Source organism: Molothrus aeneus, chromosome 14, assembly GCF_037042795.1.
Source record: "Molothrus aeneus isolate 106 chromosome 14, BPBGC_Maene_1.0, whole genome shotgun sequence".
Taxonomy (NCBI): domain Eukaryota; kingdom Metazoa; phylum Chordata; class Aves; order Passeriformes; family Icteridae; genus Molothrus; species Molothrus aeneus.
The window spans coordinates 5,053,473-5,196,154 of record NC_089659.1 but is presented as its reverse complement, the minus strand read 5'-3'; the positions used below and the strand labels follow the sequence as shown (position 1 = coordinate 5,196,154).

The window sequence follows — 142,682 nt, the reverse complement described above, 5'->3', positions numbered from 1 at the left end:
CTGTTTTACTGAAATAAATTCTAGTTGTTGCAACACTTCTACACACAGAATAAGAGAACAGTGTTTTTCCTTAAAGACAGCACATGAAAGACTTGCAGATAAAAATCAAGGTGTTTTTTTTTTTCTGCATAGATCCTTGCTCATTTTAAAAGTGAATATCTTGTATCAAAAGATATTGCATGAATTAAGACTTTCCACTTCTTCACCATTCCTTTGCAAACTTTACAAAAAGTAGTTTGCTGCAGCCCACCCTTTGGTGCTTTGTGTACTTGCTTCATGACCTTGGGCTGCACAGTTGTTATACATGAACACCACTTTAACATTTTTCTCAGCTAGTGCTGTTCCTTGTATTATTGCTGTAGGCTGCTTTTATGGATGGGGTTGGGGACAAATACAGTGATAGGTGAAGTGATTTTCCACATTGACTTTACCATGGAAAGGATTATCTGTAGCAATTAATGTTTTCTTCCAATAACGCATGGATGTCCCAATGAGACAGGAAAAGTAGGTCGACTCATTATCCCAGCTGCACTGACTCAGCAGCACTCCAACCATTTTCCTAGAACTAAACCAGGCAGTGCACAGAGAAACACATACAAATTAGGGTAGAAATATCAACATTGCATAGGTCAGCAAAACCATATGGTGTTTAGATTAAAGACATGCATATTCAGAAATACTGGGATCTGCAAGCTGCATGTAAAAACTCAGAGCACAGCATAGCTTTGAAGTCCTTGCTTCCCTTTCTATATCCTGATCTCAGAGTCCATGAGCAGTTCTGTACTGACAGCTCTGGGAACCAAAGGATTCCAGCTGCAGGCAGTGGCAGCTAGAGCTTCCCTGTGCTGTTCCTGCCAGCCCTGGCTGGTTTGGGAATACCACCTGTCTGCATCAGAAGGTATTTCAGTCTCCCTCATTAACCCACCAGTTCCTCAGCTGAAGCTGACAACAGAATGCTGCAGGGGAGGCCTTTGAGGTAACAGACAGTGGCAAATGTAATCATTCAAATTGCCTTCAGCTGGATTTCACACCAGATGTGAAAAATGGCCCAATGGAAAGCACTAAAGAGCAATGAAATTTGAAACCCCTAGAAACCCTTCTCTTATTTTCTTGATGATTTTCTAAATTATTTTCTATGAAGTGCTATATTGCCTCTTAAAGTCCTCAATTTAAAACAAATTTTATCATGGGGCTATCACTACTCACAACCTGAAAGGAAAGCTGGTACAAAGCCACAGAATTCTTAGGGTTGGAAAAGACCTCTCTGACTACCCAGTCCAACCATTAGCCCAGCAGCACCATGGTCACCATTAAACCACATCCCCCACTGCCACATCCATACAGATTTTGAGCACTTCCAGCCACAGTGAGTCCACCACTGCCCTGGGCAGCTTGCTCCACCACTGACCATCTTTTCAGAGAAGAAATATTTCTTAACTTCCAATCTAAACCTTCCCTGTAAGAGTATCCAGGAGTCATACCAGCACTTGCTGAGCTGTGACTCAGGCCACCCCAGGTTTCCTTACCAGCTCAAGTTCTGGGTTCCCACAGCAGAGTCTCAGCCATCCAGATCCTTAAAATTATTTACTCTTGGTAAAATAATAAAGTAACAGCTGAAGCTGGTGCTTCTAAGGAGGGATCCTGAATGAAACAGCCCCTAGGCTTTTATCTGCTCCCAGTCCTGCACGGGAGCCCAGCTCACACGAGCCACAGGTGTCCCTTGTTGGCCACAGGAGGCAATTCCCAGCCTCTCCCCGGGACTCCACCCACAGTCACCTGCCCTGGGTGCATCCCTCAGCCCCTGGTGCACACTGAGCCAGGTGCCCCAGGAGAAGAGCTCAACTCCAACCTGCCTACAGCCTCCTCTGGGCATTGTACAAGTGAGAAGGTCCCCCCAACACTCCTTTTCAACCACCCCAGCTCCCTCAGCTGCTCCAGACCTTCCCCAGCTCTGTTCCCTTCCAAGGACAAGCTCCAGCCCCTCAAGGTTTTCCCTGAAGTGAGGGGGCCAGAACTAAAGCCAGGAGAAAGTGCAGCCTTCCAGATGAGTTCCTGGTCAGTCAGAGGCAGGTTAGTTCTTATTACTCTGCAAATCTGAAATCCTCTTTACTGTTTTGTAGCACTCTAAGTTGTAGAAACATAAGAAAATTCCGAGTATTCCCTCAGGTTCCTTCATTTTTCCTGTTTTCTATCAAATAGAAAACAAGATCTTCTTCAGCCTTCCTAAAAGGTAAAAATGTAGTTCTGGAAGGAATTCAGCTTTTGAATTTGAACCACTGTGGCATGGGTACAAAGCTCTAGCATCATGTGTGTTGGAGCACTGGGATAGATTTTGGAAAATATATGACCCAGTTCTTAATGTTGAGCTCTAAGTTACCTAAGCTTTCCAAAGGAGCTCAGAGCATCAGTACCTAAATTCTTAAATTCCTCTGGAAGTTACACCTGAATTCCCAAAGAAATCTAATAATATGTTGTATAGACTACCAAATAACAGGAAAAGTAGCTACTGAGATGGAAGGTTTAATATGGTGTCTCTGAATTGTGGAGGGGCTCCACTCTTTGCTCCAAAATTCCAGATGCAATTTCACTGTCTCAATTAAAAAAGAATGAGAAGCTGTAACTTTTCATTACTACATAAGCACATCATCCCTCAGAGCTATTAAAAAAGACATTCTACCACTTTTAATTTCCATTTGTTACAGTTTTACTTCTCCATCTCAGTATCTTTTAAGTACAGTGACTCACTTTGAGTTTTCAGTGTTGATGAGCACAGTACTGTAAAACTGTTTTGAAGACCAAGGAGCAGTTTTTCTTGTACAAATATCATTAACCACTGAATGCAAGAGATAAAGCTGTTATTAAAAGAGCCAAAGTGTAACAAACTAGCCCAGTGAGGACAGGCATATTATCCAGTAACTATATTTCTCACCTGAATTGTGCATGATGACTTTTCAATCACACAGTTCTGATTTTCTTTGTCACCTCTTTTTCAAGAGAAAATATTAGAGTGGGTAAACTGAGGAAAGCACTGATACCAGGAACTCCAGTATGGTTTATTCTTCCCTTTGATGTACATTGCCTGGCCCACAGCTGCTGATGATGTGTAGTCACACACAGCAATGTGGGTGACATCTGCTGAGCACACAGCATCACACTGGGCATGCAGGGCAGCTGCTCCCACTCTGTGGCTCCCAAGGAAAAGGAGCAGAGGCAAGGAAGCAGCTTAGAGGGTTTTCAGTAGGTAAGAACTGACTCACCCTAAGTAGCATAAAACCTCATAATCATCCCTGCATCTTTGAATCAGGCTGCCAGGGGAAAGAGAAGCATCCTGGCATCAGCAGAAGCAAGAAGAAATTGAACAAAGCAACTCAGGATTTTCTGAGTTTCTGCAGAGGAACAGCAACTCACAAAGGTTTGAACTATGAGCATTCATGGCAACTGAGAAAAAGAGCAGGGTCACAGCAGCTGGGATCTACAGCAATACACTGGACCTGTATTTCCCTGTGGGCTGAAGTCTGTCAGACCCTGAGATGTGGCTTACAGGAACAAACTGGGAGGAGTGCTTGATCAGCTGGTGACCTTGAGCAGCTGCAGCTACAGGCTGACAGGAATCTCATGCTGAAACAAAGACAAATGCAGTGTCCTATGCTGGGGATGGAACAGTACATCAGTACAGGCTGGGGGGCAAACAGCTGCTGAGCAATTATGCAAAATCACAGAAGGTTTGGGGTTGGAAGGAACAGCCTCCACATGTGGTTTAACCCCCTACCATGGGCAAGGACACTTTCCACTAGAGCAGGCTGTTCAAAGCCCCATTCAGCCTGGTCTTGAACACAGGAATGGGGAGTCCATAACCCTTCTGGGTAACATCTTCCAGTGCCTCACCACCCTTAGAGAAAAAAATTTTGTCCTAATACTTAACCTAAATCCTCTCTCCTTCAGCTAAAGGCCATCCCCCCTTGTCCTTGTCAAAAGTCCAGCTCTGCTGTGGCCCCCTTTAGGTACTGGAAGGTGCTCTAAGGTGTCCCCAGAGCCTTCTCCTCTCCTCCCTGACTCTCAGCCTGTCTTCACCACAGAGGTGCTTCAGCCCATCAGAGTGGCTCCTCTGGACTCAGGCTCATTTCCTGTATTGGATGCCCCAGACCTGGATATTTATCAACTTAAAGGGCTCTAAAAAGTGATGCATGATAGCTAAGAGCTGAACATCCATAACATTCCACAAATAAACATATTTTAAGTGAAGCAAAACTGAACTTCTGAAGGGTCAAATCATGGTACACTCGTTGGTTTTAGCTACAGAAAATGGCTTGGATTCAAACTTTTTGCTTAGAAAGCTGCTTCTGTAAAAATGGCAGAGGAAAAACCAATCAGTTCATACATTATAGATGGCCTGTCTGAGCAGTGGATGCACTACAAAGTAGGTTTGTTGCTTAAGAAAATTCTAATCCCACAAAGTATTTAGGAAAATGAAAGACTCTCTCTCTCTTTTTATGCTAGGGAAAATTAGGGCCAGCATCACAAAGTGCAGTGACTTTATCAGGTGCTTATTAGTGAAAATTCCCCACATCAAAAGAGAATTCCATGCTAAGTTTCAAGCAAATTTCAGGCATGCTTTAGCTAAGCACTCAGCCCACACAATCTCACCTTCTTACAGGTTTTTATAAAAGCTCATGGGAATTTCAGGAATAATCTTTAGTGGGTTTTTTATCATTTTTCCTCTAGAGATATGTCAGGATTAAAGCATGTTCAAAGTTGGGGTTTATATGCCACTATACAAGGCATCTGCAATTTTGAACTTTGGCAAAATCATCCTTAAAAACAACCACACAGAAACAAATACTTGATTTTCTTTATCAGTATCATACTTGAGTCGTTTGTGATACAGAGCTATTCAGCTGCCATCAGTGCTTGCTGTTACATAGGGAAAAAAAAACCAGTTGTGTTTCCTAGTCTACTTTTACAGGAAATTTAGTAAATAAAATTAATTTCCACTGGACTTTTTTTTTTGTAAGATGATTAACCATGTATTAAGACCAACACAAAATTTCCAAGTTATTTATAGATTGACTCTACTCCCAGTAAAAAAGGGGATGCAAGAAGTGCAGTATTAGATTGGCACATTTGGCAGGCCCCCATTCCTGCTAAGAGCCAGGTGTTTGAAAGGAAAGTGCAAGAGGTGCTGCTGTGGCAGACAGAGGGCAAAGCTGCAAGTCAGGACTGAGATGAGTGTGAGCAATGCTGGGGTGTAAAATCAACCAGCTTCTGTCCCAGTGAGCATTCCCCCAGCTTGCCTGTACTGTCTATGCACTGGGATTGTAGATGTTGACCTGAATCACAGCAAAAACACTTAAAAAAATCATTTTCCTGTATTCTATATGTATTTATGACATCTGAGTGTGTAGTTGTGATGAGGGGTTGAAAATTTACATTAAAAACCCTTTTCAGAGTCAAATGAAGTAGAAGAGAAAGTGATAATAAAATGAAAGTATGAAAAGAACACTCTTGTAGTTTGGAGGAGGGTTGATGTTTTGCTTTCCTTTTCTTTGTGTTCTAATTACATCCTTCTCTGCTCTTAACATTGGTTAGCTCTACAGGTTTTTTGAGAATTTAACTATTTGTAGAGGCCTAAAAAATGTACATCAAAATATCTTCTTCCTGAATTTAGTATTTTCCTAGAAATAAAAGCTAACATTTTGATATTGAAAGATTCCTAACATTTTCAAAAATAAGGCTACCACACTGGCCAATTCCCAAAAGCCACAAAGATGCCAAGTTTATGACTAAACTTTAAAAAATGGAAATATTTTCCAAAGAGCAGAACCTATCAGCTGAAGCAGCTATTTCAAATGCCAGTGGTGTACAAAGATTTATAATAAATATTAAATCCCTGAAACAGAAATTTATGGTGGAGGAGATGAAGAAACTCAGATCATTTTGTGACTGGTAAGAAAAATAAGAGTGAGAATAAATGTTCAGAAGTCTTAAAGCAGTTGCAGTGTGTGGTAATTTTGGGGTTCCCTGTCATGGGAAGGAAAGATGAATCTGATTCCATGTTCTCAGAAGGCTAATTTATTATTTTATGATATTATATTAAAGAATGCTATACTAAACTATACTAAAGAATAGAGAAAGAATACAGACAGAAGGCTACAAAGAATGATCATGAAAACTCCTGGCTTTCTCCAGAGTCCCAACACAGCTGGACCATGATTGGTCATTAAGTAAAAGCAATTCACATGTTGGATAAACAATCTCCAACAACATTCCAAAGCAGCAAAACACAGGAGAAGCAAATGAGATAATATTGTTTTCCTTTTTCTGTGAGGCTTCTCAGCTTCCCAGGAGAGAAATCCTGGGCAAAGAGGATTTTTCAGCAGCAGTGCCTTGTGTGAGCCAAGAACCCCAAAGAGAACAGCACAACCCCAGCAGCAAAGGCAGCAAAAGGACCCAGCAGAGTGATTCTTCTCCTTGGCCCCAGCACACTGAACATGTGAGTAAATTAGTTAATTAGTGATGCAATCAGCTCCTAGAAAAACAAAAAGCCCAGCTCTGTGCAGTGTCTGTAGTGACCCTGTCCTTGGTACTTGCTAGGAGAGGAATTTCCCCTCTGTGAATTTTAAAGGATCAGCTCCACCTCTCTGAAGCTGTGCAGCACTGTAAAATTGCAAAAGAATTCATGGCTAGTCCCTCCCATTGATATGCCAGTCCTGCTGTGCCTTTCAGAAGTTTTATGTATCCTATTAACCAAGTCTTAGATGTTATTTATAAGGGATATGTGAGTATGAAATATTCATTTCTAACCTGAAAACATTTAAAATATGCAAGCATATATTCAATTTAGAATTTCAATTTTATGCTGATTTGCATAATTCATTGAAAGGGAAAGCTTAGTTTATTACAAAGCTTCAGGATAAATTTCTTGCCTCAGGGTTCCTGAGTATATCCAGAGCAGGTACATGACCATTCAGAGCAGGAAGTGAATGCTTGAGGTTATTTAATTTAAAATAAAGGACTAAATGCTATCTTCTGGCATCCTTCAATATTTAGACATGTGTCTTACCTGGCATTGCAATGCACCCATGTAAATTTATTTACCTCTTTTCATTTTAAAAACTGCTCATATAAATTTCAAATCACAGCAATCCTAAATACCATTTTTCCCAACAAAACCTCTGCCTGCAAACCATTCTCAGGCCAGGCCAGACATCAAGCCCATTTTCCCATGGCTGGGCTCTTTCTGAGCTCTCCCTTTGGGCATTGCTCAGGTTTGTGGAGAGTTCCACACAGCCACACTGCCAGGCAGCTGCAGCTCTGCCATCCCAGTGTCACAAGAACATTAATGGGCTTTAATGTGAACCATGACCCAAGGCACAGATGCTGAGTGTCAAACTCACAATCACACATAACATTTGCCCATTTGCAGATGATAATGCCTTCATTACTACAAGCATATCAGATCAGGAACAAAACTGCATTTCTGTGCAGGCAGTACATCACAAATACATTTGTAAAACTATTCCCAGCAGAACCTTATGTTTACCCACTTGCACACTTATATTGTCTAAATTTGAACTAATGCTTCAACAATTCATTTGTACCAAATCATATTGGCAAATAAATCCTCCAAGGTTATGTATCCATGTGCTCACTTTAGATTTCCCACACTTTTCACAGACATGGTGCAGCACTTCTGGAAGAAAGTAAAGACCAAAGAAAAAGATACAACATCTAAAAATCAAATAAATTATTTTCCCAGGAAGCATCCAGTCTTGTCTTCCAATAGTCAATATCCACATAGAAAAAACATTTTACCTTTATTCCAGTGAATCAGAATAAAAACAAGTGGTAGTTTTTAAGCTTCATAAAGCTATAACTGAGAAAAAAAAATTGTCACCAAAAAAAAGCCTGCCTTTGTATATGTACCAAGCAACAAAACACATTCTTACCTGGAAGTGCATGATTTTATCTCTTTGCAATTTGAAACTATTATGCTGACAAATACAACCCAGTAGGGATCAGGCACCACTTGGAGATTAACATTTTTGAAACATATATCCATCATAAAAAAATCCACACTACCAAATACAGTGGAACAGATAGATCCTGATCAGGGACCAGGAGAGGCTGAATGCAGCAAGTGCTGAAGATTGATACCTACTTACAAAGAAGCAATCTGGGCACAGTGAACAGCAGGTTGCTACAGACATTTGGCATATTTATTGAAGCATTAAGGGAGTTCCACAATTCCATTTACATATATACAGGACTATGTAAAAAACATAGTGTATTAGGCTTCCCACACACATAGAAATCTTGAATTATAATGACTAAGCTACACATAAAACTTAGTGAAACCTGCTTAATGTGGGATAATCCATTGTCAGCACTGCAATTTAACAGTACTTCCATTTTCAAAATGCCAATGATATTTACAGCTCAAAATGCCTGGCCCAGTTTTGTTCCCAATAGCAAAATCAATTACAATCTCCCATAAAGTTGGAGAGAAGCAAAATCAGGCACTGCTGTATCTATTAAAGCAAAGGTACAAAACTTCCCCATAAATATTCCCAGTTTAATTGCCCTTCTGCAACACCAATAGCTGAGAGGCAAAACATCTCTGCTGCTTCTTTAAAAACCCCAATGTGTGGCATGAAAACACATAACTGAAGAAAGTCTTGAGGTAAATTTGAAAAGTCAAGTAATAGTTGTGAGAAGCTTGTATTCATCATCAAGTGCATTGAGAAAACAGATTACATCCCTGCAGCCCACACCCGAGGTCATACATTTGTCCTTCTAATGCCAGTGGAGTTTAAAGAATTTATCTCACCAAACTGAGAAGCTGCTGTTTCACTTTACTCATTGACTTTTAGCTCTGAACTAATGTTTTTGGTCACAACCTGACCTCAACTTGCCCTTTCTTCTTTATTCTAAGGATAATCTACTGCTCTAACTTAAAGCAGAAGAGAAGTTTGCTCAAGTCTCACTTCCTTTACTCTGACTGTTTTAGTCTAATTTGCTGTTGTACACACTAGGCTAAAATACCTGTCATGAGTCTTGTTGTTTTCTTTCTGTGGGAGGAGAACATTATACAAATTTAAGGTTTGAGCTGTAAAGAAAACTAAAACAAATCTTGGAACAGTTATGAAAGTTTTGAGAATCATTTGGATTTACTGACGATTTCCTATGCTATAGCACTGCACTCTGTAACCAACCATTTGATCAGCAATGAAACACAAAAACTGATCCATTCAGCTGAAGTTCTAGCAGCTGAACGTGTGTCATCACCTAGGAAGCATGCAGAATCCACAGTCAATAAACCAGCTATCTCTAATCTGTGTTAGTCCTTCTGTGGCATCTTTGAGGTTGACTTTCTTCTTAAAAATGCAGATCACATTCCCCTGAGATACTCATCTTTTCCCGTGATGCAGCTGAGTGACAGAACAACAAGCTCAGTGCAAAGAAATGCCAGTGGGGTTGACAAGCACATTCCATCAGTATGCAGTGTTTGCACAGTACAGTTTAGTACCAGCAGTTCACACAGTCCTTTGCTTTGGAACAGAATTATAATTAAGCCTTAAATCTTCAGCTTTCTGATTAATTCTTATCACACAGGTCTTATACATTTTCCTGTGTAAGTCTGAAAATATGCTTGTCACTAAAGAAAACGGCCTCTAATGGTTAACCAGCTTTGAGATGTCTGTAAGATGCCCAGGTACAATGTACCTAGGACATAAATATCTAGTAATTTCCTCATTAATTGTAAAGTTTAAAAGCCTTGTCAGAACATTAATGTTTTTCTGAAGTAACATTTCCCTTCTCTGACATGTGAAAACAATGTACGTGTGGTAAGTAAAAGCTGTAAGAACTTGGGATGTGTCAGATCAGTTTAGAAACATCCTCTGTGTTTTATGAAAAATTATTTTCTAAATATTTGCAAGTTCACAGCAAACATAATCCAAACCCAAGAGCTGTATAGACCTACAAGCTTCTGAGGAATGCCTCAGAAAAGAAAACAGAGAGGGAAAATGCCAGCAAGACCCCTTTGAGGCTGCCACATTCAAGAAGGACTGTTCCATTCTCACACAGGTCTAAAAGCCCATTGTAGCACCTTATCTAGCTCAGAACAACACCATGGTTTTGTCCTTTTCCCCTCTGTGGAGCCAAGCCAGAGAATCACTTGGAAGAATTTCTCCCAAGCAGTCCCAGGCAAGGGCAGATGTATGGGCTTAACATGGAGAAGGATTCGAATCTTTCTCCTCAGAATTCTTCCCTGTCTGTGGGGGAAACAACCTCCTGTCTTCCCTTCACACTAGCAAAATAATTAACATTGTTTAAAGACTGCACAGCAGGTTGGGGGGAAAAATCACCATATAAATCAGAACCCTTTACTGAACTCACTCTTTCTCCTACTCAAAACCATAAGCTCAGAAAAACAGTCTCATGTTACTTTACAACCCAAGATAGATTATAGCACTGCTCTCATCTGCAGCAATTACTTTCCGGGTTTTTTTCAGTGACATATGCAGATCTTCCAAATGCGTGTGCATATTTTCCATAAAACATGAATTACACTTACTGCATAGCAAGTAAATATATAAGACTTGATATTTGAAAAGAAATAAACATTTTGGTAACCCTCTCACTGATCTAACGCAGATTAACTTCTCATGGATGCTCCTCTCAACTGTTATATTAAGATGATATATTAACAATATCATATGATAGTTTGGGTTGGAAGGAATTTTTAAAGACCATAGTCCAAAACCTCTTCAGTCCAACCTCTCTGCCACAGACAGGAACATCTTTCACCACCTCAGGTTGCTCAAAGCCCCTCTAACCTGGTCTTGAACACTTCCAATGATGGGGCTGTCACAGCTTCTCTGAGCCCATGTCTTCCCATCCTCATCATATGAAAATTCCATCCCTATATCCAAGTCAATCTACCCTCTTTCACCCCATTTTCCTGTCAGACCCTGGTAAAATGCCTTTCTTTGTTATAAGGCCCTTTTCTATGCTAAAAGGCCACAGTAAGGTCTCCCCAAAGCCTTCTCCTCTTCAGACTGAACAGAAAAAGCTGCGTGGCAAAGGGGGCTATGTTTACTCTGAGATCCAGTTTATTTATGACTAGGACCAGTTAATAATTACCAAGTAGGGAATAAAATAGGGAAAGGTCCCAGATACAACCGGTGGTGAGGGTATACAGCAGGTCCTACAATCAGAAAACCTGATTTAGCAGGGTCTGTAGGGGTAGCTCTTGGACAAGCAATTCAGCACTACTAATCTGCAGATTGTTGAATCCCACAGGTTCCTGGGGTTTTTGCTACAGATGGTGGTGAAAAGGGAAATCCTCTGGATGTCACACAAAGTGCAAGGAAAAGGCTAAGGGTGTCAAAGGGGATGGTAACCTGGATGGCAGGTACAAACTAATAATAAAACACTACTAAAACACTGTCAAAAAAATAATACTGAAATAAAAACAATTTTCCTTTTGGGAAGACAGTTCTCAGTAAGTGAGAAACAAGCTGTCCCAGGATGCTGGCAGCTATTTAAAGAAACATTTTTAAAGGCCAAGTACAAAGAATTCAATCACAGAGTAAGAGATCATCTTGGCTATGTTGTAAGCTCTTCTCTGATCCTGATACAAGGAAGCATGCTGGAGATGAAAATAAGATCAGATTACTACAGAATTCAATGCTATTTTCTAGTTTCCCCATATGAACTTGTAGGGAGAAATCCAATCAGTAAAACAAAATAAAATTACAAGAAAAAGTAATTCAAACACATTGTGCCCTATAAAAATGTAATGGTAACTTATTCAGTCCTGCACTCAAGAAGTGACCAAAGGGGATACAGGTCTGAATACTTTACTCATCAGCTTCTTAATGAAAACTGAGTCAAAATATTATTTTTTCATTGTATTTTGAGCAGCATTTTTTAAAAAGCAGTATTAAAAGAAAAAAAAAAGAGAGAGAGAAAAAGAAAACCTAATAATGGTGAAATATAAGGTATTTCCCCTAATCATCAGTAGAGAAGGCATTACTACAGAGCAAATTCAGACAAGCCCAGCTCTCCCCTTACAGAAGCTCCAGACCCTCCCCACGTGCCCTCCCCCAGCCGAGGATGTGCTGGGACCTCTCTCAGGCCGTGTCACCGCTCAGTGCCAGCCCCCCTGGCTGTGCCAGCCCGTGGCACAGCGCTGCTGTCCCCAGGGAGGGCACAGGGAGTTTCTCAGCTCCGTTCTGCACTGAGGATGCTCGGCAGTGCCAGCTCAGCCTCAGCCGAGCCATCAGTGCCACCGTGTGGTGCAGCTCCCTGCTCACCCTGCCCTGCCAGCCCTTGGCTTCAGAACAGATTGACAACGAGGAAAAATATGTTCAAACCACTGTTTTCTTTTTAAATCGACTGGCTACAGCGCTGGCATTTCAAACTCAGCATTGCTCTGGGGCAGTGAGAATGAACTGACAGTGCAGTGATGCCTGAAAAAAGCAGGGGAAGGGTTAAAAACATCACTTCTCTCACTCCCTGAATCTACAGCTACAGCCCTGGGGCTTTCCATGATTATTTTTTTAGACAACCACTAAGGATAAAGTTCTCTTGGAGTTTTTCCTCTGTGGCATTCACATTCTGTGAACATGATCCCTTCACCCAGGGTTTTTCTCCTGGGAAGCTGAAAGGCAGCAAGAGGCCTCAGAGAAAAGAAAAAACAATTCTTATCTCATTTGCTTCTCCTGTGTTGTGCTCATCTGGAATGTGTTTGGAGATTGTTTACCCACAGGTGATTGTTTGATTGAACTCCAGTGTGAGTTGCTTTCACTTTGGCCAATCAGTGCCAAGCTGTGTCAGGACTCTGGAAAAAGTCACAAGTTTTCTTTAGCACCTTTTTAGCATTCTGTTAGTATCCTTTCTGTATTCTTTAGTATAGCATAGTAGTCTCTAATATAATATAGTCTAATAAAGTAATAAATTAGCCTTCTGATAAGATGGAGTCCTCCTCATTGTTCCTTCCTTCATCAGTGGCCCTGCAGTTACAATATTCCTCTTAAAGCAACTAAAATAAAAATGCCTTGTGACCATGAGTGCAGCCTGCCTGAGGCACAAGGAAGGTGTTTGCTGGCTGATCTCCTGTGCCACCTCACCTCTTGCAGCCCCAGGTACCCTGATGAATCAGTTTTAGCTTCCATGCAAACCCAGGGCACTGGGAATATTTCTCTGTCTGCTCTGGGGTGTCCTGACTCCCAGGGCAGCACTGACTTTGACCCTCATTCATGGAGAAAGTTTCCTAAACTTCAAGATAGACTGGAATCCACAAAAGTGTGAAATAGATTATAGAGAGTAGTGTAGGCGTATCACTTAGTGAAAAATCTAGGTTTTGGGATTTTTAGTATGTTGTGGAGGGAAGCAAGATGGAGGGCACAGGGTGTCATCCTGGGTTTCTTCCTCATGCTTCTTCCTTCTTCTTCATGGGTTTGGGTGGCATTTTGTAATTGGGCGGAAAAGACCCCATTGCAGCTCTGTGGGATCAGTTATTGGGTTAAAAGGGAAAATAATCCAGGTGTCAGTTCTTAATTGGATGGTTTAGTCTTAAAAGACCTTGGAACAAGAAATTGTTGGCCATTTTGTGCCTTCTAATGAGAAGCTGTCGAACTCACAGTAGTGAGACTGTTTTACTGATAAGAAATAATAAACACCTGGGTGCAGCTTCCCCCAGATCTTTGCTTCCCCCTGATGCTGCAGGGGATTTCTGGCACCTTCTGTGCCTCTCTGGGAACTCCTGTAAATGGTTTTAACTCACTCTCACAGGCTCAGTGCAAGTTTTAGATGTTCTCCACTTTTTTTAAAGCATGGGAAATTAAGCTGTTACACAGTGGATTATTCAACCAACCCAAATCTAAATATGGCACTTTTGAAATGGTCCCTCTTTACTCTCTGCACAGCTCTTTACTCCTAGCTCTGAGTTTGGAGGTTTGATTTATATTTCAGCTATGTGTCACCATTGAGTGACCAGGTCACTGACAAGTTAAACAGCCTGGTTTGGCCCAGGCTGAACAGTTAGACAGGACAGCTCACATCTATATCCTCATTATGCAAATGACATACACAGATAATTACATGTTTCATCTTATTGTTTTGATGTCTTGGAGCAGATGGCAGAAAATGAACCACACTGGAAGCAACCAAGTGAAATTTCTGCAAACTATTGCTTTCAGTGACTTCTGCCATTGCTCACATGATGGTGCTGACATTCAGCCTGTCCTCCCTCTATCAGATGGAGCCTGTGCTGCCAGGCTCCTCTTATCACCAGCCAGCAGAAACTCCACTCTGGCCTCAATAACCTGCCAGTTCTATTTGCAGCCAGATTTTTAAAGAAGCAACTCAAAGCCCCATAATTCATGGGAACAGATGAGTTTCTGCTCCTAAATCAAGATGCACAAAACTGCTGTTCCTGTAGAATGCATTAAACTCACATCTCTTTGTTTGGCAGTGCTGTAATAAGCTCTGTCTGTAAAATTTACAACAGACAAATAATGATAGTAATCTTTAAATAAAGTACATGTGCAATAACATTTCTGTTGGTTCTTTCATTTTGAGGGATTTTCTGCTTAATCTGGTTTGCTATTATGATTGTTACTATTCAGTCAAATACTACATGCTGTATTTGTATATGACACAAACATTTTCATGAGAATATCAAGTTTTCAACTTAAAGATTCTACCCAGCTTTCAGACCTACATTGTATCCTAAAGAGAAGTGCTTTGGTTTGGGGATGTGGTTTCTAAAACTGCTTTTAAAGAATATCCAACAAATCTGACCAGTTCACATACAGAGCTTTGTTTGCTTTCTTCCACAAGAAATTTAATTGGAGAATAATTTGCACCATCCATAATCCACCAACACTTAGTAGGCCAATTCCCTTTTAACAGTCCCAGCTATGAACCAGCCACCTGAATATCAAGTGGCTCTCCAAAGGATGTTATTTTACATGCAGAAAACCAAAGTAATAACACCACCTTAGTATTGTTTGTGGACTTTGTGAAGTTGATACACTGCTAACAGGTTTCATTTGAATTTTCATTTATCTCCTTGACACCTAATGTCTTAGAATATGAAATATTTCCTTTGCTGTCTCTAGTTTCAATGCTTGGTTATCTCACCACTAGCAAAACCAGGCAACATTTCAGCTTAGATATCTGGAATAGGTTTCATTACTTTTTGTTCACCCAAGGGGTATATTTGTCAACTTCTTAAAAACACACAAATAAAATTTTACAATCACTATGTGGGTAAACCTGGAAACAAAGATTACTTTTCTCTTTCTTGAATGTTAATTTTCCTGCCTGTACCTTCACAAAGGCACATATACTCTTAAAGGTCATTACCTTAAAAGGCGTATTTGTAAACATAAAATATAAATCTTAAATTTTAAAAAAACTGTGCCACAGCTGAAGGGTAGATCACAGTCCACTTTACCTCACTGGGGTCCAGGTGAAAACAAGGTTTAGGAGGTGCTGCACACTCTTTCTGTGGCCAGAGTTACTAATCAGGGAGCATGCAATGGCAATGAGTTGCTCTAAACTTAATATAATTTATTTCTTGAAAGCAAAAAAAGTATGAGATTAATTGCACAGGAATAGGATTCAGAGAATGCATCATAAATGACACCCTACAGAATCACAAAATTCAAGTATTTTAAAAGCAGTTCTGGCTGCATCAGGTAAAACAGGTACTTATAAAACTCTCCGTAAGGTGCTCAGCATGTCACTGCATAAAGAAGAAGAAAAATGTACACAGTAAAATACTTCTAGGAAGATACAGACTTCTTCCTGAGCATGTCATGTGTTTGTAATAAAATGCCAAGTTTAATGCTAATGGCTGTTAATCAGAGCCTTCTTCAACATAATTTAAATATATTTCATTTCCTAATTTAAAGTTTGGTACTACACAATCTCTTAGACTCAGAACCCGTGTTCATCTTGGTATGAAATATTCATTTTGTTAACAGCATTAACAGCAAATTTCGAGGCTCCCTTGAAATATTACTAAGCTTGGGAAAGAGGCAATTTCCCCTTGTAGCCTGAGAAGGTGAGTAAAAAACTACACTTAATAGTCTTGACAAAAACAGAAATCAAGAGACAGCACAGCTAAGATTCCCTAAAGTCTGGTTTAGGATCTCAAAAATGCATATGGAACAACAAGGAGGTGACAGGGAAGCCTCAGGGAGCAAAAATTTTTCCAGACAGATAAAAAACCCCTGCCTTGCAATCAACTGAGTCAGAAATACTTGCTGAAATATCTGCCTATATATATATTAGCAAATTTCATCAAAAGACATCAAACCCATCCATAAAACCCAAAACCTCCATTCTGGAGTTCTCACAAGAACTTCAGCCCACTCCCTGCACATTATGAAGGAGCAAAACAAAAAGCAATAATGCTGCTGGAAAAAAACAGAGAGGGGATTTGTTGTTGTTTTGGTTTTTCTCACAATACCAATGCCAGACAAGCTCCACTCCTAACCTGACACAGTAGGAGTAATTGAAGAAGATTATGGGATTCAAAAGGTGATGCTCAAGTCAGGTATCAGTCAAGTCTATTTCCTTTAGCAGTGCAAGAGGGTTACTTGAAATAACAGAGACACGGTATTGTCCAAAAAAAATCCTGAAACACTGAAATAAGCTGAAGAAGAGTCATGGCTCAAAATCCAAGTACCTGGTACCTGACCTGCTATCTTTTGATTTTTTCTATATTCTCACAGCTCATGAAACAGTTCTGTGGTTTGGTTTTTTTAATCATTGGATCCAACTTTTTAGCTTTCCAGTGAAATACCAACCTGTAGAGCTTTTAGTCAAATAAAAAAAAAGTAGTGTATGACAAATGACAAGCAGGGGAAGTGTTTTGTGTGATGCATTTACAAATGTAGAGGGGTACCTGAGTACACAGGCAGGTGCTTCCTTTCCTAGAGGAATCCTTCAGTGGGTAAATGCATGCTGTTGTTCACACACACATAGTTTTTAAATCTGAAATTTGGTGCATTTAATATTTAAATTCATTTTTCAGCAAGTCCTATCCAAAAAAAGCATGTTACCATTCCAAACACAACCCTGCAGTCTGAATACCATCTTCAGCCCTACCAACAAAGGACTCCTACCACAACCTGCAGGTGCACACACAAAGAGCACCACAGAGAGCACCTGAAAACATATTTACCTAAAATCTCAGGTTCTCCTTGTAGCACAGCTTTCATGTATGATGCCTGGCTGCTTAAATTAAAAGTTTTGTTTCTAATAGATATGTATTTAGGTTGTTTTTTTTTTTAATTTTCTCAGTCACAGGCAAAGAAGTTCCACAATTAAAGAAATGCACAATTTCTGCAGACTTAAACAGGACAACATGGCAAGTACCAGTACAAGTTCACTCTTAGAAAGTTCCTTCCTGACTTGTTAAAAAACCCAAACAAAACAGAACAAACAGCAAAATAAACCAGCCATGAGGAAGAAAATGCTCTTTTCTGTAATTAAAAGGCAGAAAACAAGGAGAATTCTGCAGGGAAAAGGTTTTCAATGCCATTTGATGTAGACATAGCACTTCCACCCCCAGCCTGTGACTCAGAAGTCCCACAGTGCATCAGCAGAATCAGTCTGGCTGCAAGGAAGCCCTGCCTCATAACCTGTTCTGTCAAAAATGTATGGAAAAGAATTTCTCCATTGTGTGTCCTTTCACAGATGTGATTACAAAATAATTAGCAGCAACAATTCTTAGACTAACAATATTTAGATGATGCTAAAACAAATACAGACATGCCTAATACTGTTGTTGGATTTATTTATCCACATAATTTCGCTGGTAAATAAGATTAATTGGTTTCCATCACTTATACACTCCTATGAGACAGTTCTGGAAACAACTCAGAACAGCAGCAAATCCCAGGGTCTCCATCTCCTCAGAACCAGCCATCAGCCACATCAAAGGGCTTCAGCAGCCAGGCTTCTTCCCCAGCACTGTATCAGATAATTAATCATTTTACCAAGAGCCTCACCACCACTCTCACCCCCAGCTGCTCCCAGGCAGCTCTCAGCTCATTTTCTGGGACTGATCCTTCCCAGGCCTGGTCCCCTCCAGCCAGGGCAGCTGGGGGTTCCCTCTGCTCCCCACAGCTCCAGCTGCCTCCTCTCCTCCTCAGCTGCCCAGGCTCCTCACCTCTGACTCCATCCCAGGAGCACAAAACTGACAGTAAAATACAATACAATAAAATGTATGGTATAATAATTATAGGAACAGTAAATAGCAAAGGAGTGTTATTATGGGACATGTGCCTTGGTTGGGGAGTGAGGAATAGGAGTATTCTAAGGTTTAATTGTGTTCTACTCAGGATTTTCTGAAATGCTAAATAAGATTAAGAAGCTGTTTCAGGACCAGTTCTGGTAGCACTGCTATTACCCCTGCATAACCTGTTGCATTCATTCACTTTTAACAGAGTATGAAATCTTCAAGTGAGGCCAAAATCAGATCATTAACTAATCTTCTGAAGGCCTTTAAATACTGAATTTTTGTATTTTGGAATATGTGTGCCTCTACATTTTCTGGAATCAGTGTATGCTCTTGAAACAGACAAGTTTAATATTGCAATAAATAGCATTCCTTAGGCTATTTCTTTTGTCATTCCTACTTAGACCTTAGAAAATACTGCACAAAATAATTTTATCTATAAAATGTACAGACACATATTGGTTGTGCTCAATTTCTATTTGCTTGCATTTGGTTGCTACTTGAAGTATTGAGCTTTATTAGTACAAATGCTTTGGAAAGTGAATTTTCAGCTTATAAAAGCAACCATTTGCAAAAGCAAAACTTAAATTTACAAATATAAACACTTGTCCGGGAAGCATTTCTCTGTATAATTGGCTGAAACCAACAATGTACATTGTCTGACTCATAAAAATGAGGCAAGAAACACACATTTTCAAAAGGTCCTTGGCAACAGATGGAGCTTCAAAATGATGTTTGTACAGGAAATACAACTATTACAGACAGAAATAAACCTGCTTCTGCATTTGTGACAATTAAGATAGAAGCCACATTTCAAGTTATTCCTGGTGTGTGATTCACTCACATTCCTCTGTTATCTTAACCTTGAGGGGCTTTTATTGTGTTCTAGAGAAATTATTCCTGTGCTCTCTACAAACACATTAGGCCTTGGAAATGTTGCTACTCCTGCTTCCTCTCTGAACTCTTCACAAACATTTCCATTTAAAGAGAATCTGTAGCAGATATTCAGGAGCACATTTACACAAAGCCAAAATTGCACAGCATCCACATTAGTATGAGAACCACAGCCTTTGTACTTGCTGTGATCTTCTCTTTTTGAAGCCAGTAAAAATTGAAATTTAGAAAGCAGTCTCATGCACTGTGCCTTGAATAAAGTTAAACTGTATTTTTACACTGAGTCATTAAAGTGTCTCTATTTTATGTTCTATTCACTTTGACCCTCCACCCACATTTTAATTCTAAGACAAGCCCTGCATGCATTGCATAATACATCACATAGGCAGGAGGTCTTCCATCTTAAACAGCTTCATGCAGTTATTGCTTTCACTTTTCAAACCAGGGCAAATATTCAGAAAAACGTTAAATTGCTCTTTTAATTCCTACTCAGCTAATATCAACTTTAGTTAAGGGGCAGCATTTTCTCATATGGATTAGATCTCCTTGTCAAGTCCCACTGCAGTCACTGCAGGAACCAGGGTAAATTTCAGTTTGGCAGGCTGCTAGCACATTCACTGCAATTTTTTTTTTTTTGGTCAAAAAATGTTTCCAGTAACAGAACAGATACCACCTCTGAAATATTTTGGCATCAGATGAACCACATATTCCAACAGCCTTTCCCTTTTTTTTTCCATGTGTCCCAATCAGTTCTAGTCCTAAGCATTTATGAAATAATTGGTTTATTTAATTGTGCAACTAATTTAATGGATTACTTTAAATATGTTTAGTAAAAAACCTTTTCAGCACCATGCAGGAAAAACACAAGACAGGTTTATCTGGACAGATTCTGTTCTTGTCTTCTTCAGTAATTCCCACAGCTGTTACTGAGAACAAAATGTCCCCATCAGCTGGAAGTCTCATAACATCATTGATGCATAGGAATAATTCTGAAATGTATCTTCTTTGCATCAAACAGAAACAGAGTGTAGTGTTCTGCTATTATGATATTAGTAATTTACATTTTAAAAGTTATAATATAGGATGTGAGTGGTGAGTCTTAATTTGTTCCTACCCAGCCTACAGCTGGAATGAATTCTGTGAAATATCCTGTATTAATTTATTGCTACTGTTTAAGCAGCAGGTGAGTTGCAGCTGAACATTACGAGAAAATTACTGATCTAATCTGAGATACTGTGTAAATTCCAATCACTCATGCTGAGTAATGATGAATAAAGGATGAAACAGAGTTCGTGAGATTTTCAGGAGTAAGAAAACTGTCCTGATTTAAAAAGGAGAAAAAAAGAAGTTGGTTTGTTTTGGCAAAAGACATAGTCATTCCTTAAGGGTAGAGGGGAATTTAGAGAAAAATGTTGGCCCAAAATTTGACAAGTGTGACCTGGCTAGAAATTAGAAGCCTGCACATCAGAACTGAGATTCACTGCAGGGCAGTGTTCTACCTGTTCTAAAGAAGGCTTGCTGAAAGTGTTGCTGCCTGTGACTGGCTATGATACAGCAAAATATCATTTAACTCTAATACAGAACCACATTTGAAATCCTTAGCAATGTTTTGTAGCTAGTGTTAACACAATATTTATGAGTAGAGCATTTGGAGCAGACCGAGGCCAGTTCTGGCTCCTCAGCATGAATTGCTGAGTTTCATTTTGTAGAGCTTAACACTACTTGACCCTCTTGTACCCCTGTTAACATACTGCTTGTTTCTTAAAGCATAGGGAAATGTTGGAAAAGCTGAAACTGGTACAACAAACTAATTAAAAGTAACAGCAGATGAGCTGAAATCTGTCCTGTTCCTGGACCATAATGTCACAGGTGGCTCGGTGCTGACAGTAACTGCAGCAGAAATGGTGTTTTTCCTCTCTGGGAAAAGGGCAGCATGACTGGGAGGAGTGTGACTCCAGCGGCTCAGGGTTACATTGTTAATTTAACCCCTGGATCCCTTTGCCTGTGATAACACAGCCCCTTTATGGAACCTGGCAGCTCCCTTGGAACTCAAAGGGTGTCAGTTCCCCACATTTCTAATTCAGCCACCTTATGATGAGCTTTGTGTTCTTCTAAGAGCAGTAACGTGATGTGCCTAAAGCTGCACTGTTTTATCTAATTTGATATTATGAGGTTTTAATAAAAAAAACTGGAGGCACTTTTTTCTAAATAGCTCTGCATTTGAAGGGAAACCCCTCACTGACAGCCTAGTGCAGAGCAGCAGCAAGGTCACTTAGAACAACAAGTCCAGGTGGCCTTTTCTCTCTCACTGTTAAATCCTGGATGAAATATATGCTGTCAGCCCCTGAGATTAATAGTTCTATTTGCTGTTCAGTATATTTGAAGAACCTCCCGTTATTAATGTAATTTGGGAAGGACTTAAAGTTCTCAAGGCCTTTCTGAGAGTCTGTACACGTGCTGGTAAGGTTGTTTCTAACATCTTATAAAAGGCAACATAACATGGCAAATTTATCCCTGTATAATTGTGCTCAGAAATATATGACTGGCATATTTCTCATTCAATAATTATCCCTTATAGTTCTATTTGCTCCCACTTTACTTGCTTTAATTAAAAATAATTTTCTGAAGACCAGAGATGTATTAAGTCCTGCTTTGAAATTTGTAATATATTCCCATTATTCTGGATGAGTCATATATTATTTTGTTCATTAAGCAGAAACATGATCTTGTGTCACCAGTAGTTTTAAAGCAGTTTTTGCCTTACCTTTGGGTGCTCTGGTAGAGATTGTACAACTACAAGATACCAGCAAAGTTTCTCATGTCTTCATCTAATAGGACAATGTTTAGATCAGTTAGTGCAATTTTTTACTTCAAGCAGTAGGCATGGATACTGAAATTGAAACTGTTTACATCCTTTTGTTGTGCTGATGTAACAGGCAATTGCATTATATTCCAAAAACTGTACCTTGACTCCTGGTCACTGAACATGAGACAATATTTTAGCTGTCATTATAGTGAATTCCTTTTAGTTTGTAATACATGCATTATTACAAGGTAGGCTGCAACATTAAAATCCCATTAACAACTACATTTCCTTATACCCTTATGTTTTTCAGTACCCTGTATACAGCAGGTAACAAGGGCAGCTTGGATTTTCTTTATGTGTAAGCTGAATGTATTCCTGCCTTCACCTTAACTCTGAGGCTTGGCAAGTTCTCTCATCAGCTGCCTCACCACTGTGGGGTGGATCCCATCAGAGCCCACAGAGCCATGAGCGTCCAACTGTGTCACCATCGTATTGCAAAAGCCCCCATACCTTCTTGGTGATTTCTCATGGGCATCTCCTCACAGCACAGCCAACAAACTCCAACTCTCTCCCCACCCAGCTACCCCACTCTTTTATAGCACTCATCCTCACTGGACACAGCTGTGCCCTGTTAAGGGCAGGCCTGCTCCTAATCTTTGGGGATTAGCCCAGCTGCAACTCCTCAGGGGTGAGATTGCCTTCTGCACTGTTCTCTTACATTCTATCCCTCCACACAACTGGCAGAGCACATCAACAACCACCCCTTGGTTACACGGGCTCCACTCAACTCCCCATCCCCACATTCCAGCTCTGGGGGCTGGGTATCCTGGCCCTGACATTAAAGACAGAAAGGAATGCATTAAGCACCTCTGGATTTTGTTCCACATCCCCTGTCACTACATCACTCTGCTTTCAACAAATGAAGGCCTTGCCTTTCTCAGCAAGCCCTTCCCTTTCCTAACCCTCCCTTGAACTGCCTTCCCTTGCATTTCCCAGCCTCCCTGTCCCTTCCTTGCCTTCCCCTCTCCTTCCTTTCCTGCACCTCCTGGCCTTGCCAAGCCCAACCTTCCCATGCCCTGCCTCACCAACACCTCCCCTGCCTTGTTTCCCCTTCCCTGCATACCTATCCCAGCTCCAGTCTTTATCCCAGCCCCACAGTGATTTCAGCTCCAGCCCCACAAGCTTTATTTCCCTGTAAGCTCCAGCTCTGCATTTTCCAACGCTGGCAGGTGAAGCTACTCCAGGTTCTCAGGGTAGGATCTTCAGTTTGGCTCCAGCAGCTCCACATTTCCATCCCATTGCTGCAGTTGCAATTTCAGCTCCATAGTCACTGTCCCAGCCCCACAGTGATTTCAGTTCCAGCCCCACAAGCTTTATTTCACTGCCAGTTCTGATGTTTCAGCTCCAGCTCTGGATGTTCCCATCACTGCCTGGCAAAGCTGTGCCTGGCTCTCAGGGCAGGATCTTCATTATGGCTCCAGCCCTACAGCTGCTCTCCCAACTCTACAGAAATTTCAGCTCCAGCCCCACAGGCCCTATCCCAGCCCTTCAGTGATTTCACAACCAGCACGAGTCCTTATCCCAGCCCTCCAGTGATTTCACAACCAGCACGAGTCCTTATCCCACCAGCCCTCCAGTGATTTCAGCTCCAGTCCCACAAGCTTTATTTCACTGCCAGTTCTGATGTTTCAGCTTCACATCTTCCCAGCACTGCCAGGTGAAAAGGTGCCTGGTTGTCAGTGAAGGCTCTTCTTTATGGCTCCAGCTCAACATTTCAGCTCCCATCCCACCATCTTTGTCCCAGCCCTACACTCCCTACCCCAGTCCTAAAACAGTTTTGACCCCAGCCCTACCGTCTTTGTGTCTGTCTGCCAGCTCTGCTACCTGAGCTCCAGCTCCTCATCTTCCCACTGCCTCCAGCCAAAAGCTGCTCCTGACTCTCACTGCACCTCGGGGCTGTTGACAAGGCCATAAATCAGTCACTGTCATCACTTACACATCTCTATAAGCTGTTACACCCATCCCCAAGTTTGGCAGGAGCAGCCTGGCTCTCCTGGGGCTGGTTCTGAGCAGCCCTGCGAGCTGCACTTGTGCTTGGTATCACTCTGGGGTCTGGAGGCCCCAAAGCACCTCCTGCAGCCCCTTCCCCACGGGATTTATTTCAGCCCCATTACTTTGGGGCTGGCTCCTGCCCCAGAGGCTGCATGTTGGTGAACACACTTGGTTTTTCAGCCTTACATCTTTATTTAACAGGCATGATGGATCAAGTAACAGAAAAAAAAGTACTAAAAATACAGTATAATACATTAATAGAATAATAACTAGAACACTAAAAATAACATAAGGTGGTAGAAGGAGAAAATAAAAGTAGAACAAAGTAATAATAAAGTGAAACGGTTTAATTGTCCCTATTTTTCATACTACTTTAACCTCCGTAACCCCGCGGGGCTACCTCCCAGCCCTCTCCCTCAGGGAGCCTCCTCCCCCGGGCAGCGGCCGCTTCCCCCGCCGCTCCTGAAGGCCCCGCACCAGCCGCCGCCGCTGCTCTACTGCCCCTCAAGGCGGAGCGGGCGGGTCACGGCCGCTCCCCCGCTGGACACTTCGGAGACCGGGCCGAGTCAGCACCACGGCTCCGGGACAGCGCCGGTCCGAGCCCGCAGTCCCGCCTCACCAGCGCTCCCGGGTGCCAGAGCGGCAGCGGCGCGCTCCGCCACGGCCCCACAGCCGCACTGACAGCACCGCCCATCGGGGCACACTTATAGCCCACGGCACGGTCACCCCGCCCCGCCGGCCCAGCCAATCCCAGCCCGAGGCAGAGCCCGGCCCCCGGCCCCGCCAATCGCGGCCCGCCCACTCCCCCCTCCCGTCTCCCCGAGCCCCGCTGTCCCCTCAGGCCTCGCTCCCGCCGCCGCCGCTCCGGGGAACTACCCCGCCCACTCCTCGCCGCTCGCTCCTACCCCCGGGAGAACTCCCGGCAGGGGCGTGAACGGGAGCCCCCGCCTGCCCTGCCCGGGCCCCAACAGCACCTGCCGGGGCCGCGCGGCCGCGCCTGCTCTAGAATCCGCGGCGGCAGGAGCGGGAGCTGCGCCTCAGGAGAGCCGGCTGAGGGGCGGGGCTGAGCGGGCAGGGCTTGGCGGGCCGGTTGAAAGGGCGGCTGTGATTGGGCGGGGCGGAGAAAGGCGGGCCGGGATTGGCGGAGCCGCGGGGCGGGGCGGGGCTTGGGGAATAGGCGCGGTGAGGGACAGAGGCTGTGCTGAGGGGGATGAGGAGCGGGCTCCGCACTGCTCTGCATTCCTGCAGGGAAAAACGGTTCCCATTTCTGTTCCCAAAGCTGTTATACCGCAACTTCTATTCCTCCCTTTTTACACACGACCCAACTCGCCCAGACAAAATTCCACACAAAAAGCAGAACATATTCTATGCGCACAAATTTGTAAATATATTATCTGCAGTTAGTTTTCTATATGATGGGTTGTGTAACTCCTGGACTTATTTTGCACCTTTGACACGACTTACTGAATAAACTGGTTTGGGGTTTGGGTTTTTTTTCAGAATGTATGGAAGAAATTATTCACGTGGTAGCAATTAAAATGCAATCTTTTACATAAGGAGCAAACAAAACGTGGCAGTCTTTCCTGAGAGAAGACTAGAGGTGTTGCCATGAAATTATTCCAATTTATGATCCACTACAAGAACAAATATTTAATTTGTCTTTTTTTTATTCTACCTCTAGATCTCACTGAAATCTTGCAAATATAGTCAGGAGTACTGCCTTATGATTTCATAGACTTAATAGATGTACTATTTTTATCACAGTTTTTAAAAATAGAATAGCTAAATTTAAATTTGAGCAGCTCTGAACTTTGAGGCAGTTCATGTCACATGCTGAACTTTTAGTTAAAATCCTTGTTTTATTAAAAGAGGGGATTGTGCAGTGGTGGAAAAAGCAATATAATTCCAGAAACGTGTAGCTAATTTTCTGCTTTGTTGCCCTACCATTTCATGCAATAGAAGAAATTTTGAGACGTATATTGACATTAAATAGCCAATCTTTGAACCTATGCTTAAAAGATTTGCCTATGCTTGAGACCTCAGATTGTAGCCTCGAGCCACATTTCCTGTGCAGCCTTTGCACGACCTTCCATAATTCTGCTTACAAAAAATTTACTCAAAAATGAAGTTTCATGGCAGCAGCAATATTGTAGATTATTTCCAATGAATTAATTGCAAATTGCTTTTGTTTATTCACTATACTGTGATAGCAATTATCATTCCCACTTCTGCAACTCAGGGCTTTCAAAAATTTCAAAAATGCCCATTTTTGAATGCCTGCTTTTCACATTCCAGTTGTGTTTTCTGCAGTAAGGTCAATTGAGAAGAAGAATTTTAGTTGACAGTTTGGGGTGGGTTTTTTTTTAATAAAATCTAAACTTCCATTACTGGTTAAATAGAAAGTTAATATTTCCAATAGAGAAGAAGAAATATTAGCAAGAAGGCATTCTGAGCATAGATTTTAATATAGATCAATTTCCCCCTCTGTTTGAGGCAATGAGAAGAATTGATTTTAAATAAGGATATTTAAGATGGGAAATTTTTCACCAGAAAACACAACATGTAGTTGGGACAATAATTGCAATATTTGCCTTAAAGTCCAATTATAAAGCTAATCCAAACATCAGCATTTCATTTTGTTATTTTCATTAGAAACTTACTTCATTTTACCAAAATATTTATTTTTTTAAAAATCTATTATGAGTTGTTCATTTCCACATTGAGTTTTTATATTTATTTGCATAATATTACCTATAGCAGCAATATAGATAATACTCCAGTGTTATAAAATTGGATATTAAGGAAAAGTATGGGTATACAGCACTTTTATACAGCATTAATTCAGCTTTGCTGTGGGTGGACCTCATTAAAGTCTGTGATAGTGGCTTGCTAATGTTTGCAAAATAGCATAGATCAGCTGTAGGAATCTCTGGACCCTTGTTAATGTAAATAGTACTACTTTCCCCAAAAAACCTCTTTGAATTCGGTGAATTTTTTATTCTAATAAGTATTTCTGCATCAGACAAGTCATGTACAATGCTAGTAGTTTATTTATCTGTTCATTCTTTTCTTATATATATGCAGTCTAAAAAGACTCAAATCCCTGGATTATTTTTTTCAGTTCTATTGATGGTTTACATTTTGAAAACCAAAAATTGCATAGTAGTACATTTTTTAAAATCTACATTTTTAAAAAGACTTTTCTTTTGAATACAGTCTGCTGAAGTGCAATTTTTAAAACCTGTGCAGTTGGAATCTGCAATTTCAACAATAGCTGTTTAATTTTAATTGTAATTTGCAGACTGAGGTAAAAAAAGAGCTCTCACTCTTTAAAAGTCTAAGAGACTTCAAGAGGAAGAAAGCAGCTCAACTGCCAGAATATCATTGTAAAAATGAAGCTGGGGACACAAGAGTCTCCCCTCTGCAGCCCAGAGCCAAGGAGCATCCCACAGGTCTGGGCCAAGCAGTGCCAGTGCCAGTGGCTCTGCTGAGTGCCAGGGCTGCGTGCAGCACCCAAAAGCTGCAAGGGGAAGGCCAAGGGGTGCCCTTCAGAGTGATGCTGGGAGCAGAGGGCAGAGCTAAAACCACTCCAGGTATGGACTGTCTGGAATTAAAACCAGCACTATGAAGATTTTGGTTTCTAGTCCTAATTAGGAGTCCACCGCTCCTAATTTAAAAAACAACAACCAAAAAACCCCAACCAACTAAACAAAAAAAATCCATGTAATTTCTTACCTTTTCTTTGTTGTTCAACTTTTGTCATGAACTGGCTTTCTCAAATAGTTCGCTGGCGTTCTGGCACTTGGATATACCTGGGTACATCCCCTGGAAAAGTGATGTACAGAAACAGAGTAAGCAACAGAATTAGCTGGGGAGCAGAATGGCCCAAATATTCTGCAATGCTGCAAATATTCAAAGTAAGATTATTATTTTTTTTCAATACATTAGTCAGACTAAAGACTAGTTTTCTTCATCCCATGCTAGGTGAGCTGCTTAAAAGTTCTTTAGCTGTGGAAGAGGTTTTGGGGAATTAGGAATGTGGCCATATCCAACTATGCCAGAAATAGAGTTCCACCCTTTGAGTTAGTAAAGTCTTGGAATATCCACTCCAAAAATCAAGAACCCATATTGCTTCATAGCAGACTTTGAGTTGGCTTTTGTCATTGTTGAGTCAGATCAGAAGGCAAAGTAGCATAAGCCCTGTTTAGTCCATCCTCTCTTCTTTTATAGCATAGTTCACTACAGCTGGATCTGATTGGTCATTTAATCAATACATTTCACCTGACTGGCTAATTAACAAGACACCCATTTATCAACAATCTTATGAGAAGAACAGGAAAACAGATCTCAGAAAAACACTACCTGCAGGTTGTTTTTAATAGTTGGCTCTCGTTGTTTATCTCCATCTCTCTAAATTTCCCAAGTCAGTTCTGGGAAAACTTATCTAGCTTTCTTTCTCTCTGACCAGGCTGTCACATCCACAGGCTTTGAGTCAGTAACTGGAATAATTTTGACTATTCTGGCCCTGGACATTCTCCTCTGCCCATGTGCTTTGATTGCTCAGTCCTAGTCAAGGCTTTGGGTATTTTAATGCTCTTGGTTTGCTCAGTACTCAGTGCTGAGCCAGTGAGGCTTCATGAGGCCTTCAAGTTACACTGTAAATGAAGAGTAAGAACAACAGGCACTCAGCTAAAAGTTTGTTTGGCTTCCTTCCCTCTCAGCTGGACAGGACAGAAAAGTTTACCAACCACTCAGGTTTTGATGTATTTACTGGCTTACACAAGATGGCCATTAGTGTTGATCAGAGGCACTTCTTTTTCTGGTTTTGTTCGATTTCTTTTTAAAATGTTGTCATTTACAAAGAGATAAACGGTCTGTAAATGTAAATTCATGCGCTTTTTTACAGTTCTGACAACAACTATAAACAACTAAGGCTTCTCAAATCACTCATTAAAATTTAATGCTGTGTAAAGTTCAGTGATCAGTGCATCCATTTAGGAAACATACCTTTTTGTACAAGCTTTTAACCCTCATCTCATACTAGCATTCAGGTGGAATCATTACTGAAGTATTCTAAATATATATTTTAAATGAAGCTTTTAAAAGCTTCTTCTGGCTTTTAAGTTTGTACCCTTCAAATTAATAAAAGGTCTTCCATTATGTGATGTCATGTTTTGCAATTATTGTTTTTAAAATGTTTTTCTTTCCTTGTATTTTTTTCTTTTAATGCAGTTAAAAATAAGACTTGTAAAAGCTGCTTCCCAAATGGAAAGCTTTCTTTTGTTTGGCCACAATGTAAAGAGGACACTTAAGAAGAACAACTCAAATCCTTTTATTGCTTACATATTCTTAAAATTTCAGTCTAATAAAGCTGATTTTTTGCACAGCAGTATTTCCATTAGTTCTGTGTCTTGCTCCAGCAAGACCAATCTACCTTTATACCCTGCTGTGATACCCATGGCCTTGTTAAGCCTTGCTACATATACAGTCTTCAGCTTTCCTCATAAAGGGATTATCAGGGTTATTCCAGCCTGATGGATAGGTAGCCTGAGATAGGTAGATATTTTCTTCAACAGAGAATTGTAGCATGATATTGGTGGTGGAAATAATATGTAACTGTCCATTTAAGTGTATCTTATCTTTTTTTTTTTTTTTAATTTAAACTGAAATAATATTTTTGCTCTAGGGTCAGCTTTTAAAAGGTATTTTATGAGCAGGTCATTCCACTTTGCTGGATTCTGCATAGCTGAGGTATCTCTTCAGTGCAGATTTGTTACTAAGAATGCACTTGTTCCAGAATTTGCTTACCCATAGTTTTGTGACTACTAAAGCAAATGCTGTTCCAAGATCCTCCTGTCAACTTAAAACAAGTATCCATTACCTAGACAATCTATGATTTCTTTTTCACCCTTGTCTGTGTATCTAAAAAATTAGTTTTACATGCAATGCTTGCAGCTCTCCCTTTATCATTACCTGTCTTGATCTGGATGGTGATCTTGATTTGAACCTTAATAGGGAAGATTAAATAGAAGAAATGAAGCTCAAAAACAGCCTTGGCAGACACACAGCTGAACGTGCAAACAGAGAGATAATTGCTCTCATCTCTTCACCTCCTCATCTCTTCAGCATCCACTGATGTTCAGCTCAGGTCAGCTGATGTTCACAGCCCAGGGCTGCCTCTGAGAAGGGTGGGATTGGACTGAGAGCTGAGCCCAGAGCTCTGGTGTTTCATACAACATCTCTGAGTGACTTTGTGTGTCTGAATACCTTACATGTGGGCAGAGAGACACACACATGCAAATGTAAATACACATTTTCAGATTTTCTTTTCCAAAATTTATTAAATTTTAGGTGTATTGACTGCACAAGAATGTATTTAGACATAATAAACATTCAGGGTTAAGTGCATCAGCTTCTCATCATGCCTCCAATTCTGACCATAAGAAATGGGTAGAATTTGGCAATTTGGGTTCACTGTATAATCACTCAACCATATTCACTATAATTGATAATGAATGTTGAACTGAAGGTGAAAATTAGGAGCAAATGTTCAACATTTGGTCTTGAATTACTATGGTTTATCTCCTATTTTAAATTGATTTTTTTCCTTTTTAATTAAAAAATCAAACTAGCTGTCACCATTTGAGAAAGCCAGTAGGGATGTGGGGTTTAGCACTGAGATGAAATGATCCTTTTTCCTTCACTCAGCTGTGTTCCTCTCTCTGCAATGAGTAACAAACATTTTTTTAGCCTGTCTCACAAACATACACTTGTAGATGCACTTGCAGTTCTAATCCCTTATGAGGAATAAGCTCCTCAATTCCATCTGAGTTCCAATAATAGATGTTTTCAGACAGCAGGCTTGGGAAGTCAATTTGGCTAATCATGGCTATCTAGCCTGTCTGCCAGGGAGGTTAATCAGTACTTCTTGCTACACCTGAATGCTGCATGGTCAAGATTGTTTCTCAGCCAAAAGAACATAAACAAACAGGGTTTTGTCATCCTCTACATGAACTATGTACTGATGTCATGGAAAACAGCTTTACAGGTAACGAACTTGAACAAACTTGAATTTACAGCTAAATTCTGTGGCCAAAACTGACAAAAAAGATGCATCCATGGTGGTGCTCCAGTGAACTCCCAGGTTCCCAGTTGGCTGTGCCCAGGATCCAGTTTCTGCACAGGCAGGAACATGGCCCAAAGCTCCTCCCTCACACACACATGGACACCTCTCACTCAAGAGCAGCCAAAGAACCCCTCAGGGGGATCCAGCAGAAAAACAAAAATTCACCAGAGAGTGAGGAGTGAGGGCCTTCACCTCCAGGCAGTCCCTGTGGGCGCTGTCCCCTTCCCCGGGGGACCCTTCCCTTCACAGCCCTGTGCTCCAGGGATAGCTGCACTGCTGGTGCCCTGTAGGAATGTGCCCCCTGTTCACAGAGTGACAAAATTATCCTTTGTCTCCTAAAAAAGGAAAAAAGCCCTGAAGTTTCTCTCCTCAATTAGGTAAAAAAACACCTCATAGGACCTTGGGGACTTCACCTCAAACTTACGGATAGCCAGTTGGACAGCAGCCAAAAAGTCCTGTAAGCAATTTACTAGAAAAAGAAAAGAACAAAAGGAAATAATCACTTTTTGTAAGGTGTTTTACCAGGAGCAAGAGCTTCTTGCACTGGCTCAGTTTTTCTCTGTAAGGAGCTTTGTTATTTTGCCTTTTATTAAAACTTTTCTGTTTCAAACACTGCCACAGAAGCCATCCTGCTGATTTTATGCCATCTGAGGTGGCTGAGCTATCTCGAGTGTGATACAAATCTCCAAGAGCTTATAGGACCTGGCTGGAGAAGACCCTTGTACCAGTGCTCCTACACAGCTGCTCTGGGCAGTGTTCCCTTCCCCTGGGCAGGAGAGCCATCTCCTGCCTGGCTTCCAGCAGATCCTCTGCTTTGAAGGTTGAGCTCTGTCCAAGGTTAATGCATCTCAGCCCTGGTGATTGGATCAGGCTGTTATAAGCTCCACGATTCATCCCATCTTATGTTACTGCCATGCTCTGTGGAGAAAATGTGCCAAGAATTTGTGTGCTTTGCTGTCCATGCCCAGTGCACCGTGAGCTTTAGGGTCCTTCTGCCACTTGCTCCCTATGGGACCATGCACATGGACCATGTCCATGTAGGTCCTACAGGACCTACTCAGCAGTTGGGAATGAGCCTCCTCTGTGGAGAATGTCCTGCTAACAGCAGTCACTGCAGAATCATCTGTCATGTTGGGAACACTTCCTTTAGTTTGTGCCCAGACTGCTGCAGGCTCTTGTTTATTTTTTCTTCTTCTCCCTCTGATTTTTGTTTTAGATTTTGCTTCTACTGAGATCTCATATTCTCTCAGCTGGGTTTTGTTTAGCAGCTCAAAATAGCTGGGCCAGCAATGCCTGGAGTTACCTGAGAGCAAGATTTCTCCTTCTAAGCTTTAGAAATAAGGAACACCTGCATTCTGTCCATTCACTTTCTTACATTGTTTTCTCGATCAAAATCTGTGAGTCTAAAGGTCAATGAAGTACTTGATATGTGAATGTGCAGTTGTTTCCTCTCACTCTGCTGCTGTTCTTGCTAAATAGAGAACTCTTTCCTTGCTTGAATTTGGGAATCCACATTACAGCTTTTCAACACGACCAGAATTGGATTCCCTCAGATGCAGTTTCACAGGGATGGAGCTAGAATCCCCCAATTCACCCAGGGTATTCTGTCAGTGGGTGTGCCTGAGCAATCCCATTGCCCTGTCTGGTTTTGTTATTATTACCTGTCTCCCTGGGTCTTGCATCACAACCTTGCACTTGCAGAAAAAGCAGAATTTATCTTTTTCTAGAGTACCTGATGTACAGGCCCACACCTCACAGAGCCAGCTTTGTACAAGGGCTGAGAACTTCATTCTGAGGTGTTTCATGCCTGAGGCTGCTTTGTGCTTCTGTGTAAGTGCCTGAAGAGCTGATAAGCTGCACTTCTGGGGGAAGCAACAAGGAGAGGGAGAACTCAAGGGAGCTGTGAGATCTTGTCAATATTCTATTTTTACACATCATTCTCTGATCAGAACATTGTTGCACCATCAGAGCACACCTTCATGTTCCAGTGAATACTGGTATGTGATAGGTGTCAACACCCTGAGACATATTTGTGAGTTTTCAAAAACCAATATTTTTTCTATTATTTTGTAAAATAACTCTGGATTTTGTTGGATATGCTATTGCTCTTGAAGTAGCCAAAGAGATTTTGTGGTAGAAATGTTTTCTTCCAAATCCTGTGTTGCTTTTAGGGCTGGTATGAAGATTGCCATTCCTGATCTGTACAGTAACATTTACCATTAGCTTCAGATAAGTTTTGGCTTATTTTCTGGTTCATCTATCAAGAAAATATTAGTGTCATCAGTGTAGAGGGCTTAATATAGTAGATGTTTTCCAAGATGGATATAAGGCTCTCTATAAAGTAAAAAATGTAAGCACAAATGAATAGAGGTGTTCAAAACTTGATGAATTTTACCAGTTCTGTTATATTCAGTATCCAGCTCTGCAGAAACTGTCCTGAAAATTGCAATTAGACACTGGGCCACGAGCTGTTTATACCAGGGTGGTTTTCAGCATTTTTCCTCAAAGTTTTTAATAGCATTTTACAGACTCAGGAACCTGTTAGTAGTTAGTTTGATTTGGGCTTACCTCTGTTTTCATTGAATTAATACCTAAAAAAAGTGAAGTTTCTATACACACTTCAAACAGCAACCCATAAAGGAAATGGAAGGAAAATTCAGTTTTATGCAGCTTATTATATCTGATAGTCCTTGGGAGAGGACTGAATAAATAATAGTAGACTGAATCAGTTTGTAAACTACATTCAAGAAACTTTAAAATGATGAAATAAATCTCATTCTCTCTGAGTTGATGGTTTGTTTTCCCTTCTTGCCCTTGCAGAGGATGCAAGTCATTTGCTAAGTACAGCAATAGAGTTTTTCTGCAGATTACTTTACCCAAAACAAACAGGCTTTGTTCTTACCTTTCAAGTCTGCAGTCTGGTAGGGTAGGTGTGCATGACAGATTCTTGATAAATAAATGCATAATAAAATGTGGCTAGACTTTCTTTTCCCCCAATGTATTGTAATATCAAAAAGAGCTTGGCAGATACTTTACCTTTCCTGTGGCAGGTATGCACATAATTATTCCTCATCCTTGCAAATATAAAAGCAAAAACAAAACCACTTTGTTTCTGGCTGGGATTAAAATTGAAGCTTGCCTTTTGGTGGTGACATGAAGAAAGGAATTAACTTTGGTGATATTGCAATTCCATTGCCTAGCCATTCTACAAATTTCAGTCACTCAAATTCTGTAACTATTTTGAAAATAAAATGCAGGGAGGCAGGATTTTTTTTGAAGCTTCCATAGCTCTAATTACTTTCTAGTGACCTTTTGCTCAAGAACTGTCTCCCACTCTTTTTCTTACTTCTGTAATGGGGACTGTCACACACACAGAAATAACCACATTTCTGTTTTCTTTACAATTGTGCATAACGAAAATTTAAAAACTTATTTCAAGGACTGAACAGATTGTTAAAAACAGGAGAGGGATAGATGGGAATTGCAAAGCCAATTCTGGAATTATCCAGAAGAGAGGCAAGAGGACAGAAAGGAGAAATGATGGTCAGGGAATGGAGGGGAAAAATCAGAGCAGAGCCTCTACTGACACAAGGGCTGCCTGAATGGGGAAATCCTTAGTGAGCAACAGCCTTCACCAGGGTTTAGAATCAGGTTTAAACTAGCAGGAAAATTTTTTGTGATCTGTATGACTTACTGCACTATTAGTTCAATTCAGGTTACTTTACTCTTCTTTGTCCTTCATTTTAATTCCCTATTTTACTCCCAGTTGCTCTCTAACCAGATGCTTTTGTTTCTGATCTTGCTTTATCCCAACACTTTCACTGACTCAGCTAGAATCCCCTTGTCTGTACTGTTTTGGTTTGGTTTTTAATTCTAAAAAAAGCCTGGTGCCATTTTCTTCATGATTTCACTTTGTAATTTTGGGGGCCTTTTCTTTCTTTCTACTACAGAAATAATTAGTTTTTATCCAGTAGTAGTGAGAACAATTTGACTTTGTATATATCAAAGTAGGCTTGTGATATAATAGAGGAATACAGAAAATACTGTTAGTTAATATGAAAATTCAGAGTTTAAACTCTAAGTAGTTTTTTATTGTCAATAGTGAAACCCTTAACTTTTCATTAAATTAAAGCTATCCTCTCTAATACAAGTGTCCTTTTCATAAGCAAATTAGTACTGATTTGCAGTTAATCTATTAAATGGTTTGCTTTAGTTCAGAGACTTCATATTTTATGGCAAATTATTTTTCTAAGAGACCAAAGCTACTTCATTGCTTCCCAAAATATAAGGCAATTATTAATTAGATACATCTTTTTTCCATACCAAAAAATAATCTAATGCACGTTTGGTTGCAGCAAAGTCTCAGCTATGCAGTAAAATCTTCTAGCATTGATTTCAGAAATTCGTTTTCTGTACAGAAAAGCATTTCTGGGAACTGCTGAGCAATTGTGGCCTCTGCTGGAAGCCTTAAAATGGCTTCTGATAGATAGCAACCACTGGAAATCATCATTGCTGTTACTTTAGGCACTAATCTGCAGCATGCTGGGCACTGTACAGATGGATTAAGAGATTGCACCTAGTCTGAGGAGTTTACAGGAGAAATAGTAAAGGAACAACATAAACATAAATAGAAAATATAAATTAAATCAAAGAGGTCATCAGTGGCAGTGACTCTCAAACTGCATGTGCTACATTTGAAATAGTGTAAGATACTGATGAGTATTCACATTGCTTATGGACATGGTTATAAGTATCCTGATAAGCCAAATACTCCAAATTCTTAGTTTGAAACAATATTCCTTATTATTATTTCTAAATACAACAGTGAAACTGGGCTAAATTTTTTTTTAGGAAGAAATTCAATATTGAGTTTCTGCTGGAAAAAAAAAATATTACATCCCCACATGTATGACAGAGGGAGGCTTTATTGGAAGTACAAAGCACTGTATATTCATTGCAAAGAATTATATGTTCATTGATCTGGGATTTCCTCAAGCCACCATTCATGATTCCAGCCCAGAGTAAACCCCAAAGTGCTCACAACCCCAGTGCTTTAAGTGATACAAGGCTGTGCATCAGCATGAAGTGTACAATAAAACACAGATTTCACTTATATTCTTGGAAAGAGATTTTACATTTGACAATTTATAGTGAAGAATGAACTGATTGTGGAGTTTTGAAAAATGCAAATGAATTTATGGCTTTTCTTAGAGTGGAGCATTTGCCATCCTGAACATATGGTTCATAAAGGCTTCAGCAACTGTTTGCTGTGGTTAGAAACAGGCTTGTGGGAATTCTAAAAAGCAATGCAGTAAAATCAGAGCTCTTTGATGTCAGAAGGCCCTGGAGCCAAGGCTGCCTTGCTCTCCCCATGCATCCCTGCCTTCTGTGATGATCTGTACAATATGACTGCTCTTTAAAAATATCTTTATATTGTGACTGTGTCAAAATACAGGCATGTCCATAGGAACCTCTTAGCTCCAAGTGTCATGTAATGAAAAATAGACCTGCATAAACCTGTTGGGAAATAGGATTAGTTTAGTGCAAAGAGTAGCCCATTTACTGGATGGTCAAACCTGATTGTCACACTTGAAGGAACCAGTTTGCCATCCCAGTTAAACCTTCAGGCATTCTTTGAATAAATGGGAGAACTTCCATTGCTTTTGGTCAAGTGACAAGTTTAGCCATAAACAGCTTAGGGTGTATAAATAGCTCTTGAAGAGAAGGGGAGGAGATGCAGGGCAGAGCTGAGATGGGATTTCTGCCTAGAGTAGGGAAAGAGCATTATGAGCCCTCTGCCTATTCCTTATCCTTCCAGCAAAGCAACTGGGGAGGGTGTTGTCATTTCTTGAAATTCCTGCAGAGGAAGAATATTCAGAGAAGACTTAAAAAACTATTTACTGAGGAGAGAAACAAACTTGGGATGTTTCTCTTTTCCTCAAGAGAATAAGTCTTCAGGCAGTCCTTTTGAGGAACTTAAATATAACTGAAACATAAATAAAATACCAAAATAACAACATTCTTTATTTCCTATGGATTTTAACTTCTTATACATCCCTATTTATTTCAATATGTCTGTTTAATCCTTCCTGGCTTTTGCAGGGACCTTCAAGGTGCTTTTTTGTCATAGCTTAGTTATCAGGCTTCAACAATATGCTTTGAATTATTCCAGATCCTTTCGGTGCAGGTGGAGAGCTAATATAAATCAGGAGATGAAACTATGAAGAGGAATGTTAGATGGTATTCTTGGCTTTTTCTTTGCAGATTCTAGAATATTATTTTGTTTTTAAAAGACTGTTAGATATTCCTGGAGGGGGGAAGTAATATCCTTGAAGTCCTATTGGAACAGCTGCAGCAGAATTCAGAGGAAAATAAGATACTTTTTCTTTGCTTTTAAACCAAGGAAAGTGTTTCATGAGTTAGTGTCTTACAGGGATGAAGACAAGGAATTTTATACCTTTTGAGATTGCAATGAAGAACTAGCAAGTAATAAAAAACAGCATAGCAAAAAGAACAATGTCATTTCAAAGCACATGTTAAGGTAAAATACTGATCCTTTTGAAATTACATCAGCATTCTGCTAGGGAATGAATAGAGAGGATATCAGTCCTCATTTCCTCATTGCCAAACAGACAAGTGGAACAAGATTGGCCCAGTATGATGAGATACCTAAAATGGAAAACTAATCATGTCATTGGAATTAGTAGGGAGGAAAAAAAATTCTAACTCAGTGTGTGGAGGAGCTCCTCTGTCAGTGAGCCTGATGTGACTCCATGCCCACCCAGAGACCATTTAACAGATGTGCCTGAGTTAGAGGGAATCTGACTCAAAGATCACAGACAGAGGATATTCCTGGAGATTTCAAGGCAGGACAGTGCCTATATTTTATCTGGACTGTGAATAACTAAAATGCTTGAAAATATTCTGATAACTATAGGGTGCAGAGTCCAGAAGGGGTCATAGGTTAGATTTTGCCACAAACTCTAAAAATAAGCTTGCAGATGAGCAACTGAAAATGTGATTATTCTCTAAAGATGCACTCTCAAATTGTGAACAGCTGTACTCATTTCAATGTGAGAAACTGCAAAGTCTGTATAAAGTCTTTGTGAAGACCTAAATATTCAAAGTATATATTACCTAAATATTCAAAGTATATATTGTGCACTATGGTAAGATTTTGAAATGGTGGGAGTGAAAAATTCATAATTGAGAAAGTTTTGCCTAATATGAGAACAAGACAAATTATGACTGTCAATAACACAACTGGTATTTAAATCCTAAGCAGGTGAGAATGCAAGGTAGAAGGAAACGCATTTCTCAGCTTGTGGGTGCCTTGCTTGAGTGTTGCAAGCAGCAAGTACAGACTTACCTAAGCAATATTTTATACATGATACTGCTGTCCCCAGTTCCTGTAGCCTCTTGATTACATTAGTATTCCAAGTCCTCTGCATTTCCTTTGTGGGGAAGTGCTAACTTTGGCAACTGCAGCTTCCCAGCTCTAACGCTAATGAAAAGGGAGTGCAAGTGAAAAACCTCTCGTTTGTTGTGTTTCTGCTGCTGAAGAGCCAGCAGAGGGAGCTTAAGTAACAAACTCTCTTCCCAGGGCTTATTAATAATGCAAAGATACACAAACAAATAAACAAAAGTCTGCCATGATAGCCTATTCCCTGTAGGAAATGGGAGGAAAAAGAAAATCTGTAGCTCTTGAATGGAAAATGGTAAACTCAGTAGGGAAAGGAAACTTTCCTAGTAAAGAAGAATGCACTAAAATTAACATTTAAAAAATTAGTGGTTTAAAATCTGTAAATCTCTGTCAGATTTACAGAAAATAAGTGGCATTGCTATGTTCTTAAACTTTTATCCATAATCAAGAAATTTATTGTTAGTCTTGTTTACTTTTACTTTTGTATAAATGTTAGAGTTTTAAAAAGCAATGTCTTGACTTTTTCCTTTACACATCACTTACAGTGGCTGTGACTTTAGGAATAATAGTTGGGATAGATTTGTAGTGCACTTTCTAACACAGAAGAATAATGTCCAAGAAATTCCTAAGTCCTTTTAGCTCTTTACCTGTCTCAGCAGGACAATCAGGTTGGTAGAAAGTAAGCAAAAAACAAACAGGAAAATAATGTTCATCTCCTCTTCAAGGAGGTACATGACCTCAGCTGGGTTCTTCAGCTTAGACAAGCTCCAGGATCACCTGACAGAGCAGTGACAGGGGAACTGCAGTTCCTGCTCAGCTGAGGAGCCTGGGGCACTTTGTTAGAATGTCATCAGCACCTTATTTCAAGTGTATAAATTTGGCCTATGCTGGCATCTTGGAGGAACATAATTTTGGGAAACTATATAGAGGTCTGGAAAAGACATGAAGAAGAATCACAAGTGTGTTTTCAGGTGGTTTTTCTTTCCTCGTTTTGAAATATGTATGTATTTGTGCTCAATATTTATATTGAGCTTAATATTTATATTATAACTATTAGTTATAGAAGGCTTGGGGTTTTAAGGAAATTATATCAAAGATTTCCTAAGAACTGGTGGCTAGAAAGATTGGTTAGTATTGAATAAGAGTTTTCTAATACCAACTTTGCTGTTAGAGCCCAATATTGATTGTGTAGCTTGTGGCAGAGCTGTCCACAGGGCACGTTGTACAGTGATATCCTCTCACTTAGTTTCTTTCACTTGAGCCATATTAGAGAACAGCTGCTGAAACAAGTGTCAGTGATCTAGAGACTTCTGAGTGTACAGTTGATTTCCAGCCACACACACATTTATTTCACGTTGCCACTTCGAAGTGCCAGGTTTGGGGGTGCTCTCCTTGAAAATGCTAGACTTTCGAGTTATGCACACTGTTCTGATTTGCTTTGCATGTCCATAAATAAAACTGGTTTATGGCTTTGACAACAGGAAAGCAGAGCCCTCAATAAAAAATTTCTGAGTTCCTTTCTTCTTCTTGTGGGTCAATACAGCACTTGGCTGCCTGCCTCTTTGCAGCCAAGCAATCAATCCCCTTCAGAAAAGGCCTAGACCAATTTCACACTTGCTGTGTGCTTCATAATTGGCCCAGTTCATTCCAGTGTCAAAATTATTTATTTTGTCATGATGATAATCTCTTTCCAATAGTCCTAAAGTGTCACCTTGTGGCTTGTGCTGGTTATGATTTTATATCTTCAAGAGAAAACATCCCTAAGCATCGAATACAGAAAATCTGTAAGTTCCTCTCCGGGTATGCATAAAATTAATTTGGGGAGTCAAGATTATTTTATTTTAACTGAGATTGCATTATTGGGGGTTACTTTTGAAATAACTGGTGATAGGTAAGAGCAAAAACCTACTAAGTAGTTCATAATCTATTTGGAAGCTACTGATAGATTTTTCTGTGGTTAAATGCAGTCAAATGACTTTAGGATGTGTGAAAAAGCAAAATGTAACAAATCATGAGATCTTTAAAATGCTGACTGCTGAGTAATAAACCTAATTTTCACACTACAATGAAACAAACAAAAATGTTTATTTTAGGTGGAAAATGTATGTGTTCTCTGACTGTTTTGCTGGTGAGTAGGGTCAGAGACACAGACCCCAACTTAAGGAACAGTGGCATTTACTATGATGGAAAACTGCAAAGAATCACAAAAGGATAAGCTAAGCAAGGCACCTAACCATGAGCAAAGAGTTGCAAAGGGACAAGCTGAGCAATGCTAATCATTGCTAGGAAAGAATGCCTACAGTGATTATGGAAGAGCCATCACACATCATCCAAGCCCAAGAGACATCAGCTCTGGGGGGAAGCTGTCACAGCCAAGGGCTGGAGAACCACGCCAGGAGCTGGGAACTCCTGCAGTGCCTCCTCCTCTGCAGGCCACGAGGCTCCCCCACTTTGCTGTGACAGTGGTCCGGGGTGTACACGGCTAAACAAACCAGCTGACATCATTTCTAATTTCATTTTCCTGTCAGCTTCCTCCCAGAGCCTGGCCAGGGCTCAAGGAGGATCCAAGGGAGTTGTCTTTGATCCTATACCCCCTAGTTAGGCCAGATGTGGCCTTATGCTGTTTCTAGATACAGAAAGGTGAACATGTTTTGCCAATTAATGAACACATATAACAATACTTTGTTAATGAGCAACTATATTTAACATTTAGTTGGAAAGTTCATCTAGAGGTCAGCTTTGGCTTGGGCCTGTTGTTCAGGCCTTGGTACTTCACTGACCCAGAGCACACAGGATCTAAATTCATTTGTGCAAAGGGCAGTAGAATTAATGCATAGACAAGATGAGAGTTGCTAATGAAACATACTCCTGTTGTTTTGAGCTAATTTGTGTGTAATATTTTATACTGCATAACATGTCTTTAAAATAGATTTTTGAGTTATAAGTTGTGAATGAGCTAGCACAGATACCCAATTTAGTGATAACTTCCAATGCTTCTGAAGTACTTCTAAGGTAAATTAGATATTGATTTCTGAAAAAAATGGAAGATTTGTCTCATTGCTGAATTCTGAACCCTACATATTAAATAAGAATTTGATAGCTGATGCTAAAACTTACTGTTCTGTTTGATATATCCAGAGTCCTAAACTGAAAGATGCCACTGCACAAATGCTCGGTTTAAAAACAAACAAACAAAAACAACAGCAGCAAATTGTTTTCCCAGTCAGCTCTGCTCTGCTGGAGCCATGAGTGATGACTCTGAAGTGTTTCCTTTTTGCCAAATCATTTTCTTGGTGTGTCAGGTTATTTCTGCCACCAGCAGTAAATTGATGACAGCTGTGAGTGGCACTGTCTGTGTTCACACACACACAGGTGACTCCTCACTGGCTGAAATATGTAGCAAAAAAAATATTTTTTTCTTCATCCATTAGTATTTATTTAACTTCTCTTTAACATCAAAGTTATAAACCCTGTGTCAGAATATGTGATGAGATTCTGCTGAAAGTCATTAGCAATGGTAGAACACTACTAAAATTATTTATGTCGAGCAACATAAAGCTAAATGAGCTAGACCTTGGGTTCAAAGAGAAGATGAGTTTTTATGTAAATTAAACCAGATTTTTACTGGCCACTAATCAAGTGTTTACCTGTTTCCATTAAAACTACATTGAGTTTAATCAGCATGCCTTTTAATGCATGCATTTCTCCCCAAACAAGGAGCATATTTGTCATGAATATTTAAATTGGATTTTAAGTCCATGAAATTTTAATATAAATAAAAAGTCAGGTGGTTTTCTCAGGGTTGAAAGTTAGCATCCTCAGATCCTATTCAAAAGTTGTAAACAAATTTTCGAATTAATGGTCTCCAAAGACATCTTAGCATTTGGGATTAAATGTCTTTAATTGCAAAAAGATTAAATGTAACTACAGTTAATGGAATGCTATCTGTACATGAATATAAAGATTGTGTTTCTTGTAACTAAAGAGAACTATTACTGAATAATTCAGAAATGGGCTGAATAGAGTATTTTAAATATAAAACATATAGATATAACTGGACCTTATTCAAATCTCTGTGGAAAAAAGGCTGTGGATGTTGATTTCTATGAATATATATTGTATGTACACAAACTGAAGTGAAGCATTTCATGCTGTAAAGAGAAACCAGAATACAAGGAAGCAGGGAGTTGACAAGTGATGAACAAGTAAATAATTTTATTTTCTCTAGCAATTTAGAGCACAGCCTCCCAATTTGTCCTGTCTTTTCATAGGAAGTGAGACAGACCACCAACAACTCAGCTTCCTGTGAGGAGCTGATGCTTGATGATGTTTGAACTCAAGCCCTTAATAAAACCCTGGTTCTGTTGAAGTTGATTCGACACTCATCGTGGACTGGAATAAAGGCAGCCAGACACCCCTGCTATTCCAAAAACAGAGCTATGTTTTCTTTGACCTTCAGGGTTTATCTCAGCTCAGGCAGCAGCAGTGGAGCTGTGCTGGAGGTGCAGCATTGCCCATGATGCTCTTTAAACAGTGCATGTGAGACAGGCTGTCAGCAGGCTGGGTATCACTGCCCGTCACTGTCACAGGGGTTTGGCAGGGCTCTGCTCACTGAGCCACCTAAGTGTTGCTGGAAGATGAAGGGCTGGGTATAAATGATGTAAATGTTCATGAATGGATGCACTGCACTGTGATACTGGCTGTCACTCAGACTCAGAGAGTGTAGAGAATGTTATTCCTTGCTGGAGGAGCTGGGTCTCAGCAGTTTGAGGGGATCTCTGTTGTACAGAATGAATCCTAACAGACAAGATGAACTGCAAAGACGTTTCCTGAGGAGAAAGTAGCAAACATGGGCAGGGATAAATCTTGACAGGGGTCGTTCACACTACATGCAAGTGAAAGCCATGGAAATTGAAGGCAGAATTCCCTGAGGCTTTATTATAACCAGAGTTTCTCTCTTGATTCCTAACCTGGACACTTGCTACTTCCAAGTTCTTACAGCTGCTCTCCCCTGCCTTGCCTTTCAGCAGTTTTGGTTTGATAAACAGCCTTGACATTGTTAGTTAAACTGGCTTCAAGTGTTTTGATCAAGACTTGGCTTAACAAGGTGTAGAATGTAGCCCCCTTTCTGTTGAAATGTTAGCTCTTTGTGTAATAATTGCCTTTATTCAATAATTATATTACCTCACATTTTGATAGGTAATTTCTCTCGAAAAGAATTTTACCTGTGAGTCATCATTGGCCAAAACTGGATTTCCTGCACAGGCAAGAATGATGTGTAAGAATCAGACAGGAATGGCAATGGAGAGGTAGGAATGTTCTTGTATTCCTACTCTTGAATACAATCACTGGTCTCCAGCTTTTTACTCGTGTATCTCCCACAAGAAGAAACAATAAACATAGGTTCATTACGTTTAACAAGTAGTTCCTCAAAATACCTAGCACATATTTAAGAAACAGAATCTCAGTTTTTGTCTCAGTTTTTATTTTTGCTTTTTAAAACAAACCAACGAGAAACTACTGTGAAAAATAACCCTCGTGTGTCAGAGAGCCCTAGCAAGTTAAAAAGCAGAAAATAGATTCAAAACTATTTTTAATCTTGAGAAAAGGAACATTGGATTAGTTTTGCGAACGTTCCTTCCCCATGCCAGTGATCGTAGTTTGGTTTTTCCCGGTGACTCCCTCGCTGGAGTTGTGAGTTTGAGGTGCCCAATGCAGTCACAACTTGCCATCTCGTGGCATGTTTGTGCACTACCACGGTTAACATTGTTAACATTCTTACAATCAGGTGAGGATTTTTAAATCCAAGGAAGTGTAGACCAGCGAGTGTAGGCCCCCATAAAGCATCTCGCCTCTCATGAGATAGTTAAAAACCCAAGGGGGGCGGGTATCAATCGTCGATTATCAATCACGGCGTCTTTAATTAGCCTCGAATGAAGCACGGACGAGCCTGGAGGGTCCCCCCCAGCTCAGCGGCCCCGCGTGGCCTGCGCGGGCCCCGGGGCTCGGCCGGTGGGGAACGGGCACACGGAGCAGCGGGCACACGGACACAGGGAGCAAAGGGCACACGGACTAACGGAGACTCGGGCCAATGGACACAGGGAGCAACGGGCACAGGGAGCAACGGGCACACGGACCAACGGACACACGGACTAACGGAGACTCGGACCAATGGACACACGGACCAACGGACACACGGACTAACGGGCACACAGTCCCGGCGCTCCGGCAGGGGCGGCTCTCCTGCCCCGCTCCCGCTGTTTCCTCGCCTCCCTCCTCCCGTCGCTCTGCCAGGGTCCCTGTCCCTCCCGCCGCTCCCTCCCGGCCCCGGTGCCGCCTCCGCCCGGCTCCGGCCGTTCCGGTGCGGCGCTGCCGGGCGGGCACCGGTGGAGCTGATGCCGTCCGGAGCTGTCCCACGTCTGGGCTCCGCCTGGCTCGCCGTGGCTCCAGGGGGACACACGCTCTGCGGGCCCTGGAGCTGGGCCGAGCGCTGCCAGAGGCGTCTGGCCCGCGGGGAAGGCGAAGGAGGCCCTGCAGGAGCAGTACGGGGTGCGTTCCCTACTGGGGAGCGGCGGCTTCGGCAGCACCTGCTCCGGGATCCCCGGTGAGCGCAGGACCGGCGGGAGGAGGAGGGCAGAGGAGGACGGGACGGGCGGCGAGCTCAGTCCGATGCTTCTCTTGGCTCGCAGGTGCCACCAGATGTGTATCCCGGGATCTCATCGCCTGCAGCACCCAGCCTGTGCCGGGATGGGCCCGGGCTGCTGGCAGCCAGCACGACAGGAACACCCGTGCGGCCAGGAAAGCCCGGGGGGCTCAGAACCGCACAAAGGACGCTTTGGATTGCAGGGACGGAGCGGCCGGAGCTCCTCCCATGCCCTTTTTTCACTCGCCCTATGATTCAAGTTTTTGGCCGAAGTGGGAGGGGATAAAGGCACGGGTTGTGTCGGCCACTGGCCGCACTTTTCCCTTGCATGGAACAGTTGGGGCTGCCCCAAGCCCCTTCTGCCTTCCTCCAGCACCAGGGGCATTTTTCACCACCCAGAGTTTGTAAACAAGAAACAGATGCACTCGAGAAGGCGTCAAGGGCCTCCTTCCAGCCTGGCTCTGCAGATGCTGAGGCTGCTCTGGGCTCTGCCAGTGCTCAGCTCTGGGCATGGCTGAGCTCACTCTCCCCTCACATTGCTCAGGTCAGCTGAATTGCAGGGTGATAAGGAAGGGATACTTCAAGGGACTTAAGGTTTAACAGAGTTTTTATTCAAAAAACACGAGGGTAAAAATTCAACCTGAATATACAACAGAAGAAAGGACAGTTTAACCAAGTTGCCACCAGCAACTTTGCTTTGACCAGCAAGGAGTGCAGTGCAGACAAACTCCAGACAAAGCGTCCAAGGCAAAGTTGAGAACAGCAATCAAAATCAAAAGAGTATGAAAGAGTACTAGAAGAGAAAGAGCAGACAGGCAGTTCATTTAAGAGGCTGTCTCTTCTCCAAGGCATAAAAACAACACATCTGAGCACAAAGCCATTCCTGTTCTCACCATCTCTTTCGAAGGACCATCATGTCCAAGCCATGGGCAGCACAAGCAGAAGCCCTCACCTCACAGCTGACAGCTGCCATCCCTCCTTCAGCCAGACATGTCTGTCTAACAACATCCTGTGAAGTTCCTCCATCCATGGACTCCATCACCAACCAGAGATCTTCATCAACAGGTAGCTGAAAGAAGAAGCCAATGGCATGGGGAAAAATGTGCACAGCTAAATTACCTTATGGAAAAGACTGCAGGGGAGTTTTGCTTCCAGGTCACTTGTAAATGAACACAGAGTAAAATGGAGAGACATTCCTGTAGCTACACTGTCCTTGGACTCTGGACGGTCTAAAGGAGAAGGAGATGTGAAAAAGGAGATGCCTTTCATGGCAAGCACGTGAAAAATATGGTTTAGGAGCAGCCAAGATCAGTCTGGAACCGCAACACTTGCCACCAGCTGGTTCACCACCTTAACTCAGCAATTCCACCAGTAACTCAAGTTATCCATGGGAGGAGGCTGTGCAGCACTTAGCACAAAAGTGGTCAACTGTCAGGAAAACCTTGCTAAAAGAGCCTTCAGAAACAGGCAAGGCAGTTGAAAAATGGGCAAAATAGGTGTTTCTGGGAACAAGAATCTCATCTTCCTAGCATCCACAACAAAGGAAAAGAGGAGAAGAGTAGGGGAGAAGGTAGGCTGGGGCCAGGGCTGAGGAGGGAGCAAGGGAACAGTGGCAGGCCCCAGCAGCAGCAGCCCAGCCATGATGCAGTTAGGTTTTATAGTTAGTTTTTATACACCCCTGGCTCCTCCCAAAGTCTGCCCATGGACAGGAGACCATTGGTCTGACCCAAACTTTTGTGGCCACCCATTGTGGAGACCATCACCATGCATTTAGCTGCTGCATTAACATTTTTAGAGATTAAGACCACACCAGCATATCCTGCTCTGAAAGGTATCACTGCCAAGAAGTCACTGACTTGAACTTACCCTTGGCCAACTGGCTCAACTTCAGTGTGTTTCTTGGCAGGCTCCCCCAGGCTCACAGTGTTTCCTGAAAAAAACAACAGGAAAGGTGGTCACTCCAAGATAGAGACCCCACCTTGCAGGAGAGCCAAAATGCAGCTCCATGCTCTGGGTGGGCAAGAGCAATAAAGGACTCTGTGACATTCAGCTGCAGAGGAACACTGAGCACAGCTGATGCTCAGACACACACACCTCACACCCTGCTCTGGCAGACATGACAGAGAGCAGATGTGCTCAGCTGCACCAGGCACCTCTCTCCTCTCCCCTCTGGCTGTGGGGCTGTGCTGCTGTCAGAACGCTCAGCCCATGATGCTCAACAGAGGGAGGGTCACTGTCCTCTTCCCAAACAGTTCATGGTGCTCTTCCCACACAGGGAGATGCTGTCCCTCCCCTTCCCCCATGGTGTGATGTTCACTGTGCTCTTCCCACGCCACTGGGTGTTTCCCATCCCAGTCCCATGCCGCTGGCTGTCTGCCCTCCTCTTCCCACATTGTGAGATCTTTGTTCTCCTTCTTCCTGCAATAAGGATGTTCCCACTCCTCATCCCACTCTGCAAGACATTCCCTGTCCTCGATCCACACTGCTGGAGCTTTGCTGTCATCTTCCAGAATGGTGGGAAATTCACCAACATCTTCAAGAACCGTGGAAAGTTCACCATCATCTCTGAGAACAGAATGAAGTTCACTTTGTTCTTCCTCTCCAGACTTCTTGTCTTTCTGCTCTTTAACCTCCTCTTTGGAGACAGACAGAGCTAGAGGAGCCCCTGATGCAGCTTCTGTGCTTTGTGGACAGACAGTAGCGTGAGGGACAGGAAGTTGTATCACATTTATGGCCTTATTAATCCGCAGCTACACATCCAGCTGCACTAAGGAGAAATGGCATTCTGGGGTGTTCAAAGTAACAGTGGGCTAAAGTAGACATTGCCACTTATGCTTGTGAATTAGATACTCCACCATGGCTAAAAGCAGCACGCAACTTTCTGTCTGCAAAATCCTTCCCGTAGCTGTTTAAAAGCTCTTCAAAAAAAAAAGAAGAAAACAGCCGGGGATCCCTCAGCTTCAGCTGCTGCAAAGGCACTGACAGGAACTTTCGGTCAGCCCACCAGACTAGCACTCGGCTGCAACACACCAAAGGTTCCTTTCCACTCACCAAAGGAGGAGCTTCTCCGTAGCCACGCCTGAGGTGCCCTGCAATGCGAGAGGGAAAATTAACCAGATGCTATCAGGAAAATAAAACTGTCAGTGCTGGAAAATCCCACGCAACAAGGCAGCCCCGAGAGAGCGTTCTGCTTTCACAATATCACTCCAGGAGTCCTTTCTGTGAAACCCCGGTGCCTGCACGGAGAGCCCCCCAAACACGGAGCCTCTCCGCTGTCCCCCGCTGCCCTTTGCCAGCGGGATGCCCGCTCCTCACCCACAGCGGCCGCTCCCGTGTCACCCCCTCGGCTGCGTCCCCAGCCCTGCCCCGCCACCGCGGGGATCCCCCCGCTGCATCCCCGCACCCGGGCCCCGCACCCGCCACCGCCCGGCCCCAGCGGCCGCCACGGCGGCTCCGCGCCCCCCGCCCTCCGCGCCGGGCCCCAGTGCGGCCCGGACGAGAAGGAGAGAGTCAGGTGCGCGGGGATGCCGAGCCCCGCCGCTCCGCTCCCGGCCGCCGTCCCGCTGCCGCTGCCGTTGTTGCCGCCGCCGCCCCCCTGCCCGGCCGCCATCTTGACCGGCCCCTCCACAACAACGGCCGCGGCCGCTGCGCAGGCGCCGCGGGGCCCGCAGGGGGCGCCGCGGGACGGGGCGGGGCCTCGCGGCGGCCCTCGACCGTGCCAACCAATCCGCGGCGGCGGCGGCACCGAGGGGCGGGGCTTCGTGAGGGGGCGGGCGGCTGTGAGCCCGAGGGCTCGTGTGCCGCTAGGGGGCGCTGCCGGGGCTGAGAGAGAGGGGTCGGAGCGGGACCGGGAGCGGGACCGGGAGCGGGACCGGGAGCGGGACCGGGAGCGGGACCGGGAGCGGGACCGGGAGCGGGACCGGGATCTTCCTGGCAACGGAGGCATTCCGGGAGCAGGACGAGATCGGGAGCCCGGTTCTTCCAAAAATGGCTCTGGAGCTGTGATGAGGAAATGCTAATGAAAGCCTCGTAGACCCACATTGTAAAGCAATTGTCATATGTTTGATGAGCAAAATCTGCTTTTAAGCCTTGAACCTCAGGAAGATCCTTGAATTCTTGAATTGGTTTGGGTTGTTTTTTTGTTTATTTTTGCATGCATATGTCATGCCTAATTGGGGGATCTAAGGGAAATTCCCTCTCCAGGGGGTATGGAAGAGACTGGCCTTCAGCCAGCAACGTCACTGACAGACAGCTGAGCCACTCTTGATCACTAAGGGCCAGAGCTGAAATCCCATGTGGCTGATGTCTGGGTGACATTCAGCAGAACCCCTGAGCCAGGATCCCTGAGCAGGTCCTGAACAGTGCAGGGTTCAGTGCAGAGCTCTGTGGCTTTGGGGATCTCCCTGTCCTGGCACACAGATTGCCCTTCCAGCCAGGAGCTCTGTGTGCAAAAGGCAGCTGTGGGGGGAAAGGGTCCCATTGTCACCTGCAAACAGTGTGGCTGTCTGCCTCCTCTGCCCTCAGCTCTGGGTGCTCATGGGGGCTGTGGCATTCAAGCTTTCAGATGAATATCTGCCAATCAGTCTGGCTGGGCCACAGCTTCTGCTCCTGCCCTGAAAAAAACAATCATTCCCTGGATTCCCTACAAGAAAATCAGGCCAACCTGTATAAACACTGCTGAGTGCTGCCCTTGGTTGAGGTTCCAGCCAGAGGGGGTGGAGGGTGAATAAACCCAGACTTGTTTGGGCCAAGTGTGTAGGATGATTTTGTCTGCAGACATGGAGCAGGAGGCACAGTGGCTCTGCAGCTGGCAAGAGTAAAATAGTGTATGGGCCCCTTGGAATAACAGATAAATAGAAAGCAAAAAACAATACTGGATGAATCCTCCACCAAGTTCTCTGAAACACAATGATACAAGTGGCTAAAGACACGGGTCAGTGGTACTGCGGGTTCAGTGCAGTGACCAAGCAGGGCCACAGGCCTATGCTGGTCTCCTCCCTGCCCTCCTGGGATGCACGGTGGGCGCTCCCTTCTAACCCTGTGCAGGTGCTTCTTTTAAAGTTCTCAGTCACCACTGGAGATGTTTCTCTGGAGGTGGTGTTGCCTGGCTGACAGAGAGCAGAAGATTTCCAGGTAACAGAGCTGCCCTGGTCACAGAGCGGCCCTGGCCTGTGCACCCATCCTGGCTGGGAGCTCAGCCAAAAGCAGCTGCTGCCAGTCCCCAGGTGGGGAACTGCTGGGCCACAGCACAGGACAGTGCACAGGAACTGAAATGTCAGATGAGCACAGGCCATGTGTACCCCAGCCAGGGCTCAGGAAGCAGCGGAACTGTGTCACACAAATACCCCTGGGCACCAGCTCACCCTGTGCACAACAGCAGGGATAACTCTGTTAGGGACAGTCATTCTGTGGGTTTAGCACTGTGGCACAATGGGGTATTCTATGCCTGTTGGGCTGAGCTCACACTGTGCCCTCTCCCAGTATGTTTTTTGTGTGATGCTTATGCATTTTGGCTGCTTGTGAATGCAGTGCAAAGCCTGTTTTATCTCCTGCTACATAAAAAATCACACAGCACTGCAAGGGAATCAAGCTAGGAAAGCAGGTTTTATCACCTAAGCCCTCAATATAAATTTAAAGAGTGGTTAAAAGATTATAAGGTACAGATTGCTAAAAAACATTTCTTTGGAGAATAGAATCAGGGTGCGATCTGAACACCAAAACAATGTTTCCCACTCAGCTTTGTTTTTTCAGGACTGAATGGCTCCATCCCTTTCCAACCTGGCTGAAGTAGTGCTCAGGTTTTCCCACTGAATCTGCCACCTTCTGTCCATATTTATAGCCAGGAGGCAACTGGAATCAGAGATCCTGCCACTTGTGACTGTGTTTCTTGTTCAACTTTTTAATTTCCGTGACATACAGATTATTTGCAGGAAGGGGTGATGTCTCCTCCAGAGTTCATTAACCTGGGTGTTGGGGTCCATTTGTTTAATTTTGAACACACAATTTTGAGTAGCCAGGACTGCTCGGATAATTTTGCCAGTAACATTCAAGGCATAAGAGATCACAGCAAAGATTTTACAAAATTACCTATTGAAAACCTCACACTGCTTTGGAGCCAGCTTTTAAAGCAGTAAAGTGCCTGCAGGTGGGCAGCAATGGGGACCAGTTTCCCCCAAAGCACCAGTGTCACACAGAAGCTGAACTTGCACCAAAGAGCTGGTGAAGGAAAGGAAATGACCAGAGGTGACATTGACAAGTTAAGTTTTTTATTCAGTGCACTGGACTCATACATCACTGCTTCATCAACTAAAACATTTCACACATTCCTATAAAACCAATGCCAAGTCCAGTCTCTTAAAGATGCTTGGTGTAAAACATAAAGCAGTCTATCAAATATTTCCTGTTATAAGTATAGCTCAGAGCCCAGTAACAGGCTGTGTCCAGCATGTTCAGTGCTGGGTTCCACAGTGGATGGAGGATGGAGGAGTTACTCAGGGTTGATGCAGGGCTTCATTGAGAAATGTCTAAACCCAGCTCATTAACATCTCACCCAATGTTTATCAGAGTGCTGCTGCTGGTTTGATTATGCTGCTGCTTTGAGTATGGGTGGAGCTGCAACTACAAAAACCCTAATGCAGAACTACTCAGCACTGGAAAAAAAATGTGATCTGGGCTGGGGCAGCCTGTCTTGCTCCGTGCTGAGGACAGTGACTCCAGCAGCACGGCATGGCACGTCTCACCCCGTCCCTGCAGCAGCAGTCAGAACAGCACAGCAACCCACAGAGAAATGCAAGGTGCTCAGGCCTGACTGGCAGGGCAAAGCAACAGGTTTTCAGGGTGGAGGGGTCTTACACTGCAAACCTCTGGGCAGGGATGCCTGCAAGCACAAGTTGGGCAGCTGGGTGGATGCTGGTGATTGTGGCCAGCTGCAGCATCCCCACTTTGCTCTGTCTCCCATGTGGGCAGGCACATGATGCTCAAAGCCTCCCACCCCCAGACAATGTAGGGAAGGCTCTGTGGTCTACCCTGGTCAGCACAGGGTGCCCTGGCAGGGGGACAGGGCTGGGGCCAGCCCTACAGCTTCCCAGCAGAGCTCTCCCAGCAAATCCATCTCCGCTCATCCCCCTCCCTGCCCATGTCCCACCTGCCCTGTGCTCTGACCCAAACGCTCATCCTGCCTGATCCCTGCCCTCAATCACTCATTCACTCTGTGTGGAAGGAAGGAGACAGCACATTGCCAAACCAGCTATCTCAAAGGGAATCTAAGGACTTTTATTGAGGAGGGAGCCTGGAGTGTCCCAGGCAGCCCCTGTGCCGAGCACGTGTCCTAAGGCATGGTGACCGTCCGCCGGGCGCTCCTGGCCGCTGTAAAGCGCCTCTTATTCCTCAGACCAGAGAACCTCTCATCCAGCGTCAGGCTGGTCTGCAGGGGAAAGCGAGAGCGAGTCAGTCCCCTGTCCTGTGGCAAAGCACAGCCAAACTCGTAGCAGGGGTATTGATTAGAGCCCATCAGTCAGGCTGGTGATTCACAGCTGGTTAGTCAATTAAACCACTCAGCACACAGAGACAGGGAGCTCGACAGACTGTGTGCGGCTGGAAAACCTCCAAGCAGCTCCCAGCCCCAGGACACAGGGCATCCTCGGCAAGAACAGGAGCAAGCAGATGGCATTTGAGCACAAGGCATCGGGTAAAACCAAACCGTCCACACAAGAAACGCCGGCAATGAAGAAGGTGGAGCAGGATTTCTCAGCTGCCCCAGGGCTCTTGGACCATACTTCAGTGTAAAATGTGACACCAAGAAGGGCACCAAAGCAAAGAGCGAGCAAAGCCCAGAAGTGCCATGTGTCTCTGAGGAATGGGAAGCACTGACAGTGAAACAGTCCCCTCTGGCCAGGACTACTCATCAGCAGGACCTCCCTGCTCCAAGCAAGCACATGGACAGGCCAAGACAGGCCATCAGAGTGGGGAAAACTGGGCTGAGTCTGTAGTTGCTGAACAGTCTTCTCAAGTGCCTTCAGTTTTGTGAGCAACCTGGCCAACACAGCTACGGGACTTTCCTCCCAGGTTGTGTTAGATAAACCCAGCTGGCAGCCCCAGAAACCTGAGTGTGACGTTAAGAGCTCAGTGGCAGGGCTGCTGCAGGGAGCCAGGTGCCTCCTGTGCCGTCGACAATCCTCTACCTGGTTGGCCATGGCGCGGAAGTTGAACCTCAGCAGCACCCCCCTGGGCTGGGGCTTGGCCACCCGTGCTGGGGCCCTCTGGCTTCGCAGGAATGGGCGCTTGGATCCAGGCCTGGGGAAAGCACAGAGCTGCAGTCACTCAGGATGCTGAGGCAGCACTTCCCATCCTCTCAAACCAGCACGGAGTAAAGGACACACCCACACACTGCACCCGTCCCATGGCATGTGTGGCCCCTGGCAGAGCCAGGAGAGCAGCCGTGCAGGCAGAGTTCAGCACTGGGGACTGTCACATCCAGGCCATTGAGGGGTGCTCTCTGCACCCAGGACATGCACAGTGCCCTCACCCACCCTTCCCTCTGCCCCCAGCTGGGTGCCAGGTCCTGCAGCTGCCCCTTTCCAGCCTCTGAGCTCCTCTTACACAGCGAGCACAGGGTGTCCCTTTGGGGCACACAGTTTCTCCCAATACCCCACAGCCAGCACAACCAGCCTGCCACCTCTTCCCACAAAGGTGCTTCCATTTCTCCTCATTCTGCATAACAAATGAGGGCTCGGTAATTACAGATTACCATGTAATTACAGGTAAATACACGGGATTTCGATCTCCTTCTGATATGCTGGGAAAGGACTCAGACATTTGCTAACCATTTTGGGTCTGAACCATTCACTGCACACTCATTACAGAAGTGAAGCTGCAATAATGCTAAAGGGATTTGAAATGGCTTTTGTAGGGCTCCCACCCTAACAAATCACCTCATTTACTTACAGGCTGGGCTGGCCCGCCTGGGGATTAAGCACAGAAACCGTCAGAATTGCTCCCGGGCTGGGTTTCACTTGCCACCTGCCGAGACAGGGAGATTTATCCAGCTTCAAGCCTGAAAGAGCACTGTCTATTTGCATTGAGTCTTTGTTCCCCAATTACCTTCTCATCCTTGGCGGTTTCCCCTCTCCTTGAGAATCCATCTGCTGTAAAATATATTTTAAAACAATTACTTCAAAGAATTAGCTCTCAGAAACAGTGACTCCTTTTCCAGGATTTTGTTTGGTGTATCTGAAGAGCTCCTTCCTTGTGAGTTGTCAAGAAACGTGCTAATCTGGGGTTTCCCACTGGCACAGTGATGTGTATGGGGTGGCTTTACCTTGCCCTGCTTCTGCTGCTCTATAAACTGCAAGGTTTATTTTTATCACCCTCCCAGGATTTATTTCCCAGCTGCCAGAATACCAAGCTGCATTAAAAACTGCCTGCAAATACCTTCCTACCAATGCATGCAGTGTTCAGGTTTTCCCCCTCTCTCCCCACCATTACTTTAGGAAGCACAGCTACAACTGGGCTGGTAAAATGGGAAGGTTTGTCACTAGCAGGCTGCAGAGGAAATGTCTCAAGCACTGACCCATCTCTGGAAGCGAGCTTTGGAGAACCACTGCTGCATCCGCTTCTGCTGGAACGCTGCTCCTCTGTTCAGCAGGAAAGGCCTGCTAAAGGACAGAGACAAGAGGTGAGGATCATCCCAGGTACCTCTAACACTTAATGCCAAAATACCTAACCCAAGCTGGTCTAAAAAAGCAGTGTAAGAAGCAAATGAGGCTGTGTGTTACCAAGCCCAACAGGTTTTTCTGCCAGCAAAGGATTTCAGAGGAACTTGATTTTCTGCTCAAATGAGGCAACAGTTTGTGTGTTCTGAGCTTTGCTCATTAAAAGCAAAAAACATAGGAGGAAAATCATAGAAAAAAATCAGGTCAGAAAGGACCTCTTAATGTTATTCAGTCCCTGTTCTGCTCAGAGCAGATGAAGGATTGCAAGGAGCTTCCTTTTGAGCTCAGAGAACATAATGATCTCGATGAGACAGTGCCCAGCACCTGGCACACTGCCTTCCTCACAGCTCCTGGGGCACAGTCTGCTCCTGCAGCCCCTCACTGGGACACACTCCCTGTCTGCCCATCCCTTATGGCTGGAATCTGTATTTCCTGCCTGTATGAAAATAAATGCTATTTCACCCTTCAAAAGTTTCCCAAAGCGATGAAGTTTATTAAAAATACAAAGGTCACATTTTCTGTGCTTCCTGAAATAAAATCACAGATTAATATAGGCATTATTAACTATGAGCACGAGGTTGTTTTCTTTCCAGGTGCCTTCCTAAGATACCCAGGGGTATTTTTCTGGTGCTGCACATGCACATGGCTGTAGCCACACCCAGCTGGCACATACAGAGAGAGAAATCCCATGCACAGGTAAAAAAAATCCCATGATTTGTAAAAAAAAAAAAAAAAATCCCACAAGTTGCACAGGTAAAAACCACTGAAAACCAAAATAACCCAGAGTTCCCAAAGATTTTACCTCCTCCCTGGGGCACGGATGCTGGCAGCATCTGCTCTGAATCTCTTGGGGCTTGGAGATGGCTGTGGCTGTTCCTCCTGCTGCCCACCACTGCTTTTGGCAAAAGCATTGCTCTTCTTGGTGCCCTGAAAGAGCAGGGAGACCTCAGCAGTTGTCACCTGCAGCACAATCTTGGTACAAGAACAGGGGGTGAGGGCAGGGACAGCACACAAGGGGCTGCTCTCTGCTGATAACAATCAATGAGGGGGGTGCCTCGCTTCCTGCACATGGAACTACAGGTGCCAGGGAGAATGTTTCATTCTAATTGTAATTCTAATTCATTTCATTCTAATGCTGCAGAAACCAAAGAAGAAAACAAAGATCAGTCCATGCAGAGCAAGTCTCACAGAAGCTGTGCATTACAGCCCTGCTCAAGTTTCCTTTTGGTCATCAGCTCTTTCTTGTCTGGAAGGGGCATTGCCTGGACCATGCCCTGATGCATGGAGCACACCAGAAGAGCCTCAGCAGGGTCTGTCCTGCAGTTCCAACACACACTGCCCCAGGCTCCAGCCTGGTGACTTCTGTGGGACAACCACCATCATGTTAGTACCAACTAACTGAGGTCTATTTCCATAGTCTTCCCCCTTGATTTATTCCTGCAAAGTGGAAGCTACTGTAGAATTCTGCCTCCTAGCAACTGCTTATTACTCTCTGTAAATACCAGCCACACTCAATATCTGAGTCATCCTGGTCTTTCTTTTCAGGAATAACCTCACTCCTTGCACATGCATGCTCAGTTTAGGGCTTTCTTATTTATACCCTACAACACATTCAGTAAATGTGCCATCCTGTTCAGCACTTGGATTTTTTTAAAAAGCTCACTGAACATCTATGACCTCCTAACTGAGTGGATTTTCATCAGTGCAGGAAAACCCAGCTGCCTCTCACACTATCTGTCACAGTACTGGGAATCAGCATCTCTGGTGGAAAGTGGATCTCTGAACCAGTCACCTGACAAGTCACCAAGTCCTTTGACTTCACAGGAACTTGGAAAATGCTCTGGGTGGAGAACAAATAACAAAGAATCTCAACACACCTCCTCTAAATGATAATAGTAAGATGAGATGCCATGGAATTAATTTTAATGGAAATATTTTTAAACCTTTTCATATCAATTTTAAAAAATCTTTTTTAGCAAAACCCATGGGAACTGATCAGTAAAATTATGCTAAGTCAGAAGCTTTATAAAACTAACTGTAAAATTGCTATTCCATATTCATGTATGTCTGTACTCACCTATGCATACAAATGCTGTGCACAGGCATTAAAAGATGATGGTTTTTATGCAGATTGTTCTTTGGGGTGTTCCAGGATCACAAAATTGAGCAGATTTCTACATGACATTAGGGAAAAGCCAGACCTTCCTCATTGCCCTACCTCCTGAGCTGAGTCCTGGCGGTTCAAAGGGCTCACTCCTTGGAATGCAGCAGCTGCTCTTCTCTTGCCCCCAGGCACAGCATTCCTGAACTGTCTCCGACTGAACTGCTGCTGTCCAAAGCCTCTTCTGAAACGCTGAGGTCCTAAAAACAAAGCCCTCTTACTTTAGCATCATTCAAAATTCAGTTTATGACTACAGTTTTGTGAATAGATTACAAGGTTAACTTAATGTGAAACAGGAATATCTACACAAATAGTGGTGCAAAAGCCACGCTGATTCATATTAAATAATTAATTTTTCCAATGTCTCTCTAGCACTCTTTTTGTATATAGGACTGCCATACACATTACTTGATGTGAAAGAACACAGAAGAGAAAAGCCTTTCACAATTCTGATTCCTCATAAAGACAGGAACACCCACATCAGGAGACCTGTCAATCTGTTGTCAGAGCTCACACTGCTATGAATTAACTATGAAACAGAAAAAGCATTTAGATACAGATATACACAACTTGAGCATCCCAAAGCCAACCCCACAGCAGCTCTGAGGGCCCACATCATAGTATAATTTTTATTTTTGTGTGTGTGTATACATATATATATATATATGTTTGTTTGTTTGTTTTCTTTTAGCTTGACACACCATAGTTTCTCCTATTGAAGTGGAAGTGTCCTGCTGCTCTTCCATGATCCACACACACCCACTGTACGTTCTGCATTTAACTTCTCCCCTAAGCCTGCTGATGATTTTGAAGAGTGCTGAAGTGCTGAGCGACAGGAAAGCCCTGTCAGACTGAGGCACAGTGCTTCCAAACCTAATTACTCCACATAATAAAATTCTGTAGTCATAATGAGACAGCAAGTCTCTGAGTCACTGTGTGAGCTGCCACAGGCACAACAACAACAATCACAAAGCCTCAGCTGGAATGCCAGGATGGAATTTATTTCTGTTACCTCACAAACCAGCAGATCCCTGAAGCAACACCTAAGCAGAGCCACTTGGGCACAGGCAGCAGCACCATTCAGCTTGGCCCAGTGCTGGACACTCACCAGGCTGCCCTTCACACCAGTTTATCAAGGGCTTGCCTGCACAGGGTCACCACCATGCTGTGCTCTGATCTCTGTATCAAGGCAGGGAGCTCAAGCATGTCCAGAAAGGTGCCCCAAGTCTACCAAACACCTCCATTACCTATAACCAGATGTTCTACTTCTCAGTGCACACAGAGGGTAAACAGCAGATGTGTGTTTTCCTTCACTGCTGCTTCACACTTTGCTATCCCCAGCTGCAAGGTCACTGAAGCTCCTCTGTTTTCAGCCCATTCCCCCCAACAGCTGCTGTACCAGTGAGGTGTGCCCACACCTTGGGGTGAATAAATCAGGCACAAAGCTGTGTGGAGTGCACTCAAACCCTGGATCTCACTGACACAAACCACAGAGCAGTGAGGTGCATATATTGATCTTACATCAACTGCTACAGTGACAGCAATTTATACTGCCTTGGAGCAACTGCAAATGAAGTGTTCTGAGGCAGCAGTGGCATGGCTGTGAGGGGCCACCAGTGCCACCATGAATGAGGGCTGCAGCCTCAGGGTGTAACACCAGCCAGCACCAGCCTGAGCTGCTCACACTGGAACGTGCTTCAAGATGATTTGAGCTGCTCTGGCTCTAAACAGAAGGGCACCAGGACAGGCCCTTGGGAAGCAGACCCCAAACACCATGCTGGGGTGCTTTGTGCCCCACGGCCAGAGGTGCTGGCTGGGAACATGCACAGAAGCACAACACAGTTCACGAGCTCTGGGGCCAGCTGTTATTTCCTTTGCAGACAATGCCCTCTCATTGCAGGAGTGCAGGTCTGTAAATGTTCCTCTCGTGACAAACATTCAGTTTTGGCCAACTGTTTCTTTTTGACCACGTGCAGATTTGATGTAGTCAATGTCCCTTTGATTTTTTCTCCTTCTTCTATTCTCCCAGTCTGTTTTGCCCTGCCTTGTTTCTCTTCAGCCCCCACCCTGGGCCTGTCCCTGTCTCTTGCCTGTTGGCTGGGCTGCTCTCCTCCTGGACACCCAGCCTTGCTGCACAGCTCTCCTACACCCTGGAGAGGACAAGAGGCTGAGATCAGCTGCCTTTCCTGGATCCTCATCAGGGCAATGGCAGGGACTGCTGCAGAAGGCAGCCCTGACTAGAAAATCGTGTCCCTGTCAGTCTGCTCCTATTAGAGAGCCTGTGCTCAGCAGTGCACTCAGTAACACATGACAGAGCCATCAGCCTCCAAGGGGGACCCCATCACACCAGCTGGGGACCAAGGCCTCGCTCTGTCATCTGTGTCCTGAAGTGTGACACATGGGAGGCTTCATGTCTGCAAAAGGTCTGGCAGATATTTAATAATGTAAGAACATTTCAATAAAACCCCACAGTGTCAGCAGCTGGGGAACAACCCCCCCCACACACCTCCCATGTTTGGGTGTGTGCTCAGAGCCTAGCTCTGAGCACACCTGGGATGGCCAAAAGGCACCTCTGCTCAGCCAGTCCAGTCTGGGCACAAGTTCCCATGTCTGACAGACTCTTTTTTCCAAGGAGATTTGAAATTCAAATTTCTTGTCATTAAAAATCATCTTTCCCCCACTAGGGAGAAGGTTTAAGCCATATTCCAAGAGGGATTAACAGCACTTTGCTTGCTGGTTTAATCAGCATAATACCCTTCCCCCTCCTCTGTCATTACAGTGCTGGGCTCCTCAGATCATCATTTTGATAATGGTTATCACATCTCAGCCCAGAAAGGACTGCATTTCAGCAGGGACCAAAGTGAATCGAGCCCCTGATGAATTATGGGCTAAATTCCCAGTCATGCTGAGCTTCCCCAAATTGCTACTGACAATCAGCACCACACAGCATGGCAGGTCTCTGCACTTGGCAGGGCTGAATTCAGACTCCCTGAAAACCTATGAAATACTAAAACTAGCAGAAATAATTATATAAATTAACAGAAAAGCTCTCCCTTCTAAGAAATAGGGAAAAAATATTTTATTGGATTTGCCTCTGGGTGCAGTAATTGCTGGAGTGCGGGAGAATATCAAAGCCTGTGGGTTCTGATAGAAAAATCAATTTGCTAAGGGCATTTATCACCATTATGATTTGAACTAGAACAATCCTCAGTAAGGCACTGTGTGGTGGTCACCAAGAACACAAAGGTGGGAGGCAGAGCAGAGACAAGTAGGACTGCCCCCAGTGATCCCACTGTCCAGATGTGTGATTGGCACTCCAATATAAGACTGAAAAGGTATTTCTGAAAAATATCACTAAAATCATCAGAGAGTGACTTAGCACTAATTAAAAAAAAAAGTTCGTAGAGATGTCATTTCATGAAGCAGACAACTTTGGTTTGTAGGTAAAAGCCAGTGGAACAAAACAAAGGCATGATCACTCAGTATTATAAAAAAAACCTCACCATAAAAATAGCATGCTTGGCAAAAGTGACAATTTAGCCTCAATAACTGAGCTATCAAATACAGTTACTGAGGGGGTAATTTTGATAATTTAAGTCTGCTCTGGGAAAATGAGGATTAGGAAGAGGCATAATTAAAATATGCAAAGCCAAGGGGAATAGAGAATAGATATTAAGTCACTTTAAATTAGTAATTCATGAGAGTAGAAGGGAGAGAAATGGATGAATTATGCTCTGAAAGGGCCCTGATATTCCATTGTTATGGGGAGAAAAGCTAATCAGGGCCTGAGCACATCTTATGCGCACACAGAAATTGGATAGGAGAAGGATTTAAGAGCTGGATTTTGCTAAAAATGCCTTTCCCAGCCTGGCCAGCCTCTGCTGCCTCAAGTGCCCATCTACCTTGCAAATTCCTCTGCTTCCAGGCTCGGTATCGGGGCCGCCCATAGCCGGAGGCTGAGCTCCTGTTCTTGACCTGCTGCCTTCTGCTGTCGCCCACGGCGCTGGCATCTGGCTGCTCTTTCCTGTGCCGCTTTATGATGTCATCTGGAATGAAATGAGGAGAAATCCATGGAAACTGCACTTTCCACCAACAGCCATTCCCTCTTTGGGTGCCCGGAATTGTCCGCGGTAAACACGGAGCTCGCTGCTCTGTGAGCTCCGCTGGGCAGACAATGAAAGATTAAGCTTAGCTTAGAAAGTATAGGATCAATTTACTGGGCTCCTGCAGGCTGGAGATTAGAGTGCAGCAAATGATTTACAAATGTGCCACCATCCAGCACGTCCCCACCATGGCAGGACAGAGATTTCAGACCCCATCCACCGAGGGATCTGATCCTGCAGGCTTTCCAAAAGCCTAAAGGAAGAGGTTTCTGCAGGGGCACCAGGAGCTCAGTGCTGGGCAGAGAACTTTTCAGAGAAGGTCTGACTTGAATTGCTGTAGGAAAGGTGGCCAAAGGGGGGAGGATGTGACAGATGTTGAGCTACTTGGATCATGCACAAAGTAGTGCCAGGTGCAGAGCTCTATCAAGAAACACCTCAGGCCCCTCCATTCTCAATCAGCTGGTCTGCAATCAACGGGATCTTCTTAACTCAAGCTCTTCTGATGAAGAGGAATGGCAAGGCAAAGGGATGCCTCTTCAATAATTCATATTTTCCAACATTTTTTTCTTTTAACCTCAAATCTTCCAGAAAATACTTTGCAAATAATAAAGGCACATCTGTGAAGCTGCAGGCAGAATGTTTTAACTTGAATGAATTAGCAAGAAATGAAGTGTCCAAAACACGCCCTTTCCCAGGCAGTGGCTACTCCAGCTCCTTAATGTATCACTGGAGTCAAAGGACAGAAGTACCATCAGCTTTTAGTGGGTGCTTACCATGAATTATCAGACCTCCAGCACTGCTCCTTTGTCATCTCCTATCAAGAAACTCCTGTGTCCAAATGAATACAAAGCCCAAGGAAAAGAAACTAGAGCAGATTTAAGAATAGGCTGCTTTTGTGATTTCTCTTTCAAGTCTGCCAGGAAAAGAATAGGCTGGGGAGATGCTGGGCCATGTTCTTGGGATGAATTTGCTAATGGTCTCAGCTAAATGTGCCTTTGGGGCACGTGCGATTTGGAGCACAGGATGCTTTGAAGCGTTTTGAAAGCATCCCTGCACACTCTGCAGGGAGGTGACCACACTCATCCAAGGGTGGGCTGTCCACAGTATGAGGAAATGAGAGGGGCTGAATGCTCAGGTGCCTGATCTGTCACCTTTCAGTGTCTTTTCTGTTTGGGTATGAGTTGTTACCCTGCCTTTTGTGCCCAAAAACATGATGGGGTTAACAGAGCGAGGTAATGGACTACTACACAAGGCTGCAAGGGGATCCTGAGAGCTCATTTCTGGTACATCTATGCCCTCGAGGCAGAATTAGATCTATCAGGACAGCTTTAAAGCAACTCCTGCAGTTTTTTTTGACTGCTAACTCATGTAAGGCACAAATGGATCTGAAAGCATAGAAAAACCACCTGATGGAAAAAGTTCTTCACCAGGGGCCTCTTGTTTTCCAATTTTCTCTTCTACCCTGAGTAAGTATTCTGGATGGAATATGGAGTTGGACCACAGGAGGTCTGACTCAGAAAAGCACTAAGGGAGAGCAAAGGGAGCATCACACATCAGCAAACAGAAATAGTGTGCAACACTATGTGAGAAAAATAAATCAAAAATGAGGGATCCACTGTGGCTATAGCTCCTCATAGAAACATTGAAATAAGGGTGCATAAGCCAAGGGATCAGTTTGAGTTTGCAGTGGAAAATGTTCGTCGTTCCTAACAAATGACTCTTCGCTGGGAAGAAATGACACAAGGTTTCAATTAGGAAGCTGACCCAGTAACAAAAGGTGCTGGTGGACTTTCCTTTCCCAGCAGAAACACCAACACGATAATCCACCAAGATCTCTCATCCATGCGTCAGAATCCAGGCCTGGGGAGTTCATGGCAGGGCGGCTGTCGGTTGTTTATGCTCAGTCCACATTCCCCGTGCCAGAGGAATGGCGAGCATGGCAGCAAGCTGCTATAAATAGCACAGCAAGGCCATGGCCCCCCTTCCCTGTCAGCGGGGCTGCTCTGCCCGAGCCCCCCGTGCCGCTGTCCCGTGAGCCCCGGGCTGCTGCCAGCCCAGCCCAGCTCCGAGCCCGGGCCCGCACACGGCCCCTCCGCCCGAGCCGCCACCGGGACAGGGACACCCGCACGGCGGGGCCACCTGCGGCCCGAGCCCGGCCCGAGCCCCCGCACACAGCCACCCCGGCTCCCCGCCCGCACGGAGGGCCCCGCACCTACCCAGGGACATGTCGATCTCCTCGGCGCCCGGCTGCGGCCCCGCCGCGGGGCCCGGTGCGGGCTGCGGCCCCGCCGCCTCCATGGGCCCGGAGCGCTGTGCGCTCACTGCGCCTGCCCGGAATGTGCCGGCCCCGGCCCGCCCCGGCCGCCCCGGGCCTCGCCCCGGCCCCGCCGGGCCCCGCTCGGCTGTCCCTGCCCTCGCCCCACTGCCCTGTCCCCGCCCTGCTGTCCCGGCCCCCGTGCCCCACTGCCCTGTCCCCGCCCGGCTGTCCCGGCCCCCGTGCGCCGCCTGCGGCCAGCGCCCTGGCTGCCTGCCCTCCGCACCCTCCCCGGCGATCCCTTCCATCAGCAACTCCCCTCCATCTCTCTGCCTCAAGCACCATGCCCCAGCCGCTGGGCAGACACTTCTCCGCTTTTCCCCACGAATCCTCCTCCCCCGGGGTTTATGCCGGCAGCAGATGCATCTTAACAACCCGGCAGTCAGTTCTGAGCCATGTGAACTATGGAATGACCTTGCTTCCTTCTGAAGACCAGAAAAACAAGCAATTCTACGAACAGAGATACTCATATTCGTACATGAAGTCTGTTCTCATTTGTGAGTGCCCGGAGGAGGAAGCACCCATTTGGGACTGGTCTCGGGGCAGCATCCCCATCAAACACAGAACTCAGATTCTTCAGGGATCTTTCAGTCTCTGTAACATTGGTTATGGCACCAAAGCTATTCTACAGTTTGCATACAAAATGCGAGCTAAACAATCTTCCTCTACTTTAAAAGACAGGTGAAGAAATAAAAAAGAGATAGGAGAACAATATCTCCCAAACGACTGCCATGCATCAAGTGAGGAGCATGCTTTCCCCTGAAGTTTCCATGAGATAAATGCTGTGAAATAAACTCTCTCACCATGTACATAATAGGGGCCACATAAACAGTGAATAGCATCTGCATGTTCTGTGTTTTCAATACAGTGTTTTTTTCCACCTTGCACTTCAAATGGAAGAGAAATGTCTAGAAGCAGATCAATCAGGGCAAGAATTGCCTCCTGGTATGTGTACAGCTCTTGGAAAGATCAAGTGCTTCTAAAAGTATTGGTTTAGGGAGTTCTTTCATGAAAGAAAACAATGGAACAGTGCTGAGGGAGCAGCAAACAACCTTTGCTTTATTTTGCAGTGACGCTGCAGAACGACCATGGAAGCAGACTGGTGTGAGATGTGAGGAACTGGGGTTGATACCATGTTTGCAATGTTCTGTGGTACACAAGGTGTGCTGGGGTTCTGCTGTTCTCTGGGGAACCTGGCTCTAATGCTGCTCTAGTCCAAGAGAATTCCTCCAAAGAGAACCCTTGAGATTTCCTAGCAATTTAGCCAGAGTATCCAGAGAAGCTGTGGCTGCTGGGAAAGGACTGGAAGTATCCATATAAGCCCCCAGCTTTTAGTGATGTACTGGGAGAGGAGGTTTACAGCTCTATCATTTCCTAGCACCCAAGGAGGGTGCAGGACAGGGCTCTGGGCAGTGTCCTGCAAAGCAGCAGCTGTCCAGAGACACGAGGGAAGGGCTGCAGCAGGGCTCTGCAGTCTCCTCAGGTACAGGCTGAATGACCCAGGTTTTCACACAGGGCAGCAGCTGGAGTTGGTCATTCTGTGATGTCAGTGTCCTGAAAGCTTTCCTGGCTTTCTTGGACACTTGTATCTTCAGAAACTCTGGAAGCAACAGCTGAGAGATTTCCAGCAGCGTTTCTATTTGATCACATTTAGTGAAACAAACATTTGGGACCAAAGAAGACAAAGGCAGAGTTTAGAAATGGCAATTCTAAAATATTCAAAGGACATTTTTTCATGAAACTACAACACAGCTTTTGCAGCAAATTCCACTTCACCAGCTGAGAGGTTTAATTAACTGCTTTCCTTCAAGTGCGTAGCATTAAAGGCAGAGATAAAACCTTTCCAAGCCATATTTCTTCATCTGGGAAGTATGAGCTGATATGTGCTCTTATCTCTCAACTGCCAGTCTGTGACCTCTTAACATCTTGGCAAGTGTCCCATTTGCTTAGTATGTCTGAGCACTGCCATCACCTCAGTCCTGAGCAATTTCTCACGTCAACAGTGGAGGTGACACGTGCTGGAGCTGGTGAAAAGGCCTCAAGAGCCAGAGCCTCCTCTGAAGCACAATCCCCCTGCCCTGGAGAGGACTGCAGGTGTCTGGCAGACAGACTTTACTCTGCATCCTCAAAAAGGAATGTCAGGAATGTGACTTTCACAACTAAAAAGGGAGATAAATAAATGAACAATGAAAAAAAGAAACTAAGGGGGGGGAGTATTTATGTCATGCTTTCTTCTAGAAGTGTTTTGTGTTGTGTTTTGTGTTGACTCACTGATACTGGGTCACCAAACCATCAAGCTGAGCCCTCAAAGAGCACTGGGGCACCTCTGCCAAGGGCACCAGGTATTCCTTCCCCGTGACAGGCACAGGCAGGACTAACTTGTTCCAAAAGAGCAAGTGTTACTTTGGGGCACTGGGCCTTTCAATTTATCAGATGCTCTGCTTGTCATACAATGAAACCCCAAGGAGCCCTAGAAGGCTTTTAGTTAAAACTAAACAAAAAAAAAAAAAACTCAGTGGGAGAAAGGAACACATGCCAGGAGTCAAACACTTGTATTATCTGAAATGTGTTCTTGGTCTCTAAGTAGATTTAGGAATCTTCTGCATGTTAAATTACTTATCATGATTTATTGTTGTAACAAATCTTACACTGTGATCTCAAAATTAACACTGGCCACTTTGTCTTTTACTCCCAGGGGCACCTCATATCACAGTTACTTAATACAAAATTGCAAAATATGTGACTGTTCACTTTCATTAAATGGACCTAAAACTACATGACTCAATTGTTGATAAATGTTTAAGTTTTTTTCTTGGGAACTAAGCCCAGCTGGCTGTAGGAATACATGTCAAGGTAAGGCTTGGAATCTGCATGCACACATTTTTTATCTGAGGGTGTGGAAACTTTCCAGCCTCTCCCAGAATTTCTCAAAGCATAAACAATCACTTAATTCAATGGACCAAAACTCTGATCACTTTTGTGACACTGTATTTTGCCCACAAGGGAGATGTTTAGGCCTTTTAATTTATGAGAACCCCAGGACCATCATTCTCAGCTCTTCACAAGGAACACTGGTAGGAGTAGAGCTACAATAGCTTGCTCCAAAACTGGTGAACCACCATTAGAAAGAGCTTATGTTCTATTGTTAGATGCTGAACATGGCCTTTCAACCATATGTTACCACTTGAAAATCATCTTCTTGATGGAAGAAAACAAAACACTTCTTCAGACTCTTGGAAGAAAATTCTAGTTATACCACTATTTCTTTATTTTGGCCATGCCCAGAATGAACTACATTGATGATGATAATTCAGTTTTTATGCAGAATGTATGCACTGTAAGCCACAAAGTGGCTGAGGTACACACATCACTGAGCTATGCTCAGGGAAAACAAGATCAATCACATATAATGACAAAATCCTTGCTTTGCTTCTTACAAATTTAGCAGATGCAGCCTGCATAGAGCAAAACTGAGTTTTTTAGAGAGGGGTTGTTGGCTTTTTCTCCCCCACTCTCTCTGTATATGTATTGAAATTGTCATCTCAGTCTGGCACATGCAAAACCACTGCTACAACACCCATAAGCTGTACCTCTGGACTATGCAGAGGTATATCACCCCACAGTGATCCCATAAAAAAGCTCATGAACAGGATGACAGGGAGCTGGAAGCTTCAGTGCAATCTGTGACCAGCCAAGCAACATTCCAGTAAATGGAGATCCACAGCTACACCACCCTTGGCTGTGCTGCTTGTTGTCATGTAGGAGAAGTTTCAGTTTATGCTGCTTTTAAGGATCTCTCAATGTTAAAGTAAACCTTCACTGAGAGGGCTACGTTTCTAATCTCTCCAAGAAACAAGCAAGACAAGTGTGCTACTGCAGAGCAAACAAGTTATTCAAAATAGAATAAAAGGACAAATCCTGCTTGAAATCACACCAAAATGCTCAGTGAAGAACAAAGGCCTCTGCAGCACTACAAAAAGATATTTGCAGTGCATGTAGCTGGAATAGGTGAGGATTGAAATGATGCCTTTAAGGAGAGATGCTGCCCTCCCCACTGCCTTCAGAACTGTTTCCTCGTGCTCAATGAAGCATTGCTAGCTGTGCAATGAATCAGATGCTCCCAATGGGAAAGGTATCAGGAATATTCTCATTAATGGATCTGCTCTCTCATTGTGGTCTGTACAAAAAGACTTAAGGAACAGATATTGCTTGCCAAGGCAGCTAGACAGAATCCTGCCTGCTTCTTTTCTATTCAAGCATCAGATGCTGGAGTATTGTGAGCTATTTCTAGCTCTTTAAAATGGTGTTTCAGATAAATGACTGCCCTTTAGCAGAGATAGAGTGGCATTTGCCTTTTGATCTAAGAAGGAATATATGTACAATTTGCTTGCTTCACTTTCAAAATGGGCCAGATGGTGCCATTTTAGTGTGAATCTTGAATCCAGGTATTTGGAGATTATTTTAACTGCCTGTGGGAAGCTGTGCACACCTGCAGGTCTTGAAGTAGAAAAGCAATATCCATGACACATAGAGCATGTGCTGATAAGATAAGTAAACACAAAGGATTTGAAGAGACATCAAGGAGATCTCACCAGGATCATGGAGTGTTGAAGGAACAGTGACTGTTACCTCAGTGTCTCACCCATGGAAGAGTACTGAGTGTACTTATAAAGAAGCACAGCAAAAACAGTAGGAAAGCTCTTGTTTAATTGCTTAAAGCAAAAGGAAGTCACTAAAGGATGCAAAAAAGGTCTGTGCTGACATTTCAGGAGGATTTAATTTCTCTAAGCAAATGGCAATCCAGACTGACAAAGCCCTGCTCTTTGTCCACCTCAAGGACTTAACTCAGGAGCACTGCAAGCTTCAGGGGTGTCCCTGCTGTTGACAATCCCTGTTCTTGGCCAGAGGTGGCAGAGCTTGTGTGGCCTGGCAGAGGCCTGCCAGCCCTGTGGAGGTGTGGAGGGAGCATCACTCTGCACAATGCCCTGGGCAGCACCTCGGCCTGTCACTGTGCTTTGATGTCCTCCCCACAGGCCTGGCCTGCCCCGGGACAAGCCTGCAGCACACGCTGCAGGGTGACAAAGGTGAGCCAGGACTCCACTCCTGCTGTCCCTGCTGTCACAATCAATTTCACACCAATGCTACAGATAATCCTGTCTGGCTCTCTGCAGAAGGCAGTGCCCTGGGGAGCTCTGGGTCTGTGAGCCATGATGCTGAGCAGGACTGAGAGGAGGAGCAGCAGCAGGCAGAGCAGCAGGATGGGCACACAGCTCTCACTCCCTGGTTCTGAGCTGTGCCAAGGGCTGCCTCACTGCAAGAGTTGTGAGGAACCACATCTTGCATTCCATGTTGAAAGTTAGGTAGATCAAAGCCTGATCTAGATCTCGTTCCTTGAGGCATTAACATTACATTTGTTGAAGTCATATCTTAATGAGTTTTCATCTCATCTGGAGCAGATGTGGGTAACCACAAAGACTTTCAGAGTGGAAGCTCTTCATGGCAGTGTGGGATTTTCAGAAATTTTCAAACTCCTGAAACTCGATTCTGTCTGGCATGGCTGCAAGAAAATATGTTTGTCTTGTGAAGTCTCATGGCAACATCTGAGCATTTCTACTTCTTCCTCTACTCAGCTTCCATAATAAATAAGAAAATACAACAATCTCTGTTCTACAAGAGAAACTGAGGGATGGCACAGCTATGGCTTACTGCTCGTTGTGCCAGGAAGGTTGCTTTGGGAAGCCTTCTGCCACTAGACTACTAACTCTGGTTTTGCTTGTGAAATGACAAAAAAAAGGAGGGCATAGGAAAAAAAGAACTGTTGAAAGGCTGTGAAATTATAAATAAAAGTAATTAGACCTTAGCATTCCAGACATATGTTTTGGTTCTGCAGCTACTGGAGGTGATAAATGACCCCCACAGGTAAATCTGCTCTACCACAGGAATGTGCTGTCAGCTTTCAAGCTTTTGCCTGAGTCAGCAGCAATTTGCTCAAGACAGTTTGCAGATTGGGAATTTTTGGTGAACAGTTAGGAAAAGCCTCAGACATTGCTTCCAGCCTACAGCATAGGAAACTTCAGTTCCTTTGAAGATGTGAGATGTGAGACTGAGCAAGCTTGGCTTGCTTTTTGTATGAGCACCTGCAGGTACAGTGAGTATTCGGTTAAAGATAAAAAGGCCCCTAATGTGTGAGAACTCTGGTGACAAAAAAATGCTTTAAATCTTTGGTAATTTGTCAGACCTATTTCATACAAAGAGAGCTTAGCCTCTTTCTTTATCTAAGTTGGGCTCTAAAGAGGAAGAGGCTGAATGATGTGGCTGAGAGAGAGGACAACCAAACTGCACCTCTGAGCTGGCCCTGTGCCGTGCCACACGCTTTGGAAACTCAGAGCAACTATCTCTAACATTTAGTAGAATTTATGTGCTGGAGCTGGTCCTGGCTCCTGCTCTGATTCACTCTAGCCAGCTGCAGAGCCACTGTGCCTCCTGCTCCATGTCTGCAGACAAAATCATCCTACACACTTGGCCCAACACCAGTCTGGGTTTATTCACCCTCCACCCCCTCTGGCTGGAACCTCAACCAAGGGCAGCACTCAGCAGTGTTTATACAGGTTGGCCTGATTTTCTTGTAGGGAATCCAGGGAATGATTGTTTTTTTCAGGGCAGGAGCAGAAGCTGTGGCCCAGCCAGACTGATTGGCAGATATTCATCTGAAAGCTTGAATGCCACAGCCCCCATGAGCACCCAGAGCTGAGGGCAGAGGAGGCAGACAGCCACACTGTTTGCAGGTGACAATGGGACCCTTTCCCCCCACAGCTGCCTTTTGCACACAGAGCTCCTGGCTGGAAGGGCAATCTGTGTGCCAGGACAGGGAGATCCCCAAAGCCACAGAGCTCTGCACTGAACCCTGCACTGCTCAGGACCTGCTCAGGGATCCTGGCTCAGGGGTTCTGCTGAATGTCACCCAGACATCAGCCACATGGGATTTCAGCTCTGGCCCTTAGTGATCAATAATGGCTCAGCTGTCTGTCAGTGACGTTGCTGGCTGAAGGCCAGTCTCTTCCATACCCCCTGGAGAGGGAATTTCCCTTAGATCCCCCAATTAGGCATGACATATGCATGCAAAAATAAACAAAAACCAACCCAAACCAACTCAACCCAAACCTTCTTGAGGTTCAAGGCTTAAAAGCAGATTTTGCTCATCAAACATATGACAATTGCTTTACAATGTGGGTCTATGAGGCTTTCATTAGCATTTCCTCATCACAGATCCAGAGCCATTTTTGGAAGTCAAATATGCAGCACCTAGCAAGGACTGATTACATGGTAGGAGAGGTAATTATCCATGCATCCAGTATGCCAGCAGCTCTGTAGCACTTTATTCAGGTAACTGGGCCCTGGACCTTGCAAGGGGCTTCTGATTTATGTCTCCCCACTGCCCTTTCACATTCTGAGCTCGGTGCATTCGTGTCTGTGGGGCTTTTGTGAGCGTTCCTTCACCCATTTCAGGTGACGCTCGCTCGTTTTGCCTTTGTTCTGCCACAGACAATTCGTGGGTGATTTCTGCAGTCCGCGCCCGGCTCTGCCGGTGCCCGGCTTTGCGAGGCAGAGCCCACAGAGGCTCCGATGCTCCCGGCACAGGAGAGCTGCGGGCCTGAAGAGCGGCCGATGCTGTGCGGGGCCGGGGCAGCGGGACGGCACCGGCGAGCGGTGCCGGAGGGCAGTGGACAGAGCCGAGCGGGGCGTGAGGGCATCGGCAGAGCCGAGGCTAGCGAGCCGATGTTCCCCGTGTTCCTTCGGCTCCGAAGCTTCCCGCATCCGCGCCCTCTGGAACGGCGCCCACTGCGCCGGCTCCCGTCCCGGTTGCGGGATCCTCCCTGCCCATCTCGCCCTGCTCCCGGGATGCTTCAGTTGCCAAGAGGATCCCGGTCCCGCTCCCGGTCCCGCTCCCGGTCCCGCTCCCGGTCCCGCTCCCGGTCCCGCTCCGATCCCTCTCCCTCAGCCCCGGCAGCGCCCCCTAGCGGCACACGAGCCCTCGGGCTCACAACCGCCTGCCCCCTCACGAAGCCCCGCCCCTCGGTGCCGCCGCCGCCGCGGATTGGTTGGCACGGTCGAGGGCCGCCGCGAGGCCCCGCCCCGTCCCGCGGCGCCCCCTGCGGGCCCCGCGGCGCCTGCGCAGCGGCCGCGGCCGTTGTTGTGGAGGGGCCGGTCAAGATGGCGGCCGGGCAGGGGGGCGGCGGCGGCAACAACGGCAGCGGCAGCGGCAGCGGGACGGCGGCCGGGAGCGGAGCGGCGGGGCTCGGCATCCCCGCGCACCTGACTCTCTCCTTCTCGTCCGGGCCGCACTGGGGCGCGGCAGCTCTGCCGCAGTCGCACACGGTGCGCAGCCTGGAGCGGGCCCTGGAGGAGGCGGGCAGCTCGGGCATCCTGTGCCTGAGCGGGAGGAAGCTGCGCGACTTCCCCGGCAGCGGCTGCGACCTGAGCGACACCACGCAAGCAGGTGAGGGGGCCCCGGCAGCGGCGGGCCGGGGCTGCGGGCGCCCAGCGGGGCCGGCGCGGGCCCGGCGCGGAGGGCGGGGGGCGCGGAGCCGCCGTGGCGGCCGCTGGGGCCGGGCGGTGGCGGGTGCGGGGCCCGGGTGCGGGGATGCAGCGGGGGGATCCCCGCGGTGGCGGGGCAGGGCTGGGGACGCAGCCGAGGGGGTGACACGGGAGCGGCCGCTGTGGGTGAGGAGCGGGGATCCCGCTGGCAAAGGGCAGCGGGGGACAGCGGAGAGGCTCCGTGTTTGGGGGGCTCTCCGTGCAGGCACCGGCCGGGTTGTGGATGATCTGGGGCTGCAGTGTCCGGGCCCCACTGGGCGCACTGGGGCCGGGTTTGCTGCGTGAGTGTGGGGCGAGCGTCCGTGCAGGTGTGGGCTGTGAGCGGGGCACGCTGAGCCCGCGGTGTGCGAGCGGAGCGGGGCACCCGGCGGTGCCTGGGGAGGCGGGGGGAGAACGGCTCTGTGTGAGCGTGTGCGAGAGCCCAGGGGCGTGTGTGAGTGTGGAAGGGCACAGCGCTCTGTGCGTGTGTTGTGTGTGCGGGGGCAAAGGGGCTCCCGGCACAGCCCCGCCTGCGTGTCCGAGCTCACGGTGCTCGGTGTTCGGGGGTGGAAGTCGCTGTCCCCTGGGTGCTGGGAGCGGAGCCGGCGCTGTCGCTGTGCCCGGGCTCCGGGGCTGTGCGGGGCAGGGGGAAGGTGCTGCGGTCTGTGTGTGCCTGCAGGGAAGAGGGGCGGTCTGAGGGAATCGGGCATTTGTTCCCTGTTCGGTCCATACGTGCCTTAAGGTGGGGAATTGCAGTTGGTGTGTCCGGAGCAGGGTGTGCAGGGTGAGGGGAGCGCTTGAGTTCGCGCTCGGGTGAATGGGAGCTCCGTGTTGTGGTTGGGCTGTACCTTCAAGGGTGTCTGATTCCTTGCGGTAAAAGCTGTATAAAACCTGGGGTATCGCCCTCCCTGCTCAGCAGAAAGGTGGTTCCAAGTGCTGGTGCGAGGGATGTGTGAGCATCCAGCAGTGAGTGTGGACAGCTTGGTGTGCTCACTGTGTTGGATATCGTGAGTGTGGGCCTGGATTTACCCAGGCTTTTAGGTGAAGTAAATATGGAGGCATTTTTCTGTACGGTTCCTGGAAAACAAAGCTACCTTTTCCACGGAGGTTCTCTCATATTGTGGCTCATCTCCATTTGCTTGTGGGGTTTTTTGCTGCTGAGGTAGTTGCTGAAAATAGATAATTTTAAACAATGTGCTAGACGAAAATATTACTAAGAGGCCCGGGATCTTTTGTTCACACATAGTAGTGGCTTTTGAAAATGTTGTTTGAGTGAATTGATGCTGTGGGAGGGTTTGTTTTGGGGCTTTTCTTTGCCCGTGGGTTATGAATAGCTGGCATATTGTTTGGAATAGGAAACTGTCCATGGTGGCACCTGCAAATAAAGAGGTTCTATGAAATAATGTGAGCTGGAGTTTTCCTTGTAGTAGCATAAAAATGTATTTAGCAATATTGTTGGTCACTGCTTTGTGTAGATATTGAATAACCAAAGCATTAGGCATGTAGGCAATCTGTTATTAAAAACACTTTCTGTATCCTGAAGCTGGAGCATCAAGGGTCTGTACTTTTTGTTTGCTTCTAATTATTGCTGTGTGCATTTTGGTTGGGGTTTTTTGTCCATTTCTTTTGAATCTCAATGTTTGAGTCAGAGCTGTCTACAGTGATCTTGTCCCTGTATTCTAGGATGTAGTAGAGCTCAGTCATTCTCATCAGGATTAAGTTGTTATTGTGAATGGTGGTGTGAAAATGTTTTAAGGGCTGTCTCTGGTAGAAATAGCTTTATTGCTTGCTGCTCTAAAATCCTGTACTGAAATAGTTAAACTGCATCTATGTATGTACCATCTTGGGAGAGTCCTGATTTAGTGTAGTTCTGGTTTATGAATGAATCCTGGGAAAATACGAATTTTAGATGTCTTGCAAAAGATGCTTGTAAAAAAGACATGTAGTCTGTAGTTTGACTTGATCTGTAGAAATTTTTGTCAAGTAGGTAAACGGTGTTCTGCTGGTGAATCATGGACATCCTTGAGAGTGTCAGTGTGGCCTGGAGCTCCATGGGGAATTAGCAGCTGCCTCAGAGGCAGCAGTCAGGCAGTAACTGGTATTTCTGTAGCAGTTCTCCCTGTTTCACATGCAAATATCCCCATGAACAAGGTTCTGGACTGAGGAGATGGGGCTTGGGTCACAAATCTTTCCAGGGTTTCACTTTCTGTTTTATGTCAGTGACTCTGAAATTCAATTCTGTGGTACTTGAAACAAATATTTTTTAAAAAACAGTCTCTGGCCAGTGTGGATGTAAACAATTTCTTTTCCATATCACCAGCCCTTAGGCTGTAGGATCTGCAGTGTTACTGTAAACCCAGAATATTCTATCTTTATATCAGTAAAGTCAGCAAGAGCTATGTTGAAGCACAGCTTCTGTTGATTTATCAAAAATAGCTTGGGATTTTATTTTGCATCTAACTTACATAATGGCTTGCCAATACTTAATTTGCAAATACTGAGGCATAGTTTTTGTATTTTAAATTATGTGTCTAAAACATAGTGACCATATCTGGCTGTTTAGCTCTTTTTGCTTGTTTGTTTTTTCTAACTGTGAATTGTCCTTGCCACACTTTGGCCAGGAAATCCTTATTTTATTATTTATCTGAATTTTTCTTCTGGCTGCCCAAACAGATCTTGTGTTGCTTTTAATGAACTTCTGAAAAGAAAAGAAAACCATAGTTCTTGAGATATCAGGAGATATCTTGAATATTCCAGTAATTTTATGTGTATCTTTGCTTCTGTCTGCATGAACAGCATTAGGCCCCCTGGCAGTTAAGTAATTGAGTCTATCACATCAGTGTAATCACAGTCTGCTTAGCTGAAGAGTTCTGTTTGCTGTTTTGATTTTTTAAGGATCGTTCAGTCTGACAGTGTGGCACAGGAACCTAAATCAACCTGTGCCTTTAGTGATTTCCCCCCTTTTTAGTGAGCACCTTTAAGAAATGAATTTAGTAAATAGGAAAAGTGTGTGATTGACAGCTCCAGAAAATGCAGTGGTGCCATCAGGCTTATTTGTTTATGGCTTTGTCACAACAGCTTCAATTCCCACCTCTTAATTCTGAGGGAACTCCCAGGCAATTATAAGTAGGTGAATGTAAATAGACAAATGTTGACATTTCTCCTTTCTCACTTGTGCTTTGTCCTCATAGCACGGAGGAGTAGCACCAGTGGATTCCATGTAGTCTGACTGGGGAATGAGCCCTCCTGTCCTGGCCAGTGCCAGGCCTGTCATGGCATTGTTACAGAGACCATTATCACCGTTACTTGCATGTCTTTGACTTTTTTTACATCCTATTTCTGGCCCTTCTAAGGTATATTGTCATTCATGTGATTACAGATGAAACCCCCAAGGCTTAATATTGAGTGTGAAATGCATAAGAATGTTAATTTATAATGCAGTTCTGCCTCTACAGTATGCACTTCTAAACCAATTATATTTTCCTTTCTGAATAAAATTATTTCTGTTGGTGGAGCCAATGTTGATTAAATTGAGGACAGTGGTAACTGAACAGCAACAAAAAATTCAATATTCAGCTAAAAAAAAAAAAGCATTCATATAGGATGTATATCCTAAATCTTGATTGCATTCTGGAAGTCAAAAACATTGCAAAATGTGGTTCTTCAGCAGCTTTTCCTTCAGATTTGAACAAAAACAGGAACTCTCATTCCATGCCTTTTGGGGAGAGGACTCAGTGTTTATGCTCTGAAACGCATCGGATGCAAAATCTGGAAGTGACGCAGTTTATAAACAATTCTGGAAGTTTTCCACAGTGTTCTCCCAGCCTGTCCTGTGTTTGGGCATGGCAGGAATGAGCTCTGTGTGCTTGAGGCTTTCTTGCTGAGGGCCACTCTTAAGGATCCTGGTTAAAGACACTTGGTGTGATGGGCAAGTTCACATCAGTGACTTGAAGTTAAAGGAGCTGATTATTACTATTTGCCTGCCTAAAAGGACTGTATTATGAAGAACACCACTTACATCTTAATGTTAAAAAACCCAATAAATTTAGTGTTACAGCCTTATCTGAAATACTGACCTACAAAAAACATGCAATGTGTAATTTTTTGAGTTTTTACCATCTCCATCCGTCAAAATTAAATTTGCCATTGCATTGACTATTTTTGTGTTTTGTAATGTCCAATATCTAAGGTCTGTAATATTTCTGTGTTGCATCAACTAAGGAACTTCTTTGGATACATGTTTCTACTTGTTACTGATTATTTGCAGAAGTGGTAAATAATTTAGATTGTGAATTGTATTGCAAAACCTTTTGTGATAACGAATAATGGAGTAGCTTTTGCTTTTTGAGATATTCTTTCTGGTGGAGTGTGTTTTCCCATTTAAGTTGTGCTACTTGGTTGGAGCTGGTTCAAAAGTACAGACTCATATTCCCAGCAAGGCTGGCATTTACTGCTGAAATCTGTCCTTAGCAAAAAGGTAACTAAATCAGGGCTGAAGGCTGGAGTTCCACAGAAAATGTGAAGTTATTTGATACTTTTTGTGTGTGTGATAAAATAGTGGAATGGCTGTGGGAAGAGAGTTCTGAGTTCTGTGCTTTTCTGTGGCTGCCCAACAGTCCGATGTTCATCGTTCTTCCAGCCTGGGATTGTTTGCCCCTTGCTCACAGGTCTAGAGGAGGTTGCACACTTCAGATGAAAATAAAAAAATAAAGTCTTTACTCTGGTATAGAACCAAAATAGTTTAGTGCTTGGGAGACATGATTATCACAAATGTGTTTCCAAGTGTCAGTGAATGCCTTCTGAAAAAGGGTGTGTGTAGTTCAAAGGCTGAAGGAGCCCTGAGCTCAGTGGCAGCTAGCAGCAGGTGTAACTGCACAGGAGCAAATCCCCGACCATCTGGGTGTTAAACCAAGCACTCCTGCCTTTGTCACCTCAGCACCGTTCCCAGAAGTGGAAGCAGGATGTAGTGACCAGAACTTCTTCTGTTGTAGACTGACCTAGAACTGAAAGGTTTCTGAGAGTGTTTACTCCAGGTTGTTGCATGCACTAATGAGAGGTGCTGTAGAATGATTTCTGAGCTAACAGAAGAGGCTGTGGCCATTCTCCAACGCTGCCATGAGGTCTGGCATGAGCAGGACAGAGCCAGTGGGAGGCATCAGCCAGTCAGAGCAGATGCTGAAGTTGCTGCAGCAGGGTCTCAGGTCTCAGGAGAACATGCTGGAATGGTTACTAGACCCTGTCCTCTCAGTGCTCAGGGACTGCTGGTTTACCCAGCTTCTTCAGGTTTCCTTCTGCTCTCATCTCAGTGCAGCTGCCTTGTTCTCCAATGTTCTTTGTCTTCCAGCAGTTTAGCTTACTTCAAAAATGTTTCTGCTCAGTTTATCCAGCCACAAGGCATTTTATCTGCACAAAAGATAAGTCATGTAGCAAACACTGATTACTGCAGGTTGGCTGTAGCTTGTCTCATGTCTATTTAGATTGTAAGCTTGTCAGGACAAAGGGTTGGATGTGTGTTACTGAACATAGAGAGGCTGGTGTAAGTCTTGGGAATTTTGTGTATATTTGAGATATTCCTTAATATACCCAGGCTTTGCTTCATTGCCAGATGAGGATTACTTTCCCTTATATTACTTGTCTGTGAGACAGAAATTTGGAAATAAAAAAAAATCGAAGCCAGAAAATAAATTGTCAGCATTAAACTGACAAATGATGGTGAGTTTAAGTGGGAGGAAGATGCCCTGTGCTGTAGTATGGCAGCTTAAGAAGTCTTGCTGACTTGTCAAGAAAATACCCTTTCTGGTAGTAAAGCATTATAGTAGCTATACTCTAGACTAAATACTCAAGTGCCAAAACAAAAAAGCTTCCAGTGGGATTTTCTGCTTACCAGTTCAAACTCCGAAAGATGTTTGGAGCCAAGACACCTTCAGTAATGGAGAGGAAGATAATCCTTGATATGAAGTAATGGATTATGTCCTTTTGACATGGTGTGTGAATTTACACCTTCACATGCCAGATTGAGAAGTGATCCTGGTTATGTGTTCTTTATTTTCCATTTAAATCATGCTGTGCCAAAATAGCTGAACACACTCCAGAGTTGGAGCACTGTGTTATCTTGTTTTGGAAATGTCCAGACCTTTCTAATGTTGCAGTGTGGTGAAGAATTCATCTGTTCATCTGTTGAGTTCATCCTTATGTTGCAAAATGTGGAATATGTATAATTTTCTTGAGAAAGGATGGTCCTTGATCTTTGTGTACTTTGAAGCCTGCTCAGCAAGGAGGGAAATTTAATCTGTGAAGCAAATAGTGACTAACAGGTAAGAACTAAGTGATGTCCAGGTTTTAAAAAACCAATTAGTGGTTTATGAATTGCTTTGTTAAGATTTAGGGCTTGACAGGCTTCAGTGATCTCAGATGTGGGGGCAACTAACAAGGCTTGGGAAGAAGAATGTGACACTGATAGTGGGCACAGGCAGTGCAGAGCTTACAGGCCATGAGGACAGTTGGCAGAACCCCCAAGAAAAGGATGAAGCCTATAAAGCCAACTCAGCATCTCTGCTGAATTAGTTCTGAGTGGATCAAAGGTAATTCTGGCAGGGGGAGATCACAGCAGTGACTGATGGACCACGAAGCCAAGAAACCCACTGAGCCAGAGGAAGAGAGGCTGGACATATGGAGTAATTAGCATGAGAAACAAGGGAGGTCCTTAGCCCTTGGAAGATAGATAGAATACTGATTGTAAAGAGAACTATGTAACTTGTACCAGTGGACACTAATTCCTTTCTTTGCTAAAATGTATAAAGTGTAAGAAGTTCTGATAGTTTGTGTGCTTGACTTGTGAAATACCCCTGAGCACCCAGGCTTGCACAACTCTGAAATTAATAATCAGTGCCTCTCTCAAGGGTGCTTGTTGCACCTCAAGTAACAAGTCTGATTTGTGTGGGCAGTGCTGTGCAGCAGATCAGCACCAGCATGACCCCCCCTTGTCCCAGCCTTTAGATCAGAGCTTCTGGTTTAGTTTTCTACTGGTAGAGATTTCAGGAAAAACCTCACATACCTGAACCAACATGTGAGCAGAGGCAGCTTACATGAAAAACAAGAATTGCTTGTACCAAACTGCCAATTTAGACATGTTCAATGTGGGTGCACCCAGTGTAGACTGGGCTTAGTGAGGGTGGGCTGGAATAGTGGGTTCCTTAAGGCTGCTTTGATTGCAGAGCCAGTGTGCTGGATGGATCTCAGATCTTCCTCCCTGGGAGCAGAAGTGTGAGACACAGCCATTGATTGGTCTGGCCAGTTACAGAAACAATTCTGTCGTGTGGAACAACTGCTCAGTCTGACAGGCTGTTTTATTCTTTATTGAAGTCTCAAAAGTAGTAAAAGTGTATTTTTAAAAAGCATTTTGTTTTTTGTTCAGAAGTGCTGATTGGCATGAAAAGCCAAGAACTCAGGTACTGTCAAAAGGAATTTCTGGTTGCCTGTACAACCCTTCCTCTGTACTTGATGAGAAAACTCAATTATGTGGTTGTGTACGGTTTCTTTGTCATTTTAATTGCACAGATCAAGTCTGTAACTAAACTTAGAGGTGGGGATAACCATAAAGCAGGTATTTCCTAGCTCTTCAGTTGTTGGATTTAGAATCCAAATACCATTATGATACCTATTTTATCTTTTCACAAAACCAGAAGCTATTCCATGCTGTCAAACACCTGGTTGAAAAAAAGTAAAAGCTGCTTGTAGCCACCTCTAGTCCTGGGAGTGTTTTTTCTTTCTTTTAAACAGAAGACAGACTGCTTCTACTTGACTTGAGTATACACACCAGATAAAAATCAAGTTAAACATTGCTACATAAGCTCTTAAGAGTAGACTTCAAACGTACATAGCTTTCCTTGACAATTTGTGGTCACTTTAGTTTCCTGAGCTAAGGGTTTTGGCAGGTATCCTCAGCTTCCTTACTGTGCATGAGCTGATGGGTGCTTAGATTGTTCTGTGTTGTCCTTCACCATTGCTCTTGATGTTGGAGAGCAAATGTTGATTTCTATGTGAAATTCACAGTTATGTACATTGTAGGTGCTGTAATTCTTGAGCTTTCTTTGCCAGTAAGTTCAGAATTTTTGCTCTCCTTTGCAACTGAAATGTTTGCTGTTTATGCCAGTATGGAAAATTATTCTACATCTGGATGTATTTTAATTGTTCAGTACTTCATTTTGCAATATAAGTAAGTCTGAAGAATTCTGTTTTATATTACTTAATTATCCGGGTTTGTTTTTTTCTTCGAAGGGAAATTTTTGAAACATTTCTGTCACTCGTCATGCATTAAGACTGGAACTGTGAAATTCCAAGTAGATGTGTAGAGTTTGAGGGAAGTGCTAGAGGGACATCGGATTTGAGGTGAGCTTGGGAAGCTGAAAGGTTCCTTTCTCCTGAGGCTCCTTCTCCAGTTTGCTGAGAAATTACCAAGGCAGGAAGAGATCTGTGCTGTGCCTAACCGCAGAAATGGCACTTAGCATGAGCAAACCCATTTCATTGTTCATGTAACAAAGCTTTCTTCAGTCAGTGGTTTGTGGACATGGACAGCTGGTGCCTCCTGCAGAGACCACATGCAGGTGTTTCTGTAGTGTTTGAGGCTACGTTTTCCTTCTCCAGAACATCTTGCATCTGACAGACAAATGAGCTTTACCCATGTTCTGTGTGGCAATCTCAGATTCATGGTTAGATTGACTAAAAGAGTATCTTTGGGATCAGCTCTGAACACTTGTTTTTAAGCATCTGTTGTCTTCTGTAGGATTCATTTTACAGTTACACCTGTTCTTAGATTTTGGTTGGCTTCAGCTAAAGCATTGCTAGAAAAGCTGCCTAGGAAAATCTGTCTGTGATAAATTAGGTGAGCAGTTCTGGGTTTTGTGGGGTGAGGAGTGTGGGGGTTTATGATCTCGTTTCTTAATCCAGTTTTGGAGCAAAAGCCTAACACCAATATCCTGGATCAGCAAGGTATTTTTATGAAAAATATTATGAAATATCAAGATGAGGTTCAGTGTAGATTTCCTAGCTGAGCCTGTTGTTTCAAATTCAACATGTAGTGTATGTAATATGTGAATATAAAAGGAACTTTTCTGGTTTAAATAAAAGGCCAGTCTGTCATATCAGCATGTTCCTATTGGGAAGCAGTACTGCATCCTTAGGGAAAAGTGCAAAACCAAGGCAAATGTGATGGTAATGCTACTTAAATACCTGGCTGCACACTGCTGTAACTTGACAGCTTGAGCTTTTTGTTTTCCCTCTTGCTCATGGCTCAAATTGATAGAAGGTAACTTCTCACCTCTTATAGCTTCCCTTCCAGACTGATTTCCTAGAATTCTTTCCTTTTGATCTTTCTATATATTGTTTTTTAATCACCATCTTATAGTAACTAAAGGCTTTACTTTTTCTGTCAAAAGAAAACTAAAGGGCAACCAACTTCTCCATATTTTTCTAGTACCTCTTTCAAATGTAACCTTAGCAATGGTGCACTTCTCACTTTCATTGTTCCTGCAGGGATAATGTATTGAAATACCCTGTGATTCATGAGCAGGCATGGGTAGTGTCTTCTGGTCAGTCCTCACATAACACTCCCATTGAGAGTTTTCCAGTCTAAACTGGTTAAGCAAAGGATTCCTATAATCTCACTTCTAGAGGAGTTGCCAACCTAAATCATCTGTGGTTCTGCATTTAGCAGCTTCCCTTACTCCTCCAGTCTATTAACCCTTACAAAGCCATTCTCAATGCTACTAGCAGCCTGCTTTCAGGTGAGATGGAAGCTGTCTTGTTTATAGAGGAGCACTCTATTCCTAAATTGCTTCCTTTTTTCAGACTGGATTTTCTTGGTCATCTGTTGTATTATTAGTCTTCAAAAAGTACCTAAATTGCATACGTTTCACATCCACATTTTATTGACCATAATAGGCAATACTGTCTCATAAACTTCTTGCTTGTTATGAAAACGTTTTTGGAGTAGAAATCATCCTTTAGTTTGGATAAAAATAGCTTTACTTGATTTTAAAAAGCTGCAAGTGCATTCAATATGAGAATATTGTGGAAAACTGTAGATAGTCAAATCTTTCTCTTCATAAAAATCTGGACCAACCCCTGGGGCTATTCTAATGCTGTTTTGTAATGATGGAATGCAAAATTGCTTGGAATAAAAGTCATGCTATCTCCCAGCTCTTTATTTATCTTTTTTATTTTATTGTTGAGAGATAGTGGGTGTCATTTCCTATTCTAATAGGATTTCTGGGTTTCATAATAAGAAAGTGCAATCCTTGCCCCACAGTCTCTTCAAAGGCATTGTTTCCAGAGAAGCACTTTCTACAGTAATACACAAATACAGTGCCCTTGGTATGTATTTTGATGTGCAGCTGTGTAAGTTCTGTGCACACTGAGGGGCTCCAGTGCTGCTGTGATTTCTGTCAGCCAGGCTGGAAACCACAGCTGGTTTGTGTCTCCTGTGGGGTGTGACACCCCTGCTCCACTCATCCAGAGCAGAGACTTGGTGCATCCTCTGCTTCTTGTCTGCCCTTGCTTCTAGATTTTATTTCTGCAGAAGAAAGAGCAAAGCTGTTTTGACCTGGGACTTTCCAAGATGTGTGGTTGAGGTGTGGCTGGAAGCAAATACAGCAGCAAAATTTTTGTGGTGCCCTTGAGCCTTCTTGTTGAGGCCTACAGCGCTGCTCCTGGGACAGTGGCAGTAGGGTGGGATTCTGTCTCTTGTTTTGTGGACTGATCTTTGTACCAGCCTTCAGTCACCTTTCCAGCTGCTGATAAAGCCAGATCAGGAAGAGGCTTAAAGCTGGTTTTTGGGGTTTTTTTTTCACAATGGGGTTATATTAAAGACTTCAGCATGTGCTGGAGGTTGTAGAACTGGGCCAGCAATAAATCTGTGGGCATCCCTTGTGCATTCAGGTGTTGCACTCTGCTGAATATTAGAACAGGAGAGCATTTGTTTAAGAAAGGTTTTGCAGAAAACTTTTGTGTGAAAGCTGTCATTTTTCTGTAACATTTTGAAAACTGATGTAGTGGAAAAGAGAAAATGAACTTCACTGGTTGTGAAAACTTTCTCAAGCATGCTAATTTTTTTAATAAGCTTTTTAGGTTTTGTTGAGATGTTCAGTTGTAGTTAACTTCATTCCATTTTTCTCACAGTTCAGTAGGATTGCCACTCCTTCAACCTAGGAACATATTTTTCTGCCTCTTGCAGATAGAGTTGGCAGAATTCTGCATCAGCAGTGGATACTATAATTTTTAGGAAGACTTTGTGATGCTTAAGACTGTTTTTTAGAAATAATGGAATGACAGCCAGATAGCACACAAAATTTCACATATTCTAGACTTAAGGGGTAAAGTTAAAGCTACTGCCAAAAATCACTCCCCAGGAGGATGGTGTTTCATGGTACCTGTCCATTTTCTTTGCTGGTCACCTGCAGCACACTGTGGGGGCCATTCCCTCTGCACACCCTGGTGTCCTGCATTCTGTCCACAGCCTCTGTTTGCCAGGCTGCTGAGGAAGAAGCTAGGCAATATTGATTCCAGTGCTGGCCCTGAGAAATGCTGCTCATAGCTGGTTTGCCAGTTAAACTTCAGGTTGTTGGGCTCTCTTTGACCCTGACAATGACTTGGAGCCAATTTTCCAACCCTTTTCTAGCCTTTTTGCAGAACTGTTCGTTCCAGTGATAATGTGATGGGAGCTAAGCAGAAACAGTTATTCCATGTGAGTGTTCAAAACTGAGAACTAAAGCCTGAAATAGCAAGGGATCTGTATTACTTCTCTGTTAAAAGAGTTTGTTCAGCATTTCTGAGAAACCACATCCTTTTGAAATGTCTTGGGTTGGCAGCCAGAGTTCCTTTCAGACGACCAGGCAGTTGTTCTCAAGTCAATATCTCTTTCTTCCAAGGTAGTTTGGTGGAGTTTTGATTGCACAGGTTTTGTAGCTTAGCTGATAATTTCCAGGATTCTTGGGTCACATTTCATTTGTATTTTCTGGTTCTTTCCAAGGTTTCATATAGTCAGAGGTGCTGTGCATTTTGGTAATGCTCTGTTTTGTCATAACTCCTGCCTGCAGATTTGCATAATGCTGTCATGCATTGTCAGAATAACTATAGCTCAAGAATTGTGTTTCCATGATCAAAGATCTCTCCTCTTTCTGCTTTTAGGCCAGGTTAAATTGCATCTTGACTTTTATATATTAATACCTGTGGCACTGGTTTATGCAACTTTATCCTCTTTTCAGTGAAGTTACAAATGTGTAGCTGGAGAATGTCAGTTACTGTGTAAGGATGCTTGGGGAACTTGGTGTTAGCATTGCAGATACATTGTACAGTGACATTGGATTCTAATGTAGCTGTCAAACAGGAGAAATAACTTTGAATTTTTGCCTTGATTTACTGTTGTGCCTAGAGTTGGAGGGGAAGAAACCCAAGAATTGCACAGAACAAAGACTTGATAGAAGAGGGACAATCATAATTGATATTCAGTGGCATTGTAACTGTAAATGTGTAGTAGGAAATGTATTTTTGAATTCCTGTCACTCTTCTACTTTCTGTTGTAATTGCATATTGAGCAATAATCTGTCAGTATTTTAAGGCTCTTTTGTGTATTAATTATATGCGGTAGCATCTGGTAAAACTGAATTATTTTACACTTCTTGCAACACCTTAATTTTTAGGAGCATGACAAGAATAACAGTGGGTACTTTTATCTCCTCTTAGTGCAGGGAAAGTCTTGACTAAAAAAGGAATTTTTTTTTTCTGTTTGCTTCTAGATCTTTCAAAGAACAGATTTACTGAAATTCCTCCTGATGTCTGGCTGTTTGCACCACTGGAAACTTTAAATTTGTATCACAACTGCATCAAATCCATTCCAGAATCTATTAAAAACCTGCAAATGCTTACCTACCTTAACATTAGGTGAGTAATGGTGGTTGGTTTTGGTCTTTATTTAACATATCTCCTCAGAGACTTGGCATTTTGCTTCATCAGGTCATTGTTTTTGCAGAGTTTTCTTTGTTTCTGATGCTATGTAGACAGACAGTGTTCAGGAATCACAGCTGTAGAAATTTGCTGCTATCAAGAGGCTAAATTGCTCTGGCCAGAAAGTCCTGCTCATTTTGCACATTATTTACATCCACTGCTGTACTGCTCTTTTTAAACTTGGAAAACATATGGTTGGATTTTCTCACTAGAACAGAAGATGGATATGAGCTCTGGAAGGTGAGGGAATCTAGAAAACTCTCCTGACCCTGTTTTCCACTATACTCCTTGTTTCTGATATTAGCTGCATCAAATCCAAACCAGTTTTCTCAGTTAAGAGCTATTTAAATCCCCAGAACCTACTGTGTCTCAAAATCTGCAAATATCAGTTCTTACAGTATGAATTCGTAAGAAAGTCACAACTTTCAAGAGGATTAATATGATACAAAACCACACTATGTTCTGAAAGAAATAGGCCTAACTTTCTTCAGCAGCAAGCCATTTCTCTTTTGATGGTGTTGGAGGTTCTGAATACACTTCTTTACACAGAAATGCTGTGTATTCTAACTCTTCTTTCAAGAGTCAGCTCTCCTGATGATCCTTTGCCAAACTGTGCTTTGTTCTCATCTCTGTGCTCCTGTCCAAGGGCTGATTTGCAGTGCAGGAACCTGTGGGATGTAGCATTGGAGAACAAGCTAAAATCCTGCCTTCCTAGCTCAGGGGCTTTGTTACAGCAGAAAACCACATTCTAATTGTGGAAGCCCATTCTAATTTGGGCTTCAGATGGTGGAAGAAATGTATTGTGCATTTCATAGTAAAGCAGGCAGCTCCCAAAAACCTGAAAAAACCAGAGGAAATCTGTGTAAGTGACATGAATGATTGCTTCATTGCCACATCTTTATAGTCAGTTCAAAAAAAGTTTACTTGCATATTTTTGCTTCTCATGCCTTCAACCAAAAAAGCCTGGTATATCTGCCCAAAATGCAACATAAAAAGAGACTTAATGCATATCTACATAAATAACTTCTCTGTATTGTTCACTTATAATTCAGCCTTTCTTGTCCCTTTTTCTTGCTTTCAAGTCGAAATCTTTTGTCAACATTGCCAAAATACCTGTTTGATCTTCCACTGAAAGTTCTGGTTGTCAGTAATAACAAGCTGGTCTCCATTCCAGAAGAAATTGGAAAGTTGAGAGATCTAATGGAGTTGGTAAGTACAACTGTGAATCTTTGTAGTCAGTACACTTAAAAGCACTATATATATATTTATATATTCAGTGCAATAAATTATTAATATATTTTAAATACAGAATTGCAACATTTCATTTACTGTGTTTTATTGATATTTTTGGTTTATTTTTCAAGGCTGTGAAATCCAGAATGCATGCTTGATGGTGATTAAGGACATAGTAGAGAGTTTCATTCCAGGACCTGTGATATACCTATTTAGAGCATAAGAAGGCTGGAAAGACTCTGTGATTGTTCAATCACTCTGATCTACATAAATTAATACTAAATTAGTGTCAGAAATAGCTGTAGTCTATGTTCACTTGATGCAGCTTTGTCACCCTCTAGTGCTTGTATCCAAAAAGCTGGTGAGCCTGCTATTGCTATTGCCTGCTCTTTTTAGTTTCATGGGTTGGTTCAAGATTTATTAAGGAAAAAGAATTTTTAGAGGAGGAGCAGAATGCCAGTCAATTGCCAGCAATAGCACAAGTTTTTGACAGATCTGGGAACTGCACCAGGAACTCCTAATTCCTAGGCTACAGTATTCATTTCAAAGCCAGTATTTCATCATTCATTGATTTAACTTCTTGAATTGAATTTCTGGAATCACTCAGCATTTTAAAATCCAGCAAGATCTGTTTGGTACATCTTCTCCATCAAAAATCCAAGATAGCTTGTTGAATTTCTTTTCTTTTAATAGTATGCTTGCTAATACTTTTGATCACAGTATTCCTCTGTGTAATTTCATTTAAGATGTTCAGTTGATTTATTAATTATATCTTTCTTAGGATATTAGCTGTAATGAACTTCAAGTTCTTCCCCAGCAAATAGGAAAATTGCAGTCACTTAGAGAATTGAACATAAGAAGAAATAATCTCCATATGTTGCCAGATGGTGAGCTACTCATCTTCTTTCCATTGATGTAGGCAAATTAGGCAAAGTGTTAAGAAGATAACTGATTCTTTTTTTTGTTTGCTTTTTTTCCCTGAATGCAGAATTAGGAGACCTTCCCTTGGTAAAGCTGGATTTTTCTTGTAATAAAATTACAGAAATTCCCATTTGTTACAGAAAGTTACGTCACTTACAAGTGATAGTTTTGGATAACAATCCAATGCAGATACCACCAGCACAGGTTAGTATTAAAGCACACAAGTACAGAAATTTTCATTAGGATTTTAGAGGAAGCTGTTCTAAGTTATACCAATCAACTTTTCTCTTTTTTTAGCTGTATTTCTTGTGTTTCTCGTTTTGGGGTGTTGTGGCTGTAAATGCAGTGCTGCAGATACTTTTTGGGGTGTATTCTCAGCACACATGCTGTGTAATTAAGACTTCTTTTTGTTCCTGTGTTTCCCAACAGATATGTTTAAAGGGCAAAGTGCATATATTTAAATTCCTCAGTATCCAGGCGTGCCTCAGAATAGATAAAAAACCAGATTCCTTGGATCTTCCATCATTAGGCAAACGAATCCCCTCCCAGCCACTCACAGACAGGTGAGTAATGGGGTTTTTGAGTATAGAGAACATATTTTGAAGAAGATGTTTATTTTCTTATGGAAGGTAAAACTACTGTTTCTTTCATTCTTGTGTGGGTATTTTGTGTGTTATTTTTCTTAATGTAGCATGGAAGACTTTTATCCCAATAAAAACCATGGACCAGACTCTGGCATTGGAAGTGATAATGGGGATAAAAGATTGTCCACTACAGAAGTGAGTATTTTTCACTGTTGAATTTGTAATTTCTGATTTTTCTAGAACTTTTCCTTTGTATTTTATATCATTTGAGAAGTACCTCAGTAAGTTGCATTTAATATTCTTCCAGTATGTGTACAGTTGAGTTTAAACCCTTAGACTGCCATATCAGACACAAATTATTTGTATATTTCTTTAACTTTTCTGGTTGAGGTTGATTCTAATTAATATGATATGATGGGAATGTAGGAAATCATATAATAATACCATTTCCATGTCAGTTCTGCACTAAATATGAGTGTCCTTGCAGCCATCTGATGATGATACAATCAGCCTTCACTCCCAGGTGTCAGAATCAACAAGGGAACAGACATTAAGGAATGACAATCATGTAATGGGAAATAAACTGGATCCACAGAAAGGTAATACCACTTGTGCATTTGTTGTTTTGGGTAGCAGAGATACTTTGCTTAGGTAATCTAATGTAAGAAATTGTCACAAAATGACAGGATCATGTGTTGATATTGTATTTTCAGTGGTTCAGAAAACAGTGATAAATAATCACAAGCAGAAAAGGCTTTAGAGAAAGGAAAAAATATTTCTAGCTTAGGAAGGCACAAATTCTATGTTTTATCTTTATCTGACATTTTTCATAAGTACTTATTTCTCTCAGGAATAACATTTGATCAAGAGAACTGTTTTGATGTCTTTCCTATTCTTCATAAATCCTCCCTAGACCAAGAGGCGTTTGACTACATTGATCCCAACGCAGAGGAGGGAGCTCTTCCTGAGCAGGGAGATGCACAGATTGGCACCCTGCTCTCCTATGTCAAGGTACCAGAGTCTGACAAAAGAAAAGCTGTTCAGTAGCCTTGATTTTTTTCTTTTTTTTCTGCCATAATTCAGTTCTGACATTTTTTTCAATTTTGTTGAAGGAACGGGGAAAACATCCTGAGAAATCCCAGAAAATAGAACAAAATGAGGACTGGGGAGATGAAAAAAGGTAAATCTTCATCTTTTTTCAGTTGGTTTTACTAGTAGTGGCAAGGGTGATCGTGGGGTTTTTTTAAGCTCCTTGCATATGGAGGAAAGAATTCTCATACTGAACAGAGTGTTCCTCTTGGACACAGAGTAAGCTTACAGGAAGCACTGCTTAGTTACTGCCATAATGAGCCATTTCTGTGTCTTGCTTCCCTGAAGCCAGGCAAGTCACTGATGTTTAATTTTTCAGACTTCAGAAAGAACAGCTGCTGGCTGAAGATGATGATGAACTCAAAGAAGTGACTGACCTGAGAAAAATTGCAGCTCAGTTGTTGCAGCAAGAACAAAAACACAGGTATAACCATATCAGTTAAAATAACTTCTGTTACAATTAATTTATTCTTTAACCTCTCTTATACCCAAACACTTTTGACACCTTATTTTGAGAACAATTTTGTCCAGCTGCTAAAGAGTGAAGTGACAGAGTCTGTCAAGATACCTGTCCTGTGTTTCTTGTCTGAATTACACAACCTCCCTACAGTTTGTTTGTGACTGGTTATTTTTATTCAGATACAAGCTAATTTAGGTTGCACTTCCTTCAGTCAATATCCTGTGGACTGAAGGGGAAATTTGTTTTAATATTATTCTGTCAAATGACAATATCTATATATAAAAATAAATCATTTCAACTGCCTGCCTTTCTCTACTTCCTTATGGGCATCTCAACAGAACAATTCTTGAAAAGGAGCCATGGAACAAGCAGCAAATTAAAGGAATATAATAGAACGAGTTAGCAACTGTGTAAAATGAAGAAGAGGAAGGAATAGCTGGAGTCACATAGAAATGGCCAGGCTGGTGTAGGAACAGTTTCTCTTCTGTTCCTTTAACAAGCAGGCAAATGCTCTAAGGTACTTCTAGAGTAAACTCCTCTGAGAGGTGAAAGTTGTATTTAATAGTAGTTCATTAACTAAAACAGTTCATAACACTCACTCAGTATCCCACAGTAATAGATGCAAGTTCATACCTACTTAAATACTATGTTCCTTTCTTTCAAATTGCTGTGTAATTATGAGACTCTGCTGCTTTGCTTTTAAGATGGTTGAAATACACGTGAAGCCCTCAGAGAAACTGAGATCCTATGATCTCAGTTATATATATCTCAGAATACTATGAATTGCAGGGTCTTAAAAATTCACCAGCATTTTATATTAGGTAAATATAGTAACAGTAGTGTGCATGTGTGAAAGATAAAATGGGTTTTACTTACAACTCCAAGCCCTGCATTCAAGAATTGTTTGTTGTTCACAGGGAGGGGAAAAATAGGAATGAAATCTTAATGCCAGTGTATTCTCAGTACCTGAAGTATTGCAAATAAGGCCAAGAATGCATCATTTTCTCCTATGAAGGAAGAGAGAATGAGTGTGTTTGATGGTTTTTATGTTGCATGAGGCTCTTGTTTGATTACATGTTTCCTGGTTATCTAATCATTTGAAATGCCAAGCCACTCCTCTTCTGAAGTAACTGCAGCTTGAATTTTATTCATCATATGTTGTTGTGTCTTAATGCAGTGGTCTTGCTAATTGTTCTGCTTTGTCTTGAATGATGCAGATGTGCAATCTTAGTAGTTCTTAAGTTTTATTTCTTAGTTTAGCATTTATATTTTAAAGTTGGCTTATGTATCTTTAGGTACATGAGCTCAAAATCTCCTCTAATAGAAAATTTAGCCTTGATTTTGAATCCATGAAGTTTTTTAACTGGAAATAAGAATATTTTTTAGCATTTAGTGAAGATACTTCTATGCCTATTTGTGGAAAATATGGTCAGTCAGTGAACAGAATCCTCAGGGAAGTTAAGCATCACAAAATAACTCCTTACTAATCACGTTTCTGTTTGTTCAGTGTATGTTTTTGTAATATTATGCAGTCTCCTCTCCTTTTGCTTGCTATGCTAATGACTTCCCTGTGCTCTCCCATCAACCTATCCTGCTTCCTCCTTCCGTCTTTGGCTTTGGTGTGCATGAAATGTGAATTCAGACGAAGGCCACTGAGCTATAGAACTTCATTCAGTGAAAAGCTCTTCCAGAGGACCAGGGCGGCAGGACGTGCATCAAGGTATAAAGAGTTAAAGTGTGGCCAAAAGAAATGCTCTTGGCCATTTCCTGAACAAACACAGACTTAAAGGGATTGGCTGAGTTAGCCTAAGAGGTTTTGTTATCAAAACCAGTTTGCAATACGTTCTTTGTTCTGTAGGATGAAATATTAATTAAGAAAAATATTTAATTAGGCAATTCTCCAAAGAGAACTTTGAGTCCAAACCTAAAAGCTTTTCTTTAAGTATACAACCTCAGATACAGTACCTCATGCAATGTGGTGCTTTCAGTTCTTTGGGGTTTTGTTTGGTTGGTGTTTTTGTATTGTTTGTTTGATACTTTGGTTTCAAAGTGATGATTTTCAGAGATAATTTGTTTTGCATTTGACCCATGGTGGAAGTATTTGCAATATACAAACCTCACCAGTAACATAAAATTGGACTATACTCAAACACATAGGTGTTGGGTGAAGTGATTTCAGACTTGATTGCCTTATAAATTGAAGCTCTGTAACTTAGTCTGGATGCTCCTTGTCTTTTTCAAAAGACGATAGGGTAATTTAGATTAAATAATTTTCATTGGTTCTGAATGAGCCTGTTTGAATTTGCATCACAATAAAGTCTGGGTTCTTATCTGGCAGCAGTGATTTCCTAAAACTGTCTAAATCCAGAAGAGCACAGCTTCAGTCACAAAGCAGAGCCAGATGTGAAGTCAGTGGACTGCTCTGGAATGAGTTGAAAATAAATCATCTTTGTCTCACTGCACAGGATTTCCTGTGTCTTTTTACACTTTAGAGATTCAAGGTAGTACTTGCTTGTCTACACTTGAAGATAGCTAACCTTAAAATAACACTACCATTTTCACTTCATTTGTGTCTGTTAATCATTGTTATGTTTGCACAAAATCTGACAGTATAAGTGGCTGAGAAGAGATTCCACTCTTTAAATCCTGAAACTTGATAAAATATTTTCCAATATCTTTGTTGGTCTTGCCATTGCCTTTCTCTCTTATCTGGTCAAGCACTTTGGAGTAGATGCTGTCCTTGCATACTATAGAAGTAGAATATATAAATGTGTGATGCTGAGTAATTTAGATTTAAAAATTGTGTGAGTTTTAGAACCTTTTCAGAGGATTAGTTTGAGTGCTACCTCTGTAACAACAGAATTGGTTGATTTGTAGGATGATAAGTAGGAAATTAATTACAGTTCTAGCTCAGTTATCCAAAGCAAGTTCTTAGCTCATGAATCAGTCAGGACATCAGTATTTGGCCTGATAATTGACCTGTACAATAAAGATTTGGGTTTAATGAGTGATGGCATGAGTGACAACAGTTGCTGAAATTTTGGACCATCAACACCACACTTGAGTGTAACTTCTGAACTCAAACTACTTCTACTTTCATGTTACATACTCTGCTTTGCATTGTATTTCCTGGAAGACAGTAATTAATGTGCCTGCAGTGATTCCCCCTGACCCCCTTTCAGCTCAACAAATTATTTTACCAATTGTCTGCAATTTGGCAAATTCAGATTAATTTTCTTCACTATTTTCTTTTGTTAAAAGCTTTCAAGTTCATTATTCCACAGGAAATTGAGATTTCTATAGCTGGGCTTGCAACATGTCAGATACTGAACTTGCTGTTACTTCCCATCTATATTACTCAGTTTTTCAACAGGAGCTTTCAAAAAATTACTGGCTTTGTTTTAGAAAGTATAGGAATATACTTTGTTTAAATAATTATAGTTCATGATGAACTCAATCATTAATTATATACATGTTGCACAGAAGTGGTGAAAAGCAGCTGAAAAGTATATGTATATATATGTTAGAATTAGCTTGAATAGTTGTGTTTAGTATAATAAGTATAAAAAAGAAATAGCCTGTATTATATACAATCATTGCATTTACACTAGAATGTCAGTTTTGGTGCAAGTGTTGCATCAAACTGAGTCTATTTTTTTCTTTACTTGTAATTGTTGTTTGCTGCAAAGTCTCTCTGAATTTCTTATTGCTTTCAGTTGAAGACAAGTTTTAGTTTCTATGGGGGTTCTCTGTAAAAACAATGACTTTTAAAAAGCATGTTTATATTCTGGATTGATAACCCATGCTCTGAATATTTTTTGGTTACAATTATTTTCAGGCTGTAGTATAATTTAATCCTGGAATGCCCTCTCAAAACTTCTTTCTGAACACAAAATAGAGGAGGCAGATGCTACAGACTGAGTGCAGCAGACATTTACAGGCTTAAATTTTACAGGCTTTAACTTTTACAGACATTTACAGGTTTACAGGCTTAACTTCTCATAATCCCATTAAAGTGAGGGTCACACAATGAGAGGTTTATACTGCAAATGCGATTACTGAGCTCAAAGTTATCACAGTAATCAGGGAAGTTTGATTGAAAAATCATCAGTCATTTAAAGCAAATAGCTGTGCTGCACTATGCAATGGTAAAGGAATATAAAAAGGGGCCTACTGTTTGACTTTCTTCCATGGAATAGATGGTTGTGATCTGATTCTTAATACATTCTAGTTCTCAACATAATTCTGTATAAATACACTTCCATCACACTTCTGCACATGAAGTCAGTGTCAAAGTGTAATATTGCTACCTGCAAGAGTTCAGAATTTTTCACTTAAGTTCAAGGTAATGCTTACTTGAAAACATTTAAAGTGTTACTGATAATTTTATTTTTGACACTTAAAGCATCCATAATAGCTCATATCATTTTTCTGTGCACACACAAACGTGTGGTATGTGTTTGCTCCAGATGAAAACACCTTTTTGAATCTCTGGAAGTTCAGGCTTTTTTGGCTGTTTACCGTGTAGAAGAATGGAATTTCCATTAAATTCTGCATTAAAATTTTCATTTAGTTCTTAGCCTGTGTTTCTCAATTTTCCACCTCACCTTTTAACCTTCATTTCCTTTGCACTTGTGATGTTTCTTTCTCAGCCACCTTCTCATCTGCCCCTCCTGACTGATTTTCTGTGCTCAGTCTGTCTCTATCCTTGCTGGTCTGCTTTAGGTTGACTATCTGTCTTCTAATTTTAAGGAACAGTGGGGTCTTTTGTGTTTAGAGCAGCATCACTTTACACAGGTGTGAGATCAGTTGTAATAGTATCTATTTAGGGAGAAAAATAAGAGGAGACTTCATTTTGGTTTGAGTTATCACCAAGTTTTGCTTCCTTAAAATACAGAACTTGAAATACTTCAAGAGCTGGAAATTATACTCTTAATTCAAATGGAAGCAGGAATGGGCTTGGATTTCATATGTATACACACACATTTTAGTTTTATGGAAGGTGCCACTTAATGTTCAAAACTTTTTTATTTACAGGAAATGTGATGCAGTGAAAGTAACATATTCTAAGAAAATTGTTTCAAATACCTTTTTTTTTTCCCTAGGCTTCTTAATCATTCAGTTTCAGTAAACACAAGGAACAGGCCAAAGCAGGCAATGGAATCTGAAAAATGGTATTGATATACTTAAATATATCACAGCTTTCAATCTTTTATTGCTTTCATTTTTGTTCATTGTGTTACTACTGCCATCTTCTGTCATAATGCCTTTAAAAGCTCATGATGAAATTGAAGCTACAAGAGTAATATATTCTTGAGCTTCTTTCTTTCAGATCAAAAAAAAAAATAAAAATCTGTTCTTCTGAGCATTTAGGAAAGTAGATGTCATAGAGGAACAAATTTGTAGTCTGATTATGGCAGCAATTCATTTATGTTTCAGAGCTCCAGTTCCAGTGTGAAGGTTGTAGCTCCTCCTGCAGGTGATGGTGCTGTGCAGATGTCTTGTCCTGTGTTACACAGGGTGGCAATGGAGCTGTGCTTGGGCATCTGCATTTTCCAATTTTCCTCCTTGGCAATCCTTTTGTGCTCTTAAGAGCTGTTGGAATAGCATTGCTGGGAGCTCAGCCCACAGCACCTTTATTGTTTGTGGAGGGTGTGTTACTGAGGAATGCGCTGTCTGCAGGAGCTGTGCTTAGGCTTTCTCTTTGAATTTAAATAAAGAAAAAAGGCACAGCACCCACACACAAAACAAGCAAAAAATAACCAAAAAACAAACCAAACAACAACAAACCCGGAAATCAGCAGTAATCAGAAATACCCAAAGCCTTGTTTTCAGGGAATTGGGAAATGTCCAGACCCATGTGGGGAGGCAGAAGCTGGTGGTGCTGGGTAGCAGTGGCGTGGGAATGGCTCTGTGCAGTTCAGCTGCACCTCAGGGGAGCATCTTGACCCAGTGCAGCTCCTTCAGTGTGACACATCCTACTTTGCTGTCTCCCCTCTCAGTGGCACCTGTGCTTTGCAGAGCTGCCTGCATCATGTCCTGTGCTTGTGTGACTCCTCCTGCAGCTGTTACCTGGAACCTTCCAGGCCTTGCTTACTTACCACAGCTTCTCTGTGAGCTGCTGTCACCTCTTCAAGTGTACGCCTCTGTTAGGCTTCTTTATTAGAGAGTAATCTAGGAAGAATTAAATTTGCCTTTTCCTTTTTTGCTAATGAAACAGGCAGTTCTGAGACTTAAAACCAAAACAAACTAAAAAATTCAAAAGAAATTTTATCTGAATAAAGTACTGTAGTGTGGAAGACCCATTGTCAAATTATCTCAAAGGAGAGTGAAATATGATTTCAGGTTTTAGTTAAGTGGTCATACTTTGAAGCCACATTGTGACATCTTATACAGATGGCAAAAAAATACTGTAGTGCTGTGGAGAAGCCACTTTTTAAGGGTTCACTTTTTGTTATTTTCAAGTAACTTGTTTTAAAGTACACAAAAAAGTAGCGTGCTTCATAATGCCTTTCATCTTACCTTTTAGTGTTTCAACAAATGAAGTGAATTCCTCAGTGTCCCCATACAGCTGGCAGGTAAATATTCAAATGTAAATGTGGGGGCTTTATATCTGAGTGATTTTGTTGTTGTTGTTTCCTTGATTTTTGTCTCTGTGGCAGAAAACTTTGTGCATTTGTATGGTTGCTTATACAGATAATTCTTGAAGGTATCTTAATTGTGGTGGAAAATGTAAACCCTTTGGAGATCTTATGCCTCAATTTGACTTGTTTGTAACAGAGGCCTTTTGTTTTAAAAGCATGTGGTACCAGCTTTAAGGTCTTGAAACTAATGAGGCATAAATTTTACTTTCTTGGGTTTAGTATGTCTTTCCATATAAAGGTATTGCCTCACCACAATGTTCAGTTTGGTTTTTAGATGCAGCTTCTAGATGGGTTGAAGTATGAGTATTTCATTTCCCATACCTCAGTGAGAAGCTTGCATGATATCGCAAAATTCCAGTTAAACTGTGGAGAGTACCTTATTCTTTTAATCTGTTAGTTATCTACAATTGCTTTAAATGCCCTCATATTGTTGTAAGAAGAAACAGAAATGTTGTGGTACCCTTTAGAAACAGTCCATCCAGATTGTCTACTTTCAATTCTCATGAAGTAAGCAGTCATGTATATTTATTGCTTAAGAATCAATCTACTTTAGCTGTCTCCTCAGTATGTATTGCATAATACAAGGCTTTGAAAGAGGGATTTCCAGCTTGTTGGGGTGTATAATCTTTAGATAGAAACAGCCAACAAATACTCCAACTGTCTTGTTGTAGCCATCCTTTCTCTGTGTGATGAGAATTCACAGTGAGAAATTAGATGTGCTAGTGGCTAACCACACTTGAAACTGGTGTATTTCTGGCAGCCTTTGGTGGTTTCCCAACCTACCTACAAAATTAGTCTCAATGTTGAAAAGTGTTACTTTGTGAAGAATTATTTCATAGGTTCTTTTTCTTCTGTGAAATATATTTTAGAATTTGGAAAAAATAAGTGGTTTCTACCAGAATCACCATTAAGACTGTTAAACTTTCAAGTCATAAAGCTAGATTGAGGCAGGCAAGCAATTAGCAATTGCAGTTCATAATAATTTGTGCTAATACACAAGAGGGATGTTTGCATTTTACATAAAAGTATTTCTGACTATTACAGCCACTGGAAAACCAGAAGGATTCAGTGGATGAGCAGCACTGGCCAGAAACACAGCCAGTAATCTGGCAGAATGAAGAAAGAAGGAGAAGTAAACAAATTAGAAAAGAGTATTTCAAGGTAATGGGGGGAGTGAGGGTGGGTGGCAGGTTTTTTTTTAATAAGGGTAGAAGAAACTATAAAGCTAAGTAAAGGTAGATCCTCAAAGGTTGTGATGCTTTTAAATTTGCATGTAACATGCAACTTTTTATTTCACTCTTTTGATAAATATATATATGTATGTATTTAGGATAATTTGAGAGTGCAGGAAAATCAAGAGGAAAAAAATTGATCAAAGATTTTGTTTATCCTTCAAATAAAAGAAAGTAATTAATTGTTTTCTGGCAAAACCAAAAACTAATCTTGTCATATGTCCTTTACCATCTTTTCTTTACCAAAGAAAAGATACATTGCCTTTTTTTGCAGCATGATTCTAGGAATGATTTATGCCTTTTGGGTCTCATGGCATTAGTTTTCATTTCAGAAGGAATATTTTCAGTGTTCCCTTGCTGCTGTAGTGTGCACCCTCAGTCAGTAGGTGCCAGTGTCTGCTTTCTGCAGAGCAGAGGGGAAGTTCCAGCAGCATTGGGAAACGTTTGTTTTGGGCTAAGTAGAGAAATAGGAGAGCTCTGAGCAGTGCTAGGTTGAATTAGAATTAACTTTGTCACTTATGAAATTAGTTTCTTGGGTCTTCGCCATCAAACATCTTTGTGAAATGCCAGGGAACTTCAAAGAAATTAAATTCTTTATGAGAACAGAGCATGCCATCCATCTCAGATATATTGTTGTGATTACAGAAGCTTTTTTTTTTTTTCCTGAAGAGATTATGGAGTTGTATCCTCTTTCCAGGGTTTTCATCCTGAAATTAATTTTTTATGTGGCATTGGAGGAAAAAGAGAGAGAATCTTCTCAGTAAAACAGAATTCAGTTGTTTGCCTGGTTAAAGAGCTGTGCTACCACTACAGAAGTGGTTGCTCATAACTCAGCAGTCAGTTGTGAGCTCTGTGATGGGAGCAGATGCCTGAAATCACATTACACACAACTCTACATGGAATTAAACAGCCTGTAGCAGTAACAAACAACACTGTTTCATTTGCAAAACCAAGGCAATAAGCCTCTGAAACAGAGCCTGTCTGCCATGGCAAACTGGGAAAAAAATAGACCCCAGTGCTGTTGTGAGAAACCCATGACAATGCAGTTGTCTCTTGCTTAGCCTGCATTTGTGTCACATCATGAGGAGGAGTAGCCTGGCCACGTACACCCCACAGACTTGGACTTTTGTGGTGATGGTCTCTTTAATTCAATCTGCATGGGGCTTCTCTACTTTGAGCTGTAAACAATGAAATACATTTATTTTTTTAAATACCACTTTTGTAAATTTTTTTCCTTTGATTCCTCCTTCATTTTCTCCACTTTCTGCATAATCAGGGAAGTGGGGCAGTGCTGAAGGCAACACACAACAAATCAGACAGACCTGTGGGTAAAGCATTGTCTTAAATGCATAAAAGGATGTGATCAGGCTTTGAAGTTTTAAAGGCAACCTTAATCTTTTTTAATTTAATTTTTTGCAATGTCAAGTTAATCTCCTGAAGTGTAAGCAATCTTAGTCACATAAAACATATTACAAAAGCAGCTTTCACAGGTTGCATAATTTTTTCTAAGAAATAATGCTGCATGTTAGCAGTTGTTAAGATCTTTTCACTTGGATCAGCTGTCACATGCAGAGTTCACATTATGAAAGTGTTTAGTTTTAAAATGCACTTATCTCTTCAACTAATGAAGATCTTGTCTCGCCTAGGAATGTCATGTTCCTTTCTGGTTTGTGTCGTTTTGTTCCTTTGTTTCTGTAACATGGCCTTTTTTCTCAGCAGCTTCATTAGTAATAAGTAACATCTGAGTGAAAGCAAACCTTTTAGTTCAAATGAAAACCATGCTTTCATTTTGAAGTAATTATTGTGTGTGTTTTGCAGTATAAGTCTTCCAGAAAGAGTTCAAGTGGAAATGAAAATGATGAGGTGAGATGTAGTAATTGTTGGAAATATTAAGTAATACATTTATTCTCTTGTCTTTTTTGAACAAATAAACTTTGCATTCCAAAGCCATTGCAGAAATAACCATTATACTCCTTTATTTGAAAAAATGATCATGATGCCCTGCTGGGGAACAGTAGAATGTTTGCTTGCTTTGGTAATAGCAAAATTAATTCATCTATCAAGCAGAGGTGATGTAAAACTAGTACTTGATATAAACAGCCAGCAGTGGTTCCTTGCCTTACATATTTTAAATTTAGTTGCTGCCAATTTGTAGCATACTTGATAAATGTTACATGTCTCATGGATTTCATAATTTCATGTTTCTTGTTAAATCATCATTTTCATTTTTATAATTTCATCTTTTTGATTTCTTTTTAGCAAGACAGTGATAATACTAATGTGTCCCCACAGTCTCCTGTGTCGTCTGAGGTACAAGTTTGTGGGTTTGTTTTTCATTCAACAAACATTTCTTTGTGTTCATTGCTGTCACCAGGTTTTCATGCAGATACAAAGCTGTTAGTTTCCTTTGAAATTACAATTAGAAGTATTTCATCATAATAAAAATTGAAAAAGAGACAGAAACTTGAGACAGATATTACAACTTGTTTTACCTTTGCAACTCTGGTCTCCACTAGAGTTCTTCTTTTTGACTGGTGTGAGGAAATGTGCATTGCTTTGTCTCCATTATCTTTCCTGATGAAAATACTAATGAAACAAAAACCAAATTTGCCATATTTGATACGCCTTCCTAGGGAATACTGCTCCTCAGGGCACATAGTCACTGAGAGGATTTGAAGTTTATGGTTTAGTACTTTATACATCACCAGGAACCCAAGGGTGGTGACGCTTCTTGAGGAGTTTGATCCTTCTCAGTCCTGGGTGTCACCTTTGTGGTGCAACAAAGGGGTGGCTGTGCATGGAGTCTCACTGGGAGAGCACTGCACTGCTTAGCTCAGAGTAAAGCAAATATTATTAACATTTCTACCTCATGTCACTGAGGAGCCTGAAAGAGCAGAATTAAAACCTCTCCCAGAATACACTGGAATGAAACAAGGGTATCTCTTGTACATAGCAAGATACTGAGTGCATTCCCTTTTCAGATGGTGAAATGGTAAAATCCTGGTCTTCAGAGTTGGAAGTAGATATTTCTTAAGAAATGTTTTTATACTAAATATGGGAGAATATTTGCATCTGCTTACAGCTGGCTTAAACTCTGTTCACAGAATGATTTGCAGTAGTTTGAAATATTTTGAAATATGTTTTAGATAATCTAGTGCTGTTTTCCTTTCTCATTATGCCAGTTTTATCTATGTGTGGTAAGGTTACATTCATTCAATTTATTTTATCTTGTCCTCTTCAAAAGACTTACAGTTAAGCAGAAGGACTGTCCTTAGGCAAGAATAATTTAAACAGTATCTTGATGGGAACAAAAGTTCTTTCTTTTAATGAGTGGAAGAAAACTGACTTCATCTCTTTTAACAGGATTATGAAAGGACAGATAGTAACACTCATGGTCCATTTGGTCTCAAACCAAGGTCAGGTAAGCTGCTGTTCTCTAGCACAGTGTATTTATTTCCCAGGCTGCAAGAGGCAGTAAGCATAGCAGATGTCACAGTACAGCAGTTCACTCAATTTACTTATCACTGCAGAGTACTGGGCAAGCACAGACAGCTGCTTTGGCAAACAAATAATTGGAAGCTCCTCAAGCTGCGCAGTGATTTGTTTGGGATTTTTGGGGGGATTGTTTTTTTTTAAAGTTTTTTTTCCCCACTTCTTTATTTTTTGCATACTTAGTCACTGTCAAAGAACAGGGAAACAATACACAATTGTTCTTGAGGTTTGATGGCTTAAAGGCTTTATACTTGATTAAAAGTAAAACACAATGCAAATACTTCCAAAGCTAGATTGAGATTCTTGAAGAAGTGCAGATGGAGTTGTATGTCCCATACTGATACTTCAATATTGAAGTCACTTCAGTCTCTGTATTTTCTAATTATCCACTTACACTTAAGTCAGATGATCTCTGCATTTTATTTGAAAGCTGTTTCATAGGCAGCATCTTTTCTAGCAGGATGCTTAAATATATTTGTTCTTTAAAGTTCTGCATTTTTTTCCCTGTTTTTATCCTCGGTTATAGATCTTTAGTGTTTGAATGTTTTCAGTCTGAATTCTGACTGACTCCCCTCCTGTTTGACAGCTTTCAGCCGTGCCTCACGCCAGGACTACGGTGCAGTGGACCCTGGCTTTACCATGAGGAGGAAAATGGAACATTTAAGGGAAGAGAGGGAACAAATCAGGCAGCTTCGCAGTGTAGGTACCATCATTCACTCTGTGGGTGCAGTGCATTTGGTTTGCTCTGGTCCACAATTTAAATCCTCATTTTAAAGGCCCCCAAGTTGTTGCATTTGTAAAAGGGCATCCCTCTAGTGGTATTTCTTCCTAAGGAATTTCATGTAACAGGCTACACTGGTACTTGTTTGGGTCCAACCAAAATACCAACTGGGAATTAATTGGGGTTGTTTTCTTTCTAAAAAACAAAGTGAAATGAATTTTTTTCTGAGGTTTTAAATTTTCTAGGGACACAATAAATCTGCTTGTGTTTGCTATTGTTTGACCTGAGATCTGAAGAAAAATTATTATTCTTTTCTAAATGGCCAAATGCTTTTTGAGGGTAAAAAGTTGTTGCAAATTTCATAATCCTGAATGGGATCTACATTTCAGATTTCTAGTAAATTTTTTTTTTGTGTAGTTCTTTTCTCAAGCCATTTAGCAATTGGAGTTAACTAAATCATAGCTGCTTTGCTTTTCAGGGCAGTGCTGAATTGTGGTATGACTTCTGTGAAGGATGTTTGTTGTCTGGTTCACTTCCTGAGCAGTGAAATCTTGTTGTTGGGCTAGAAAAAACATTGTTTACCTTCTCTGTTTTGCAACACAGCTTTTCCCACAGTTGTGTTCCCTTCTTTTTTTATTTTCCTCCTTCTCATAAAATCCTGTATGGTTTCCACTCACAGAGATTCTGCCCACTAAGCACTGATCACATATTCAGCATAACATTTCTGTCCTTAAGTTCTGTGCTTTCCTGTTATGAACAGTGAGTTTGTTGTATGGGCTTGAGAGCTGTGTATTCTGGTCATTGTTGGCAGAATATCTTTCTCAGTGTATGTTGTTGTGTCATTTAAAAAAACCCCACAAAATAACATAAAACACAAGAAAAACCCAACAAAACAAACAAAGGAACAGGCCCAGAAACACAGGGCCTGTAAGGAGAAAGGGATGTTTATACTGAGTAAAGCATAAATTTATTCTCTTTATTTCACTTTAGTATTAAAATGTTCCTTTTAAACATCTACATGCTTTAAAATACCCTGCTTTTAAACTGAAAAACTAGCTCATGTTGAGAGTAACTTACTTCTGGCCTTTTTCCATTCAAGAATCTTGAGTCCAGGTTGAAGGTGATTTTGCCAGATGACATTGGAGCAGCGTTGATGGATGGGGTGGTTCTTTGCCATTTAGCCAATCACATAAGGCCACGTTCTGTTGCCAGCATTCACGTCCCATCGCCAGCAGTGGTAAGGCATCAATGATTTATCTCATTTTTGGTACATCTTACATGAAAAGAAGCTTTTGAATTTCAATATTAAACGTTGTGACTCATGTTTACCGCATTGATTTGCTACATTACTCACTTTGGTTTTTCTTGGAAGAAGCATTAAGCGGGCCTCAGAAGTTTAGTTTAAGAGCTATTTTCCTCATACTGAGTCTTCATAGAATGTGTCTTGTATTTTAGTAACTGTAAGTGAATTTACACCAGAAATATGCACTCCTTCATGAATGTCTGATGAAGATTTAATATCCTGTCTTCACAGCCTAAACTCAGCATGGCAAAGTGCCGAAGAAACGTTGAAAACTTTCTTGATGCTTGTAAAAAATTGGGCGTTCCACAGGTACACTAATTGCTTTATTGATTTATTAATAACCACAGAAAATGTCAGCAAATACTGAGTTGGGGGGGTTAGGGGAGCTTTGTTTAGGGAGCAGTAGTGACCAGAGAACTTGAAGATCTGAACAGAAATTCCATTCCAGAGTTATGGGATGAACTTGAGGAAGCTACTTTATGGGTTCCTAGTCAGTTCTTAATAGTAAAAATAACACTGACCTCCTTATAAAATACATTGTCATCTAAACAAAGAAATGGACTTGAGACTTGTTTTGTTACTTGAAAGTCTTGAGTTTAGCAACTCATTTGGCATTAATTCATTCTGCCTAGGAAATATCCTACACTTACAGAAGTCTGTAGCCTGAATGATTGACTCTCATTTTTAGCATGGCTGTAGTTGCAGCCCATTACTTGTGCTTCTGTTGCCCAAGTATATTCTCTTACTTCCTTTTATGAGGAAAAAAAGACCTAAAAAATAAATAATTTCCTGCTTATTATGAGACAAAAAATTTCCCTTGATGTTCTTTAGTGCAAGAAGAAAATTAGTTGACAGATTTAGAAGCTGGTTTACTGCTCTGCCATAGCTTCTGTCTCATGTGGACCCACAGGTCATTCAGAAGCTAGAGGTGCTGAGATTTACCTCGTGAATTACTTGTGCCACCAGCTGGCAATTGGGAAGATTGTCCAGCTTGTGCTGAATTTTGAGGCTGAATGATGATCTTTTTGGAGAATGGTGCATTATTGAGTCTATCAGCACTTCTAAGTTATCCCAAGAGAAAGATTGGTAACAATTTTGCAAAACCGGGGAAGGGAGAGAAGGCCACTGAGCCAACAGCACCCACCAGCTTGTTTTTCTCTGCTTATGAAAAAAAAGTCCTTTACTTGAAGAATTTAGCAGTCTTTTATGTATCTTCTGACACTTTGTTTAACACTTCAAACAGATCCTAACTACGAAAAGTTTCTGCCCATTCTGTTGCTGGTGAGAAGCACAGGGACATTTAAGGCCAAAGGTGTTTCTCTGCAAGTGTCTTCCTGACGTGTGTGTGGCTTCAGAGAATGTGTTTGTTACCTGCCCTGGGGACAAAGGCATGGAACTGGTTAAATGTCCTGTGTTCTTTTGCAGGAGAGACTTTGCTTGCCTCATCACATTCTGGAGGAAAGGGGTCTGGTGAAGGTTGGCCTCACAGTTCAAGCTCTGCTTGAGTTGCCTGCATTGAAAGTATCTCAGCTTTCTTCCATGTGACACAACTTGCTGGCAGCTAGACAGCTTCCCATTTAAAGCTCTGTTATGGATTGCTGTGAGTCACTGCAGCCTCCTACACAGGAACACCCAAGCCATCAAAAACTAAAACCTGTCCAGATGCTGTAGAGAGCCTTACTTTGGAGCTGTGTGTGAAAACCTTGGAGTCAGTTCACAGTTAAAGGAACATAACTGTTCTTTTTTTTGTTTTTTCTTTTGTAATTGGATGTACTAAGAGAATGTGGTAGCATCAGGTTCTCTTTCTAGTTAAGTTAAAAGCTGCCATTTAACATCTCAGTGTTAGAGTTAAATGCTGGATTTCTTTTTTTACATTGAAAATGTTGTTTGAATTACTTTTGAAAGTACAAAGCACACCCCCTGTCACTTTAATTTTTTGAGTCAATCATTTGATTTAAAGATAAGTCAAAAATGTAGCGATGGTATGATGGTAAAATGTGAGCAACTGATCACTTGTAATCCCCTTTCACTCTCTGAAAGCTTAATATTTGCGTTCTAATATTTGTTTTTTTGCACTCCTGATTGTAACTTCGCACTTCTAACATTGCCAGTATTGAGTCTGAGTGTCTGGTGATTACACAGAACAGGATACAGTGAGAAGAGGACACAGTTTATTGAGTTTTTCCAGTCTTCTAGGTTGGTGCCAAATATTTTTTTTCAGTTGTACTGTAGATTGTTTACCTGTGAAGTGCCTGTGTAATTGATAACTCTTAATAGTCTTAAACATTTTTGAAGTTTCTTTGTTTAAAATAGATAAAATGGAAAATTTTTAATATTTTAATAGTTTTTTTGTAAAATCAGTATGTGAAGATTTAAGTAATACTTCACATTTTTGATGTTGGGTGTTTTAAGTTTGTTGCACAATTTAATTGTTGTCTAATAATTAGAAAATACTGTAAATACTTTTTATTTATGCTATTTAATTTGATAATACCTAATTACTTTTGGTTTATTGTATTGTTGGACAAAAACAAAGTTGTCTACTTTTCTTTCTTTGGGACAAACAAATACACATGATGAATAAGACATGAGGACTAGTGATTCATACAGAGTAATTTAGGACATTTTGATAAAACTGCCAAAATCTCAGGTTTACGCTGTGACGTTCAGGATTTTGTGTAATATTGCTCCTGATCTCACATGACATTTTTACAACAGGTATATCCATAATTTAGCTGGGAAGTATCAGTGTTTATCTTTTTAGCAGGGTTTATTTTATAATTTCCATGAGTGTGGCATTAGCACACAGGTCAGTTTGTACAAATGTCACTGTGCTGAGACATTGGATCCATGGATAAATGTGAAAACAAAACATTTCCACTGTGGTGTTGTTTTGAGACTTCTGAGTTCATGTATTTGTTTGCTTCTGAACAAATTCTTGCTGTGTTGAACCATACACAGTTGAGTTCTCCAAACAAGTTGCAAATAATTTCATCATTTTGCCAAGTAGCTCTGTTTGTATTAGTTTGTTCTCCATGAATAGGTAGCTCAATTCAAAAAGTGTTTTGACTGCCACAGATTCTCTATTTCAGGCTAAGTTATTTTCAATTGAGGGATATGTTTGCCAGGCATGTGACAAGATTTGATTCTGTTCTTTCCAATTGACCAAGACCCTGTGTAAGATAATTCATTAAAAAATGAGGGACGAGTATTGACTATTGTACTGTAGTCTTATAGGCAGTAGCTGACAGGAAAAATAACCTTTTTCTGATAAGTTTAAAAATACCACTTATTTTTAAATCCATTGAAACAAGTTAGTGTACATGTACTAGCTAAAATCCACTATTGTTCATATAGTGTTGTCTTAAAACACAGCTGATGGAGAGGCTGGTGTATAAATTACTTTGCAAAGTCCTAGATATAAATCTTAGGTTAGATAAATATGTGTTTAAAGAAAGTGGATTGCTTTGACATTTGAAATATTGTATTTCAAATCTATCTTTAATTGGTTCTTGCATCTCTTCTAATGGTTATTTTAACAACTTCAGTCTCTGTTTTCATTAATGTCACTATCTGAAAAGTCATGCAAAAACTGAAGAAAAAGTTATAATTCACTAAGCAAAATGCTTGCCTGCTACATTTAAAAAACCCAGCCACTCAAAAAGAATTAATCCTTGTCTTTCATTACACTGTTGCTGCTACCAGAGCAAAGTTATAGTTCAGTGTTAGCCATGGAAGTGTTAACTATAAATTGTCACTTTGTTATCTAAAACTGATCACTTCTGCTATTTCATTGTCATATTTAAAAACATATTCTGATCTTAAGGTAACATTTTTCCTTCTTAAACTAATTTTATTAAGTTACATCACAGTGTAAACATTAAGAATTCCCTTGATGTAGCATGGCAGCTTCTTATTTCTTGGGGTTTTTCAAAGTCCTTAGTAAGTTGAAAATTGGATATGAAACTTATGTACTCATTTTAAACTGAAATTTTCTAAAACAATTTTTATTTTTTTTTTCTTAGTACTCTGCAGTTCTTCCCCACAGACTTGCTACCAACAGTCTTGCTTTGCCATTCCTTGGAAATTATTATGGCTGCCTTCTTGCTTATGGGGAAGGATAATCCTGATTCTTCCAAGGCTTCTCTTTTAGCATGGCAAAGATTAAAGCCTTCAAGTACCCTTAGGAGCAGTCTGAGAAAAGACCCACTGTGCTTGGATGAATGTTTTTCTCATCTCTAACTGCTTTTACTACTAATAATAATCTAGAGCCTTGCTAGGCTTGTACCCTTGTGATTTCTTTGACAGCAATTTCAAAAGTGATGCTAAAAAGATTTGAATTTGAAGTTTTCATTTCCAGGAAGCCTGTGGAGATAGTTGTGTCTTTTCTGTACAAGAATTTGCATATACTCCTTTCTCCCTTTCCTTTTGATTCCCAGCATCTTACTTACTTTTGTTCATTCTCAGATCCAGTGCATTCAGGCTGTTGGTTACTCTGGGACACTTCCCTTCTTCCTCTTGAATTTTTTTAAGAATTTGTAACAGTGATTCCAGAATCCATGCTCCAAGCATTTTCTGTGTTTGAGATACCCATTTTCAGTTTTATTTAGGATATGATGCCATTACTTAGTACTTGATACAGCTGATAGGGTGGGTAAAAACAGAGCCTGCTCAGTTCCTGTTGCACTCTTTCTGTTTTCACTTAGAACGTGAAGAAAAGTCAACATTAAAAGCTTTAGGAAGGTGCATTAAGTTTTCCTAATAAACTTGGCAATAATGTGGCATGAACTGTAAATTACAGAGTGGAGAAGCATAGTGACAGGGCTTCTGGCCTTGTGTATTTTTCTGTGTTTTATGTCACTGCATGCAGTATGTCACATGTGACTGATCTTTCACTTGAGCAATAATGTCCCACATATGGTGAGGTCTTACAGCGGTGACAGTGAAATAATTATTGGGAGGTGTGGTGTCCTCCCAGAGAGTATCTCAGAAATGCTTTTCATCTGTTCTCCAGCACTGCTAATCCACCCTGCTCACTGGGGCACTGCTGGGGATGCAGAAACCATCCAGACCCCTGATCTGGAGTCCTTCCAAAACCTAACCAAGAACTATGAGCATAAAATAGGGAGGGATGCATTTGAAACAATAAACAACTAACATTAATCAATTTTTAATTTTTTTTTTTTTTAATCCTAGGCTTTACTGAAGTCAAGGCAGGTTATACCCTTGACTTCAGTAGATTCTCACCTTTTTGATTTGTGGAACACCTGAGCTGGAGACCATAGCAAACATGGCTTAAACTTGTTTGACACTAGAAAACTTCAGTGTCATATTCTTGACTAAAATAGTGACCCCTGGTAAGTCAAATGAAGTTGTAAAATGTTATGTGGATTCATTTAATAAAAAATTTCTGATAAGCCAAACAGTATTTAGATGGTAGGAAAAAATTACATTGAAGTGAGGTGGGAAGGTGTTGTTACCTCAATAAAATTGTAGATGAGGCAACTATTAGGTTTTTACTGCACTAAAAACTTCATTTCAAATACCATATCATTTAGTGGCAGTCTCATCAGCTTTTGACATAAATCTGTAGCTAAAGCCTTCACTTCACAAAAGTGAAGACATTTATTTTCACTAAAATGGAATTTTATCTGTCGTGTTGGTACTGAAGAGAAGGACAAAAAAGGTCTGGCTCTTCTTCCCTTTGCTGATTCCTTAAATGTTTATTTGAAAGGTTGATTCCACTGATTTCAAGTGAAAACAGCCTGTGGTAGGTTTTAGACCTTCTGCACATAGGAGGTGTGGTTTGGTATTGGCAAATCAAATGTCACTTTTCCCTCACCAAATCAAGCTAATGTCTGTGTTTCTGTTAGAGGATCTCTAATTGAAAAGCAAAAGTAAATAAACACACCCCAACACACACAATTTGGAATTAAGAGAATGTCATTAAGACCAGCAATGGGAAAGGCAAAGTAGAGTTGTCCAAGCAGAGAGTGCTCTGAATTGATTTCACAGTGAATCACTCCAGGAAAAGCCTTCAGTCTCAGTAAAGAGGGATGTGTTCTGTAGCTGAGGATCCTGGAGTGTGTGGAGCTTTCAGCAGGGTGTAGAACAAGGGATTTGCCAGCTTTGTGTTCCCAGAGCCCCTTTGGTGTGGCCAGCTGTGTCCCAGTGCTGCAGGAAGCGTGGCTGGTGCTGCAGGGGGCGCTGCCTGTGCCCAGCCCTGGGCAGGGGACCTGGCTGCTGCCACTTGTGCTCCCCTGCCTGTGTGCCGGTGAGGCTGTGCAGGACAACTGCTGACAAAACACCTCCTTGCTCCTAAAGAGGTGCTGCAACCTGAGCAAAACCACCAGGGGATAGTTTGAGAGTAATCACTAATAGTCAGCAATATTTAACTTGCCCCAGCAGTGGGTGATGCAGTGAGGCAGGGGATGCTTTTGCTCTGGGAGCTGCAGACCTTTTCTGACCACAGGTGGCACCGTGGCTCTGAAGGGGTTAATGTGTGCACTTCCAGGAGGAAATGCAAAGAGAGCTGCTTGGTTTGTTCCATATGCCACACACTGGGTCATCTGTCATTCATTTACAGACAGAGGGACAGGTGAACTGTCTGTTCTTAATGAGCAATGTTATGGTACAAGTTTGTTTTGGAAAATATGAAGATAAATTTCTCTTTTCCTGTGAAGAAAAATTCTCCTGATCTTCACTGCTTAAATAGAGAATATATGTGATTAATTGAATTTTAGTTTAAACTTGCCACTGCATAGAAGCAGTTCTGGCTCCTGTGTTTGTTACATAATAAAATGCCCTTGGCTTTATTTCTCTTTAAGTGTTTCACATAGTACAATTTTGCTAACATACTATCTTAAAATTGTGGTTATAATGAAGTGTTTGTTCCCTCATTTGGTTTGACCATTATTTTTTCAGCATGAGAGGCAAAGGGCAGCAAAATTTCTGCAAGCTGCTTGGGAAGGCACACCAGTTATCATAAAATGACATCTAATCTATCATTTTTAGTTCAAATTATATATAGCCAATTGCATTTTCAAAAAAGAATTTTCAGAGTGTTTTTTACATTTTAGAATCCTAATCTTAAAACAAGCAAAAACCAAAAATTTTTTCCATGGCTGCTCTAGTATCTTAGGAAATTCTAAAGGAAAAGAACAGCTTGGATGGATAGCAATTAAATTGTTTTGGAAAAGTTTTGATTTTGGCAGTGTTGAATTTGCAGTTGAACTTGATCCATTTAAAGTCTCTTTCAACCTAAATAAGTCTATGATTGTAAGGCTTCAGTGAGACCAGAATTTCCCTCCAGAGTTGTGTAACTCAGTTACTGCACAAAGTCAGTAATTTTAATTAAATTCTTGGCACTAAGGAGGGTTTCCTCATTCATTCAAAGTGAAATAGGGCAAACATAACTTTTTCCATCATAGTTTTATAAAGGCAAATTATAAAATAGAGAATATTTGGAAATGCCACAAGGATACCTTTTCACTTTGTTTCATTTTAAAATGAGTGAACCAGTGAAATATTTCCAAAATGACTATATTTGTGTAGGGTTTGGTTGTGCCATACCTGGCACAGGAACTTGCAGTAGCTATTCAGTATTAATTTGTATTCTGAAGCTGTGCAGGACTGTGCTCTTCACATGGAGCTGCTGATGCAGCTGTGTTTGCTGAAGGGATGTGATGCCTGAAGCAAATCCTGAGAGTTCCTGGCAAGGCTGACATTCCCAGGAGGAATACACACGGGTGTAGTGAGAAAAAGGGTGGGTTGGTGAAATACATTGGGAGTAATGTGAATACTTTTTACTATTGTGGAATGTCTAGAACAATGAACATGTGATTGCTTTACAATTATCATTCAGTTGGTATTCAGTTCTTTTATTTTGTAACTTGTGGTTATGAAACTCAGAAGATGCAATGTAACCAAATGGTCAACATGTAAATGTGTGCAGGATGTGGCAAAAGTAGTTCTGAGGGCACAGCAGGAGAGTGATCCTTAAAAATAGATGCTCAAATTTTGTATATACTTGCAAAGTTTTTGATAGTGCATTTCAATTGATTTTGCATTTCATGTTCTTGTAAAGTGCATCTTTCATACTTTTGAAGATTGTCTACTTGTACTATACTGTATTAAGCCTTTTTTCAGGATTTCCATTATTGCTGGAGCTTCCAACATACATGTTTCTTTTGAAAAATGTTCTTACTTTTATTTGTTTTTGTAAATAGTGTTTTGTATTAAATTTGCATGGATAAACCCCACATTTCCAAAACCAGTGTACATACGCTGTGTATAAAATACAAACTGTTTCATAATTTTCATGTAGTCAAGTTATTCAATTTGGTTTCATTTCAGTTTATATATTTGTAGTAAATAATGAGAATTTGTTGTATGTTCTCTCAAATGTCTGTGTTTTCATTCTGATAGATAAGTGACCTGCTTCATTATGTCAGGAAATACATCCTCTGACAAACAGAAGGAAAGCTAACTCCTGGTTCAGGGAAGTAGGACACACCCACATATGAAGTGTGTTGGGATTTTGGTTTTGACCACCAGTGGTAAAAACCAGAGAATATACAAGGATCAAGTTGCCCTTACTTGTAGCAATCCTTATACATTTACACACTTTGCTGTGAGAACCACCCAATGTCTTCTCACATTTATATTTGGAGCAACATAGATTTTTGAGTCTTGCTAATGATAACCTTAAAGCAGCACAGAAATTCCTCCTGACAGAGGTAATCTGCTTCCCTTCTGTTCCCTGGGCTGGCTCTAGCACAGATAATAGCACAGATAATCTGTGTGGTTTGCAGTCATCAATTGCTTGATCCAGCCTTAGGGGAAAACTGCCAGGTTTTGGAGCTGTAGTTAAGTTGGGTTATTCAAATGTAGGTTAACAGAGTGTTTTATAGGACCAAATTTATTTTACCTTAATTTCTTTTAGATTATTTAAAGATGTAGTCAATTTTATTATTAGACCTGAATATTGAAAATAAATACTCTGTTTTGAGAGCTGGTTTTCCCTGTGAGACCTTATTCTGCACTTGCACACTCCCAGCTGCCCTTTGTTTTCTGATGAGTGGACTGTACTTCCATTGGGTACAGTAAAGCAGAAATTGAGGAGCAGCATTCCAAGGAAAGTGAGCACCATTCCTTTACAAAAGCATCTCAGCAGCTGGAACTTTTGTTTGCAGTTACCAGTGATGGGTTTATAGTTGAAATATTCTGAGTCTGTTGTTTAGTTCTCAGCTCTGAAGAAAAGTTTCCTCTTATAAAAAGGATGTTCAAGGGCAATGATGCCAGGTTCAAAAGCCCCTGTTCCAAGCTGAACTCCACAGAGTTGAGGTCTGAGGAGGAGCAGCTGGAGGGGCTCAGCCTGGAGGAGAGGAGGCTCAAGGGGGACCTCATCACCCTCTATAGGAGGTGGAGCCAGCTGGGGTTGGTGTCTTCCCCCAGGTAACAAGTGACAGGATGAGAGGAAATGGCCTCAAGTTGTGTCAGGGGAGGGTTTGATTGAATATTGGGAAAAATTTCTTCTCTGAAAGGGTGGTCAGGCATTGGAACAGGCTGCCCAGTGGAATCACCATACCTGGAAGTGGGCAAGAGCTGTGTGGATGTGGCACTGGGAAAAGGGTTTGATGGTGAGCTCAGTGGTGCTGGGCTAATGGTTGAACTCAGGGGTCTCAGGAGTCTTTTCCAGCCTTAGTGGTTGTGCCATTCTAACATCAAAGTTAACTCTGTCACTGTTGAAACCAAGACAATGACATACAAAGACATTTTTATCTTTCATGAAACTGTCAGAGCTAAACTTCCTACTCTTCAGCAGCCCAATGATGTTTGTTACTTTCTTTCCTAATGCAATTCCTGATATTTTTCTTCTCCACAGGTAGTGGAGGCTGAAATCCTTTTGCAGCTTGAGTGAGAAATACTGATATCTTCAGTGTAAATGTTAATTTGTGTTAATAAGAATATGACATTCCAGACAGACAGGTATAAATTCATGAGCTGAGGCTGTGTTGTTCATTTCATCCTCTCCCTTTGATCTCCAAAATCTCCAGCTCTCAGAAAGAGAAGAAGGCAAAGCAACGGCCAACAGTCTTTCCTAGCAGAAGGTTCCAAGTGCATGAACTTCTGAAGAATACTTAATTAGACAAATCATCCCACACTCCCTGTATTCTCCAGGCCCTAAGAAACAGAACAAAAAGAAAGAAGGATTATCTCTGAAAACTCTCAGGGGTATAATTTAGAAATAGATAAGTAGTACTGGATTCAGTTCAAAGTAATGTTTATGTGAGGACTCCTCCACAAACCACTGGGTGATGTGTCTAGCTTGCACTTTTCACTGTGTACTGAAATAGTAAGTGCATTCTGTTCTTTCTCCAGTAAGGACAGTGATCATCTTGTAATTTTTGGCTCAAGAAACATAAACTTCTATTTCCCAGGAATATTAGTTTAAATTATGGCTATACTTTTTTTTTTTCTTTCTGATGAAATCATAGGGGAATTCCCAAAGTTTTCTTCCTCCTGTATATGCACCAGGATTACAAAAGAGAGGTATCAGATAGACCACCCAGTGAATGAGCCGTGATTTCTTATTCAGTGTTACTGCCCTTCTCTGAGCAGTGCTGCTCTGATTATCAGTTTTGTGTATTGCCTGTATATGCCATCATTGAGCCTTATTTGTGTATTTGGGGACTTTGAAACTCCCATTCCCAGTTTTTACTTTTGCTACTGGCTTAGAAACAGCTTTTATCACACAGGCTGCTTCTGATGTGTGCTCTTTTTGATAACTTACATTAACGTTTTATTCAAAGAGCTTTCATTGCAAATTCAGGAGTTGTGTTTGATGCATAAATTGAAATGACAAATACTTTATTTAGGAAAAATACTTGATTCTTTCAGGACTTATGTGTCCCCAGATGGGTACATTCCTTTTTTTTTTTTGGTGAAATTATTTGCCCTTTCAGATATCAACAAATTGCAAGGAGTTTTGTTTTGAATAAAAGCAAACTCAGAATTGTTATAATATGCTTTGAGGACATCTATAAAACAGAGCAGATCTTATCACTTCTGTTCCCACAGGTACAGATGGGGAAAGAAACCTCTCCACCATCTGTCTTTTCTCACTTGGACTTTCCCATAAATCAAGAAAGCCTTATGCACAGAAGGGTAAATTTAGTTTCTGTAAATACAAATTTTAAAAACTAAATTTATTATTGTCTTTAAAAAAAACACAACAAATTCATGTCTAAATTGACAGTTTACTCAACAATGGTAAAAACATGAGGTATTTTTCACTTTCTGACAGATTGCATCTGCTTAACAACATTGCAACTTGAATGAATCCCGTGTTTCCTTGTGAGTGAAGGTTGTTCTCTGCCTGCAGACAGTGCAGCCCCTTCTCTTTGCCCTGATCTCCAGAACCAGAACATTCTGCTGTTTGCCACTTCTGCAGCCTGTTTATACAAATAAACACTTGCTGCCACTGAAGCTGTTACCCTTCCAAGCTCGTGAACATGAACAATCCAAGCCAAGGATGTGGCAGTCAAACATACACACCTGGGTGGTGCTCAGGGCTGCCCAAAGGAGTTTCAGCTCTCCATTGCCTTCCAGCAGTGTCTCTGAGCCTTGGCATCCCTCCACCCCCACCAGGTCAGGTGAGCTCCTCCCTGCCTGCCCTGCAGGGCTGAAACACGTTCTGCTCAGATTTTACCCATTTCTGCTGTGTTTGAGGCACCTCTGCCAGGACTGGGGTGGGATGGACAGGCTCCTGCAGTGCCCTCCAGCCTGGGCTCTCAGCTGCAGTGTCCTGCTGGCTCTGGGCCCCCAGGATGCTGCCTCACCCTGTCCCTGTTGGCCAGCAGGCTCTAAACAGCTGTAAATGCTGGTTTGTGACAAATTCCACGGTTTTTTGGAAAATGGCTGGGGAGCACAGGGGTACTCCTGTCAGCTGGCAGAACAGAGGGTGGGATGTTCCTTCACAAGCAAGAGCATCCTGTGCTCTGGTGTGCTCCAAATGAACAGCTGGATTGACATGAAATGTGTCCCAATTGCTGGGTAATTTGCCAGGCATGCTGTGATTCTGGTGGACCAAAGGAGGAATCCAAAGGTGTTTTTACCCTGCCCCACATTACACTCTTTAGTTGGGCTCGGTTTTGAGTGGACAGTTCATGCACTGTGGTGCCATGAAAGTGCTACTGCAGACCAGAACTTTTTAGACAGTGTAACCCCAAACTGGAAGTCAAAATAAGGCATTTAAAATCAGGCTGTCAGAAATGATTAAGGCTGGGGAGTTTACTTACTTGTTTCCCACCCAGCAAGAAGAAGACAGTGGTTAACTTGTGCTCTGTTGGCCAGTCCTTCTCACAGGGGATGAATTTCTGACCTCTGATGAATTTTTTCTGTGCCAGACATTCACAGAAATAAAGCCTACAAGTACAGGAATATTTGTTTTATGCCTGATTCTCCTAAATTGGGAAATAAGAAACCAATGAGGGACAGATGCTGTGGGTTGAAGATGAGCCAGGCTGTGGCTCCAGCTGCAGCAGGGTCCCTTTTGTTCTGTGCCCAGGCTGAGCTGGCAGCTCCTGCCCCAGCACAGACAGCAGGTCCAGCTCTCTTTTGCTCCCTGCAATCCCAGCCTTGGATTAACGGTGATGCCCTGGAGCATCCACTGGAGCAGACCCACTTCAATGGCTCAATATGGAGACTTTCCCTGTTTATCCTTTTCCTGACATTATATGGGTTTATTTAAATATATTTTGGTGTGTAATGAGCCATATAAATTGTTTTGGGCTGAGCCAATGCATGGAGCAAGGGAGTTCAGGTCTCCAGGGGCTGAGTGTGCTGTAGGACTTCCCAAAGAAAGCATCACAGGGTTCCTCTGTCCCCATGGCATCTTCCCAGGGGCTTCCTGCAGGGACTGGTGGTGTAGGACTGGGAGATGCTTCAGAAGAAGGCAACTCTTCAAGTTTCAAGGCTCATACTGGGATTAAAAAAGTCACTGCTCAGTCACCTTGTGGGGAATTAAGGTAATTAACTCAATTAAGGAATTAATTTTAGAAGAGTGCAGATTGCTGCACCCACAGGGTAAAGGAATGGTTTTCACAAAGCAGGCAAACTACTGAGATCCTTTCATTAAAATAAATATTTTTATTTTCTCTGTTAAGACAAATCTTCCCCCACCAGCTAAAATCCATCTTTTAAGGGCCAGTTGATTAATACATTGATGAAGGATTTATTGGTATATTTCTTAAAACTTGTTGAAATATTTGTTTTTGCTGTTGTAAATCTTTTGAGTAGTATTACTCAAATCCATGAAGTCATCTCTAATGCAGGGCAAGCCCCAAGAACAGAGCATAACACCAGGGAAAGTCAGAAAAGGGAACAACTAGGAAATAACAGGATGATCTTTGGGCTTAATCCTGCACACTCACAAGAGCCTGTACCCATGGGACCTCTAATTTCTGAAGAATTTGATGTCAGAATTAGGTGTTAGCCAATATTTTTGTTTGCAAAAGCAGTTTTTAAACTGTCTGAGCCCTGCCTTCAAGGTGAAACTGGAGCATTCATTCTTTCTTACCAGCAACAGATCTGCAATGAAACCATCCCAGCATGGGTTTGTTTTGTAAGTGTTTGTTCACAGCAGAGATGTAAATCCTTAGATCCCTTTAACCCATAAAGTGCAGTGGTTGGTGCAAATGCTGCTTGGTGAACCCCTCTGAAAGGAAAACCCAGCACGGCCTCTACTGAAAAGGATCCTCAGGACACTGATATGGGAATGGCCCTCTCAGGGCTCTGGCTTTGGAAATTTGCTGTGATTTTTTAGAGGTTTGAACAGTGTTAACTTCAGGTCTGGTCACACTGACCCAAGCCTTTATCAGTGCTATAAATTGTTGGAAAATCATCTGGCAAACACATCCCAGGGACAGCTGTGGCCAGAGCGGGTCTCTCCCAGCGCCCAGCGCAGGCGCAGCCGTCCCGCCCAAGCCCAGCTGAGTGGGATTAGCCTGGCACCCCCTCAGGAGGGCCAGGGTGTCCCCCCCTCTCTCCCTGCTGAGCACAGCCCTGCAGCAGCCGCTGGATGAAGGATCCTGCCAGCAGCACCTTCCAGAGGGCACAGCAGCTCCTCCACCCCCTCTGCTTCCCTCCCGCTGCTCCCTGATGTGCGAGTGCTCCTGGGCTGCACAGGGATTCCAGGAGAGGCTGGTTATAGGAATGTGCCCCCCGTTCACAGAGTCACAAAATTATCCTTTGTCCCCTTAAAAAGGAAATAAGCCCAGAAGTTTTTCTCCTCGATTAAGTGAAAAGGCATCTCATAGGCCTGGGGGACTTCACCTCAAACTTAGGGATGGCCAATTGGACAGGAGCCAAAAAGTCCTGCCTGGGCAATTTACTAGAAAAAGAAGAGAACAAAGAAACTGATGGCTTTTGTGAGGTGTTCTACCAGGGGCAGGAGGGCCTCTTGCACCTGAATCAGTTTTCTCTGTAAAGGGTTTGTTATTTTGCCTTTTATTAAAACCTTTTTGTTTCCAACACTACCACAGAAGCCATCCTGCTGATTTTATGCCTTCTAAGGTAGCTGAGCTATCTTGGGTGTGAAACAGATCTCCAAGAGTTTATGAGACCTGGCTCAAGGAGACCCTTATTTCAGCTGCTCTACCCTTTTTCCCTAATCATATTTCCCAATCATATTTCCTGCTGCAGAGCAAGCCTATGTAAGAGCATCCACAAACCTGGGGAGATCAAACCTGTGCCTGATTTCACTGGCAGCCAGTGCTGGGAAGAGCAGCCAGCTGTGCCTTGGGGAGCAGCCCTGTGAGCACATCCTTCAGCACAAGGATTTGTGGCTGCAGAGCTGCTGAGTTGCTGTCTGAAAGCTGCAGTCATCTGGGCAGGACCTTGTTCATAGCATATCTCACAGGAAATAACAATGGAGCAAGGTTTTTCTCTGATGAAGGAGCCCCACCCAATTTGAAAGGACCCAGTGGAAGCCGAGAACAAAATTTCTCACTGGATAAAAAGTGTTTTACTTTCTGACACTTGTGTTTGTTTTTTGGGGGTTTTCCCCATGCATGAAGAAGACCAGCAGTCTGTGGACACCTGTGCCCAGCTGAGATGCTGATGTTAGTCCAGGCTGTGCAGAGCTGCAGCAGTCACAGGTGATGGGGCTGGGAGACCTGAGACCAGCCAGGATTGCCAAGGATTTCTTTCCCATCTGCTGGGCTCTGCCTGTGGCACTGTCCCCATGGTGTCCCACAGCCAGGCAGGGCTCTTCAGGTCACACTAATCAAGGTTTCCCCAACCATTCTGCATCCGGTAGTTAGGAAAATTAATCCACAAACATCAGAGGTTTATGTCCAAAAAGGAGACAGAGGAGTCCTTTTACTTTATTCCAATAAAGAGAGAGGCCATGGGGCTTTGCCCTGGGGTCTCTCAGATTTTTGGAGGACACAGCCTCCTTTTTATCCCAAATTCCTGGGTACATTTCCCTTCTCTCTTTCTCCATTTCTGAGGTACTTGAGAGGTTCAGACTTCCCGATACTCCCGATACCAAAGATTTCCCTCTAATGTATAACTCTCCCTTTTAATTTTTAATTGATATGGAATTTAGGGGTTTTTCTTCCCCATTGTTTCTTTCATCTCCCAATGTCTAATTTCGTTTATCAGCAAACCTAAAGCTTATTTGTAAAAGCAAAGATCTTTTTCCATTCATCAATCAGTGGAATCCTGTGACCGTGTTCACAGGGGTCTGAGGATGAGGGAAGAGATGAGGATCTGGCTCCATGTTTCCAAAGGCTTGATTTATTATTTTATGATACATATTATATTAAAACTATACTAAAAGAATAGAAGAAAGGATTTCATCAGAAGGCTAGTTAAGAATAGAAAAGAAGGAATGATAACAAAGGCTTGTGGCTTGGACTCTCTGTCCGAGCCAACTGGGCTGTGATTGGCCGTTAATTAGAAACAACCACATGAGACCAATCCCAGATGCACCTGTTGCATTCCACAGCAGCAGATAACCATTGGTTACATTTTGTTTCTGAGGCTTCTCAGCTTCTCAGGAGGAAAAATCCTAAGGAAAGGATTTTTCATAAAAGATGTCTGGGACAGAATCCTTCCCATTGTTTCTTTTATCTCCCAGTGCTGATTTTATCTACCAGCAGACCCACAGCTCATTTGGAAAGACAAATCCAGTGTTCCTCTCACTGTGGGAGGCTGTGGGGCCACCAGCCCCACGTGCAGGAGCTGTGAGCTGGGAGGGGATGCTGAGCCTGACGTCTGCCAGCTCTCCCTGCCTGCCCTATTTCCTCATGTGCATCCTACACACAGAGCACTCCCAGGCTGCCCTGTCAGATGCAGCTGATCAAAGCTCACTCTCTAGAAACAGGAACATACACAGCACTTTTTGTTTCCACTTCACTCTTCCAGCTTTCTTTTTTTTTAAGAGCTAATAAGTATTTTGTCTAACACGTTACCTGGCTTAAAGGAAAATCCAAAAGTGTGATGGTAAGTTGTAGTTACTTTATATTATGATTTTATTTTGTGTGTCTGTGTGTGTGTTTGAAACTCTCCAAAGCTGTTCAGTTGTAGTGCAGAATCTGGATTTATGCATACCACAATTTCTATATAAATTTGAAAGAATTTCTATATAAATTTTAAAGAATTTCTATATAAATTTTAAAACATTTTCTGTACAAATTTGAAAGAGTTTTCCAGCACCTCTTTATTTTTAAGTGACACTGATGTTTGTATTCTTGAAATTACTTTGGTTGTATCTGCTCAGAGTGCAGGGTGATGTTTAAATTGCAGAATTTCAGACAGTTGTGTTTATGTGTATGTGTGTTTACACCATTGTTGCACCAGTCCCTTTCAAGCCACATTCTGGCTGTTCTGAAATCCTTCCAGTGATCATTCCTTAAGTATCTTCCTATATTTTTTCTTTTATGGGAAGATTTAACAGCTTTTCCTGTCATTGACAGCCTTTAGGCATGTCCTAATCCAGCCTTGGCTTGCTGATAAGAGCTGATATCATGCAAGGGCTGTCTGGCCAAGCAGACCAGTGTTCTGGGCTAACACTCCTCTCCTGGGGGAGGTGTCAAAGATCTGCCTCTGAAAAGGGGACATCCATTCAGCATTTTTGGACTGTCTTTTTTTTTTTTTAAGAATTTCTCCTCAGTTTGTTCACTCTCAGGTCAATTTGTATTTCCCACATTTCACAAAGCAGCTTTCAGCACCAGAAGCTGTTGATGTGAGCAATAAAGGCTCGGGCTGCTGTTTGCATTGCTGGTCCCTGGTCACCCCAGGGAAGGCACAGGAGGGCAGCCCAGCACTGCTGCCCCCTCAGGCTCCAGGAAAACCACCTGCCCACAGGGAAAATGTGGTTTTATATGCCCAGGGCTGAGCTCAGGGCTCAAGGACCAGTCTGTGTGGCCGACCTGGAGTTTGCCCTTTCTCCTGTGTGCGCCAGCTGCCCTGCTCAGGCACCGGCCCTGTGCCCGTCCCTCTGGAGGATGCCAGACCCTGCCCTCAGCAGCAAAGGCAGGATTGGATGGTGGCTGCAAGGAGCCTCCAGGGCTGAGCATTCTCCCAGCCAGCCCGGCTGTCCTGGTGGCCCTGCAGTGACTGTGGGGGCGGTGGCTGCTCCACCCCTGGCAGATCCTGCCCTGCCCATGGCACCACTGGAGACAAAGGCAGGAAGCAAAAATGAAGAGATTGGGAATTGCCAGCTCCCAGGTCAGGGTGTTCAGCTGTATGAATAACAACTGCATGAATAAAACCCAGAATATCTTGTTTTTTCATGTGTTGGTCCCATTACACAGTGGTTGCACCAGAACACCTCTGCCAACACCTCTGTTATAAACGATTAAATCGGAAGCCAAAATTATAAGAAAATTTAGCAAAGATTTATTAGATCGTCAACAAAATAGAATTTCAAAAAACAACCAGCACAGCCAAGGCAGTGTCAGCCCCGGGATCGGCGCTGGGTGAGCCTGGATCCGATGGACAAAGTGCCAGGGTCTCCCCAGTGCTTCACCCCGTGAGTTTATATTCAGTTTATTCTGCCTGGGGCAGAGATGACCGAGTGTTCCCTTGTGTCCCTGCACATGCAGAACGGGGGCCATACATGTGCAGGGACTGACAGAAGTGAGTCCCGGTGTCTGGATGGCTGTCTGAGCACTCTGGAAGAGCATTCACAGGCAGCAGAGTGGCTCAGGTGCTGAGTGTGGCAGATGCAATCTCCCAGGTGCAGCTCACTCTCAGTGCCCCGGACATTCCAGGGAAGTCAGCGACCATGGCCCGGGAAGGTTCCATTCATACATTAACAGACTCGGTATTATCTTAACGTTGTCCAGGAACTAATTGAATAAAAATATGACTCTGCTCCCAGCCGGGGTGGTCAAAGACATAGCTTGGATTTTACAATATTTTATACATAAATTGTATGAATTATCTCTACCATATACTACAACTCCATAAACTCTCTGGTGCAAAGCTTAGATGGAGTTTAAAGGAGAAGGAAAGGGAAATTCATTTTCCTTATTCCAAGGGCTTACAGGCTTGTGGAGGACAAATCAGTTTTAAAAGACGAGGCAGAGAAGAAGAAACCAGGAGGTTTTTCTCACTTTAGGATGGCCTGAATGGAGCATTGGCTCCCTTTGCTGCCTGTGCCAGAGCCATCAGAGGCAGCTGATCCCTGCCTGCCTGGATCCCTGCTTTGCCTCCCCCATGGTCACCCAGAGCCTGCAGAGTGCTGCCCTGCTGCCAGCCCTGCTCTCACACTTACTGGGACAGCACCTCACGTGAAATATTTCTGCCTTAACGACACTCAACCTGGTTTTTGGTATGTCTGTCTAATTCTGGAGCAACCTGAAAACGAGACTGGAAGTGCTTACCACTGGGGATAATTTCTTTAATTACTTTTACCACAAAGGTCATTACTTTTGGGGGCAAATGCTGCTGGGGTAGAATTGGTACAAGGGAGGCCGGGTGGCCAGTGGAGATGGTGATTGCCTGGCAGCAGGATGTGCTGGAAGGAGGCTGGGCTGGCACCTGGGCACTCCTCACAGCAAAAAGGCTGAGCAGGAGGGTCCCAGTGAGGTGTGTCAGCCCCTCCCAGGATTTAGCACTGAGGAAGGGATTGAACCCCTGGCTGCCATCACCCACATCACTCTGGAGGCAAAACTGCTCTTGTGGAAAGGCAGCAGGCTCTGGGCTGCACTCAGGTGTTCAGCAGCAGGATGGCAGAAAACCACCCAGCCAGCCTGGGAGCTTGTTCTGCCCACTCCAGTAACTCCAGACAGGGTTCAGGATTGCAGAAAGATTTAGGACATTTGCCTTTCCAGGTATACTCTGCCTTCAAGCCAGGCTCACAGCCATGTGGTGGGAAGATTTTGGTCTTTCCTAAGGCAGCCTCTGGGCCAGGTAGGGAACAGTTGTGCTCACCTGCCCCCTCAGCAGGCTGGGGAATTTGGAGGGAGGAAGAAAGAGGAGAGTGTTTTCTAACTCTCAATGAACACCTGCACAGTCAGAGCCTGGGGCCCAGGAGGCTCCTGCCCACCCTGCAGGACAGCCAGGGGAGATGGTGTGGGTGGCACCATTTGTCTTTGGATGTCTCCATTTTCTCTGCTCCAGCAGGGCTCAGTCTGTTGGATACAAGGTGTTCTTTCTGCCTGCTCTCACCTGAAAGCAGAGAGTGGTCCTGCAGCAGCCTTGGGATTCTGCATGGGGTCAGCAGCTGCCCCTGACTCTGGGCAGCTGAGATCCGAGTCTGCAGGCAGGGGGAGCAGGAGCAACAGGGGAAATCCCTTTCTCAGAACAGGGATGCACAGATCTTCCCTGTGAGCCCCATATCCCTGACAGAGCCAGGCAGGACCCGTAGCACTCAGTGCTGGTGGCACTGGTAGCAGCCAAGAGCAGCCACATGGCAGAGTGCTGCCTGCACAAATAGGTACAGTGGCTCTTTGTCCCCCCAATCCTTCTGTGGCAGAGCCTTTCTGTTCTGAGGAGAATTTGTACCTTCTTCACATCTCCCTCTGGATGTACTCACAGCCTGTTGCAGTTGTTGCTCTGCCAGCTCGGCGTCTTCAGTTGTTTCTGTGATGCCCTGGTGCATTTAGTGGCAGAATTTGGTCCCTGGCATTCCAGGCTGTGCTCCTCTTCCCCTTCCAGCATCTCCCCAGCCTGCCCTGCACACCCCCAGCCCCTGGAGCCCTGGTTTTCCTGCAGGCTGATTCCCAGGCACTGCTGTTGGGTCAGCACTAATTCCTCAGCTGCTTTGTAGCTCTTTCCTGCAGAAGCTTTATGTGCACTGCTGCTCCAGGGTAGAGGCACTGAGTTCCTGATCCAGCCTGGCCCTGTGCCATGAGAGGAACTCAATTATGGCAGAACCTAAGCTAAACCTAAGGCCAGCTGCAGCAGAGGCAGAGCAAGTCCTTGTGTGGGCAAAGGGTACGTGCAGGCTCGGGAAGGAATTGCTCCAGGAGCAGGAGCTGACTCAGTGAAGACAGGAGCCAGCAGGTTGGGGATGCTTCAGTCAGGGTGTGCTCCCCAGGCAGCAGACACAGCACACAGAAACCATTTCATCAGGAAATGCAGGAAACTGCTGATTTGGATTTGTGCAAGGGCTGCCTCACAGGCAGTGGAGAGGCTGCCACAGACTCATCTGAAAGGCAGAGGGAGTGTGTGATGTTTGACTTTGGGCTGGATGGGTCTTTTTGGGAGCAGCACTGGCTACAGAAAGCAGAGATTTCAGTGAAGCCAGCTCCAGTCTTGTTGGCTCACAGGACACAGGCACATTCCAACAGCTGTTGTCCTTCCTAGGCTGCCATCCGAGCCAGGATAGCAGCCATCAGCAAAGAAATATGGAAAACTGAGGTCTTCACTCACCAGAAAAATAAATATTGACACTGGACATTGCTAGAGAGCCTGGATTCCTTCCATCATTTCCTGAAATCCTCTCACAGCCATAAGTGTTTAAGTGATGAATGTAAAGAAGGGATTTTTTTCCTTGCAACACTCAGTCTGCAGCCAATGCCCCGTGCTCCTTTTCCCAGCCCTTGTCCTTGTGGTGACATCCCCTCTGCAGTGCAGTCCATAACCCCGTGCTGGAGGCCGCAGGTCTGCTTGGAATTGCTTTCATCCTGGCACCTTGGAAGGAGCTTGTTTAATGCAAGTTCTGTAAAAGAGACTGATTTCCCTGAAACATGAGGCAGTGACGAGGCTTTTATAAATCATCCATTTTCCATGCCCCTGGCAATTTCAAAACTATCCTTCTGGATCAAATGAAACATGCTCTTTTATACCAAATGGTCTGCTCATAGCTGGAGCCTTTCTGCTTTTTATTTTGGTGATTAGGAAGCTGCTTCTAAACATGGAAGTTGCAAAGTTGAAAGCTTTATTTTGAGCTATGGCATCCCAATATTTTAACCTAAGTTTACAATGGATTGCTTGACAGAACCAATTTAGCACAAATGGGATGAATATATCAAATAAATTTCAACCAAAAAGGATTTGGCCCATTTTTTATATTTAGCTCTATTAATGGCCTCTGCCAACTGCTTTGCCATTTGCAGTGAAGTATTTCAGCAATGATGCTGCTGTTCCTTTATTTCCTCAAACAGAAGCAGATTTTTACAGAAGGGCTTTTTAATTTCTTCATGCAGCTGCATATCTGTCATAGTCCAAGAACCCAGCTCAGAGCATTCTTGGCTCTTTGAAATCTCTTTTTCAGCCTGGTGGCATCTTTATAAGCCTTCATTCCCTCAGCTTTAGTGTTTTTATTACTCCTGCCCCCAGAGAGCAGCTGTGGGGCTCTGGGAGCTGGCCAGGCTGGGGGAGAGGAGGAAGCTGAGGTGTTCCTGAGCTCACAGTGACTCCAGGAGTCAGTCACCCCGCTGACAAATCCCAAAAACTCTCGTTTGTGAGCAAACCAAACGAGTCAACTTCCACACCCTTGCAGCTGGGGAGGCAGACAAGCAAAGGGGACTCAGCCCCTGGGGCTTTGCTGGTGACACCAGGAGCCTCCCAGGAAAGGCAGCACAGGGGACACAGGGAGGGCTGAGCCCAGCCAGCAGTGATGCCTCAGGCTCAGCTCATTGCACAGAGCTTTGGCAGGGCTTGCTGGTGAGCCAGAGCTGCTCTGGTTTCATTTACGTCTTTTTCCATGATCTTGTCATCACCTTATGATGGATTTTTTAAATTTTCTTTTTTTTTTTTTTTTGTAGCTTTATCCCTTTTACACAACAGTTAATAAGACTCAAATCCTCTGCCTGTCCCTGCCCTGATCTCAGGGCCCTGAGGCTCTGGTCCAGCCCAGGCAGGGATTGTCCCTGCCTGCCCCTCAGTGCTGGGATGCTGCTCACAGCCTCAGTCAATGGGGCTGGAGCCAGCCAGGGGCTGAGCAGAGCTGTGCCCACTGATGGCTCTCCCAGCCACGGCAGAGCCTCCCCAGCTCTGCTGGAATGGCCATGGATCCTCTCCATGAGCCTCAGCTGAGCCCCTGCAGGACCAGCCTGGCTGCACCAGCCCTGCCAGGGCAGGGACAGAGCAGGGGGAGCAGGGACAGAGCAGTGGCACAGGGAGAGGAAGGGAAAGGAGAATGGCACAGGGAGAGGAAGGGAAAAGAGAATGGCACAGGGAGAGGAAGGGAAGAGCACCTGCAGCTCACCCAGGGGGCTGTTTTGGGCAGGATGTGACCAGAGCAGCTGGCCCAGCAGGCTCTGCTCAGCACAGACCTGCACCCTCTGCTCCTTCCCAGGTGTTCCAGTGCTGCTGGATGGGTGGTGGAGCTCTATTGTTGCAAATCCCAACGATGCTTTTTTTCCAACCCAATTTTCTCAGAAATTGACCCAGTTCTAGCATTTGGGAACTGGCATTCACTCTACTGGCAAATGTTTCTTATTTGTTTCAAACAATGTGTCCACTGTGACCTTTTCTTTTTAAATAGCTTACACAACAGGAATACATGAATGCAATATTCTAATCTTGCATAACTCTGAAAGCAGGGCCATACGTTTACCAGCAGTAAGGGACGTTTTTCCCCATCTTTTGCAGGAAGTAAGAAGGAAAATCCAGCAGTGTGCAGTGTTAAGGGACAACTTACCCATAATCTTCTTACCCCCAGAATTCACAGGGCTCTCAAGGTGACTGTGTTGACTCTACACATTTCTGCATGTCTATGCACACAGAGAAATGGAGAAGACACGTGGCAACTGGAAAGGAGCCTCATCCTGCCCCTGCTGCTCCAAAACATTCCCAGTGACAGCAACTGGGAAGTGACAACACATCCATTCAGCCTCTCATCAAACAGCAATACCCTAAGTCCTGCACAGGTGCTTGGAGGACACTTTTCCTCCTTACAAGAAGCATTCCTTCAGCTCCTGATGCCACTTCTCATACTCTTTGTATGCCTGAACTCTTTCCCAATATGCCTAAATTTGGCCATGGGAAGAGTCAGCCTGAGCCACAGCCCGTTCTTGTCAGGGCACGCAGAGCAGAGTTCTGCTGTTCCCAAAACATCCCCATTGTCCCTCCTGGAGGACACTCACTGCACTCACATTCCTGCAGCTCACAGGAGGACTCACGCATGACTGGCCATGACCTTGGATGCTCCTTGGCAGATCAGCAGAACCATCAGATGCTTTTCCAGCAAGGTGTGTTTGGCAATAGATGTCTCACCTGGCCAAGCCAGGCGTGGTGGCAGCACCTGCTCCCTGCAGAGCTCTGCAGCCGGGGCAGGGAGGGATGCAGGGCATGGAGACGGGCAAGGCTGGACAGTCAGGGCTGAATGCTGGCCACAGCAGAGGGGCCAGGAGGGGATCATCCACTGTATTCCCTGCAGAGCCCCAGGAGCCAGGAGAGGCCGGCTTGGCTCCAGAGCCGGGGAGATGATGGGAATGCTCTGTGGTGGGTCACACTGGGGGGGTCCTGGGGACCCCTGGTGGAGCCACAGGGGTCAGGGCAATGCAGTGAGCCAGGGGCTGTGGCTGCCACCTGCTGGGGACAGCTGCGTGTCACCGGCTCCGGCAGACTGCCTGCACTGATCCTGACATTTGGTTTTCATCTTCGTGATCACTTCAATATTTCAAACATACCTTTGACCCGCTTGAGCACATAAGAACAACAATTAGCACCAGCACCTCATAAAAGCCAGCAATGCTCCCTCTGATGCTTAGTAAAGCCTCTGACTGTGTGGCCAAAGCCATCACATTGCAATGCAACATCTGATCCCTGGGGAGCTCAGAGAGGAGTCTTTAAAAACCACAGGACTTCTGTGAAATGCAAAGCTTTGAGCCATGAAGCTGCTGAGGAGCCCCACACTCCAGAGATAGATGGGTTCCCATGCAATTAGAGGTCAAGGTAAGAGCACTCTGATGGTTTTAAACTTCCCTCTGAAAGCATTTGTTTATTTTTATTTGCCTTCTGAAATCATATGAATATATTCAAATACTGGAAATGAAGAGAAGCTTTCTGTGCTAGCGTGCACACACCATCCTTGGATGCTGCTGCTGCTGCTTCTCCCAGCTCTGCAGGGCAGCTCTCCTTTGCCACTGCACCCCAGCCCTCTCTGAAACACAGACCCACTGCCTACAGGTTTGTACTGACACTGGTTATCCTGTATTTCATAGGTTAAAGAAGTAATTCCTCTGATTTCTTCTGCCTACACATTGTCGCTTCACAGTGAAACAGAAAAATTACTGCTATTGCTGTAATAATAATAGTTATGTAATAACTATATTTATGTGATGGATTTATGTGATATAATAGTTACAATTATGTGATGGACTGGGGGGATTTGCTATTAATTTAAATTGAACATTTGCTTTTAAAATTGTTGTGTATTTTTAGGTGCTGCTATGTTTTGCCAGCTCGAATTTCTGGTTAATTTTAAACACGTACAGATACCCTGGCCAGCACAACCTGTCTCCTCCTCTGGCTCTCCTGAGCCACTTCTCCCAATGATGGGGGGTTTGTGTTGGCTCCAGTGCTCAGATTTCCAAAGATCCCTCTGACCTGAAGTTCTGTTGTTCAGCAGAGCCCAAGTGTCCCATTGCTGCATGGTAGCTGTGGCTGCTGAGGAGGAAGCAGCTGTGCCAGAGCCTGACCTGGGATTTCACCTGCTTGTGTGGGCAATATAAAGTGAGTTTGTTTTCTCAAGCCAGGCTTGTGTGGGCAATATAAAGTGAGTTTGTTTTCTCAATACATCTCTGTGATGAGTTGCATGCTCACACTGAGGCTGCCAAGTTCTTACTTAAGTGGAGCTCAAGCAGTGGCATCAAGGTTCCAGGAAGATTAATTCTATATCTAAACCTATTTATATACTAGATCTGTATCTATATCTAATCTATATCTCTCTCTCATCCTCCATCTCTATCTAATCTATACCCACACCTGTATCTATATGAAAAAAATTAAAACCCTGTCAGAACCCATGTGCTTTCTGGCACAGGGAAGCATGCTGAGCTGGGTGTCTGTAGGCAGTAATTTCTACCCACCTTTAGCATGAAATCTGAAGGAAAGAATAGCCCCCTCCCTGGAAACTCTGCTCCTTTCCCTCTCAGTCCCCATCTTCCCTCCAGCAGACTTGCACAAGAATAGAAATTTATCCCCTTCAAATATTGCCATGACAACTAAGAAGAATTCTCCCAAGCATTCCTACCATTCCTACCAAGTCCTGAAACAGCAAAGGCAAAAGGTGGGGATGATTGCATAACATGTGTCTAAATAAGGCAAGGCTCAGGCATTCTATTTTCATTTTTGTTAAATGAGAGTATCACCGGCCCAAGGCCCTTCCCGAGGCAGGGAGCTGAATCACTTTCCACAGAAGGCATGAGACAGAGGGCTGGGGATTGAAGTACTGACAGACTTCTGCAGAGTGTGCTTAGCTGGCCAGAAACTATTTCGAATGAAGCCACGTTTGGCCATCACCAAAAGTTGCAAAGAGAATTCCTCTGGGAAATAATTAATCAGCCTTGGTAAACAAGTAAAGCCACTCTTCTTGTCAGCCCTGCAGAGGGAATACAGGGTAATGCTGAAGCCTTTGACCTCTGCTGTGTCTCCACAGACCCTGAGAGCCTTTCAGGACTGCTCCTGTGCCCAGCCTGGGACCCTGAGCCCTGATGGCTCCCTGGAGGCTGCCCCTGCTCGCCGTGTCTCTGCTGTGGGGCTGGCTGCTGGCCTCCTCCTCCTCCTCACCCAGCACAGGTAAAGGCCAGCAGGCTCTTGTGTCTCTGCTTGGGTTCACTGGGTCCTTTGGGGCTTTGTCCTTCAGCCAGAGCTGCTCTTCTCTGTGTGTGCTTTGCTGTGTGAGTGCTGGTTCATAAACATGTAATCCATGGTGTAAATATGATGTGTGTTTAGTGGCTATTTTTCTGAGTGGATTTGAAAGGAGAAGAGACTGCCTTTGGTGTTTGATAGAGAGTTATCAAATATAAACACTGCTATAAATGCTCCTCAGCATGCTCCCAGACAGACAGACTGTGCTGGGTGTAAGAAACACAAGGCTTATTTGTACTTGGACAGTAATGCCTCGAAGAGAACACTGCTCTGCAAGCTGCCATTCATGGCCATGGCACTTCAAGCACCCTTTCTTTGCTGCACTGCCCCTGCTGGCTCTTTTGGCATCTGGCATCTGCACCCAGAGAGATGCTGAGCAGGTCTGGCCCTCCCTGATGGAAGCAGTGCATGGTGCAGAGCTGAGAGGCTGCTGTCCTGTCCTGCCAGCCAGCACACACAGAAAGCTGCCACAAGCCCTGCTGGAATAAATCAGGCTAGGCTCCATTTTCTTCATGTGGGAAAAGCCAAATCTTTATTCACATAACTTATTTTATACAGTTTTTACAGACCTTATGTGCAACATCCATTGGCTGGTACTTTCCTTACTACTCCATTTATTGGTCAGAAGGTGATTTGTGTGCACATGCTAAGGTTCAGGTGTTTACATTTTTCTTTTGTGGGTTCTCATGGAACAGATCTAATGTTTATGCAGATGGACTTATTTTTCACCCAAGAATAGGTTGTTATGTTAACAAACTATTCATACCAGGATTGTTTTCACGCAGGAAGTTGCAAAGTACTAGCTGCACTTGGAAGAAATGACAGGCCAGCTATCAATCCTGATTTTATGAGGCTTTTCTGTTATGGTTCTTTTACCTGTCTAGGACAACCCCCCTGGTGCCACTCTGAGCAAAGCCTGCTGCCTTTGACATGGGCTCCAGAAAACATGAGTGTCACCTCCACCTCTCTGAGCAGCACAGGGAAGGGCAGACATAGAGGGAGGACATTTGGGGACCCCTGGCAGGCTGCTGCTTTTCCACTGGCAAAATAGGTGGGAAATTGTAAATTCCACCTGCATCTCAGAGGGCGTGGGGTGGACAGAGGTGGTGAGGGGCAGCTGGGGCCAGGCAGGCGTTTGTCACCTGTGCAAACCCCCTCTAGGATCCCCTGATGGGGAGACCCCTAAAAAGTTCTGTGCCAGGATTGACAAACAAATGGGACTTTTGGTTTTTTCAGTCTTCAGGTTTTTATTTTTTCTCTTGTCAACAGTTCTGCATGCCATTCCAGACAGCACACAAAGAGAAAGGCACCAAAAAAGTCCCAAGACACACAGGTTCAAGGTCTTTTAAAACTATTTAGTCCAATTAACTCTTGGAATGCATTTTATTTCTACCTTTCTACCAATAATTATTTGTCTGTTCACACAACATCTGCATTGGGGCTCTTTCTAACCAATCCCCCTGTGCCACCGACACTGCAGAAAATGGAGCAGATGAAGAGCAAGAAGGAGATCAGACAATGCCCCAAATCCTCCATCTTGTCTCCCATCTACCTCCATACTAAAACCCCAAAACTCAAAAGTTTTTCACCCTGTGATAAACTACACCACTATCTATTTCACACACTCATAGATTCCAGTTCATCCCAAAGCCTTGGCAGCTTTCTCCATGGGTGAGGGTTAAAAGCAGTGTTCTCCTGGGGGTCAGGACTTCTCAGGACAGGCAGAGGAACATTCCCTGTGCCCTGGGTTCCAGCAGTCACCAGAGCAGGGCTGCTGGTGGCAGTGAGGGCTGTGGCTGTCCCAGAGCCAGCTCAGCATTGCCTGACTCAGCAGCACAAACATTCTCAGGGGCAGAAGCTCTTAGTTTGGTTTTCTCCAAGAAACATCCAGGAGCAGCTCTCCTTCAAGACTGCGTGGTGAAATAGAGCATTTCCAGTCCTATGCTCTGTGTGAGTGATGGGGATGTGAGTGAGACTGGTCATGTGTTATTGTGAAAATGAGAAACTGCAGGAGGCAGTGCTGACATTTAAAAACAATAAAATCCCAGAGTGCAAGCACCATCCCAAAGAGAAGCTTTTCTGTTCCCTCTGAAATCCAGTCAATTTTTGTTGCAAGAATTGCTGTTTACAATTACAATTGTTTTGAAAAAATACTTATGTTTTGCTCAAGATATAAATAAATTTCAGAGCATTCTCCTACCCAGACAAAAATTCCAGTTCTGACCAATCTAATCCTGTCTTGACAGCTTGTCATGACAAAGGCTAGCAGCTTTTTGCTTCTTTGTTTTTTTCCTTGTGAGGTTCAGCATTTATACACTCAGGAGGAGCCTCCCAAGCCCTTGGTCCAGTATCATCCTAAATGCATCTCCTACTTCACCATCTAATGTAATAACAAATCTCCATGGAGCTTCACATTCTGGGAACAGGGATTATCAAACTGCTGCCTGGAGTGTGTTTTATTCGGGAAAATTTCTGTAGAAGAAACAAATCCTCCAGCAATATACCCTGCAAACTTTCCAGGGAGCACATTAAACCTGGATTTATGTCACCATCTTCCACTGAACAATATCCTTATGGTCTGCTTTCACAATGGATTTATTAAAAGAATAAAAGAAAAAAAAATGGTGCAAATCCTGATGAAGACATTAAAAAGGTGTTAGAGAAGTGATCTGGAGGCCAGACTCAAAGGGAGAATGGTGGTAATTCTGGACTGGCTCTGCCAGGACATGGGCTCCAAATTCCTGTGAAATAAAGTATCATGCAATGAGTATGTAGAAACCAAATGGATAATCTCACCTCTAGATAGTGGAGACAAATTACCTTTGATGTTGACAAAAACTGGCTTTGTTTCAGCTAATAAAACTGAGCAGCCAAACAGTTTTTGTCATGTTAAAGACAACTGCATATAGAGCTGGACCTTTAGGACACATCTTAGGATGGAATTCATCCACACTTCCTTATTTATTGACACATACCAGCACCTTGAAATACCTTTATAAAAGCCAGATCAGCTGTAAAGGCACATTTTTGTATAGCTGACAGATGTCCAAAATAAGAATTATTCTAATTCTCTGTTTTTTACCTTTTTTCCCTGTTTCATTTCCCCAATAATCTTTAATATACTTGAAAGGAATATGTAAAGCAATATGGGTGATTTGTGTCTATTAAGGCAAAGGAATATAAATCCCCCTGACAGCACACTTTGATCTGCCATCCTGTGTAGGTGGATGTGCTGAACACAATATTTGCAGAGATAAGTGTCCTGAAGGTTGGTAAATACCAGGGGTTGCAGGTAAGCAAATACAGCACATGAAAGGTCATCCCAGGACAGCAGTTTTGCTTAAAACATCTTGAAAAAGGGTGTGAAAAAGTGGCCTTCTGTATGCCTTTTCAATGATCCTTGAGTGTTTTCTCTGAGCACCAGCAAAAACTGGTTTTTGGTGGGCAGGGCAGAGCTCGTGTGTGTTTGTTGAACAGCCGGGGCTGCAGCCCTTCCCTCCACATCCAGCAGCTGCATTTCAACAATCCATAGCAAAGTATCACACTGACTGTTTCATGGCTGCTTTGGGTTTGTTTTCTCAACTTGTCTCTCTGTTTCACCCTCTGCTTTGTTTTTAATTGCAGTTTAATTTTTTAAACTTTTTATTTAATTTGCAGTTGCTCCCCCCCAAGACCTGCGGATCACTGACCCCGGGCTCCTGGGCTCCCTGGATGTGGAGTGGAAGCCTCCTCTCCACGCCCAGACCTTCCAGGAGTGCACAGTAAAATACAAGCTTGAATATCACAGCACTGGGGATAGAGACTGGAAGGTAAGGCACAGCATGAATCAATCCTCCCAAACCAGGGCTGTTGTTCTGCCTTTACTTCTTGCACAGATTTATGTCTGCATTTCGAGCAGGAGTGGAAGCAAAGCTGTTCCAGTTTTCCATGAGAAACCAGACTGGTTCAGTGGTTTGAATGGGAATGTGCTTTGAAGCAGCAGCCAGGGAAGAGGTTCTTTCTGTCACAGGGCTGGGTGTTTGCTGCCCAGAATAATAACATTCCTCAAAGATCCTCTAAAGCATCTTTATGGGGCTTGAACTGAAACAAATGATCCTTAGGGATGTAGAGCGGTGAACAAATAAAAGTTAAATTTCTTTAATTATCCTAAAGCTCTAAAATTCCCTATATCCAGAACTGTGTTTCTAATTGCCATTTACTTCTCTCTTTTAGATGTGGTTGACTCTAACTCAGCTCTTTGATAAAATTGTCAATCATCTCTCATTGATGTGTAGCAGGGCAGCAGCAGGCACAGCACAGGAAGGGTTGTTGGAATATATTTTGTGAGTGCTTAGAAGATGAAAGCTGCTGCAGGTTTGGGAAGGTAAATGGAATGAGGAGAGGAGAAACCCAGCAGTGGGGGCTGTTTGGTTAGCACACGGTACTGAGGAACACATGAAAAATATGCTGAGGATCTCCCTCAACAACCCAAAACACAGACTGAAATCCTGAGAGAAAAAGGGATTTTTTTGCACAATCCTAAAGCAGGAGAGCTGGAGGGCTTGCCAGCTCAAGAGACCAGGGAGAGAGAAGGAGCACTCAGTCAGGCTGGCAGTGCTGGAACAGGACACTGCTTCCCCTGCCTGGGGCAGCAAAGCCAGGGCTGCCAGGCTGTGCTCAGCCCCACAGAAATGGGGTTAGGCTCATCCCAGAGGAGTCTGCAGAGGGGAAAATCCTGTTTCAGCTACGGATTGCAATTGCAAGGGCATGGAAAGGGGCTCCTGGACCTGATGCCGGTCACAATGCACCTCATGCTCCCAGCTGTGCAGCAGTGCAGAGCCCTCCAGGATGATTTTAACTGCAATTTAAAAGAAAACCATATGCAGTTTCAAAAAAAACAATAAAAATCAGAATTCCTGAAGCCATGAGTAATAAAAGTTTCTTATATGAGGCAGATGTACAGACTAGAGCAAAATCACCTCTGACACCTTGCCAGAATGTTGACCTCAGATAAGGTCACAAAGAACAGTCACAAAGAACAGTCACAAAGATAAGGTCACAAAGAACAGTCAGGCTGAAGAGAAACCATTGGACATCAGCAGAAGCAAACAGGACTGATCCCTCTTAGAAATACCTGGCTCACCAGAGCTCTCACACCTTGGGAGTGCTGAGGACACTGTGGGCTGTGCCACTGCTGTTTCCACTGCAGCACACAGATGCATTTTATGGCACAGATGCATTTTGGGCACGTTACCTCTGTCCTACATGAGCTAACACAACACTTCATCTCATCATTTGTTGTAAACCTTGTCAACTTTGTTGTCCTTGCATAAAGTGAAGGGGAGTAAGTCTGAGGGGGAAAAAAATGATAGAAAAACCTTCCAAGGGGGTGCTCAGAAAGTCCCACAAAGGCCAAGCCAGGTGGTGCACAGGGGTGGGTGAGGCTGTGCTGCACTGCCTGGCTGCTGGTTCACCCTTTCAGGGGCTGCTTGCACTTCTCACAGGAACCAGCCTTACCAGACTCGTTGTTCTTTCTGTTTCTCATTATTTCACACCATAAAAAAATGCCTTTTATGTGGATTTGTGGTGGTATCCTCCTCAGGCTGTGCTCCTTGCTGCTGGGGTCCCATTAATCAGCCTGCTCTGCCTTGTCCTGGCTGGGTGCTGTGGGGTGAGGGGACTCACAGCCAGCAAGGCTGGGCACAGCCTTGAGTTAATGCTGGAGGAGCCCTGGGCAAGGGAGGCAGGACAGAAATATTGAGATAATAAAGCACACAAATTTTCAGCTGGAGCAAGAGCAAGGGTACCTAATTCTGCAGCCCACTTAGTGACAGAAGAGGTGCTTAAAAAGTCTGTCTTTCAACCAGGTTATTTTTACTAGGAAGCTAAAACTCAGAGTTGGATTTGACCTCAGCAGGACTGCTGAAGTGAGGCTGCAGACACTGCTCAAAGGAAGGTGTACAGGTGACGTGGAGGTGCAGAGTGACTGGATTTATGCGACCTTTCAGATCCCACCACAAGGTCAGGAGCAGCCTGTGGTACCTGCTGCAGTTTGGTGCTTTGCATGAGCCTGTTGCATGAGCCAGTGCTGGCTGGAGGGTTCCTGGATGGATAAGTTATTGCAGGGCTTCCTGCTGTTTAAGACACGAGAGCAGCTCTGCAGCCAAAGGCTGTGCTTGTGGTTACTGGGTACCTGGAGCTTGTTTCCCTCTGCCCATGCCCCAGCTCTGCTCAGCTGCCCTGCAAGAGCTCCACTGCTGAGTGAAAAGGTCAGTTTAGCATCTTTCTGCTCTAAGGTGGACTGGCTTTTATGAGAAACAGAGCACTTGGCAGTGAAACTAATAATTCTGACTGGCTGCTTTTCTTTTTTCCTTTCTTTTCATTTTTTATCTTTCAACTGCAGCACACAGTTGTTCAAAGGCATAAAACTGTGGTTTTGCTGCATCTGACTGGTACACTGCTAAATAGTGGTTATTTCCTTCTCATTTGACAGGAAAACTTGAATCAGAGGTCCAGAAATTCAAGTGCATCTATCATGACTGGGAATACCTGAAGTGCACCTGGCAGCCAGGTCTCCTCACACCTCATGGTGTACATTATGGGCTGTATTATTGGTATGTAACAGCAAAATAGGAAAACAGCCAGGCAGCAATCAAGTGAACCACTCAAAGTACAAAAATGCCACAGGAAATATGTTTTTATAGCTGGCAGTGCTATTGCCCAGTTCACCCAGAATGAGCCAAAATAATGTCTCAAGCAACACACAGCTTCTGGCAAGAAAACACCAAATCCTTTCTTACTTTCTTAAAATCAGGCCCATGCTGATCTTTGCCAGGAAATGCCTTCTCACTTCCTCCTTTCCTTTTATTCATCCCCAGGAGGTGTTTTCTGCATGTTGTTCACATAAAGACTTGTGTTTTCTCTTTGCTAAACACACCTGGGTAGTTCTGGCTGCACATTTCCCATGATCACAGTGCATATATCTCAATTGGACAGGATTTAGCACAAGGCTACCAAGTTCAGTGAACCCTAGACACAGAGTGGAGCTTCTCAGCAACTCAGAGTTTTAGTGTTCAAATATATTTTCATAGCCTCAGCACATCCCATACAAGCAAACATGCTGCCACAAGGCAATAATAATACATAATTCTCAACTGTTTCTTTTAAACTGGTGCCTAAATTCTGTTTTGCAGGAAAAACATAGCTAGAATGAGTGGCTTGGGACAAAGTAAATACTGTATTTGTGCTTCAGCTCCTATGATATTATGGAAAGGATGACTTAGGCTGGGTTTCGTGCCACTGGGCTATGTCGACAAAATGCATTTTAAAGAGGTTCCATGGAGTTCTTGGAAATATTCTTCAAAGGAGAAGCACCAATTCAATACCATTTTGCTAACTGCAAAGATCTGCTTGAAGGAAACCATGGAAGTGCATGATTCATGCCTTAAAGGAAAACAAACACTAAAAAAACCCAACCTTGAGTCAATTGCCTTCAATAAAACCAGGCATTTGGATCTGGGTCCCATTTTATCACAAGATTGGGTGGACACCACGGCATCCTTTGATCCCTGTGAGCAAATTTTTATTGTACTAGAACATGAAGTTTTTCCCCCAAACATAATGTGCTGTGCAAGGAGACTTTCATTAGGTCTGGAGTACAGGGGCCAAATTCAGCCCTGTTGTGAGGGCACAAAGCAGCAGGAATCTTGAAAGGCAGTATGAGACACCAGTCAGTATTTCCAGGATGCAGCCAGCAGCTCAGCTTTGGGGAGTGGCTCCCAAAGGCAGAAGGGAGCTGTTGTGGCTGCACATCAAGTAACAAACAGCAAACCCTGAGTTCCCATGTGCCCATGGAGAGTCATGGGGACCACCTGCAGTCAGCCAGACCAGTTCAGCAGCACTCAGTACATCCATGGCACACAGCTCCTGCCTAAAACCACTTCAGTTTGGTTTGGGAGGAGACCTTTCTGCAACTCCAGGGTCTGTGGCTGATGGTGCAGGAAGGGCCCTAGAGGAGCAGGACTGTCTCCATGAGTAGAGGCCAGATCCTTCCCCAGCTCCAGTCACACAGTGGCACCTCTTGTGCTCCAGGAATGGGCTTGGGGAGAACCTGGTACAGCCTAAAAACCAACCTGAGAAGCTGTCTGTGCATGTTAATTTGGGTTTTTTCTCTTCTCCACACTTTTGCCATAGCAGGAGTGCAGGTGACTGACTCACAGCACTGTGCTTAGGACAAAGGCTGGGATATGGGCAGGACTTGAGGCTTAGGTCCAATCTTGTAAAAACAATCTTACTAAGCAGTAATTTGCTTTGGTTCTTCTTTCTGTTTCTCTGCCAGGTACGAGGGGCTGGAGCAGGCGGTGCAGTGTGCTCAGTACATCCAGGAGCAGGGGCTGAACCTGGGCTGTGTGCTGCACAACCTCAGCCAGGCAGAGTACCGGGATCTCCACATCTGCGTCAATGGCTCGGCAGCAGGCACTCAGCTCCGGCCGCTGTACAGCACCCTGCGCCTGCACAACCTTGGTAAGGGTGCCAGGGGAGCAGCAGGGGACCCTGCTGGCCACCACACAGCCCAGGCCACTGCCTGCATTCAAGGTGTGCTTTTGGAGCTGCGTGCTTGGAACGTGTGCATTTCCCCAAAGGAAGGGGCTGTGGCATGTGCCCAGCAGGATTTCAGTTTCCAGGAGTGTTTGCAGGGAAGCAACACCCCCCAGCACAGCCCTGGAAGACAGTGGATGCCTCCAAGTGCTGCATGTGGACGGCTCAGGACACAAATGGCCTGCTGGCCATGTGGCAGAGCAGCTATGGGGTGTTTGCCTCTAACAGCACAGTCACAGAGACATCTTCATTTACTCCTGCTGGGATTGAAACCACTGCTGCACTCCTTGCAAGCACAGCAGAGCTCTTTGGGCTCTGCTGTTCAAACCAAGCTAAGGTCTGGGGTGAGCTGAGTGCCAGATGTAATGGGGTCTGTCAGAGATGGATTTCAAACCCATGACAGGCACGGAAAGGGAGCAGAGCACAGCATGATGCACAAACATTACATGTACTCCGTGTTTATTACGGTGTATATTTATTAAACCATGCTGGTGCATTTGCCTACATGCCAGAAGGACAAATAGCCAATCATCCAGCTGAGCCGCTGGGCTAAGGAGCAGGATTTCTGAATTCAATTAGTGCTGCCATGTGCTTCGCGTGTGGCTCTGGGTATGGGACTGGAATCAGAGCCTTTTCTGGGATGCAGAGCGGGCAGGGAATGTGCCGGGCAGGGAATGTGCCGGGCACGGCGCTCACACCCCGCGCTTCCAAACCCCTGCCCTGCAGCCCAGAGCAGGGACCCCGGCCAGGCTGTGTGGCAAGTTAAAATAATCAACACACCCTCCAGACTCGGTGACACCCTGCTCCTCCAGCGTGGTGGCTGAGAGCCAGGAGCGCCCAGAAATCCATCAGCGGGGACAGGGACAGAGGCAGGCGGGGATCAACTGCAGCCTTTCGGCCAGGAGCTGTCCCAGCACCTCTGGCCCTCTCTCTCTCCCCCCAGCACAGCCTGGAGCAGCTGGAGCTGTCCCAGCCCCCCTGACCCTCTCTCTGTCTCTCCCCCCAGCACAGCCCTCGGCCCCGGAGCAGCTGCAGCTGTCGGTGTCCGCAGCCCAGGAGCTGAGGGCCGCCTGGAGCCCGCCGGGAGGGCGGGTGCCGCCGCAGTGCCTGGAGTACGAGGTGCAGGTGGCCGAAGATGCGGCAGCCTGGGCGGTAGGGACAGCAGCGGGGTGTCCCAGGGACGGGAGGGGCTCGGGGAGCCCGGCCGAGCCGGCAGTGGGGGCACAGGCTGCGGCAGGGTGTGGGTTCCCCCGGCGGGGATCGCTGCTGCACCGCACACGCTCCTCCTTAACCCCCTGACCTGCAGCTGCAGCTCTGCTGGAGCAGGAACGGAGCCCAGCAGGAGGCTCCAAGAGAGCGTTTCCTCCTGCCTGCTATCTCAGAAATCTGCCATCGAGGAAATTTAGAGGTCGCTGTGGTTTGTTTCCCCAAATAGGGTGACATAACCTGGACCTGTGAAACTATAATTCTAATCTCTCAAAAGGAGTGGCCTAGGACAGAATATATATTTTATGCATGGTGCTTTTTCCTTGTATGCTATCTAGGTTCAGTTTGGAGGCAAAACCAAAAAGGGCTAATTAATCATAGGGAACATCTCTTTTTTAATTGCTGTATTCCACTCATGAGTCTACTTGGGTAAGAAAGAAAGATTCCAAATTTCCAAAAGAAAGATTCCATAAATTAACAGGCATAAATGACAACATACATGATGACACCTCCAGAAAGTATTTTCAGTGGATTTGTCTTCATAATAATGTTATTTGCATTAGCTTGTACAAAACTATTGTGAAATCATTTAAAACTGCCAAAAGATAATCCAAAGCTTTACAGAGCCTGGACAATGTGCAGGAACATCAGGCCACACACCAGACAGATCCTGCTGGTGGCACGTAATTCCTTGATTTTTTTTCTGTTTTGTTTCTCAGTTTGTTTCAACCCAAATGGAAACTGCTGTAACAATTTCCAGAGCAAACCAAAGCCACGTTTCATGTGTTCGTGTCAGGGGGAGAACAAACATTTTCTGTGCAGACCAAGGCTTCTGGAGTGAATGGACACAGGATTGTTTCTCTGGTATGGAACTCCAAATAAATTGTGTTTCTTTTATATGGTTTATAAAACCTGCTTGGGTGCAGGTGCTGCCCTGGGGATCTGCTGGTGTCCAGCCCTGCAGGTGGGCTGCTGGCTTAGTTCCACCTTCAGCCTGCTCCAGCACAGCCATTCCTGCAGCTTTGCCTCTCCAGTGCACTTAGCAGGGGAGCCCCAATATTAAATAAATATTAATGCTTCTGCAGCAGCACCTTTCCCTGCTGCATGGGGACAGCTGGCATGGAGGAGTGGCTGCTGAGCAAGAGAGGGCACAGGGTACTTGCAGTCCCTGCACAGGGCATCCTCCTGGCCATCCTGCACCACAAATCAGCTCCTGTAAACCCTGCAGGCTCTCTTGGGCTGTCCTGGTGTGCACTGGCTCTGCTGCAAGCTGCAGAAGGCAGGGGAGAGGCACTTAGCAGTGACTGCATCAATGTGCCAGAGATACAACACCCTGAAGGAGGATGTGAGCCCAGCCAGTAACACACCTGTAACAAACAAACAAACAAATAAATAAAAACATGTAGGGTAACACGGACAAGGTGAGTTTGTGTCTGAGCCCAAGCTTTGTAGGAGGTAATGTAATCCATTCTAACATCTTCTTATTTCCTGCCATTTATCTTTGCAGTGCCCAGAAAAGAGGACAAGCAGCTGTTTATTCTCATTCCAGTAATCCTGAGTTTGTCAATTAGCCTTATAATATTTATGTTGATTGGCCAGTGCAAGAAAAGGTAAGCACCAAGGATGCCTGCCCAAGCAATGTGCTTTTTTGTCGGTGTCTGTAACAATTTGGAAGTACAGCTGTAACTGAAATATCACATTAAATGTCTAAGGGCCAAACATTAATAGATGCTCTAAGACTGGACAGCAAACAAGAGTTCATTTTCAGTAAACAACCCTCCTGAGTATGTCTGTTTCTGATATGAAATGCCCCTACAGCAACCCATAAACTCACTGCAGAGACTCAAATACTGCTCATAAGAGCTCAGACTGCTTCTGTTAAATGCAGCGGTTGCTTGCATGCACAGCAGCATAAATAAAGCTATTATCATGCCCCAAACCACTCAAGAGCAGAGATTTGTCCTAGCTGTGTTATAGCAGTGCCATTTTAATGGGCTAAATCCTCATTCTTTTGGCACTCTCATCCCAGCTGTTTACATTCATGTCAGTGATGGCATGAGGGGAAAGCAGATGAGTGGATGAATTCGTCTGGTTTTACTCATGATAATTTCTTCAGGTCTGAGAGAACTAATGCCCCAGTACTGATAACTGTTTTCTTTTCCTGATGGCTATGTAGCATAAGCAAGCAGGAAGCTTTTCTAATAAGCCTTTTAAGGCATTACTCATGAGGGAGAACTGGCTCTAGAAAGACCCTTCTGTGGTCCCCAGAGATGAACTGACACCTGTTTACAGTCCCAAACTCACCCCCCTTCATCTTTGCTGTGCATCTGCCTTCCAAAGGTTTTGGTTTGTGAAATTTGAACAAGCTGTAGATGCTAGTGAGAAATCTGTGGAAAGCAAATGCTTGCTGCATTGCCACTGGGATGTGGCAATGTCTGACAGGGATGCTAGAGCATGTCCTCAGCTCTCTCAGTGTTGGGAATAACAGCCTGTGTCCCTTTCAGATCCCCAGCAGGAAAGCCATTGCACACATCTCTGGGATTCTAACTGCCTGTGCCTGCTGCACTGCTCGTGTTTGGTGGGCTGCTCATGGAACCATCCTAAAGACAGCCCAGGAGCCCTGAGCTTTCTGCAGCCCACGTGGGTCTTCCCTGCCTGCTGCCACTTGTGGAGGCAGCTGTTGCAATCCCAGTCCTTAACAGGCCCAGGAAAACTGGAGGGGCTTGAACTGACTGCAGGAAAACTGGAAGAGATCCAACCTGCCTCTGAAGCAAGGTGTTTCTGATAACAGGACAAGGGAGAAAAAGAGGCAGTGGAAACTGCCATGAATAAAGATAACATGTTCTTCTGTGGGCTTGTTTGGGTTTTTTCTTTTGTGAGGACTCCAGCAATCTGTCAGCAGGACACACACACTGAAGGGCAGCTCCTCACACACAATGCTACACAATGCTACACCTGCATCCAGCCCCTATGCCCACCTTGCTCTCACCTGATCTTCCCTTTCCCCACTCAGCCTGCTGAGAGCACCTAAATGCTGAACAGGAACTACCTGAGATATCCATTCCATCAGCTGATACACCTCATCTGCTGAAAAGCTCAGGTGCAGAGGCCTTGAGAGAAACTTTTCCTCTAGAGAGGAATGACCACAGCTACTGCAAAGGACAGATGATTCAGAGGAGAAGTGAGGGTCACTCCAGCAAATGTGGCATGGGCATTTCTCTAGGAACTGGACACTGGCACCAGAATTCAATGAAGCATACCCGATGTTTCTCATGTAGTCAGGTGATGAAATTGCTGACTGATTTTTTAGGAATCATTCTCTATGATGATGATGATGATAGAAAAAAAAAAAAAGATTTAAAAAGCATCACTGGATGAGATACCCTTTTCCAAGCCCATTCTGGGTTTTTTTTCTTGAAGAAATAACCAAGGCAAACACAGGGGTTTAGTATGGTTTCATTTCATGAGAACAACCCTGAAAATGTATTTTCTTGAAGGAGCATTTATTCAAACTGGGAATGTCTAATGATCAGTGGAAGCCCAGAGAGAAAATCAAGTTTGTGTCAATGAGTTATGTAAAGAGCCATATCAACCCAATCAGAAACAAAACAACACAGCAAGTGTTGTTGGATGCAAGCAGTTGGATGTGTTACACATCCAACAGCAAAATTATTCAATCACTATCAGCTGCTTCCACTGCTAAATGGGAAACAGCCCAGTGTAATTTGGGGAGCAACCTAAGGAGGAAAGAACCAGGAAAAAAAAGGTCAATGCAGGGACTGAAGCAGAAATGAAGTTTCATGGCTGTTGTAATTCTGCTGAGACACAACCTGTCTCTACTGTCTCCTGGACAGCCACCACAGGATGCCT

At 43.4% G+C, this 142,682-nt stretch overlaps 3 protein-coding genes and 1 long non-coding RNA gene across 10 annotated transcripts; 2 read left to right on the top strand and 2 right to left on the bottom strand.

Moving 5' to 3' along the window:
- Positions 1 to 45,798: 45,798 nt before the first annotated feature.
- On the bottom strand, positions 45,799 to 48,565 carry LOC136562559 (uncharacterized). Its single transcript, XR_010784526.1, has 4 exons — positions 48,261 to 48,565; positions 47,076 to 47,139; positions 46,103 to 46,278; positions 45,799 to 46,002 (listed from the first exon to the last, which is right to left on the bottom strand). It is a non-coding gene; the product is annotated as an uncharacterized lncRNA (long non-coding RNA).
- A 2,893-nt stretch (positions 48,566 to 51,458) lies between these two features.
- On the bottom strand, positions 51,459 to 63,522 carry LOC136562720 (UAP56-interacting factor-like). Of its 4 annotated transcripts, none has more exons than XM_066559705.1 (9): positions 63,400 to 63,522; positions 60,983 to 61,126; positions 57,138 to 57,280; positions 55,722 to 55,846; positions 54,778 to 54,862; positions 54,309 to 54,352; positions 54,153 to 54,227; positions 53,390 to 53,501; positions 51,459 to 52,632 (listed from the first exon to the last, which is right to left on the bottom strand). In XM_066559705.1, the coding sequence occupies exons 1-9, from the start codon at positions 63,479 to 63,481 to the stop codon at positions 52,537 to 52,539; spliced, it is 906 nt and encodes a 301-aa protein (XP_066415802.1). In that variant the 5' UTR covers positions 63,482 to 63,522; the 3' UTR covers positions 51,459 to 52,536. The 4 variants fall into 4 exon arrangements, with proteins under 4 accessions (XP_066415802.1, XP_066415803.1, XP_066415799.1 ...); XM_066559706.1 differs by having other exon boundaries at positions 54,778 to 54,859; XM_066559702.1 differs by having other exon boundaries at positions 51,459 to 53,501.
- An 8,186-nt stretch (positions 63,523 to 71,708) lies between these two features.
- Positions 71,709 to 111,761, top strand: LRCH2 (leucine rich repeats and calponin homology domain containing 2). Of its 2 annotated transcripts, XM_066559340.1 has the most exons (22): positions 71,709 to 71,994; positions 84,863 to 85,007; positions 86,153 to 86,279; positions 87,085 to 87,190; positions 87,292 to 87,428; positions 87,654 to 87,787; positions 87,916 to 88,003; positions 88,296 to 88,407; positions 88,722 to 88,819; positions 88,921 to 88,988; positions 89,217 to 89,321; positions 91,000 to 91,077; positions 94,463 to 94,531; positions 95,887 to 95,935; positions 97,046 to 97,162; positions 99,052 to 99,096; positions 99,493 to 99,543; positions 100,597 to 100,654; positions 101,312 to 101,424; positions 102,546 to 102,683; positions 102,981 to 103,058; positions 104,175 to 111,761. In XM_066559340.1, the coding sequence occupies exons 1-22, from the start codon at positions 71,709 to 71,711 to the stop codon at positions 104,292 to 104,294; spliced, it is 2,322 nt and encodes a 773-aa protein (XP_066415437.1). In that variant the 3' UTR covers positions 104,295 to 111,761. The 2 variants fall into 2 exon arrangements, with proteins under 2 accessions (XP_066415437.1, XP_066415439.1); XM_066559342.1 differs by lacking the exon at positions 91,000 to 91,077.
- Positions 111,762 to 127,021: 15,260 nt separating this feature from the next.
- On the top strand, positions 127,022 to 141,660 carry IL13RA2 (interleukin 13 receptor subunit alpha 2). 3 transcript variants are annotated; one of them, XM_066559740.1, is made up of 11 exons: positions 127,022 to 127,112; positions 127,789 to 127,892; positions 128,818 to 128,957; positions 132,687 to 132,838; positions 134,876 to 135,029; positions 135,502 to 135,622; positions 137,347 to 137,531; positions 138,613 to 138,758; positions 139,532 to 139,676; positions 140,320 to 140,422; positions 141,317 to 141,660. In XM_066559740.1, the coding sequence occupies exons 3-11, from the start codon at positions 128,873 to 128,875 to the stop codon at positions 141,357 to 141,359; spliced, it is 1,134 nt and encodes a 377-aa protein (XP_066415837.1). In that variant the 5' UTR covers positions 127,022 to 127,112; positions 127,789 to 127,892; positions 128,818 to 128,872; the 3' UTR covers positions 141,360 to 141,660. The 3 variants fall into 3 exon arrangements, with proteins under 3 accessions (XP_066415837.1, XP_066415835.1, XP_066415836.1); XM_066559738.1 differs by lacking the exon at positions 141,317 to 141,660 and having other exon boundaries at positions 139,532 to 140,412; XM_066559739.1 differs by lacking the exons at positions 127,022 to 127,112; positions 127,789 to 127,892; positions 141,317 to 141,660 and adding an exon at positions 127,924 to 127,935 and having other exon boundaries at positions 139,532 to 140,412.
- The last annotated feature ends 1,022 nt before the right edge of the window (positions 141,661 to 142,682 follow it).

Excerpts from the sequence above, each read along its gene's own strand:
- LOC136562720 (XM_066559702.1), bottom strand. The coding sequence starts at position 63,481 with ATGGAGGCGGCGGGGCCGCAGCCCGCACCGGGCCCCGCGGCGGGGCCG. Across the intron at positions 55,847-57,137 it reads GCCAGGACTCAGCTCAGGAG|GGCACCAAGAAGAGCAATGC; the intron begins GTAGGGCAATGA and ends CTGCTCTTTCAG. Across the intron at positions 54,353-54,777 it reads AAGCTCGCTTCCAGAGATGG|CAGATGGATTCTCAAGGAGA; the intron begins GTCAGTGCTTGA and ends TATATTTTACAG.
- IL13RA2 (XM_066559738.1), top strand. The coding sequence starts at position 128,873 with ATGGCTCCCTGGAGGCTGCCCCTGCTCGCCGTGTCTCTGCTGTGGGGC. Across the intron at positions 128,958-132,686 it reads CTCCTCCTCACCCAGCACAG|TTGCTCCCCCCCAAGACCTG; the intron begins GTAAAGGCCAGC and ends TTTAATTTGCAG. Across the intron at positions 132,839-134,875 it reads CTGGGGATAGAGACTGGAAG|GTTATTTTTACTAGGAAGCT; the intron begins GTAAGGCACAGC and ends TCTTTCAACCAG.
- LRCH2 (XM_066559340.1), top strand. The coding sequence starts at position 71,709 with ATGGCGGCCGGGCAGGGGGGCGGCGGCGGCAACAACGGCAGCGGCAGC. Across the intron at positions 88,408-88,721 it reads TAAACTGGATCCACAGAAAG|ACCAAGAGGCGTTTGACTAC; the intron begins GTAATACCACTT and ends AATCCTCCCTAG. Across the intron at positions 97,163-99,051 it reads TTAGAAAAGAGTATTTCAAG|TATAAGTCTTCCAGAAAGAG; the intron begins GTAATGGGGGGA and ends TGTGTTTTGCAG.